This window comes from Diplotaxodon limnothrissa, linkage group LG20 (genome assembly GCF_057381915.1).
Source record: "Diplotaxodon limnothrissa isolate DT_005_m linkage group LG20, D_limnothrissa_male_GT1.1, whole genome shotgun sequence".
In the NCBI taxonomy this organism is placed as follows: domain Eukaryota; kingdom Metazoa; phylum Chordata; class Actinopteri; order Cichliformes; family Cichlidae; genus Diplotaxodon; species Diplotaxodon limnothrissa.
The window spans coordinates 9,238,063-9,382,241 of record NC_140615.1 but is presented as its reverse complement, the minus strand read 5'-3'; the positions used below and the strand labels follow the sequence as shown (position 1 = coordinate 9,382,241).

The window sequence follows — 144,179 nt, the reverse complement described above, 5'->3', positions numbered from 1 at the left end:
AAAGTGTCCTTTGGCGTTTAAGCAGCTGCAGTGAGTGGGATTCAAAAACCAAAAGCTTCTACTATAAAAGAGCAAGTGTCTGCTTAAGGGAGCAGAGGGATAATAATTTGTAAATCAAATTCATGCATGAGAAAGCAGTTTGGGCAAAGACAACATGCTGCACTCTAAAGGAACATTAATGCCAAGTGGCGCAAGTGAGGTTGACACACAGATTTAAAAATCACTGCAAATACTTTAACTCTATTGCTGTCAGATGTTATTAGTACCAATTATTTGCTGGAGATCTTCTCTTATGAAATAGCACAAAGAGCATGAGGGGAGTTTAGGGACGAATTAAACCATGATCCTGTTGGCTTACTGTAGACTTGCTGATGGAATGTAGAGTAGAAAAGAACTGTATCATCTGCATAAAATAAAGAGCAGCTAAAAAACATTGTGAGGCAGAGCGTTGTGTTCACCGCTGCAAAAGAAAGTTTCTTAGCATGGTAACAGTGTTTTCACATTTTGATTTTTCAAACTTCTGCTTGGTGTTATGCAAGTTTTTTTGGTGCCCATATTTAATGCACTACTAGATACTTTGTGTGTCAGATTGTAACCCCTAACATGTATGTATGAGGTTAGCAATATAACTCTTTATTTCTCTTGTGCTGCCAGGGAAGCTTTCTGGCAGTGCTATGTTTACTAAGTACATTTTTGGATTTGAAGTTATTTATTTTAGTAGATACATGTTTTCCTATGCAGATGTTAACTGCTGTCTTCCTGAATTAGAACTTGGTCTCAAAAACTCAGAGAAACCCAGTATTACTGCTGCGTATTTTTCTGTAACCATTCTGACCTGCAGTAAGACAGTAATTAACGGCCTTGAAATGTTCACATGATATTACTTACAGTACCATGAAATAAAATAGTCTGAAACTGAAATGTTTTAGGTTTTGAAGATTAAGAGCTCTGCTGTACAAGTAAAGTTTGTATTCAACATCACAGAGAAATATCCTTCGATTGCCTGCAGCATAAACTGCGCCTTGGCTGTGCATTTGAACAAACAGCTGCCTGTGTTAATGGGTGGCGGTCTGGTGCAAGATCATGCCCTTGTCAGTGCATTAGTGGTCGACCTACAGAGTTGTGTTCGCTCTAGGATGGATATCACCAAGGAAACTCGTGTGTCATGACATGTTTCCACCTTCAGCAGTGAAAAGCCCTGCAGTGCGGGAGAGGTGGACATTTTAAAATGTAACACAACAGGCGCACAAGTCTGCAGCAAGTCTCTCCTTTTTTATTTTATTTACATACTTTCTTAATTTTTCAATTTGATGAATGATTATCATGTATTTGTCTTTATATTTCCACATACGTTATGGGTGGCCTTAATAATAATTGTATAACTATTACATTTCATTTAACCTTCCACTCATCCATTCCTGCATCTCCCACCCACTCCTTTATTCATTCGACACACTTTTTTTCTCCCCCTCTAACTATCCTCAATTACTGGTTGATGGTGGGGATTTCTCTTCCCTGACAGACACAGACAGCTGTCAGTGCACCTGAGAAATAAGTGTATATGCGTGTTTTTGTCTAATTGTTTGTTTTGTGAGCAGCTGTTTTGACTGCCTAATTTACAGAAAAGTGAAATTTTGATTATGAAAAGCTGAAGCCCTTCAATGTTGCCCTCTGGCCCTCTGCGTCTGGCATGTCAAGTTTTGTGAAAGTCAAGGGTTTGTTCACAGTGTAAGGTACTGAAAATGGGTTGTAATGCATTTGTGTATATATATATTTTTTTTTTTTTCTGACTTTAATCTCAGAATTCTGAGATTAAAGTCAGAATTCTGAATTTTTTCTCAGAAAAGAAGGAAAAAAAAGATGTGCCCACTTTTTTTTTCCAGTGGCCCTAATCCTCTTCCGTATATAATAGCATGTAGCATGCATAATCTTGAAATCGGGAAATTGGATTATGAATAGTAAACTCACTCAGTTACTCAGAATGTGGTTAATTATAATACACTTCATTAAAAAAGGGATTTTGTAAGGTATAGCCAAGCTGTACAGAGACATTTCTTCATTGTGTTTATATATGTATTTAGTGGCACTGAAGAAAAATTTCAAGCTTTAATAAAAATTCTGAAAAGCAAAACTGTCACACAGTAGCAAAAATAGGACTAATACACATTATTAAAATTTGTGGGATGACCAGAATTATTGCGATTGAGACAGCAGTAAAACTACAGTAAGACTGAGTAAGTCTGCTATGATTGAATACGGTCAGTTACATGCATCCTGTTTCTAAAAATATGGCAAATAATTGTGATAAATCAAGAAAATGCAAAGAGAAATCTGCATAGACCACTTTTATTCAGAATTCAGGAAAAACTTCATAGATTTAAAACAAAAATCCAGAAATTTCCCCACAGATGGAAACAGGCTTAACATAAAAATGATGCAGGTGCTTAGAAACCTTTCTTTCATGCAGAAATAATCAGAATAAACCAGTTTAAGTCAGAGATGAGTCTTGCCCATCAGTGCAGAGTAACTCTGCATTATATGTCTGCATTTATAATGGAGTTATTTGCGGACCTTTGACAATTTGTCTGTGACTGACAAACTGAGGGACTTGTGCAATCATGATTAAAAGTGATCACCAAGACGCTGTTGGAACCAGCTGGTTGCCCGTCTACTCGAATCAATTTGCAGAATACAGATAAATATGATTCAATCAGTGGATGAGTACTGTCTGTCTAGTGATTCAGGTTTCTGTCCTATTTTCACTGTAGTGTGACTGAATAAATACTTTTTATTGCAAGTTATATTCACCCATTGAAAATGGCATTCATACAGTACTTTGTTCTACTTATACATATTAAATTGAGCAACTTTGTCAGCTGGTGCCATTCGATCTGTTCATTACTAAGCTTGTTAGATTTTCTCTGGGGCGGGGCAAATGTGCAAACTGTCACACTAATAACTGCACATTCTAGTGTTTCCACATCCCCTCAAGAAAGTGTGTCTTTTCATGCGGCTGCGTTTATGTGAGTGTGTGATAAATCCTCGAAGATGCTGAGAGTGGCCTGTCTGGGTGGATCAGTGCCCATCAGGATCAGGAATCATTTCACTGGATCTGCTCACTGCTATCACGGCTCAGGTCCTAACGAGGCAGCACAGCAGTACTGCAGTAGTATCTGCATGCCACATTTCCTTCAGCCTGTATGTCAGCAAAACTGTCTCTGCAATCCAAGTCCCTCTAAGTCTCAATTTGTGTCAACAACAGCTTGTCAATTGGACAACTTTTGTAATAAAAAGACATGTCCGTGGGACGATATTACAGATCCCAGATCGGCTGCAACCACTGGTTCATTTAATCACTACAGTTATCAGAGAAAATATTCTTCATTTTAATGAGCAAATGCTGGCCTACAGATTTGCTTTTAATCCTAATATATACATGTAACATCCACTAACATATTTGGCACTATGTGAAATGTGCGCTAAAAGCAGAATTCGCTGATCTTATCTGCCGCAGTGACTCATTAGAAGCAACATTTTCTGTACTAGAAAAAGTCTGCATCCTCATTTTTATCACAGAGATTCACATCAGACTCGAGGAACAGGTTGAGTTGAATCACAAAAGGAGGAGGTATGTGTATGAGATGTATATGAATGGACCATGCGACAGGCATGATATGAGAAATATATTCAGAATATTAAAGGCAGAATTTCAAAGCTTCTGTGTAAATAAAAATAACTTGTGGCATCATTTTATAGCATGCAGGCACTGATACATGTGCGGGCTTCTAAAAAATGTGTGTTTGACTGTCTGCGTGCGGGCTGAAGTTTCAAGGCTGTCTTTAAGTAGGTGATTTCCCCATTTTTTGTCTTTTATCCAATCTTCACTGTGATCTGTAGAATTTTCCTCCGAAATAGTAACAGTGCACCGACAGCACCACTTTGATTAAAGTGGAGCTCAGAATTACAGGGCCCTTTGTAGAACATCTGGCTCAGAAGCACCCTGTGCCTGTAAATATGACTGTAACATTCGTCTGTATTTAATAAAAAAACTAGTACCTTTAGTCCGATTTTGTGCACCGATGTCTTAGTGAGTATGCTGATTCATCATAATACAGTATTTCAACTGTCAGTGTGACAATCCAATAACAGAGCGCACAACCCAAAACTTATAATTACATTAAAAAAATAATACATCAACTGCGACATGTGCCCTCAGTGCAGAATAGCAACTGTCACAATCAATGTTGACTGAAAATGATTTTAATATATATATTTTTTTTTTTATCTTTTTGTCCAAAACTAGTTGAACTAGACCTTCATTATCTCCCGATTAGTCATTGAGATTTAATAGTGGTGGGAACTAGTGCAGAAATGTGCATTCCACTGAGAAGTAGTTGATGTGCTGTCAAGCTGTGTGTGTGTGTAAAACTATATTTGTGTGAAAAAGACAAAGCCTTGGTCATGCAAGGTGCTGTAATCCAGTCGGTGACCTCCAGAGCCTGCTCGCTATGTGAATGTGTGTGTGTGAAAATGTGTCACCAGAGCCTTGCTTATGTTTGATGGTGGTCTTATCCACCCGATGACCCTCTGAACCAGATGGTGTGTGACTGCATGCCTGTGAGAGTGTGTGTATGTGTGTGTGTGTGTGTGTGTGTGTCCCACCTCTGAGCCTCCTGGCACTCCAGTCAGTCCCCACACCCACCAGTCCTCCAACACCACACACCCCACTTCCCGCCCTCCTTCATCCTTTCAGTTGGGTGTGATCACATCAAAGCAAAAAAGGGAGGATTACAGGTTTGTGCCCCAAAGGAAGCTAGCATCCCTCTAACTGTAACTCTCTCTCGTTCTCGCTCTCGTTCTCTCTCTCTTTCATTCCTGCCACTTTCCCAGTGGGGCCCCCGTAATCCCTACGGTGTCAGAAGGTCAGGGGACCGTGTCATGGATAACCCACTGGGGCACATATAATACAGCTAATAGTTAGCTAACATGAACATAAAGACAGATCCAAATTTTTTTATCTTCTCTTTTTCCCCTAGGCTCTATTGTTCATTTTTTTTCTTTATCATCTTTGTTTTATTTCAAGTCGTAGTAAAAACCATAATTCCCAGCAAGAATGGGAGTTTTCTGCTGTTTAGAAACACTTGTATATGGCTACAAGTGTTGCTGAACAGTAGACAAATGGTTCAACTCCTGCTTTTAAACATAAATTCACACATACGCAAACACACACATGCAAATAGATAAGATCGGTATGGCGATACAACTGGCAGAATGGACTCGACAGTTGTAATGACGCTAATAGTGCACTTAGTCCTGGCATTTGTTTTATGTTGGGTCAGTGCGCGACACGCACATAGCCTTCAAAACACAAAGAGAAAAAGCAAAGCTCTTGTTTTGGATCAGTGTTATTTTTATGCTCTACTTTTGCAGCCGTGGCATCTCGGCCCTCATATTTATGCATCTGTTGAGCAAATGTTTATGATGCGACGCCGCTAGCAGGTGTCACTCTAGTCTCAGATCAGTTTTCAGGGTACGGTTGGTCCACTGTGGATGTAGGCCAATTGAAACTATTGTTTCCTGTTACTCTTGAAGAGTCTATTGGACCGTGCATCTGTCCTCGAGGATTTTCATAACATTCCACGTCAGGGTGCAGCAGCAGTGTAATGCACGTGTGCAAATTCGTCTCAGTTTCCAGATAAATTGAAAGAGTTGTTTAGGAGAATGGATGTATGGTCACTGGTCGCAGTGAATGCCAAAAAGTGCGTGAAGTTTTATTCTGGGTTCCTCACCCATCTTCATCTATAAGTAGGAAAGGAGCCTCTGCTGAAACAATTCTCCAGTCTCGATTTCAGATAAACACTCGACCATCTGTTAAACGGTCATGTGGCCTTATTGCAACTGTGTGACAATTTAGTGACAATTCACCAGATGCATTAAGATTTTTCAAAAGCCATGTCCAGTTAACTGAACTAAAATGAGTTACTTGCCAGTGCTTGCCTTCTCTTTTGAGAAACAGGAAGCTGCTCAAACTGGACACAGCTATAAGATGCCCTGTAAAGCCCAGGACCAGTGAAGTTCACTGCTGCATTGAACATGTATGCATTTTATTGTTAAGATTGTTGAAATTACCACAAGGTTCAATATTTGGCCAAGTAATTTCCTTCCAACAGCAACCCACTGCTTCCCTCAGCACTCATGCTAATGGGTGCACCTTTTAAAGTCAATATGGCGTCATGAACTTCAATGAAGTGTAGAAGCACTGGCAGATTTCTTTACAGTTTCCTTCAGAAATCCTTCCTCAGAAATGTTTCATCGCTACATTAATATTAGTAGTGTGGATGCCTCATGCCATTAAATAATCTGGCTACCTTGCAGACTTATTCTGGGGTTTGGCCTTAAGGACAAGAAGCCAGACTCTAGCCTGGCTGTACTTTTTTCAAGCACCAGAAGTTGTAGGCAGCAGAGCTTTAGGCAGCTTCTGTTGTTCCACATCAGTATTAGTGCTGTTCTCACAGCTGAGTAACATGTTTCCATAAAGAAACTACATCTAAAAACTACAATCTTCTACAATATAAAGGTGATATATATGCAGGCTTAAGCAATTTCTTCTTATTTTTTCAGGACTGATGTAATTCAAAGTGTTAGCTTTTGGTGGTCATGGTTTATCATGCCGTCCATCATAAATACGGTGCTTTATATAACACAGAGACATGGTAAAGTTAATTAATCATCCTAAGAAACCAGGAGTCTGTGGATCCATTTCTGTAATCTTAGAAAAAGATAAATATTTTTGTGTCATAAAATATGCACTAAGCATATTTCAAAAACACTATAAATGTTTCTGATTCATCAAATTAAGAAATCTTTCATGAGGGCGAGGATTAGAAATAATGTGTCGCTCTATGAATAACTATGTATGAAAGGAACATCTGTCAAAGTATAATTAATTATTTCATTATAGTCAAATTAGAAATCATGCCCACATAACGTGCACTGCTTAAATGGTCTTAAATACATACAATAGCCGAATTAAGTCCTAGGCTCTCCAGTCTGATTACACAACATGAAACTAACACAACCAAATCCCACCCTCAGCTTATGAAACTCAATCCAGTTAACACACTTTAGCTCAGCAAACCCTGTTTTTGTAACAAACTATTGAATCTAAATTACTGCCTGTATCTATATTTTACTGCGAGTAATAAGCATCGTGTCATGAAGAAGCATTTTTTAATTATTTATGATTTCATAGTTTGTCACACTTGTTTCAGATCATCAAACAAATGTTAGTATTAGACAATGATAACCTGAGTAAATACAAAACACTTTTTAGATGATTACGTTCATTAAGTGTAAAACCTGCAAAGCCAGAACTGCAGTCGAGCATTTGAGATAACTGGTAAGGAGTTCATGTTTGGATCAGTTAGAGCGAGTTATAGGAGGTCCTGAAGAAGCAAAGCAGCCCAGACCATCACACTACCACCACCCTGCTATGATGTTGTTTATATGAAATGCTGTGTTTTACACCAGATGTAACTGGAGTCAAACCTTCTAAAAAGTTCAACTTTTGTCTTGTCAGCCCACAGAATATTTTCCTAAAAGTCTTGGGGATTATCAAGAATATTTTTTTTGGCAAATGTGACATTAACCTTTGTGTTGTTTTTGGTCCGCAGTGGTTTTTCTCCTTTGAGCCCAGTCTCTTTCTTATCACTGAATCATGTAGACTACACTAACTGAGGCAAGTGAGGCCTGCAGTGCTTTAGATGTTGCTCTTGGTGCCACTGTTCACAATTTAACAACTGCATTTTGTATTTCATCTGGTTATCTTTGCCTAATAGTAAAGCTTCTTTGATCTGGAACGTTTAAGTGTGACAAATATGCAAAGAAACGTAGATCTCCAAATGGGCCAAATACTTGTTCACAGCACTGCAGAGCACAATGAAGACCCCTGCGTGGGAGACACTTGTCTGATGGTGATCCCGGGCAATCTAAAAATCATTTCAGTTCAGTGACTTGTAATAAAACAAAGATTCACTAAGACGCTATTAGGAAACTGAGCCCTCATCTTCAATAGCTCACAAGCTTCAGCTGGGACAAAAGCCTTTGTTGGGACACAGAGCTCACTGCACAGCCTGTAGAGACATCAGACTAGTTTATGACAGACGGGTCAGCAGGGGGCGGGCGGTGGGCTGAAAACATACATATAGCTTTAATTGTACTCATGGCAGTGTGCATGAAAGTCTTTAAAGCGCTGAAGATAAGTGTGCATTGTTTGTAAAACTGCGAGCAATCAGGGAGACAAGACACACACACAAACTTCAGTGAACCCCTAATGTGAGACCCATGACCTGGTGAAAGGGGTTTTCTAGGTGTGTGAGAGAGTGTATGAGTGTGTGTGGGTCAGGGTTGCCAGGCACAGTATGCCACCTGCGACTGGAATGAAGACTAAAGGAGTGGGACAACAGAGAAGAAGATGCACAACACAATGTGACTGTGAGTGCTACACTTTCAGTAGACAGGCCCTACAGAGTGCTTTACATCTTATGAGTGAAATATCTTACTGATGGGCAAAAAAACCTCCTACATTAGAAGTTGAAAAAATAACTAACTAAATAAAGAAATGGCACCCTCTGCGACTGTCCTGCCCACCTAGTTAGCAAGGCATCAGTTTGTACTGCCTTGGTAAAAACTTCTCTCGTTAAAACTTTTCATTTATTTCTTTGTTTATTAGAATTTCCATTAGCTCAGCTCTAAAGTGTAGCTACTCTTACTGAGATTGACTTTAACAGCAGTAAATTAAATTAGAATTGAATTCCAAACTTGAAGTTTCAGTGGCTTCTTGAAGGAAACATTTGATGCAGATAGAAGTCATATACTGTAATCAGTCAGTGTGCACTGTATTTCCAGCTAGCCAGTAGTAACTTGAAGTCTTGTATGTCCTTGTTGAAAATCCTGTATGTCAGGAACTACATTTAACTACATACTCACATCTTTTATCGGTATCAAACATCTAAATTGTCAAAAGTGAAACTCTGTGAGCTTTCAGGTTTTTGAAAGGAGGCTGTGAAAGCTCTGTGATTAGCTTAATACATTAAAAAGCCTTTGGAAATGACCAAACTCCAACAACGCTCTGGTCCTGCCTTGGAGTATTTGGGATGTACTGACCGTTCTGTTTGAATGGACGGACGAAAACATCGTCCTGGAGGAGTTGTTGCAGTTGAATGAATGCTTTTATACTTTTTTCCCCGTGAAAATGTATCAAAGGAATACATTGTAGCTTACCATATAGAGACTGACCCCAGAGAGCGAGAGAGAGAGAGAGAGAGAAGACAAGGCTTCTGAGCCCACCATCACATCAAAGACTGTCACTAAAGATTTTGCAAAATATACATTTTTGGTCCATCTGTAAACCTAAAACACATGTAAGCTGTTTGAAAAAAGGAAGCATATTTATGAATTTGTGTATTCAAAAGCCCGGGCATCATGAATGGTTGACCAAAGCTTCAACTCTGATATGTGTCTGAATGATGTAAACCCTCATGTTCTATAAATGTGTGCCAATTACCCTCTTACCAGCTTCAGCGTACGTGTTCTCCGCATCAGCCTGAGTCACTCTTATGTATCTGGAAATCTCTGTTTCTCTGTGTGTTTATAGTGACTTTAACTGATCTCTTATCTAAATGCATCAGTAAACCAAGCCATGAGTCATTCACTGTAAGTGTCAAGTCACGTCTCACAGCACATATAACCCTGTTTCAAGGCTCACCTGAGCTCGCATGTTTATGTGCATGTAACAACACCAGGAACGCACCAAACCAAACCAAACCAAACAGTTTTTAATAGAATGTCACAAAATGCAACGCAAAAGCAATGTGAAAAGAAGAAAATCTGACTGGTTTATTGGGATAACAGCTGGTAGCATGAATTCTTAAGGCTCATACCATTAGACCTGTAGCTCTCAAACCGTGGACTGGGCCACACTGGTGTTGCAGAGAGCCATTCAGGTTGGGTGTCGATGGCTAGGCAAAAAAAATGGTAAAATTCAATTGAACAAGTATGTATTTTTGTATGAAAACTGGTTTAGCCAACTATATTTAAGCAAAATTTTAACATCAGTTCTAAATAAATTATCAGGTGGGTGGCGAGGCTTTTGGCTTCTGAAGCATTGCGTGTCAGAAAAAGACTGAGAACAGCTGCATTAGAACAGCTGCATTAGAACAGCTGCATTAGAACAGCTGTAGAATAAGTGGAAGCAGTTTAACCTGAAACAGTGGAAAAAATGTTGGTAATGGTAATGATGGACTCTGAAAAAGAAAACGTTTCAGCCAGGTCCCATCACAGATACACAGTAGCATATCCACACACACTACGGACAGCTCAGTGTGTGTCTCTGCCCCCTTTGACGCCCCTCCTTTAACCTCCCACCTTTTCTTCAACCCCTCCCTCTCTCTCTCTCTCTCTCTCACGTTTTCCCTCTATCTCTCTCTCCCTCCCTTGAATTAAGTCCATTATCCCAGCCCGCTCTGCCTCTGAGCAAGTCTACTCTGCTCAGCTGCTGCGAAAACTCCGTGTATGTGTGAACTCCTTGCATGCATGTGTTAAGAAGAGTTTTATGTGTGTGTACAGGCTTGTGTGTTTTTGTAAGTAGAGCTGAAGTGCAGCCGTTCATCAGTGGAGCTGACTGCAGGCAGGGGGAATACTCAGATCTCGCTTTGCTGCTTTTTAACTTCACTTACTTACTTTTTGGACTTTTTGAAGACTCACTGGACATATTTTGCACCACAGTGGAACTCTGCTGTTATTCTCTTTCTGTTCATGCACCATTCCCATAACTGGAAATAAATTATTTTTTTCTATTTTTTTTAATCAGATTTCTTAAAAGTATTTTTCAGGTATTTCCACCTGTTTAGCTGATCTCAGCTCTCACTTTCTGGACTGGTCAGTAACTGTTTTTTCATTACTCCATAACTTGTCTTATCTTTCTTGCTTAAATCAGATATGAAAAATCTTGGGAATGGGTTTTTGAAAGCACGCAACAAAAACTGAAAAGGTTTGTGTTCAGTGATTTCTGCATATAAGTAGAGGAAAGACTATGAGAAAGTAAAATGAAACAGAACAGTGTGGTAACAATGGATACTGTCTGCGCTGCCAGAGGCATGTTGGGCTCAGGTGGATGCTGATCCCGACCTGGAATGTTCTGAACTCCTGTGGAATTTGGTTCCCCTGGAAACGGATAGGCAGGTAAGTTAATTTGGACTCTGTTCCAGTAAGATCACCATTTAAGTCCGTAAAGTCAATAAAATTAGTTCAGTTTAGTGAAAGACACTTCCAACCACAAACGGACTTAACTTGTAGATGAAGTAATAATGAAATCATGACTCCTGCTGTGCCGTTAAGTTCCCGGTTCCCTGAGCCTGCTGTGCCTGTGACATGACCACCACGTGCAGCACTGCTTATCCCGCACCACTTCAAAACTAAAATATCTTTCTAAAAGTCATGCCGATGACATGTGGGATTTCTCTCAGAGTGTTTACTTGAAATCTGCTCTGTTGTTTCATTTGAGAGAGTCAACTGAGTTGTCTTTCCTCTGGGAACAGTTTGGAGCAGATCCAGTCAGGAGACCAGAGGCTGCTCTGTAAGGTCTCGCCTTACTGCTGCTTCAGGGCTTAACACAGCCAAATGGATAGCTACCAGGGACCAGCAGGCTGCCCTCGCCTTAGTGACTCCTTCATTATCTCTTATTTCAGAGTTTCTTCCATGAGATGAGAGATTTAAGCTGCATGACCGCAAGGCAATTTTCCCACAGTAATTAAGCAGATTTCTTTCTTCAGTAGTATCACTCCAATCACCTCTTCCCATCCCGGCGATACAGGCAAAACTGGTGAAAGACTGAAAAGTTATCCATCCTCACAAATGAGACCGGTATGAGCATGAGCATAATTAGTGAGGACAGCAAACACCCAATTAGCAAGTTTTAGTGACTCCAGTTTCAATATTTATTTTTTCCCTTCACACTCTGAATAATAAGAATAGTCAAACTGAATAAATGCTAGCCATGGGGTTTGTAGACTGGGAAGTTTTCCATTTGTGATGCTGGGCCAAATGGCTCAGGACCAGCGGACTGCCACAGCATCTCCAGCTCCTTCATTCACTTACACTCTTTTAAAGGGACCCGAGGACTCTGCTTCAGACTGTTTCGCTTTTCTTTCTCAATATGTTTCAGCTTAAATCCCATAAAGACCGGTGCTCACTTTTGGCTTAAAGCTAGGGCTTACTTTGTTTCTGTTGAGTGTGTGTGTGTGTGAAGCTTCACTTTGCTTCTATGACTAGCATTGCCCAAAGACTTAAAACACTTCAAATAAGAATGAACTTCTGAGATGCTTATTAAATTCTTTTGTAGCCTTCATATGACTCAGGCTTGTGCCCTTTTTTCCTATGTACTTTAAAAGTTTTTCAACTCAACTTTTAGTTGTAATTTTTTTACATTTATGGGCCATTTATATCATAATTATAGCAGAAAACCATCATTTCAACTTACTGCTTTTTCACTATAGGTGGTCTGTCTTTATGAATGTTTATTTTTATAGTTATCAAGGGAAATGAAGCGCTGCGCACCTCGTTGTCCTTCCCAGAAAAAGCAAAACGCTGTCATGCTTCAGACCAAAGCGCTGTCACAGCTGTATTCATGGTTAAAGTCACAGTTTTGCATGACTCTTGTAGAATTTGTTTGTTAAAGTCTGCAGCATTTACATTAAGCAACGCCTCCCTGCATCACCTGCCCCGTTCACACATCTAAGACTTTCTGCTTCCGTGCTTCTTTTCATTCTTGGAAATGGGGCAAAAACTGGCAAGCCAAAATTTTTCAGTCAGAACTGAATCAAAACACAACTGTGCTTTAAAAAGTATTCTTTAAATGCCAAGGTGGTAACTTAGATTGGAGGTCCACGATTTGACATGCTCACTATACTATGCTACTATATATTGTACAGATGCATTCGGTCCCTGGATGGGTTCACTCTAACCATCACATTTACACCCTGAATACCATTTCCTTACTAGTGACTTAGCTGTCACTAGTTAATATTTATCCTTTTAATCCGAGAAAAATAATGTGACACAGACTATTAGTGCTTTGCGTTCTGACACGTATTATGATCACTTCATCAATACATGAGTCAAATTTATTGCAAAACAATTTCTGAATTTGATTAAAACAGCAGTAAATAACCAGAAGGAAAACAGCTGGTGGCATAACATTTGTGCTTCCAGCTTCAATTCTTTTCAGATGTGTTTTATTATGTCAAAATGACATGTTTCAATGAGAATGCAGTTAACTCTTTTATGTGGTCATATGATTTCAAAACTATAGACTTTATAGTATTTCTGGAAAAACATCTTGGTTTCTTTGGAAAAGACTTATCTGTTCACCTTACCAGCCCTCTTCTTAACCTTCTTCTCGCTCTTTGCGTCCATCCTCTACTGTCTTCTCTCTTGCATTCCTTCCCTTCCTCTGATTTACTTCCACTATTTCACAATTCAGCAGTACACATAATTATAAATAGCCATAGATTAAAGGAGCTGCATTGTCAGTGATAATGGGAGAGAAGCAGATCTTTCTCTGGACTGACTTTTAATAAAGGCTTTTGTGTGCCAACATATGTTTTCCATAGCACTGACTGCTTTCCTGCATTCAGTGCTCCACAGAAAACCAATCAAATTAGATAGTATAGATGGGAGGGGGACTCATCACCGTGATGATAAGCAAGTATCTCTTTCACAGTGAGCCAAGTCTTTTCTTAAACCTGACCGAGTTGGGGAGCTAAAAATCATAAAATAAGATGGAACTATGGAAAAATACATGGAACTCCTATGCTGTTCTCCTGCCGTATTCCTCATTCATATGTAAAACACACTTTGTAAGAAACAGAGAATTCAAGTGAGAGCTTTGAATTACATACGAACTTTTTAAAAAAAATCTTACTGTATTCTCTTTCACCCCGTCGCTCGTCCCATCTGTCGCCCCCTTAGCAAATTAACTGGTGCAAAAGCCACCAGTTACCTGCTGTTACAGCTATTTTGCTCTGTAAAGCTCTCCCACCCCTCCTCACCCTCTCCACTTATTCTTCATCATCATCCATCCATCCCTCCCGCTTTTCATTTCTCACTTGCAGGGAGGCTTAGACTTATTGCTCACAGGCCAGGGAACTCTTTTTTTCCCCTAGGGGAGAAACAATTGGCTCCTTTCTCTCCATCACCTCCTGCCTCACTTGTTTCTTCTCCATTCCTCCCTCCCTACCTCTGCTGCATTCTCCTTTTTTGTAAGACTGCATGCATGCAGGCTGGCTGCAGGGTTGAAGTGCAGAAATGTCTATATCCTGTTGTTTTGTTCACTCCTTTCCACGTTCTCTCTTTTGTTGTCTTTCCCTGCCTTTTCAATTCTCCCCTCCCCGTTCTCCCTCCTTTTAGACTTCTAATTCTCCTTTCCTCTCCCTTTCATTCACATTGCCTTACTGCTTCATCCACAATTCATCTTTCAACTCTTTTCACACGTTTTCCTTGCTCTGCTCCTGTTGTGATTCCCCTCTCTTAACCGGCCTCTCAACAACTTCTTGCCTTCTGTCTCTACATCATTTTGTCATCTCTTCATTCTTCCCTCTGTAATGTTTTTATTTGTCTTTGCTTCCTTTTCACCTACCTGTCTCTTCATATATCTGACCCTCATTGTTTCCCCCTCTGGCTCGGCTTGCTCTTGATCTCCACTGTGACCTGTGGCAGTGGTGGTCTACAGGTTAAACTGCAGATATCCATTTATTCATTACTGCATACAATACAGTAAAGTTGCACTCTAACCCCACTCTGAAAAAGCCGTTTCACCCTGGAGGCGGGCTGCTTTGTCTGCCCATCTCAATTTACTCTGGTTTTGACAGGACAGCCTGCTCTCTCCCCCCCCCCCCCCCCCCCCCCCCCCAGACCCCCCCACCCAGAATCTCTCTCTCTCTCTGTCTTTCTCTTTACTTTTAATCCATTCCCTCTTGGCATGCTGCTGCTCCATGTCTATTGAAGCTGAACTGAATGCAAGTGTCAGCGGCCCCAATGGCTTTTTTTTATTATTAAGATCCATTATGGAACATGCAAGGACTTTGTGTTTGCCTCTGCATGTGCATGCATGTGTGTGTGTGTGTGTGTGCTGAGAAGGGCTAGTTTTTTAGGTGGGGATATATTCTCCTACATCCTTGTTTATGAATACATACAAACGTTTGTGTGTGTGTGCCTGCTCACAGGGCTGTGATGTGATGTGATGAAGAGGAACAATAATAGACTCTTCAACTCATGAAGAGTTATAGGATGCACACAAACACTGCAACACACAGCTCGGGGTGTCTCGGAGGAACAATGGGACCAGTCGTTCCTTTTATAGCAGCCAACAGGAGTGTGAGGGTTTCGCTGCTCCTCTTGTCGCTTCCAGGGAGTGTGACGTGAATTGCGCGCGTGTGCGTGCTCGCTTCTGTTCTTGTGTCACGTAGCTGCAGCTGATGAGAGTGCTGATGTCCTTCCCCTTGAAATACTGCAGCATCTTTGCAGTTCAGTGCAGAAACTTGAGCGTGCATAGACATGCAGCCTTGTGCTTCGGCCTTTCTGTTTCACAGACCTCAGCACAGTTTAGTGCTCTTGTGATCACTTCTTTAATGCTAGCTGGGAAACTTTGCACTCAGCGAACATCTGTGAAATCACCCAAGACCTCTTCAATTCGAAAACAGCGAGTTAAAGTAGCAGATAGCAGGCTGTGCTGGGATATAGCCTTGCATGTATGCTTTTGTCCATTCACAAATGTGCGTGTGTTTAGATACTGGAGGGTATGTGAGAGTTTATGTTCCTGTTAAGCTGTGTCTTGTTGTGTTGTGGCCTGGGAGCCATGAGCTTATGAGAGCTCTCCTGTCTCTACGCTTCAATAGCTCCATTATTCATAAAACTCTGTGCCAACAGCGCAGACGGGTCTATGTCTGTATAGTGTATGTGTGTTTTCTCATCTTATGTATATTGTGCTTTAAAGTGATTCTTTAGTTTTCAGTGATAACCAGGAATTTGAAACTAATAAGAAAGTTGTTCCAGCTTAGAGCAAAGTGAGTATTTGAAAGCTTGGCATGCTTTAAATATGGCTGAGATGATGTTGGTGATGACAGGCCTCACTCTGTTCACACAGTCATCCTCGCGGAACGTAGACACAACACCTCTACGTACACTGAGGTCAGTGGCATCCCACTACAACTAATGGCTGACAAATCTCAGATTCTGATATTAAACTTCTGCCTGCATCTGCAAGCCACTTTACAATCCAAAATCAACCCATATGTGTCTGACAATCAGTATCATGTCTGTTGTTGCAGATGCCTAGTCTATTCTTCCCACCTTATTGTTTCTGTAGTCGTAGAAAGGTGAGGAGGGCTGTGTACAGCGCCATGCTGCCAAATCTAAATTACTCCAGGGAGAAATACTGCTTCTTCTTTTTCTTAGTTGCTCTGACTGATATCTTTTTCTCTCTTGGATCATCTTTTGTAGTTATTAGTGGAAAACAAATGTTGTATTCCTTTATAGTGCATTACAAAGTCAGCTGATTTGGCTCTAGTTGAAAACATATGGCTAGCAATAGACTGCAGTTTAAATATATCCACAAATCTTTTTTGGCCTTACCCCTCATTTAAAGTATCCCAAGCAAAGAAAGACACTGTTATTTTACGTCTAATATTGCCCCAGTCAAGACAGGGAGATCTAGTCTGCAGTAAAGAGCAGATTATTATTGAACAGCTGATTTTATTGCCAAGACACAAGAGGGGTTTTTATAGAGGGTGACAGATGAAGGGAAGTGATAGAGGTAATTGTTAGAAGGAGGAAAATAAGTAAAGATTGAAAATGAAAAGAGGAGAAAAGCCAACTGTCTGCCTGTTACTGAGTGCCAACTGTGAGGTGCAATATAATAAAGGAGACTGTTTCTACTGAAAGGCTTTATTGTTCCTGCTGCCTGCAGAGTCCAAAGTACTGAAAGAGAGGTGTGTGTTCACTGCGCACTTTTTTTCCCTTTTTTTTTTTGCAGCACAACATTCATATAGATGTAGGACTACAAGCCACTGACCTCCCTCATGCTTTGGCATTGACAGTGCCGTAAGATGTTATTGGGGAATTTTCTGAAACAATAGCAAGTCTGTCTCATTAATTTCCGCAAATCCAATACATCAGGAGACCGAGAAAAAAAAACATTATAGAAGCCATGTGTAAACTAGATTGGGGAAAAAGCAACACTGTAAATCTCTAAATAACTTGTAATTTCATTTATCTATTACTGTGTAAGTCAATATTGATATCAGAAGCCAACAGTCGCTCATTTTGTGAGGCTGGATTCGCTCACAAGTGACACTGTTGTAAGAACTGATGTGCTCATCCATTCATCCATCTTCATCACTGTCGGCTCATTAGTCCCTCACAATGAAGAGATCTCATTCAGTGACACTGTCTGCCAGTGTGGAGGGAGCGAGGAAGAGTGTGAGCAAGCAAGCGAGTGTGTGAGTGCTGGATGCGTATATGTGTGTGTGAGCTGGCAGTGCCACAGACATGGAGAGTTTGCGCTTGGCTTGGCAGTGCGCAAAGCATATCTCTATCTCGCACACACAGTATTCATCACACAAGGTCAGAGATTATGTGTGTGTGTGTGTTTGTGTGTGCGCGCGCGCTTTGGATACTGTCCCTGAGTCTTGCTGTAATGTGAAGAGATTATAGTGTTGCCATAATGGAGGCTGGCATTAGCATAGCCTGGCAGGAGCATCAATCTGAGTCTGACTAAAAATACCTCAGACAGCAGTGTGTGTGTGTGTGTGTGTGTGTGTGTGTGTGTGTGTGTGTGTGTTTGTGCATGGGGGCATCCCTGGCATAAGCACACGTGTGCTAGCAGTGCATATTTCTAAATTTGTTACTTCTCTGTCTTTATTTTCAGGTCTATGTGTCCATGTTTAATGTTTATGGCCCATCGTTGATGTGAGAGTTCAGCTTGATCATCCTTCAGAGTCCCAAGAGAACGACGTTACGCTGATTATTGAGACTCTAAAAAGAAGACTGGAAGAGAAAAAAATAGAAGCCAACACTTTTTCAAGGATCCTTCCAATAAATCCTTAAAAGGCCGGTCCCTGCTTCTGTCACACAGATTCTGAAGACTGAATCAGAACCAGGACACAACTATAGCTTCTATTAATAAATTAAAACTTAAATAAATAAATTGACAGACTCCGCTTTTGAAAGAAAGGAGTTTGCTTTACGTTTGCCAAGATGATGACTATGATGATGATGGTGGTGGCCACGATGGTCACCTGCAGCTCTCTGTTCCTGCTGGGGCTGGCCGCTGCCCATGTGTCCTCCAGCACCGTGACCCGCACCTCCTCTTCAGCTTCTTCTTCTTCTTCTTCTTCCTCCTCCTCTTCATCATCCACTTCACCGCGCATGAAGTTATCATATAAAGGTAAGAACAAAAGCTTTGAGGATAAAAGTTCTGGTTCTTTCTAAAAAAAAAAAGGCAATTTCTCTCTTCCACTGCCCGTAATAGTTAGAAAAGTATCTACACAAACCACACGCACACACACACCCCACTTTCTCTGTTTCATGTAATATTCAGCTTTATCCTTTTGAAAGTATATGCAGCTGAACAGTAGCCAACTGTAATTTGTGGCTGCTGTGATTCAGAGCCATAGACACACACACACACACACACAACTTAAACACACACACACACAACTTAAACACGCAGTAGCACGGTTTTGTGTTTCATCTTGGGTATTGTATGTTAGAAGAAGGCAGCTCAATGCCCAACACAGCCACATAAACCAAGCTGGTAATTACAGCCTGAATGAACTGGCCAAGGCCATGAAGCTGGCTGCAGACCGTTTGCACAGCTGAGACATGTACCCGCCTGAATTTGGGCTGAAGGTAACTTGAAGCATTTATTATGAGAAGACTTAAGACTATTCTAGTTTTATTTGAAACACAAATGACAAATGAGTGTCAACAGTGAGAGTTTCTTGGTTCCTAATTAGGCTGTAGGCGGTTATTAAAATACTACTTTGACATAAAAGTAGAGTCCTATAAACAATTTTAGCCACTTTAGCAATGAAGCTAAATTGCTGATGCCTTTCTGTGTGTTTGGTAATGGTGCTGTTGTTAGGATTTTAGCAAACATAAACATAATATGTTAAACATTAAAAACAAGCGTTTCACAATGACATGCTGTACAGCTGATCTATCTGAGAGTATATTAATTAATACTACATTTTTTGTTTTTAGTTAGCAATGTAGCATTAAATGGCATTTTTGACTGCTGCTTTTTATTGAGTAGAAAGCATTATTACTTGTTTAAAGGATGAAGTAACCATTACTTAACTCCAGAGGTGTGGACTCGAGTCACATGACTTGGACTCGAGTCAGACTCGAGTCATTAATTTTATGACTTTAGACTTGACTTGAAAAAATGTTCTAAGACTTGTGACTTGACTTGGACTTTTATACCAATGACTTGGGACTTGAATTGGACTTGAACCGGTTTACTTGAAAAGACTTGATATTTTACCCCAAATATAAAATTTAACATGCATATTATATAGAGATTGAAAATGTGACGTCATTCACGGGTAGAACCGCAAAGGATTCTGGGAACTCGTGGCAAGCGGTAGTAGCGCACGCAGGCTTTCAATTAAAATCAGTCACACAGCGATAAAAAGAAACACAAAAATGTCAAGAAGCTGTTGTATTATTAACTGCAATAGCCGGTCGCATGACAGCCACGGGAAGCCGACGGGTAAAGAGATCGGTTGTTATCGGATTACGTCGTTGAAGAGAAATTGTTCGAGCCATGTTTCCGAAGTAACAAAGAGGCGACGGATGGCCTGGATTGCAGCCATTCAAAGATCAAATATAACGTCCCAGAACACTCCAGCTCACAGGTTAGTCTGCTCCAAGCATTTACACGAAGGTCAGTATTTTTTAATAGTTAATACGTCATTTTCATAACATAATTGGTGATATAGGTTACAAGCAAGTCTGGCGCTGAACAGAAATTGTCGTGCTATGCTCCTTTATTTATTGTGCATAAATAGTGAATTGTCCTGACACAATATTGCGTTTCGCTTCTGTTATTATGGTACATTGACAAAAACATATACTTTTATTCACAGGATAAAACAGGTTTTTTGTATCACTAATTGCCCAGTACGATTACAGCATACAATATTGTTGTCACTGCTACATTTCTGTAACGCGTACCAGAAATTATTTCCACTACTAATTAATTACCGTTGAGCTCAAAGGTCCTATTAATAAACGGTTAAGGAATGTGTATTTATGACGACGATTTGTGAGACTGGTAAACTTATGATACGTACGATGGTCTTTCGTTCTACACGGTGCATTTCAAGGTCCTGCACCCATCCGTCGGTAAACTGTACCTGGGCTTGTTGCAGTGACCGGAAGTTACTAAACTTCATGAGTGTATGCACTCACTCCAAGAACCGTATGATTATAAATATGCTACGATGAGATAGCTGACTTCATCTAACTAGCAAATGTTGTCCAGGCTACGTTGGTGATACAGTTTTTTTTAATGTGTATGATATTTTTGTCATGCGATTTTAAAGCCGGTCCTACAACCGCATCCAAGAATAACATGCAGCTTATCTCAGAACTGTCGGTGAAAATTATTCTTGGAGCTAGGTTTAATTGAGCTGCATTTTAAAGAGGTGCAATTTCACAATTTGTGTATATTTTCTAAGTTCACTATTTTGTCATGTGTTGAGAAAAACACAGATTTTAAAATTACATGGTCTAATATTTACATTTAGCATAACTGCAACATGCTTTTTTTCGTTGTTTTTTTTTAAAGACTCGAAAGGACTTGAAATTCAAAGTTTCAGACTTGTGACTTGACTCGGACTTTTACACCAGTGACTTGAGACTCGACTCTGACTTGCCTGACATTACTTGAGACTTGACTTGAGACTTGAGGATAAAGACTTGAGACTTACTTGAGACTTGCAAAACAATGACTTGGTCCCACCTCTGCTTAACTCAACTACTTAAAGTAGATTTGGGCTGTCAAATAATATTTTCTTGACAGATATTCTGTACCAGCGCTCAAGAAAGGAGCAGTAAAATATTAAACACCAATACACTTGGATCTTAAAGTAAAAGTAACTGCATTTAGCAGAAGGCAGGTATCATACGCATGTTTTTAACACACTATGCCCTCAAGCCCAGGGTTATTGCCACCACAGTATGGTGGGGCTGAATAAAAGTCCCTGATGTCATGCTGGCGGCTATTGGGTGGCGTCAAAGACTTAATTAAAGTTATAAATTCACATTAGAACAATGGCAGACTAATAAAAGACATTTTAATGTCGAAGTGAGGAGGGCTTTGGTCTTGTTTTCTTAAGCTCCCAGTTTGAGCTGAGCACGTAGGGGAGGATGTAGTCCCTTTATTTCTTAGTTTCCTCAAGCCAAGAACAGTTTTTAATTCTTTTTTTTTTTCCATTAAGCTTGGGGTGACTATTATAGTTTAAATTTACAAATACAAGCTAAATTTTCCTGGGCACTGTTCCTCTAGAACTTTTTCTTGCCAGTTTGGAAATGGTAAAGACATTCAGTTTTTCCACTGAAACTAATATAGTGTCATTACTGTCAGAGGATTTCATCCTGCTCGTTTCACAAGTCACTGGCCTTAGGACACAGCTCAGAAATATACTGAAATACATAAGATGTTGAGGGTTGTTTTTTTTAGCAGCATGACTTGTGGAAGCCCTGTAGCCAACTAACTGATGTGGATCTGAAGACGCCGATGACAGCTTTGAATGCAAAGATTTTATGATTCTTTACTTACTTTCTGAAGAACATAATTAATAAAAAAGTTTACTTCGCTATACAACAAAAAAGACAAGTAAAGAACAAAAGACTGGTCCAAAACTAAAGCCCCTGCAAAGTTATCCGAGTTATCTCTTTTCTGTATACATATAAGAACATTTCTCCATAAATACAGGCAAACACATTGGCACCTACACACTAACACAAATGCATAGGCGGGTTCTCCCATACTTAATATCTTTATCTTTAAGTTATGTGGAAATCATCGACTCATATCAGTGTTTGACTGAGGTCCACCCTGTAAATCTACATTTTCAGAGTTGCAGCAGTTCCACGGAGTGCGACGGTTTGAGCTGGAGCGTTCCTGCTGCTTTAGTGCCCTGCTGTTGGATGAAGAGAGGGGTCGACTGTTTGTGGGAGCCAAGAACTTCCTGCTGTCTCTGTCGTTGGACAACATCGCCAAACAAGAACACAAGGTTGGCCAGAAACAACCCCCAAAACCAAACTTGTACAGCTGTAAAACATGTGGGAGTGTGAGCGGTCTGTTGATCAAAACTAAGTTACTGCTGCTGAGATTTCAACATTTTCAACTCTGTGTTTTAACGGTTATGAGTAGATTTAATTTTAGATTCTCATGTGCACAAGGCTTTTTAAAAAGTTATCCATAAAATAAGGAACTGTTTTATAAACACAGCATTTTCCCTGGTAATACACAAACCATTACCAGAAGAGATAAATCTCAACAACTCCAAATACATTTGCCATGAAAATATTTTGTGACCTTTTGTTAACTATCTTAGGTGATTATACTGGCAGAAGATGAAAGTGAGTCATTCTTACAACCACTGCAACATTGTTTACTTTCTAAGAATCATTTATTATTTTGACTCACAAAGTTAGTCACCTGTGGTTTGTATTCTTGCATTCCTGAAGGAAATATTCAGAAGTGTGGAAACATTTTTACAAACACACCCTTTAGAAAATAACATCCGTGCACATATGAGTCTACTTAAGTGTCTGACCTGAGGGGAAAAGAGAAGTGTTGTAGCCATAGAGGAAGGTAGAAAATCAAAGAGCTGGACGGAGATAAGAAAAAAACATTTATGCAAAAGAGGTTATGATTCATATCAAAAAGGTACACTTTGTGAGGCCTTTGCCTTTGGAGTATAATCAGAGCTGCAAAAAGACTTGAGTATACAGTACACACACTGGCAAAAGAACTGAAATGTATAGACACTAGAGTTACACACAAAAAAAGCCCACAAAACACATCCGTCCACAGCTGCTTGGAGTAAATTGCAAGTTTCTATCTGTCAGATATGAAACCTCTGTTGGTTTTAGGTAGATGAGGGAGTTTGATTTATGAGCTGGGTGTGCAGATTCACTGTAGCTCTCCCTGTTTTTTTTTTTTTTTTTTTTTGGGGGGGGGGGGGGGGGGAGGGGTTGCAATGTTGTTGAATGGCTGCAGGATAAAATAGGTTAGAAAGAAAGAGATGGATCAAACTGTTCTTACACTTGATGGTTTAAGTCCTGATATTAGAATAGAATAGAATAGCCTTTATTGTCATTGTACAGAGTACAACGAAATTGGAGTGCCACTCCCTTGGTGCAAGTTTCAATAATAAATATAAATGTAAAATATAAAAAGTACAAAAAAAACAATCGTAAGTACTGAAACAATAGTATGTACAATATATACAGGATAGCAGCATTAATATAATGACAGTATGAATAGCAGCATAATATAATGACAGTGACGGTATGGAATAGGTTCAATTGTTTTTGTGCTTATTTACTACGGTGATAGCTCTGGGAAAGAAGCTATCCCTGAATCTGTTTGTCCTGGTTTTATGTGACCTGTACCGTCGGCCTGACGGTAATAGTTCAAACAGTTGGTTGCTGGGGTGAGAGTGGTCCTTGATGATATTGCCAGCTCTGCTGAGGTACCGAGAGTTTGCAGTGACCTCCAGGCTGGGCAGAGAGCAGCCAGTGATCTTCTGGGCTGTGTTATATTATGAGGGAATGCATCTCTGGTACACTCTAAATAATCTAATTTAGCCAAATTAAAAATCCAGAGTAAATTTACAAGATGGACTGATCTTTGTCTGCCTGTTTCAGATCTATTGGCCTGCCCCTGTTGACTGGAGGGAGGAGTGTAACTGGGCTGGCAAAGACATCACTGTAAGTGATCACACCACACGTCACCTTAGCCCTGTGATTTCATGTTTTCATTTTTACCAGAGAAATAAAAATTGATGTGGGTACTGTGATATCACCTGGTAAAGCCCTGTTTTCAAGCCTTCCAATAAATGTTTTTGCTGTCACCAGCTTGGTTGAAAAAAGTAAGGGCAGGTCTGACTGTGAAACCACGCGCTCATTCACTAATGACTTGTGATTGACAGCTAGTTAACCAATGAGCTTGTAGTTTCATACCAAAGATAATCCATAATTCTGAAGCATAGAAGGACTGAGATTTGCAAGGTAGACTTCATTTTTTATTCAGTATAACACAAAACAAGTGACCGGGAACATAAACGAGGCAGGAAATTGCTTACAGAGGTAAAGACAGAGAGCTGTTTCCAGATAGGCTTCAATGGGGCTGGAAGTCCTTTTGCAACCACAGCTATCACCATCCAGAAGCCTCAGATAGAACGATAGAAAGTTTTTAAGAACACCAGGTATTGGCTTTATTGGCCCGACCCCACAGCTACGCCTGTGTTTTATCTTGTCTGTGATCTCTGCTTTGATTTATAAAAGTTTACAGCTGATACAGTTCAGATGTGGAACCTGAAAGTTTTTAGAAGTGTGTTGTCATCATCCTATGCAATAATACACACTGCATTATTATTATTATTATTATTATTATTATTATTATTATTATTACTACTCAAGGAATATTTAACTACAACCTGTTAGCTAAACCGAGTTTTTATGAGACATAATGCATCATAACATCCACTTTAACCATGTCCCATTTTACATACAGTTCAGTAAGCATTGCTACTGAGCTCCAAGTGCAGAATGTAAGCGTCCACTCCTACCCAGCCTAACACAATGCTACCTTTTAATCCACTCGAGTCATGGGAGTCATCACAAGACAGAAACACCACATTTAAACAGATAACATGTAATAATAGGTGCAGCACTCCTACTTTTGGACCTGCCATGTGGTGAGATTACTTCCTCCAAATTTGTTTCTTTGAGCCCTATTTGAATGATATCCACACAGTCTGATGTAGAGCTCACACTCAGTGTTTACACACACACTGTCTAACCAGACAGGTTTGGGATCAATGCAAACATTTCATTTTTTAAATGTCACTTAAATATTAAACTTTGTATTGCACTGGGTTAGTGAATCAGAGAAACTCAGTTGGAAACACAGTTCTTGCTGAAGATCTTTGATATATTCACTATGAGAGCAACTCACTGGGTTCTTCCTCACTGGAAGAATATGTGCAGCAGAAAATAACAGTTACATACCTTCGCTTTGACGATATGATGCAATGCAGTGAGGTCACAGAAATCTAAATATTTACCCGTTGCTTGTAAAAATGTGGCTCGTTACATTAGGTTGAATTGGATGTTTATTATCTATATGAGGATGGACGGACTGAGTGAGGTTAATAAAGAGCATCTTGGACATGAACTGCAGCAGTAGCAAAAAGATGCAGATTAACAGGAAATGAAGCAAAACCCTGATTGTTAAAGTGTTTCTATTTGGATGATTTGATCTGATTCTGATTCCGTTCTGAGATGACTGCATGCACAAAGTCTCCATGACTGAACTCATGACCTGCTGCAGAACTCACAGCAGAGTTTACCAAAAGATACGCCATCATCAAGTTCCCTTGACTTATTATTTAAGTGCCAAAAAAAGATTTTCTGTGTAATGTTCTGCATGTGGATGTAGTGTGGGCAGGGGGGGCTTGGCTTCACTGACCAACATGTAGAGGCCACCAAGAACCTATAGACCACCCAAGATTACAATTAGATAACTGTACAGCTCAGTGTGTGTGTAGGTACTTCGTGGCTTTAACTGTTTAAAACAGTAAAATCACATCTGCTTATGCAGATATACCATAAATGTGTCTATTTATACTCAAGTGTTTGACAGTGTCTGTGTGTACATTTATCCCTGTATGTGTAAGTTTCCAGTGTGTGTGTCTAATGTCTGTGAATGTGTCTTTATGTGTGTGTAAAACAAACCCGTCATCAGTGTGATTATACAGCTGTAGCAGACAGACAACGGGCTCCATTCATACAAAAATCCAGGCTCTAATTTCACCTGACCAGGAGTCTGTGTGTGTGTCTGTCTGTGCATGAGTGTGTTCAGTTTTCTGTATGCATATGTCCTGTTCGAAAGTGCGAGTAACTGTGGAGACTGTGAGTGATGAAGAGAATTAATGTAATGAAGAAGATAATGAGTTATTGTGGGAGAAAGAAAGTGATAAGACAAAAGTTCAAAGAAAATGACAGATTTTGCATTAAAGTAGTTTTTTTACTCACATTTCTATCCTTTGAAATGTTATTTTTATCCTCTTTTATCCTTTTCTGTGTAAAAAGTCACCCAAACCTCCACCACGCACTATTGACCCTAATTACAGAGAAATGTGTTTTCTATAGGAAGAGGTCAAAAGCTCTCCCTGCCACTTGATCTCTTCCCTCCATTCATTTTCCATGTTTGGTCCTTTCTTCATATTCCCTGTCCTCATCTAATATTGTTATTTACAACCCTCCAGTCCTTCAAACAGTAAAACCACCTTGCATGTGCCAGGACACTAAGACAAACACAGACACATGCAGATAAACAGAATTAGAGCGGGGCAGTAAACAGTTGACAGTTTACCCAGACACTTGGTCTGACTCAGCACTCTGAGGCGTCACTGTAAGGCCGGAGTCATATTCAGAACCGCAGAAGTGATAGATTGTGTGTTTATGCTGTCATTTCAGTACCCACTTGGTAACTTTCAGTGCCTTCCAAGACCCATTAATAAATCAATGGGTAGGAATTAATAATAAAAATCCTTTTCTTTATTTCATAAGTATATCATTCAAAGCAATTTCTTATGTAAAATGCTCTGTGGAAGATGCATTAATCACAATTGTAAATCAAAATTGATTTTTTTAAAGGTATCCAAGAAGCTGCATGTTGCACAATGAGTTCTGGGACATTATGAATTAGATTATGAATGAAGTCCAATAGCTCAATGGGAAGAATTAATTTAAAAAGGAGAACTCTTCCAAATACTCATGTTAGTCTTTCTGGAAGACACAAACTGAATTGTGTTAATCTTTAACTACTGAGAGAAGAAGGTCAGTGACCACCAAGTATGTCTGAAACCACCAAAGAACATTTTCTTTTCCAGCATTGTGTAGACGATCACTGTGCAGGAATTCACACACAAACAACGGTGAAAAGAATTGGAAACAAATGGAAAGAAGGCACCCTCTTATGTATATCACTTAGAGAGTTGGATTCCAGAAATCAGTCCATTTTTAGGAGAAATGTGGCCTGCCAGTATCCCCTGATACTGCATTGTCCCGTTTCACAGAGATGATCAAAGGCATTCCTATGTTATTACACTGTGATATGTTGTGTATCTAATGAACATCACCATTCCCATCAAGTCAAACCCTCTCTGCCATTAACTTTATTAAAGCTTCCTGCATCTCTTGGAATCTTTGCTTTTACACAAATTCAAACAGTTTGTTCTGGTTTTAACCAAATGGAAAATACAAGCTTCCAGCAGCTTTTATAACAGCCTAGTTGTTTTTTAAAGTTAAGTGACCTCCAGAAACCATGTCATGTCTTAGATGGAGTGCATCTAGGCACCCTGGTAACTTAGCCAGTGGAACGAGCTAGCCAAATAGCTTTGGTGCCTCAGCCTAACCAAACAACAAGTGAAAGCAAAACATAAAAATGGTCTCACAGTCAACACTCCAGTCTCAGTGAAAAGTCAGTGATGTTTCTACTTCCACACTCTTCCTGATCTCTCTGATCGTATTATGGATTTTCTTTGTATTTCAAAAGCAAACTACCCTGTATATATATTTAAGTAATCCTTACTTGAAGTGTTTCAGATGTCGAGGACAAATGAAAAAATCTGATTTAGTTCAAGGACATCCTGGTAGATTAAATTTTATGCACCTGACAAACACAAAAATAGCCACTGAACCAGAACACGTTACACTTCACATAAAATGCTCAAAGAAGCATAGTTTATATGATAGCAATCGATATGGAGCCAAATACCATAAACAGAGCACAGATAGTGGCTAAAATACTACATTAATGCTGTAGATCAGGTTAATCATCAACAGAAGGAACAAAGAGAAACAGAGAAAAAGACATCTACAGCAGAACAATGCAGCATTATAAAACGTGAAGGCAAGACTTAGAGCTCAAGCTGCTGTAAGGTCACAGCCCTCATTTTGCTCACTGTTTCAACTAATGAGTCAGTGGCATGTCAAAGGTTGTCCAGGGAACCCGTTAACCCCCCCCCCCCCCACACACACACACACACCCAAACCCTTCTGTATGTATGCACGCACACACACACACACACACACACACACACACACACACACACACACACACACACTGATCAGACAATGAGAAAAAGTGATTGCTGTCATCATTTCACCTCATTCTTTTTGTATCTTTTCAGGGTCGCTCATGCATCTTTTCCCTACCCTCCTGATCTCTCTCCTTTGTCACATCAAAGACTTTTCTCTGTCAGCCTCCTGCTCTGCTGAGTGCCTCACCTTTCTCTGCCCCCTGAGACACACACACACATATCTATAACCTTCAGTGGTTTAGAACAAAGGCTTGCCATTCAGCCTTTAAAACCTACCAGGGGATTAGAGATGGAGTTGTTGTGTGAATACACAAGTTTACTTGTTGTAGTGTATACACGCACACATAAAGGTGTTTAACCAATCGATTGGCTGACTAAACTGTTGCCGTGCAGGAGACCTGGAAAACAGCAGGCCAAACAATTCACTTTCTATGAACGCTTACACAGAAACTGATATTCTGCATATTTACTCCAAAAATGATTAATTTGTCTTTTAATTGTCCAAATGATCCAGGCTCTGAGCTGTTTGCATTATGACTGTCTGCTGTTGACAGTGAGATTCATGTCTTTCCAAACCTTTAGATCCACCAATACTCACAACAATCGACAGACAGATGTTACAGTGACCTGTCTGGGGAGAAGTAGACAAGCGCAAAATGGAAAGATAAAAGCTTAAATGTGTGCTACAGTGTGTGAATATATAAGAAATAAACAATGTACTGATGACATGTTGTTTTGAACACTTTCGTAATCACAATACAGAAAATCATTTATAAAAATTCATATTCAATATAAATCTGTGGTGTGAGATTCTCATGATAATGGCAATAATTGTAGTATCCACAGCAGTCCACATATAGTATCATCTCTTTATGGGCTAATCACCTCAAAGCGTGGTGTTTGAAGACAGGAAGAAAAATGTACCATCCATTATCTTAGTATACAGTAAATCCTTTTTTCCCAGCACTCTCTTGAGATCCATCTCAGTGTAACCTGATTCTGAGATGAACAGATGTGTCTATGAATCAATAACATGCTCGCTTGTTATTAGAAAGAAGCCAGGATAATGGAAATAAGAAGACATAGAACAAAGATTAAAATGGTTTGAAAAGATATGTCTGGCAAAAATAAAATGGATAATGAAATATAAGTTTATCTTATTTCTTTATGTAACTATTTTGCATTCTTTTCTATAAATGTATACATATAAGTCAAAGAAACTTGACAGCAAGGTTATTATAGAGATTGGTGATATTATAGCAGTTTAGGAAACATGGTTAAATTACGTGTGGATATTCATTTGACCATTTGATTGTTAGTCAGTCGTATTAACCAGGACACACATGATGTCAAACCTGTGAGTAGGAGATGGATCTGGGGACATCATAGACTAAATGGCAGACAGCTATTTACTGTATTTAAAGGTAAACACTACCACTATGTCAGGCTTGGAAAAAAGGGCATTGTATTTCATGCAAGAATTGTGTTTCAGTAGTGTACCTAACACTCTGTCTCAGAATTTGTAGAGTGCCAATCACAAAACAGTTTCCTTCCTAAAACTTCCTAAAGATCAGCCTTTAAGTTAATAATAAGTACTATATGTGTGTGTGTCTTTCAGTCTGACTGCGTGAACTACGTGAAGATTGTACACCACTATAACCGCACCCACTTATACGCCTGTGGAACGGGTGCTTTCCACCCCACCTGTGCCTTTGTCGAGGTGGGACACAGGATGGAGGTGAGGAATGTACAAAACACAACCTACACGACACTCACTATGCAACAGTGTAACAAGAAAGTCTAAAAATATTATACAATGTCTTTATCTGTTCTCATCTGCTGAAAATAAGATGTTTCAAACACAGAAACTTCAGTCCTCTGCCAACCAATTTAGTCTCTATTCAGTGTACCTGTCGACAGACCCTTAAAATATGGTCTTAAGTGTATAAAGAATTTGGCATTTACATCTACTTTACAACAAATCTCAAAAATAAAATTAAACCCCCAATTTATAGAAGGACTATGCAAATATAATCACGCTGTAAAATCCCTTCCCTCCTCTGTCCATCAGGACCACGTGTTCAGGATTGACCCCTCTGAAGTGGAGGACGGGAAAGGAAAGAGTCCGTATGATCCTCGACACAACGCTGCATCTGTGCTCGTCGGTAATTGCACCCATGCAAACTAATATGAGATGACTGAATAAGAACGTTCATTTAATGGGTCTTGAAATTGGGCTGATTTGACGTACTACAAATATATTATCCAAACAGTCGTTGACTAATTCTGTCTCCTAGGTGATGAGCTGTATGCAGGCGTGGCCACAGATTTAATGGGAAGGGACTTCACCATCTTCAGAAGCCTGGGGAAACGCCCCTCTATCCGCACTGAACAGCATGATTCAAGATGGCTTAATGGTGCACTTTTGTCTTTTTTTTATCAGATTATGTGTTGAGACGACTCACATGAAGAATTACACTGTGTTGATAGGAAAGGTTATTTTTGACTAATTTTTTTCTTTGATTTTCTTTACCAGAACCAAAGTTTGTTGGGTCCTTTTGGGTCCCTGAAAGTGAGAACCCAGATGACGATAAGGTCTTTTTCTTCTTCCGGGAGACAGCGGTTGAGGCTCAAGGGTTGGGAAAATCTACCTACTCCAGAATCGGACAGCTATGCAGGGTAAAATCCAGCAGCAATTCCAGCTGGATTGTTGACAAATATAAATAAAATATCCTCTTAAATTTATCTTGGCTATTTTTTCTCCAATCAGAATGATATGGGCGGTCAGCGTAGCCTGGTGAACAAGTGGACAACATTTCTGAAGACCCGTCTGATCTGCTCGGTACCAGGAGCTGATGGCAGCGACACGTACTTCGATGAGCTGCGTAAGTACAGCTGTGCAAACTGTCAGAAGTACAAGTATGTACTGTGTGAACTATTTTAAGATGAAAATTGTGCTGAGTAAAAATATGCTATAACATAAATGAAGTAAACAAAGCTTTCACTCGACATCCTCCTCCTGTTAGGTTTTTTGCCACTTTCACCAAAAAACTTTGGTCATTACTAACGTTTTGTTTTTCCTGTCACCGCTTCTAAGATATTGTGCATTATAATCTGGTAGTCTCACTTTTCAGTAGACAGAGAACAGAAAAGCAAAAAAAAAAGTGCTGATTTTCCTTTTTGGATTTTTATCCAGAAGGACATTCTGCGGGCAAATGGAGAAAAGGTCCTGGAACGCATAATAAAAAAAAAAGGATTTCTGACCTCAATTGTAGATTACCATTCAGTCTAACATTCCTGCAGACTTGGAGCAAGCATGAGTGACAGATTAATTGGTAATAGATTCTGGCCTGATCGAAAGCCAATGTTTTTGCTGTGGGTTTAGAGAAAGTTAGAGGCTCGTCTCTGGTAACTCTTCATATGACAAAAACCTATAATGTGTTTTCAGGAGATGAAATCCAGAAGTGAGACTAAATTTATAAAGCATATCAAATGACAAAGAAACCACAATTTTCCTGTAAACCTATATGAATTTCCACCGAGAAGTTATACTTTTCATTATATATATATGTATATATGTGTATATTTTTAAAAGCCTTTTCTAAAGACTGTCCTGTACACCTTGCACACCAAGCACACATTCCCAGTTTTGTGGTCTGTTTAAGCTCCAAAACCTTCCATATCTTCCTCTGACATGACGGTGCCACTCTTTCAACCCCCATCCTTTGGCTCCAGGAGGAGATTTATGAGTTTGGCGCATAGACGCCAATTTCTAACCACATTTTGCAGTTGTAATAAAATGAATGTCTGGTGAAATATAGTGTGATTCTATGAGGGATCCTTGGACTCAGAGGACAAATGTAAATCATGTTTGTTTCTCTGGAAAAAAATGACCCTTTTTTGAACCCATCCTCAGAGCAGTGTCCAGTACCCATACCCATAAGAAGTTATAAAATGCAAGTCAAGCTGATGAGTATCCTAAGAGCAATGTTAGGCACATTTTTTGCCTTTTAAAGCTATCTGTGAATACAAAATGGACATAGCTGTGATGTTTGGTAGTTTGGCACTCCTCATCTTGTTTTTTTTTTTTTTTATAAACTGAAATAGTCCTGTTTATAATAAATTTAGCATTAACCCGCAGTGCAAAAACTAATTGTGGAAGTTATTCCATCAGAGAATAGACACTAACAGTGAGTCTGTCATGAAGATCAGAAGACCTCAGTATCACTTTAGCACAAAGTCAGAGTTTTTATCAGAGACCTGACATTCAAACATGATTTACAGTCGACATTCAGAATTTTTCTGTTGTAATTTTTAAAATCAGCAATAGTGCTTTAAAATATAAACAATAAAGCATTTAGGAACCTTTTTATGGGGTTTTCACCTTCATAATGAGTCAGTTAGGTGTAATAAAAAGACATGCAGGCCAGTTATTTAGCTAACTATACCTGAGATGACCAGAGATTTCTTTCAAATAAAAAACAAGTTGCTTTTGGTTTGTTTCACTCTATCTGGAATTCAGGATTTACTTTTACCAAAATGAGAAATTACTTATACGTATTAATAAAATTATTATTGGAATATATTTTTAAAAGAAGGAGCTATTTGTTGTTATACAACTACTCCCCGAACCTGCAGTCATGTGGTTTGCTGAGCAGCTGCACGAGTTTCAGCTCTCAAGATGTTTCCGATAGAGCTTTCTTGGCTGTATCTGTGGGCTATAATATGATCTGTCTTTGTGCTTATCTCATGACATAGTGAAAGGAAAAGTAAGTGGTTTAGGCTAAAGTCTAAATTACCCTTTGGCCACATCTGTCCATCACATTCCCTCATGAACTTTCAGTCTCTTGTCTTGACCTTGATTTTTTCCAACTATATCCATGTAAAAATAAATAATTGTTAATCTGAAGTTTTTGTTCTATTAAAGTATGTGCACCATGTTATGTCTTTAGAAGCAGGAATTTCATTAAAGTACATGGAAACACATTTTGTGGCTCAAGACTAAGAAATACGCTCTTGTTTATTATGGAGATCTCAAACCTGACAATTGAAGCAAAAACTTAATGAAACTCAGTTTGTTTAAAAGATTTTTATAAGCTGCATGAACCTGTGGTGGATTTTGTTCCATGTCATGACCCTCAGTTATCAGTAACATGTCTCGTTAAGGTTCTTAGACATGGCCAAAGGGTTTTGTTTATCTTTCACTCAACCTTTGACCGTTAGTCTACTGCCACCTGACCAGTGTGTGTGTGTGTGTGCATCCTTAGGCGATGTTTTCCTGCTGCAGACGAGAGACAGAAAGAACCCTCTGGTTTACACCGTCTTCTCCACTTCCAGGTCAGAATCTGTTCATATTACGTGTGTATGTTTGTGCATGTCTGTGTGTGAGGAGAGACGTTTTTGTGTATTTTGCGTGTTTTGCGTGTTTTTGTTGCATCTAACCCAACTCCCTCTGTCCACCAGCAGCAGTGTATTTAAAGGCTCAGCTGTGTGTCTCTACTCCATGAATGACATCCGGAGGGCCTTCCTGGGGCCATTTGCTCACAAAGAGGGGCCCAACTACCAGTGGGTCCCCTTCCAGGGAAAAGTGCCCTATCCCCGCCCCGGAATGGTATGTCAGTAATCATAAAAGCGCATCAGCGTCACAGTATCTAGAGTTTCCAGAAGTGCAGTGTTGGCTGATCAAGTAAATGTACACATATTTGCGTAATTGTGAGAAACTTTTACTTGGAAGTGTATATTTTAGATTACGTTAATGTTTAGTTATTACTTAAAATCAGATTTTAAGTACAAAACATATACATCCTATAATATATAACACATTGCCATAGATTTAATGACCCAATAAATTAATAATGCTAGACCATCACATACAGTGGAATATTCTTTAGTATGTCTTCAGTGTTGAATTTGTTGCCTCAAACTAAAACTCAAAACAAAACAAAAAAGTTGTAAAAAAATGGCCTCATAGTCACATTGAGACAGTATTCAATATTAAATATTTTTTTCTTCCAAACCCCCTTTCCTTTCAATCAATATGTGCTCATTATGGGCCTTTCCATTCAGCTAAGCACACAAGTGTAGCATCAGCATGATTTGTTATGCAGAGCTTCAGCTGTTACTGCTGCTGGAGAACAATCCCTATTGTATGAATGCAGAATACTAATTGTATTTGGCCTACAGAAAACCCTCCCTCACGCCATCATTACCTCGCTGGATTGTAAAATTAGCAGAACAAATCAGATTTTAAGAACGCGATCTTGCTTACAAGTACATTTACGCAAAAAGTGCACATAATGCACATTCTGATTTAAAATGCATAACCCACAAAAAAAACAAACAAACAAACAGTGTGGCTCAATAAAGTGCAAATTAGTAAAAAGAAAAACGTGGAATTGTATGAGAATAGACGCTGCATGATGCTAAATTGAGTTTTCAGCATTTAGAAAATCCAGGACTGGAATTTTAATTAAAGAGGGTGGCTGGACTCTGACCTGGTGTAAATCTCTTTTAAGTCCTTGAGACCCATCACACCATAATCACCTCTCTGTTGAACTGTGCTTTGTGTACTTCAGGTCAGCTAAAGTGCTGAGAAGTTCGGCATTTAATTTCAGTTTACATCCAGAAAGACAAAACAAGTTTACTCATCAAATATCAGTCATTGTGCAATGACCGAGTCCAAACATAGTAAATAGGAGAGCACTGACTCAGAGTCAGCTGTTTTTTGCAGAGCTTTACAGCAGCCGCATGCATGCACGTTCACGCATTCAGGTCCTGAGAGAAAATGTGTACTCACTGTAGTTTCACTGTAGTAGTAGTTTTTTAAAATCCTCTTTTTATTTGTATCCCCACTGATGTTCAGTAAAGTGCACTAACCTCAGTGTAAACTTTTTAAGTTCCCAAAATACTAATTCGATTTTTTCTGCCCTTCTTTAGTGCCCCAGCAAGACATTCGGCAGCTTTGAGTCAACAAAGGGTTTCCCAGATGATGTGATTCAGTTCGCGCGTCACCACCCTCTAATGTACAACCCAGTCTACCCTATGAGCCGAAGGCCCATCTTCATCAGGACCAATGTGGACTACAGCTTTACACAGATCGCTGTGGACAGAGTCAATGCTGCTGATGGACAGTACGATGTCATGTTCATTGGCACAGGTGAATGAGCAGTAATCATTTCTAACTCTAGGGTTAAACAGGAAAATGATGAAATTAGTTATTAAGCGGTTGTGTGTGTGAAATTTCAGATAAAGGGACAGTACTAAAGGTGATCAGTGTCCCCAAGGAGAGCTGGAACAACATGGAGGAACTTTTACTGGAGGAGTTGGAAGTTTTCAAAGTAAGAAAACTGTGTACATGAAAGTACATGTATTTAGCACATTTAGTCATCATGACATGTTGTATTCTTACAAGCATTAAATCTCAATGAAGTGTTGAAATTAATGGATCATTCAAACTTGCATGCCTTTTATTAAGTGTACTGTACTCCCTGGACACGACCTAAAGAGGAAAACAAAGGATAGTTTGAAAGAACATTGTATACATATGCATGTATACATCCATTGTTTATTGTATTATTGTAGTATATTTACCTTACGATATAAAGCACCTTGAAGTTTTGATTTGGTGCCATATAAATAAAATTGAACTACATACTGATAATTTTGGTCAAATCTAAAAAGTATGTTATTTAGTTTGGTACATCTCTTCTCCTTCCCAGGACGCCTCATCTATCATCAACATGCAGATCTCCTCAAAGCGGGTATGCTTGTTTAATTCTTAAAAGCCCCAAAATCATGTTTTTAAGAGTATGTCAAACAGTGCAGCACTGTATTATCTTTAGTCAATTATTTCCTCTTCACAGTGGAAATGGTTGACATATCTAGACTTAGAAATTAATCGACCTGTTTATCTGCACAGCAATATATTTATATGCCCCGAAAGAGCAATATAGTATCTGAGGCTGTACTAAATCAGAATGGTGATGATGGATAATGCACAATATAACCAAAGAGAGCCAACATAAATTGCCATAATGGACACATGGATGGTATTTCTGGCACATAAGCTGTTGTGCTGTTTCAGAATAAAGCATGTTTTAAATGCTTCTCTTTGCTTGCTTTGTTTTCACAGCAACAGCTGTATGTCGGCTCTGACACAGGCCTTGCCCAGATTCCACTTCACCGCTGCAGTGTATACGGGAAGGCCTGCGCTGAGTGTTGCCTGGCCAGAGACCCGTACTGTGCCTGGGATGGAACTTCCTGTACTCGCTACCTGCCAAACACAAAGAGGTCTTCGACATTAACATGACCTATAACAGATGATCTTTACTTAAAAGAAAAAAGTGAATTTGCAAATACTGTCGTGCAATAAAACATTCCTTTTCTTAAACTAAAATGTCAAACTTGTTACAGACGTTTTCGCCGCCAGGATGTAAGAAATGGAGACCCTAACACTCTGTGCTCAGGAGGTACAATTCTTTCATCATTTCCATATCTACAACAATGATTTTTGTATACATGTTAGGAAAACTGGTGTTATTCCTATTTGTTAAGACTAAACTATGCAAGCTGTAGTCTGATGCTTCTTGGACTCATTGAGAAGCTTGCCATCTGAAATCTTACAGTCCTTATGCCAAATAATCTAAACTATCCCCCGCTTTCACCCCTGGTGACCTCTGTCTGCTCAGGCCACAATACCAGCATTTTGTTGCTGTCTTGCTGCCACAAAACTGAATCAGGCTAATCGCTCAAACTGAAGGAGCTCCTGAGTAATGCGATTACATCATTTGGCATGCAAGCTGTGTTGTGTAAAACTAATGAAGGTCAGAGTAATTGTCTGTGATGAGATCGGCACTACCCCAAAGTACCATAAAATGCTGATCAGGAGTCTGTTTGGCAGTTTGTAGACCATTATTTCACCAGTAATCTGTGTAATCCTCTCCCCACCTCTGGCCTTGATGTAGGCTGACTTTTAAGTCTTTGAGTACTTTTGTGCAATTTTATGGCTGTGGTTAAGATTTAGGGTCATATCACTCATTTTAGAAAATGTTATCAAGTCAAGTCAACTTTATTTGTCAATTCTGCCACATGTACAGGACATACAGAGAATAGAAATTTCGTTACTCTCAAACCTGTGTCTGCCTGTCTGTTTTTTCTAGTAACATTTCTGGATTCACCATCCTATCCTTCCAGGTTCCTCTGTCTTATTCTAACCTGGACATGTTTTGTTATTAGTGAGCACATGTGCTGCTCTACATTGACTCATTTTGTGTTTGTCTCTGCTGCCCCCTGCAGATCATCATAAGCATCGTATTGCAGAGAAGAAGCTGTATGGTGTAGAGGGAAGTAGCACTTTCTTAGAGTGCGTCCCCAAATCCCTTCAGGCCAGAATCACCTGGACCTTCCAGAAACATCCACAGAATCGACGAGAAGAGGTGAGAGGAATGGCTGACACTGGCCAGAGATGATGACCGAGAAGTCATTAAAGTATACTGTGGCATTTATAGGTCATGAAAATGTTTTGTGTGTGTTTGCATCATCAGATCAGATCAGAAATCAAATTCTTTCGTTTATAATTACTTTAGCAAACAACAGCTTTGCAGCTTTAGAGCTTATTTCTTTTCATGATTTAAGTTGATTTTTTCTTGCTTATAGGTCCGTCTAGATGATCGCATACTCCAGACAGACAGAGGTCTTCTGATTCGCCGTGTCCTGAAAAGAGATATTGGCATCTACCAGTGCCATGCAATGGAGCACGGCTTCACCCAAACTTTACTAGGCATCACCTTAGAACTCGTACCTTCCACACCTTCATTTGTCTCCAATCTACCCTCCGATGCCCCTGTTCGATTAGACCCCCGCAGCGGAGGCGGACCCCCAATGACCAATCAAAAGCTTTGGTACCGGGACTTCATGCAGCTGGTGGACCATCCGAACCTAAACACAGTTGACCAGATTTGTGAGCAGGTTTGGGCACGCAGGAACACCGGTGGTGACCAGGTGGGTAAGGACATCGCACCTCTGCGTCCTGCTGTCCGCCCACCTAATAAGAAATGGAAGCATCTTCAGGAGATAAGGAAGGGGAGAAACCGTCGGACCCACGATGGGAAACCAAACCCGCGTGCGCCACGCAGTGCAGGGGAGTAACGATGTGGAGAAAGAAATGGAGGGAGAAAAGAATGACTGAAACAAGAAGAAAGCAGGAGAACGACAGAGACTGAGAAACCAAGAACTCCTGGAGGTGTTCACGCATACAGATACACCCACATACGCACACACTTACACACACGGACACACACAGCACCTCCTCTATTGTGTATATTTATCTATGGATGCCCCCACTATATGGTAGTCCAATCCCTGAGTCCTCATCCCACTGGCCAGTCCCTGCATGTGCTGCTCTAACTGATTCTGCACGATCCCTTTATAGTTCCACTAGATTAGTGAGTTTACTAGCAGATACATGGGAGTAAACACACCTTTATGTGTGAGCAATAAACTCACTTACCTGTCATGGGTTCATAGCAAAGGATTTCCACATCTCAAAAAATCCAATTACACATTGCGTGTAGTTAGTGCGTCACAGTGTGCACACTGTTTTAAAGGACTGAACCACAGAAACAAATGTAAGCCCAAAAATTTTGGATTAACTCCAAACGGCTTTTCTGCCCTGAAGATTTCCTGCCAGCGTAGCAAAAGTGTGGACTCTTGTTTTATGCACAATGGGACCGAACGGAGCAACTGGAACGTACAAAAAAGTAACTGGAAACACATTACTATTTAAGTTCAATTGCACAGGCAGTTAAAAAAAAAAAGTAACATTTGAAACTTGTTCATAGAAATGAACAACTTCCTGTGGTGTTGTACACAGCAAGTGCATTCATAATAATGTCACCTTTCCATGGTTTTGCGCATATTACATAAAGCTGTCACAAAAGAAAGAGCTGGCATCCTGGCATCACAGCAAATAACTGGTTATGTTATATTTTGCTGTTTAAAAAAATATATTTTGCAGTTTCCTCGGGCAATTTAAGACATGTCACAGCAAACTAAATTAAACAATGCAAAGCAGGTGGTCATAGTTAGAGAGCAGGCATATTTGGCCTGATGTGATTACATATATTGTTTTACATACTGGCTTGAACCACTGTAGAAAGAGTAGAGGAAAATCTACTCGGAATTCCATGAAATGACAAAAAGATGTTTACAGTACAAAGACACAGATGGAGCACAAAGAAATCAGTTTGAAAGCAAATAATAACCTAAATAAGTATGTCTAAAACTAACCTGGTATCTGTTATGTGTAAAAATACAAGAAATACAGTAGGAAGAGCTCTGACATAATCCAAAACCTCACTCCAAAGATTAAAAATTAGCTGATTTCAACATTTTGTGCGTAAACATTAAGACGAAATGATGACGGGTGTTTTTTGGGTGAGGAGCATTAATATGGCAAGCAGGATGAAGAGGAAAAGGAAAGATATTGGTGGACTCCAAGTATGACAACCTGTGTTTCTGGGCTACGTTGCGGTATATATATTAGCATGATATTTATGAGTGAGTCTATAATTTTAATTTTAATTTTTTTTTTTTTTGGTATTCGAAGCGGTACTTCTTTTGTTTTACACTGTTCTTGCATATATTGTTTGTTTTTAAATAGTTATGCAAAGATTTAAATTAAGCGAGTCACAGATTCTTCGTCTAGCACGGTTATAAAAACCACAGCGCATTTTCACTGCAACAGAAAAGAAAAACAACTCTATCTGACTTCATACACTGTTGTAATCACTTCTCGGTTTGGTGTTCCGGTCATTAGTATTACTGATTTCTGTTGCTTAATGATGTCATCCCTACATAATGGACAATTAGTACTATAAGGTCTTCCTTCTCATGTCTTAGTCTAATCTCTCGCTGTGTACTGTCTGTATAGAAGTCTTTGTTTGTTGGTTGTCTGTGCTAACATTGTGTGTGTAGCCCTGCCCCTAGTGTCCATTGTGTGTACAGGCTTAGGTGAAGCCTACCTGTGGTACCATACTTTAATGTATCATAGTCTATCCACATGAAAGAAAGTGAAACTGGCTGGCCTTGTAAAATAAAACATGCTTTTTATTTGCGTTCAGTCTGTTTTTCATGATGAATATGTGGTCTGTTTATGTTTCATGGCATAAACTAGACCTGTGAGTGGACTTTTGATGTTTGGATTCATTGTTGCTGTTATTTATATACCTTCTTTATAGAGATGTAATTAACTCGTTAAACTGAACTGAACCGACTGACGCCTGTAAAAGGGACACTCTGCATTTTGACACCACGTCCAGGTAGAGAGGGGTTACTGCATAAGTAAATAAGTAAACTGATTTTCATTGCAGGAGCATGCTGCTAGTCTCTGCATGTGCCAACGCCTGCTTTTTATTCACAGAACTACTTAAGTTGTGCTAATATTAACTCTATAGGGGTTTTCCTTCTTACAAAACTGCATTTTTTTTACACTGGTAGTGATGTCAAACTGCCTGAGTATTCCTTTTAACCCAGCTGTTGTTTTGTGCTTGAAATTGCATGACCAATGTTAGTGGCTAATGCATTTGACAAAGGTGTGGTGGCAAGAAAGAGATGGGGAGAAAGAAAGCACAATGTTGAATATTATTATTATTATTCGTATGTATTTATGTGCAAAGATAAGCTGATATGTTGTGGTGGATTTTTATTTTTCCTATACATGTAGATTTACATCTGTGTTGTTTGTGTTTTGCTTAAAATTACTCATCCCCAACAATTTTGTACATTACAGCCAATGGAGAAGCTCTTCCTTAAAGACAGTGTCCACTTAGAGTCTTTGATGTGCACACAGTCCTCCAATCAAATAGTCCTGTTGGATTCCATGTCATGTGACGCACCCCTGTTCAACAGCTCACAAGGAGAAGCTTGTATGTGTGTGTTTGTGTGTGTGTGTGTGTGAGGGTGGGTGAATTGTATGCTTCTGTTTTATGCGTGTGTGTCCGTGTGTGAGTCTCGGGGGGGGGAAGCAAAGCTCTGTATATAATGGCAAAGGAACAGCTGTGTGTAGAGTGGTCTGTAGATGAAAGTTCAAAGGTCGAAGGCCAAAGTAACGTGGTGCACTGTAATACTCCCAGTTATTTGTGAAATGTCTTGTCATGTTTTTTTTCATTAACACAATAAAAATATGCAGTTACTTCCACATTTGCTTGTAATCTCTCTTGTTCAACTATCAGAATGAACTGATTTCATGAAGTTACATAAATATGAAAAAACAGGAAGTTAGCTGCACATAAAATAGTAACTAAATGCACTTCACACTACAAAAACATTCAACTACAGGTTCTCAGTACCTCAGAATGATGGTCCAATAAAAATGATGACAATTTTAAAGAACAGAAAAAAGGAAACAACTAAATTTCAAACACTGATTTTTAGTCTCCTTGCAGGTTAAAGAAGTGTAAATATTACATTTTTAAGTGACTTACTTGTTTTATATGTTTTACAGAGAGATACATTTAGATCAATCTTTTATTAAATTTAGTTTATTTCAACTTTTACAGTTTTTTCTGAATGCTTAAACCCTAACTGTGATTCCTGTAGCACAATCTCTAAAACTATTCAGACTTATAGCAAAACCACTCACTGAGTTTGCAAAACTAAAAGCACAAAAACTGCTTTGCACTCAGTTTGCAATTTTGTAACACACACTTTGCAAAACTGTAGGCACAATTCACTGCACAACACTCAATTACCAAATTTCCAACACACTCCTAGCAAAAGTATACACATGTATGGCTATCATTAACACTAATTTGCCAACTGTCTGGCACACTGTCACATGTGAAAACTTCTTTAGATAATTAGTTCACTTTGCAATCAGCCTAAGCACTATAATACAGGTAAGCTGTGTTTGCGGAGTACAATGGAGGGAGCAGAAAGAGTGAGAAGAAGAGGAGGCCGAGGAAGAGGACGTGGAGGTGAAGAAGTAGGATGAAGAGGACGACAAGGACAAGGAGGAGCAAGAGGAAGACGAGGAGGGGGGAGAGGAAGATGAGGAGGGGGGAGAGGAAGGGTAGGAAGAGTAAGAAATAGAATTGCTGATGACATCAGAGCTACAATAGTGGACCATGTAATCAACCGTGGAATGACCCTGAGGGTAGCTGGCCAACGGGTCCAGCCTAACTCGAGCCGCTACACTGTAGCAAGTACCATAAGGACATCTTGAAATGAGAATCGGTTAGTACAGTCACTTCGCACAAAGATTTGTAGCACTGCCATATGCCAATGAGAAACACACCAACACCATTGATGTAAAAATACTGAAATTGTTACTTTACAGAATTGCTAGATGACCAGATGCTGGGGGCAGAGGAAGCATGTTCACTGCAGACCAAGTAACCCATATAGTCATTATGGCGATTGCAAATAATCCTATACTTGGAAATAAACACTTGTGTTTGTTTTGATGTACTTGAAGTTTGGATCCCTCTATGCTTATGGATCTATGACAGAAGTATGAGCTCAAACTGACATAGCCTACCTTGTGCACAGGGAAAGCAAAAGCCAGATGTGTTTTGTATTCATACCATCAGTGTGCAGTTGGCGCATTGTGTGCTTAGTAGATGATGGCTTGTGTGTACTGTTTGATACGGAAACACCATTTTTACGAAGGTGTGAAGAGTTAATCTTGCTGTGTTTGCTTTTGCAAGAGAACTACAATGTTTTGATTATTGGGTGACAGGTTTTCTTATTTGTGTGAAGAGTTTTGCAAAATTAGCCAATAGTTACAATAAATGTGCTTAAGCAATCAGAAAAAACTGTAATTTACCAGGACTGGAGTGTCATCTGTGTTTTGACCACATGGTGGCAGTGTAAGAACGATCATTTTTGTTCTAGTCGCTATGACTACGCTGCTATAAAACTGAGACTCCACATACAGGGCTGGACATTGGAAAGGCTGAATGGTGATGTTTTATATAGTAAAACTGATAGATGTGTAACATTAACAGTGTTAATCATTCCTAGAAATCGGAAGCAGAAACACATCATTTGGATTTCCAGCTGCCAAAAAGTGAACTATAGCACTCAATAAAAACACACCAACAACAAGCTGCTAATTGTTGTCTTACTACTATTAAGCCCACTGACTGTCCTGTTATTGCTGATGAAAATTGTTACTTGTTCAGATAATCAGTGGTGTTAGTGCAAACAAACACAAATACACATTTAGCACAGACATGTCGAATAGAGAAAGCAGCAGACAGCTGCTTTGCATGGTTGACCTCTCTTTTTGTAGCTCTCCCTATTTAACTGTTTAACTGCATCTACATCTTTGACATGTGGACCCACATTCTTCATCCTGAAATCGTCACGGCAGGCCGCTTAGCAATGGGAACATGAACACACATGCACACTGGGACTTACAACACAGCGCACACAAAGAAACGAGCAAGACCACGACCATTCCTTTACGCATGAAAAACATTCACATATGTTCAAGTTTTCAGACGCTTACACACACAAATGGAGTATGCGGTCACCAGTCATAAACACATAGGAAGGCAAATTTGGTCCATATTACTCAAACTGGCAACCCATTAGTTCCCCAGTGCTCTCAATGAGCTGCATTATTCTGCAAGTGTTAAAATGGGTCTGCTGTGCTCTGTGGAGTTATAATTGAGGTATACTGATTTTACTGGTTACTATTTACCACTCTGTTCCTATTTATGTGTTCCCTGACTCGTATGTTGAGTCAGGGTTGAGATTAAAGAGTGAGGTTATTTTGAAAGAAAAGAAGTCAATTGTTGGTTCACTAATGAAGCAACAGGGGTTTAATGATAAGAACGTGGATTAAACATACACACAGTTACCTGTCTTCTTAAACTGAGGAACCATTGTAGGGTGCAATGGTCAGTACTTATGTGCATGTGTATGTACACTGTATGTTTCTAACTGTGTATCTTTATCAAGATACCGATCTGTATGTGTCTGCATCAATCATTGGCTCTGGGTCGTTCTCTAGTTAACAAAAGGTATGAGCCAGTGATCTGTTAACACATAGTAGACAACTTTTTGCTAAAATTTGTTACCAGCAGCCTATTAAAATGTCATAATTTGTTCTCATTTAGTTAAATCCACGAACAATGTCAAAGATAGGACAGTTTAAGTGACATAAAACAGTATTTTTATAACAACAACGTGATTCCCAAAGAGCTATTAGGTGAAAGTTTAGCATATCATAGCATGCTGTGGAGTGTTTCTTTAAACGTTTTGAGGAAATTGGTCTTCTGATGAGGGTTCAGTGAACAGTAGTTGAAGCAACTGAAGGGCCGGATGGATCTCGCAGGTCTTTTGTCAGGTCTTTGCTAGATCATTTCTTAAGTACAAGTACTTCGTCACTCTACTTAAGTAAAATGTTCAGGTATCTGTACTTTACTTGTGTATTTATTTTTTGGACAGCTTTTTACTTTTACTCCTTACATTTTTAAACAAATATCTGTACTTTCTACTACTTCAAAACAGGCTTTTGGTTTAAAACAGTTGTTTCAAGTAATTTTTATGTCATTGTGGGCCTTCATATATCAAACCAGTCTGAGCCTGAGTTACACATGAAAGGCAGATCAACGAGGCAAAATCAAGTGACACAGTAAGGGGTTAAAGTGTTTTTATGTTTTTTAGCAGAACACTGTGATGAATGCAGATGTTCATCAATTGTGGTTGCGAAACCTCAGGATCTAGCTAGCACTACATAATTGGAGTGAGAAGCATAAAGGGAGTCATGTTTTAAGTAGCAGGTAATTTCAAATGCAGCGTTTCTATCAGCTTAACAAACATCAGCAAACACAAACTTTGCGTGCAGTTTGTCGCACAGTGTGTTGCTAGCTAAAGGTCCAGCTGCTGGTTTTCACAGGGAGAGAAAAAAAAGAGAGCAAACTTCACTCAGAGATGGAGAAAGATAAGAAAGACAGGATAGATCATATTTATAAGGCAAGGACTGCTCAGTGCTATGTGCAACACTGGAATTTTAAACCTTCAACTAACTCCTCTAGTCAGTACGAGAGATATTAATTACCCCACATGCTGAATTTCACGTTAACCCCTTCCCTACTCATTTTCTGTTCAAAGGCAAAGTCACCTTCTACCATTTTGGCAACAGAAAATAGAGGATTGTTAAGAACGGTTTACTTCTTTTTTTTCTGCTGATGTTCTATTTAACTGATTCAAGCTGAGTAACTTTATTACAATTAAAATTTAAAGATGTAAAGTATGTATTCTGATTTACATAGCGCAAGGTTCAGGTAGCTTTCCACAAAAATAGCAGAAACATCAAGTTTAATTCATTGCAAAAGTCAAAACCAGCACAGGTTTTTGGAGCCACAGGCAGATGATGAGAGGTGAACCAGGTTTAGAAGTTTTATTACACAAGAGAAGGTGTTGCAGCCAAAGGCAGACAGGTGAACATCCACAAGTGAGTTGTTCTTTCCCACAGAGAAGGATTGTTTTCTTTGGGCACACCAGAGGGAATCTAAGACAGATGGAGAAAAACAATCAATGAAGACAGTTTTCTAAAATGACACTAGTTACTGCAGTGAGTAAAAAGCTCTAAGTCAAAGTCTAAGAGTACTGCACTGGACAAAAAGAAGCAAGTAAAAGTGGACATGCAATCACTGTCAATAAAATTATATAGCTAGGGTAGCTTCTGTTATGATATGAGTTGACATGAATGTAGCTTTTAACTGAATTCGTATCACTATAAACATGCATTACATTTTAGTGACAGACCACAAAAACAGTCTCCAATGTGATATCCTGTGTTTATTCTGCACAAAAACAGGAAGATTTACAGTATATGAATGAGAAAACTTTAATGTAAAAGCAATTAGTTAGCATTATGTCCTGATGCATAGAGTAGAAGTGTGAGTTTTTAATTGCTTTAGGTAAAATGTACTGCCTTTGTGTTGTTAAGAGACTGATAATAAACACTGTGCACTTTTCTCTGCTTATCTCATTTGCTATAAACAATTCCTTCAATTTGGAATATTGTGATCACATTACTGAACCTTTCCCTTAGATTTTATAACTAAAGTGCCACTCTTTAAAATTTTTGTTTTTTCTTAAACACCACAATGGGTACTAATTGGCAATTAGGTTGCTGTTAAAAGTCATATTTTAATGTGTACTTGATTGATTTAAGGTGTGTAAATGTGAAAAGGACTGAATATTTTTTGCAAACAACATATTCCATTAATAATTTTTGCAAGGCAGTGTAAATATGACTTTATGATCAGGGCCTGAGCCCTCCCGAAAAGTTTGATCCTAGAGGTTCCCCCCTGCTCTGTACACAGACACAGGATATCAAGACTTTTTTTTCCAAAAAAGTGAGCTGATAGATTTGCAGAGATTTTTTGTGATAACTAGTTAATAATGAACACAACTTGTGCAGAAGAAAATGGTTAGTAGAATTGTCCTTTACTTTCTTTCTTTGAGTACATTTCAGAGCCTTTACTTTTTCACTTGTACTTGAGTAAAGAAGTTTAATCAGTACTTCAGCTTTTGGAGTATTTTTAAATGTAAGTATCTGTGCTACTTAAATACAGAATTTCTGCTTAAGTACTCCAGATCCAGACAGTCGTCCGTAAAATGCGGTGGAGGCACTGTGGCTCTGCGGTTCGGGGCTGCAGTTCAGCCAGTGGTGTTGGAGATCTTGTCAAAATTGAAGAAAAGTGCCGTCAGATTTTGATCCACCGTGCAACACGGTGCATACCATCTGGAAACTGTTTGATTGGAAACAGCTTCATATTTTATCATGGCAATGATCCCAAATGCACTGCCAATGCAGTAAAAGCATACCTAGATGCAAAAAACACACAATTGAACACTATCAGTCATGGATTGGACCTCAACATTATTGAAGCAGTTTGGGATCAGCTCAACAGAGAACAGAACAAAAGGAGGAAAGATCCAAAGAAGAGCTTTGAATGTCCTTTGAGACGCCTGAAAAACTATTCCTGAAGACTAATTAAAGAAATTACAAGAAAGCTATATAGCAAATATTAACTTTCAAGCTTGTTAGAGCTATCCAAGCTCTGTTTTTTACTCATATACTATTATTCCATTTATATTTTCATGATTCAATAAATCGCTGCACCTGTTTCCCATTTTCCCAGAAAAATCTAAAAGAAGGGGTGAATCAGTACTTTCACACAGAACTGTATTTTCATATATAGCTATACAGAGAGCATCATGATGGAATGAATGGAAGCTGGCACACAGTGACCTACAGGAAACATGATATCACTGAGACTCCTACACACGCAAACTAATGCCCCCTATATTCACTGTTTTCATTCAATTTGTCCCACCAATACTAAAAAGAGTTGAATCCTGTACATTAGTGATCTCATAACATATTTTAAATAACAATAAAAAAAACAATATTTTGATCTAAAAGTAAGGCAGTGGATATAAGACACAACTCTGTAGTGTTGATGGAGAAATATTTAAATATATTGGAAAGTTTTTGGACTTGCAACAGTGTAGCGAAAGGATATATCCATGGCAGCTTGTATTGAGAGAGGAGAGCATACACAAAGACACTGCACTCCAGTACTGAGAAACATCCAGAGACATAATCAATAGCTTGCATCAACAAAATTTCAGAAACTTCCCACCATGCAAAAAATTACATTTTCTTTTAAGCTTATTAGTGTATCAACTTTGCTTCCTTAGATCCTCCACTCTGTTATCCATTTCAGAGTTAGTCGGGGAGGGTCTGGAGCTGTCTTAGGGCGAGAGGCAGGGTAAACTCTGGAAGGTTCACCAGTCTGTCACCATTCATACTCTCACTCACGGACAATTAAAAATCAGCAATTAACCTAACCCCACTAACTGCATGTCTTCAGCCTATGGGTGGAAGCTAGAGTATCTGGAGAAAGACCCCAGCCTGGTAGCAGACTTGAACTAGGAACCTTCTTGCTGTGAGGAATCAGTGCTTATCACTGCACCACCGTGCTGCAAAACTTTACACCCTTCAGAAGTATAATGTTAAGATAATCTTTATTAATACATTAACATTATTACGATCATGTGATCACTGTGTCTGGTTCTGTTGAAGGCTTTAATATAGTTTACATTAAATGCAACAGTAAAATCATGTTGTATCACTAAAATCTTTATATTAAAAAACATCAAACTTAGTTTAGAATATTGAGTACATAATTAATTGTAAACCTGGATAACCTTTTACTTTAAGCCTTTCATACTTTCACAACCAAAGAGAGACACAGAGTTGTGTGCTACTAATAAAATCTCTTTTTGTTAGGATGTGTGCTGCCGAGATTCCTCCATTAAAATTTTTATTTGTAAATTTAAAAAAAACAAATTACCTTTAGAAAAAATATCTAAAAAATTGAGTTAATATAAACATAACTCTTTGGAAATCTGAGGATAAACAGAACTTCAACTTCAAGGATATACAGGTAAGGTAAACAAAAACAAAAAACAAACAGTATGCTCACCAGCCACTTTGTTAGGTACACCAGTTCAGCTGGTTGTTGTCAGTCAGTCACATGGCGACAACTCAACGCATCTGGTTATGTAAACATGTCCAAGATAACCTGCTGAAGTTCAGAGCTGAATCTGGCAGGTCAGACGGTCAGATCTGAGTATGTCAGTTTTTAATGAAAATGGTCAGAGATATGCAGCAGAGCATCTTTGAACACACAACACATGGAAACTTGAAGCAGATGAGCTGCAGCAGCAGAAGACCACACCAGGTGCCACGCCTGTCAGCTAAGAACAGGAAACTGAAGCTACAGTTCACACAAGCTCACTAAAATTATACAACATAAGTCTGATGATCTTGAGTTCGGCTGTGACATGCAGACGGTAGGGTCAAAACTCGGTGTAAATAACATGAAATCATGGATCCATCCTGTTTTCTATCACTGACTCAGCCTAGTGGTAGTGAAGATGAGAGCTTTAGGTGGATTTGTTGGAGGATGTGACACAACGTAAGGCTGCCTCTAATGCTTGATTTGCTTGTTCAGATAGTTCATTATTCTTTGGGTGAAACCCTGAAGTCAAGCTATCCTTGTCATGAAGGCGGAACACGTGCTGCACAGGCAGACTGGTAGTCTCCACAGCTGCAGGCGTTTAGGAAGGGGTAAATAAATAGCGGGGCTTCCACTTGGTCTGGGTCCTCTGCTTGGCTCAATCAAGGCCTCCCACAAGGGAAATGATGGTTTCTGAGGATGGTTTCTCCCTAAGAGAAAACTGCTGAAAGACGGTGTCAGACTTAACAGATGAAGCCAGAGCAGTAAGTGACAAAACTCAGCTAGCCTGACAGGAGTTTGACCTTTTAGTGGTTTGGATGCAAGCTCCTATAATGAGTTCACTCCACCAAAGGTTGTTTGGCCTCTTCCAACCAGTGCCTCTACTCATTTAATGCTAATGTAATGGGTTGTTGGGTCTATGGCAGAGATTATCCCTTAACATGAGAAAATCTCTCTCTTAGTAACTCAACAAGACATAACCACAATTCCTGCGCAGAGACGAGACAAAGGTAAGGCAACAACAAAAACCAGAGCATACAGCAGTACTGACAATGAAGCCAACAGCACTGTTGCCAGTTCAACGATCAGGCATCAACTGAGGGGTTTCCTACATCTTGAATAGCAGGCAGTCAGTCATAGGATTGCCACAGGTGAGTTCATTATCTCAAGCAAAGGTGAGAAAAAGGAAGGAAAGAAATAAACGCACACTCACAGAGGGAAAGAAGAGAGACCATGATGAGAAGAGTTACGTAGAAATGAATCAGGTGCACAGAAGACTGAAGGACCATGTTACCAGCTTCCTGAAATATTACAGCATAGGGCAGCCCTGGTGGTGTCCAGCGTCACACAGGGAATCAGTCTGACATTTTACCAGCAATGCAAACCAAACTCTTGTTCCCGTTGTACAGTGATTGACTGGCCTGTAACAGTGGGCCTGATATTCCATGCTTCCTAAGCATTCCTCAAAAAACACCCACAGGGACACTTTCATTTGCATTTCCATGTCCACAACCAAGACCTCCTTCCACACACACACACACACGCACAAACAAACACACACACAGTAAAACTCACTGACAAGTATAATGATTAATGAGCCTAATTAAAAGTAATTACCTTGGTGATTAGCCTTAACAAGTTAAAAAGCCTGTTGGCACAACCGAGACATGGTTCCCACTAAATAACCATAGTCACTCATTCAAACGCACACACACCGACTTCGAGCCAGTGCCAGATTTGTGGTGATGGAAACCTACCACCCTGACAACACAAACAAACAGCAAATTGTTTCTACAGAACACATGTGGCTCAGACACGAGACAGAACGACTTCATACAAAAGCAAAGACGCCCTTTTGAAAAGGATTGATTCTATTACAAGATTAAGATTGAGATCTATTAAGACTGATTCTATTTAAGATTAAGATTACAGAAAATGCTTCCAAATGCTTGTTTGACCTGAAATGCTGACCGTTGGCCAAAAGTACGTTCTACTCTGCTTGGACATAATTATACATCATGTTTTGACCTAGAACCAGTCAGAGCATGTCTTTTCATTTTGAAGAATACTGTACTCCAAAACCACAAATGTAATCTAATACTGAGAGTGTGTTACTTAGTGTTTGCACCATGTATTGTGTGTAAGTTGAGAGCAGACCATGAAAATCAGGCTATTTCTAAGCTCTGTTAAAAAAAAAGTATATGGACTCGTGCATATGTCCTGCCAAAATCAAATATCCCATGAGCAAAATCAGGTTATTTAATCATCTATGCCAGTGAAGGGTTAGCTGTGTCCCTGAAACACACCTCATTTGACCAACTATTTACTTTATAAAGGGAAAATGGAAGTTAAGTGAAAAGTTCATACCGCGTGGTGAAATAGGTGGTTTGCCGGTACTTTCCAAAGTGACACACAACTATATATTTTCCAAAGAAAAAACCTCTATAAGGTAAGAAGACTACTTGGTTATAGATGTTAAAGAGGCCCATATCTAGATAGAGGGAAGACCAAATTAAAAATGATATCTCCATAGTCAGACTCTCTTGGATGTGGAATTCTTTCATCCCAATGTTACTCTGAGATAGGAAAACCCTCATTTCCATTCCAAACTAGGTGTCAAATCTCTTTTCACTGATGCTTGCTATGTTCTGTGCTAGCGTCCTGCTGATGCTCCACTGCATATGGACAAAACAAAACTTATTGTGACTACATTGATTCTGACTGAAATGATGTTTGTGTAAATCTATCACATTCCAGGTGTTTGATCGTAGACCAAAGTGTTTGATCAGTTTTGAACTGAAGGTGGTGCTAGAGGAAGTTCTGCTCATGATAATGAACTTGAAAACATGTAAGGCAAGGCAAGGCAAGGCAAGTTTATTTGTATAGCACAATTCAACAACAAGGTGATTCAAAGTGCTTTACAGAGACATTAGAAACAAGAACAAATAAAAAGCATGATTTAAAATTGAATAAAACAAGCAAATAAACTAACTAACTAATTAACAAACAAACAAACAAACAACAGTATATAAAATCAAAACAGATAAAATCAGAACAGTAGATAAAATCAGTAGTTAAATGTAAGTTTTGAAATTTAAGCTTAAAGTGTGGATTTGGTGCTTTATTCAAATGCAGCTGAGAACAGGTGAGTCTTCAGCCTGGATTTAAATAAACTGAGTGTTTCAGCTGATCTGAGGCTTTCTGGGAGTTTGTTCCAGATATAAGGAGCATAAAAGCTGAATGCAGCTTCTCCGTGTCTGGTTCTGACTCTGGGAACTGATAAAAGACCGGATCCAGATGACCTGAGGGATCTGGATGGTTCATACTGGGTCAGGAGGTCATTGATGTATTTTGGTCCTAAACCATTCAGAGCTTTATAGGCCAGCATCAGAACTTTAAAGTCTATCCTCTGACGGACAGGCAGCCAGTGTAAGGACCTCAGAGCTGGACTGATGTGGTCCACTTTTTTGGTCTTAGTGAGGACTCGAGCAGCAGTTCTGAATGAGCTGTAGTTGTCTGACTGATTTTTTAGGTAGACCTGTAAAGATGCTGTTACAGTAATCAAGCCTACTAAAGATGAATGCATGGACTAGTTTTTCCAGGTCCTGTTGAGACATCAGATCTTTTATCCTTGATATATTCTTGAGGTGATAGTAAGCTGACTTTGTTATTGTCTTAATGTGTTTTTCTAAGTTTAGGTCTGCATCCATCACTACACCCAAATTTCTCGCCTGGTTTGTGGTTTTTAGATGTATAGATTGAAGTTCTCTGGTGACCTGTAATCGTTTTTCTTTGGCGCCAAAGACTATTACCTCAGTTTTGTTTTTGTTTAGCTGGAGAAAATTGTGGCACAACCAGTCATTGATTTCCTCAATGCATTTACCAAGAGCCTGTACAGGGCCTCGGTCTCCTGGTGACATTGTGATATATATTTGTGTGTCATCTGCATAGCTGTGATAGTTTATTTTGTTGTTGTTTATAATCTGTGCCAGTGGGAGCATGTAGATGTTAAACAGAAGGGGTCCCAAGATGGAACCTTGGGGAACTCCACATGTGATACTTGTCTGCTCAGATGTGAAGTTACCTATTGATACAAAGTATTTCCTGTTTTCTACGTATGTTTTGAACCAGTTTAGTACAGTTCCTGAAAGACCTGTCCAGTTCTCCAGTCGTTTGAGTAATATGTTGTGGTCAACTGTATCAAATGCTGCACTGAGATCCAGTAAAACTAGGACTGACATTTTTCCACTGTCTGTATTCAGACATATGTCATTAAACACTTTGGTCAGAGCGGTTTCAGTGCTGTGGTTCTGTCTAAAACCTGACTGGAAGGCATCGTAGCAATTATTCTGTTTTAAGAAGTAACTGAGCTGTTGAGAAACTGCTTTTTCAATGATCTTACTTAAAAACGGGAGATTTGAGATCGGCCTGTAGTTGTTCATTTGTGTCTTGTCAAGATTGTCCTTTTTCAGTATAGGTTTGATTACAGCAGTTTTTAGTGATTCTGGAAACACACCTGATAATAAAGAAAAGTTGACGATCTGTAACAGGTCTGACTCTAAAGTCTTTGAGACCTTTTTGAAAAAACTTGTTGGCAGGACATCTAAACAGCAGGAGGAGGAGTTCAGTTTACCTAAGATGTCCTCCAGGTCTTTGCTGTTAATAGGTTGAAACTGTTTCATGGTGTTTAAACAGTTTTTTGGTGGACACAGTACATATCCTGGATCTGCTGTTGATGTACCAATTGCTTGTCTAATTTTTTGGATTTTTTCAGTGAAGAATTTGGCAAAGTCATTGCAGGCCATGGTCGAATGAAGTTCAGCTGCCACTGACACAGGAGGGTTTGTTAGCCTGTCAACTGTAGAAAATAAGACCCGAGCATTATGGCTGTTTTTAGTGATGATGTCAGAGAAGTAGGACCTCCTTGCATTCCTCAGTTGTAAATTATAATTGTGAAGTTTCTCTTTATAAATGTCATAATGAACCTGGAGGTTTGTTTTTCTCCATCTGCGCTCAGCTTTCCTACAATCTCTTTTTTCATTTTTCACCAGTGTGGAGTTTCTCCATGGAGACTTTTTCCTTCCAGAGATAACCTTCACCTTAATGGGAGCAATAGTGTCCATTACATTTAACATGTTAGCATTGAAGCTATTGACGAGCTCATTGACTGACCCTCTGGGCAGGTCAGGTGTTAATGGGAAGACCTGGTTAAAAATTGCACTACTGTGTTCAGTTATACACCGTTTTGTGATCACTGTTGTTGATATATTTGTGTGGGCTGAGATTTTACTTTCAAAGAAAACACAGTAATGATCAGACAGGCCCACATCAGACACAGTAACCTTTGAAATGCTCAGGCCTTTGGAGATCAGTAGGTCAAGAGTGTGTCCTCTATTATGTGTGGCCTCTGTTACATGCTGAGTCAGCCCAAAGTTGCCCAGAGTGTTACTCAGGTCTTTAGTCCCTTTGTCCTGAGGGTTGTCCACATGAATGTTAAAATCCCCAGCAATAATTACACAGTCAAAATGTACCAGATTTTATAGCTATTCACTCACACACACACACACACACACACACACACACACACACACACACACACACACACACACACACACACACACACACACACACACACAAAGAAAAGAAAAGCAACTTTCAGTCATTTACAGGGTATAGCTGAAATAAGCTACCAAGGTCACTAAAAGGCAGTAGGTAGTGCAAGAGTTAAAAGGAGGGAAAAGAAGAAGACAATCAAAATATTCTTTGAAACAAAGCTTGACAATAACACATCACAGAAGAGAAACACTAAGTGGACGGTGTATTAGTGTATGTATCTAAATATGGAATGATATGTTTCAGAAAACCATATAACATAAAAATAGCAATAAGTCAACAACTAGCATGCACTGACACAAAGCTGCACACAAATCTCTGGATGACAAATATCTTTACAAGTACTTATAGGAAGCAACATTTCCTGTTGATCAAGGTGTGACTGTTCCTACAGGAAGGAAACAGCTGAATGACCGCTGCGTTCTATACAAGACACTTCCCTTGACAGACGCACGTATATAAACGTGGATAATGGATTACACTTATATACACAAAGCACATGGCAGTTGAACACACAGCTGAACTTCACTGAAATGTAAAAGAAAACACATCTGCATGGACTGTAAGGCTTTTGAAAGAGGAAAAACAAGGGACAAGAGGAAAACAAGCAGATAAGCTTATTAAATCACTATATGAATCCTTATTTAGATAATTATCCAATATGTTTTGATCAAAACATTACAGCAGTGAACTGTGTACTGAATTATATGCGAGACGGTGGGAAAATAATGCGGGGTTTTTCTTCTTCTTCTCTTCATCACCATATCTGCTCTCTTACCAGGTACAGTTGTTGTAGCAATCAAACACACACACAACTGCCCAGTGCTCTGAGACTGTTCATTACCTTTGACATAATAAGGACAATCTGGAAAGGACAAAATCCTAATGCAGCACTGATCCCAAACAGGAAAAAGAGCAGGAAGTAGACTGAAAGTGTGTGTGACGGTAAACAACCAGTGGTATGTCTGTTATTCACCGGAGTTTCCAGATTTATTCAAACATTTGGCACGAACATGTGTGTTGTTGTACTGTTTACTTCCACTTTAAATAACCAGGTGTTTGTTCTTCTCTGAGATGTGTTTTGCGTAACTACAGTATTACTTTGTCTCCGATCCAATCAGTTTCCAATGCCTAACAGATGACTCTCCTTGCCAACCCACATGAAAACACATTTTCTTTTTATCCGTGCAGCAAACATCTGTTCAAGGGTCAAAAACAAAACAAAAAATCTTGCTAATATCAGGAAATTAAAAAGCCCAAACATCATCATGTATATCTCTTGATGACAGGCTGCGTTATACAGTGATGATACAAAAGCCCTGTCATCTGCTTGGTAAACAGTGCAAATGAAGTGCTAACCTCAGTGATGACTCATAAACGCTGATGTGCTATAAATCATGTTCAGGATCAGGTATGCAAGGGGTGGGTGAATATTCTGAGTCTGGATTCTGGACTATTAATAATCTGTTTTGCTTTAAGTCTACACGTCCAGACATGAACTCAGCGCGGAGCAGGAACGGGCCACAGTGTCACTACACCCCAGATGCAGCCAAGTTAGCGCCTCACCACCACAGAGGTGAAGCAAATTGCTCTGTCTCTCATATTTTCTTTCAATACCAGCAGATAAACTGAAATGGTGCAGTAGTAAATCTATCCTATGCTTCCTTACTCATCTTACCCAGGTCCATAACTTCAAGTCTATCACCACAATCAGGACAACGTTTACACCCTCCCTCTCCTCGCCTTTGCCACTGACCCAGACAGCATATCTACAGCAGCAACTGTTAATGTAAAGTCTTGTGCTTTACTATTGAAGTATTAGACTTTCACCTTTCACCCAAACACAAATCCACTAATCTATTCCTCCTGCCTAGTGACCAGATTTGAATGGATGTTTTATTTTGTTTATTAATAAGTTGAAGTTGTTAGTTAGAATTCACTTGCCTTATTTGTGCTCTTCAGAAGTCATTAAGCCTTTATAATCCATCTGTGCTTCCAGGAACTAAGAAATTCTCACAATTTACAGACATGTAGACTCTTCATAAAGTGTGACTAAGAAAGTGGGTGGAAACGTCAGCATCTAATATGATGTTTTTCATATTCAAAAGAGATGTTGGTCTCAGTGAGATTTCCAGAAGAAGTCAAATTCAACATCAAATAAATGTGTCACAGCGAATTATGATCAACTTGATTCCAGCAGCAGAATGACTCCAGACGTCTCCATATCGGGGATAGTCTTAAAGTCAAGAGGTTTGTCGTGGGTTTCCTGTCACTCATCAAAGACACAAACAAAACGATTCAAAAGATTCTTGCTTCCTTGTGCTTCTCTCCAAGTTCACTAACATAAGACAAAAGAAACTGCTGGGATTGAATTTAACAGTCCTAGTTTATCTTCAAGACAGTAAAATCTGATTTTTTTTTTTATTTTTTACACCAAACACAACCTTTTACTAAATTCGGAGAGATCTGAGTAATTAAACTGGAGCACATGCTCATGGGAAAGGTTTTCAGTTAGGGAGGTGCATTTAATGGAATTTTTTAGCAAGTGATGACAGACTAATCCACAGCATCTATTTCCACAGGAAGTTAAACTTGATATTAGTTATAAATATGGGGGAAAACATTAAAAAAATGTTGCTTGGGATTGAGTTAACAACTTGAACTACATTATTCATTAAACAGAAAATCGATCAACTCTGTGTTTTTCAGCCAGATGTTCCTTGCCCCCTTTTTCTATAGGATACATCTTTGGTGACCCTGCAACAAACCTATTATTTGTCTTATTAACTTTGAAGCTGCAATCAAGTCTTGTCATCTTAAATCTTAAAAAGGAAAAAAAACTTCTCAGCGAACAGATTATGTGTCTGGAGGATTTTTTTTAGAGCTCTGTTCTTTTTCAAATGAAACTTAAGTCCGCACGGATTAAAAAAAAACGATTTCCACACTATTTTAATTAAGCATCCTTTCAAGTTGCATCAGTGACTTCTTTTGTGGTTTTATGAAGTATGCAAGCCTAAGGACGTTCTTTGGTTATGTGAAACATCAAGGAGGGTCAGTGAGAGATAAATGAACCTGGACTGTGTACTGAAAGATAAGTAATATATAGTCCAGCTGAAAGTGGGCCACAGTGTTTAAGTGCGTCCAGGGACTGCGTTTCCTGTAACACCGTGGGATAATGACATTAATGAGTGATGGTTCTGTTGTATACAGAGTCCCACTCCCATTCTGCTAAAGGCTTTGACACAAAATAATCTTTTATTTTGAAATGTCTTTTATTTCTTTCCTTCGGGATGACTGAGACCAAACATAAAAGACTGATGCTCAAGCTCGGCTTCATTTCTCATGAGTCTTCCTTCTTCCCTTGGCCATTTCCCTTGTTTGCCCTTGATCATCACTTTCTTTTCAAAAATTTACTATCAAGTGTACCCCACCCATACCCCCACACACATACTATTATGTTTTCCTCCTCCGTTTCCTTTGTGTACTATTTCTCTCCTGCTAGTCCAAACTTGTTGCTTTGATACAATTAGGATGATATGTGCATATCCACAGTCCACTGGTTTACAGTTAAGAAAAAATAGCAGTCATGTATGCATGTTGGGAGAGATCCTGACATGTGGAAGTTAAAGACAATGTGACATTTCATTTGGCTTTTTTCTGTTTTCATAGCTGCTTTAAGTTGAGCTGTAAAAAAGTAGTCTGTTGAGAGCTTCCCTTACGAAAAGAAAAAAGAAAATGAAAAGTGGTTATTCTAAAAATGGGATTTTATCAAAATGTTCAAAAAACGAGTCAGAAAAAATATTAGAAACATCCTTTTAAATTGACACATATGAATGAAAGCTCCCCATTTCACAATAACTACCATGGTAGTAACAGGAAAAAATGTTTTAGAATGAAGACAGATGTCATCCACTTCAGCGTACTACAAACACATGTGGATTTTTAGACTTGTTTTTTTTAAAGTGTTGCTGATGTCAAGTCCCCAGGGCAGCCTGGTTTTGCTGCTGATGGGTGATATTTTACTTTAGAGGAAAGTTATACAAAAACCAGAATGTTCCAAAATGAAATATCACTTCACCATCTATCCAGCACAGCCGGCCCCGTCTCTGTGGATTAATCTTCATCAGTCAAAATGGAGCCTCCACATCTATAGCCAGCTCCCTGTAGATTGCTTGAGCATGCCAGTACTTCACACACACACACACACACACACACACACACACACACACACACACACACACACACACACACACACACACACACACACCTGTGTCTCTTTATGATTTCCTCTCAGAATGTAATCACTACCAGCCTAATCTAAAGCTCACAAAAGCTTCTCATCTGCTTTTAGCAAAGTGCAATCAGCATACATTTTCTAGTGAGAGCCAATACATCTAATGCAGATAGCTCTGTTTGAAGATATTGTATTATATCCTTACTGCAAAGGTATGTTTTGCACAAAACGCAGAACATAATAAAGAAATAAGTAAGTCAGTAAAATATGGCTCTCCAAAGACAAATACCGGAAAGCTCAACGGTAGTGAATCTGCCCACATGTGAAACATGCTGCTGTTATGAAAGAAGGATAGGACAGCAGGGATGCAGATAATCTGAAATAATACAGGCACCATAGTAAATGTGTACTGATCTTTTCAAAATCTCTTTTTTGTAAACAGGTTGCTAAACTTGGAAGCAAAACGTGGATTCGAGGCAGAAAAAAATCACAATGAAGCCAAAAATTAAAATGAAATTAAATTGTTTAATATATCATTTAATATGATGTTATAGAAATGGTGGCAGTATTGGGCAGGTCATGCTCTGCAGTCAGTCCGGGTGACACTTTCCAGCGCACAGAATTTAAAAGACAGCCTAACCCATTATGATCAGTGAGTTTAGACTGCTCCTGAAACAGCAAAATAAGCTCAACAAGTGGACACTTGTTTGTAGTCCTCCAGACAAAAAAGTGGACCTACTGAGGCCAACATGGTGAGGTGGGAAAACTGAGCTATAAAGTTGTTGTTGAGGTGCTGTGGTAAAGTTAAATCAGAGGCTATAAAGCTGCTTAGCCCAACCTATTTGAACGCAAATGACACCTCAACACTGGACTGTGGCTAAATCCATCCTGGGAAAGTTGAAGAGACAGTATCGCAACATATTTTGGGTCTTAGCAAAAGGAAACAGTGGTGGCAGAAACATGAAGGTTCATCTATTACCGAGATAATATATACCTTTTCTAGAAATGCAGCAAAAGCATAAAACAGCAGTCGTGTGCTGTATTTTCTTTCCAACGTTTACTACTTTTAAAACATGTTTATTGCCCCGGGAGCCGCCAGCCTTCAGCAGCAATCTTTTCACTGGAATAAATGATTGCTCTTGATTATATGAATTTAACCACAGTGGTGTCAAATATTGTTCTATTATATTTGTCTCTCTTTTCCTTTTTATTCTTTTTACTGGTAAAAAGTGATGCATTGCATTAACTGCTCAGCAGTGAGCATGTTATTATTAAGATAATTAAAGTCCTTCCAGTGTGATCCATTATAGCTATTAAATATATCCCTGATCAGCTAATTTAATATCAGTATATAAGTATATAAACATACCCAAAATTTGACTTTAACAGGCCAAGTGTTTTTCCATATGGTCACAGTTTAGTCAGGCATAAGAGGGCTGTGTACAACAGTTTCAAATGAAACATTATATGTGTGCATATGTGAATCAGATCTGTAATGGTGGCCAAGCTGATCCATGTAGATTCTTGCTTCTAAAAAATTCAACTGCGAACTAGAAAAAAAGCTTTAATCCATCTAAGCGAAACAATGCAGTCCGAGCTGATGAAGACATGGAAACTCAGACATTCCTCTTTTTAATCTAAAGTGGCTTCAATCAGTCAGCTTTAAATCATCTGATGGATTTTTATGGCGTGTAATTTATAACAAAGTGTTATCATTCAGATTCACATTATAAATTTTATGGTTACAGGAACTGTGAATAGAGGAAACGAATACAACATGATCAAAAACACTATTTTCAATAGTTAATTGTCTGTGAATATGGGAAACTGTCTGAGCCCTGGTCGTTAAAGTTCATTTCATTCCTCATAAACATGTTACAGTTTTTTACAGTCGCTAACAAGCGCCTACCCATACTTCAGATACTTTTTCTAAACTCTTAACACAGACCCACACCTACAAAACACAATTGGCCAAATGGATAATATCCTTCCCAAAAATACACTTTGTTAAATATATACTAACTCCTCATTTCAAAATTAGAACACATCTTTCTCTGCACACACTAACTGTACAAAAACACTATAAATCTGACTCAAAATGAAATTAGTCTGTCAAAGAATAACACTTGTTTTCACTTCACAAGGTACATGCAGTCAATCAAAGTACACCAGGTTTCAAAATACTGGCTATTATTGACATTACAAAAACTGCATAGACTTTTATGTTTCAGTGTCACAGGTATTTGCATGCGAAACATGCAATCCACCATATTGACACCAGAAATGTCTTGGTTGGTAACTGTATGTCCACATGTACAGTAATGTTCACATTCAAAAGCATTCCAGTAAAAAGCAAACAAGTTTTTGTTTCTTTACTGTTTACCACAGGAGGTACAGTAGAAACACGGTATGATAGGACAGAGAAAGTTTTACAGTATTGCTTACAGTGAACAAAATATCCATGAAACACACAAGAGCATTCTGAACAAAAAAACAACAGCAAAAAGCCAAGATAAAAAGGGGGGGAGGGGGGCTAAAAAAAGGCAAAAAAGTTGCATCTAATCTCTGCGATCTTCAGGGTTAGGCCACATGTTTTCATCAACATCACATCTGATGTCAGCCAAGTCGATGCACCTGGGATAAAACCGCCTGGTATGTCGGATCCACCCTTGGCAATCGTCAACTGTGATGTCCCTGGAGCCAGCATCCATGGCTTCAAGGAGGGACATCTGGTCATGTGGCTGATGGTCATAAACCTTCCACCGCCATGCAGAAAAGAACTCCTCTATGGGGTTGAGGAAAGGTGAATAGGGTGGAAGGAAGAGACTCACCAGTCTTGGGTGGACTTCAAACCATGTTGTTATTGCTTGCGAGTGATGGAAAGCCACATTGTCCCAGGTAATTACAAAGGTCCTCATGTTTTCACCCTCCTGACCCTGCTCTGGAACCAGGCGCTGGTGGAGATCATTGAGAAAGGCAAGCAAGCGCTCTGTATTATAGGGTCCAACCTGACATTTGTGAAGGAGTAATCCTGCATTTGCAATTGCTGCACACATGGTAATGTTTGCCCCTCTCTGTCCTGGCACATCAACTGTGGCCCTTTTTCCAATTACATTCCGTCCACGTCGACGCCTTTTGGCCAGATTGAATCCTGCCTCATCGATGTATATGAATTCATGAGGGGCCTGGTTGGCCTCCAATTCCATAACTCTCTGAAACAAAGTTTATGTAAGTCATGTTAGTACTGTATACCATACTGTACTGTAACCTAGTATTGTGTAGGTTACCTACTTGCAAAGTGCAAAGCTTATAGAACTGGACATTGGATTGAATATACACTGTACCTGGACATATTGTCGTCGTAGCTCCTTGACCCTCTCACTGTTCCTCTCAAAGGGAACAGTGTAGAGCTGCTTCATCCGCACTCTATGTTTGGACAATGTCCGCGAAATGGTTGTGAGGCTGATTCTATTGATATTGTCGAATATCTCATGGTCCGCCACAATTCTGGTTTGTATTTCACGCAGTTTTATTGCATTATTTGCAGTAACCATTTCCACAATGGCAAGCTCCTGATCATTACTGAGGAGCTTTCCTCTTCCCCCAGAGGGTGGAAGACGTTGCATTCTTTAGAAAGACAGACAATTCAACATATGCATTACTGTATGACCATATTGACATGTCAAGTGAGAATAGGAACAATCCATGTAAAATGCAATACTTACCTGTTGGTTTGTTGAAAGGTGCGTATAATGGAGGCAACCGTTGACCGCCTCAAATTGGGCTGCACTCTTTCACCAGCCTCTCTTAGTGAAAGACCATGGTTGATTACATGGTCAATGATAGTGGCACGGATTTCATCACTGACTACTGTTCTTGCAGCCCTTGGAATGCCACCACCACGCATTCTTACACCTATACCTTGCCCTCTCCTTGGGCCTGCTCTTCTCTCTGGGCCCCTTGCTCTTACTCCTCCTCGACCAGACATTACAGTGTTTGTCTTTTTTTTGTTTCCAAAAACATCACTCCTCAAGGTCTTGCCTTATGAACCCCACTGAGTCTAAGCCAGAATGGAAGAAGGTGTGGTTGGCCCAATTTACCCAACATAAATCAGCTGTGTGTCAATTATTCAATTGTTTGTTTGTTTACAGCTGAGATATATTTTTGATATTGATATTGTTTTTGTACTGATATCATTGCAGGGGCAGAGGTTTTTATACTGTATCTACGGTTTGGAATATTGTTTTTGCTATTGTGGGATGTTGTGTGTTAACATTCGTAGATACTACAAGAACAGTCCATAGTTTTGTTGGGAGGTATAACTTGTCTGTTAAGAAAATGTAAGCATTGTGGAAATGTGTTCACTGACTGCATATTGGGTGAACACGACATGAAATGTGTGAATGGTATGGCCACAACAGACCGATCCTGTGCTAATTGTGTTTAGAGTTTTGCAAATGTGACAACTGTTTGGACAAACGCTTGTTAGCGACTGTAAAAAACTGTAATATGTTTGTCAAGACTGTTGATACCAGTGCATGTAATGGTTATTTTCTCTGAGAGAGAAAAAGCTTTAGTATTAGTATGCAGTGCATACACAAAGAAAATTTTAAAAAGTACAAATAACTTATTGTAAGATCTGAAAGACCTGAAAGAATAGAAGTACCAAGGGCTCAGAGAAGAGCTCAAGAAGATGTGGAGGATGAAGGTAACAGTGGTCCCAGTGGTGATTGGAGCACTTGGTGCAGTGACTCCCAAGATAGGCGAGTGGCTCCAGCAGATCCCAGGAACAACATCCGAGATCTCTGTCCAGAAGAGCACAGACCTAGGAACAGCAGAGATACTGCGCAGGACTCTCAAGCTCCCAGGTCTGTGGTAGAGGACCTGAGCTTGAAGGATAAAGACCACCCACAGGAGTGACAGAGGAATTAATTATGTATATAGTTGTTGATGCATCTATTTTCAAATTAAAATTAAGTTTTCTTTTACAAAATATTGTAGAAATGCAAAGTTGCATTTAAGCTAAAAAAAAAAAAAAAGACACATATCTAGTTCTATACAGTCCAATCGTTTCTGCAAAATTTCTATGTACTAAAAATCTCAGAATATTTCAGATCTCAGTGACCTCAACACTCAAGGTCAGGGGTCAGATTTCAAGATTTCAGAAAATCTTGTGAATGCTAAGATTTTGAAACTGATACCAAAGGTGTATATGCACACATATGTATTCGTACATATGTACACATTTTTAGGAGGCTGAAAGGTACCACTGGCTGCTGCAAGTAGTTTCTTTCTTTTTTTTCCTTTTTTTCACTGAAAAGTAGGACATGAGTGTTATAGTAAAATGCAAATAATGCAAATGGTATCTGGGACATAAACAATCATGTTATGCTCCTAACAGAGCTTCAGCTCTTTGCAAGTACACACAGCATGCTACCACAAAGCTAGCAAAGAACCAAGAACGATGAGCCATTATATTTAAACATCTGTTGGGAGGCACATTGAAATCTGTAGCATTATATAACAGGACAGATTTTGTTATGATTTAAATGTCTAGGATACACCTGAACATGTCACAGACAAAATAATATAAATATTATTTTACCATTTTAGCACTTGAATTTAATTGTTATTACAGGAGACAGCAACAGCTCCCTCTGAGCTGTAGTCATAACAGGAAGCAAATGTAGGTCATAACTCAACGTAGAGAGATGGGGCTGGCGGTGGCAGTGCAGCAGCATCAATAATGCTGTTGTGGATCAGGATTATTTTAGTTAACTAAAATTAAAGTAAAGTGTAAAACAACAATTTAGTTAACTGATATAAAAAAGACAGTAAAATAAAGTAAAATATAATAAACATATACTGGAAATATCCTTAGCTTTAGCCTTTGCTTAGACTTGATTTATATGTTTAATACTGGGAAGTCTATTGTGTTTGTTACACTTGTACAATAATCAATATATAGTCAATAATAGAGGTTAAACAGCCAAGGTGAATTTGATCATTAGAAAATTTATATCTCTTTTTTCAGTAATAGCTGACCATGTTTATGTCTATCAGTGATACAAAGATGGATGTGGCCAGTGTCATGGCATCCATTGGTTTTGTGGGCTCTCATTTTGAACCCTTGAGCTTGTTATTTCAGTTCACCTTTATTATTTTCAAAACAGGACATCGCTGTATTTGGATAAAATCATTTTAATCTGCCAGTTAATATTCCCCCATGCTAGTTTTCCATAAGTCGCTGTGACATTAAACGTAATATGCAAGACTCAAAACAAAATGTACCTTCCTGACAAAGTTAACTTAACTTTTCAACCTCAGAGATTTCTGCTTGATGTGCCCATAGCCTGGAGGTAAATCTCTGCACAACTAAATGAAATCTCCCATTAAATCACTGGAAACCAAAGCATAAAGCTATTTTCTGCAGGCTGTAAGACTTTTACATGTTAATGAGATGTGTCCAGAATTTGAACATTTTGGAATCCGCAGACAGGAACCTCCTGAGGCTCCTGTTGGTTTCCCTTTGTTGATTTCTTGCACATCAGTAAATCCTCAAACTTACTTCAACAAACCGAGGCCGCTTTACTCTCTTTTACACGTTGACTGACGTCAGAACTGGTATTTTGAAGTTTTATAGCGAGCTGTGTGCACGCTAGAATTTCTCATCTGCACGTCAAACGCATGAGCCAACGTTCACTCGGGCTTGTTTGCTCTGTGGTTGTAGTAATTGACAGGGTGTGAAGTCGTTTAGTGGGTTCAGTTGCAGGTTTGATTTTTATGAGATGGTCTGTTTGCTGAAGCGACAAGCAGCCATTGTTACCCCACATTTCCAGTGATGTTACAGCCCAATTACCCTCCAATCACACGCATGGCCAGAACCAGTAACCGGGCAGTAAAATAGGCAGACACTTGGTCTCTAAGTCTCCAATGACCCACATATGTTTTCCTGCTATTATGAAGACTTTTGAGCGAGTGCACACACACACATACACACACGCACACACTCATGAGCATGTGAAGAGCGTATACAATTGCACTGAGATATTTGTTATAGTATGAAAACCTCTTTTAGCTGTATGTATTTTCTAACTTTAAGGTTGGGTTGAGCTAAAAAACAATGCTTTAGGTCTTAACAATATTAAAATAGAGTCAGTGTCTTGTACTGTGACATTTAGTGCTTCATCGCCAGTGTGCTCCATGGTGCTTGTTGCTGAGTATGAAATAGAGCATGTCTTGGTTTCAGTACAGTAAATGTTGCCGTCTAGATGAGTGATTAGATTTAAGGCATTGCTATTTAGCCACATTTATGTCACTGGTCCCATTAGTCTAATCCTCCCACAACACTACAAAGTCAACCAAAGTCAAAGTATGTTCACTGCAGTCTGTGAATAAAGTTAAAGTAAAGCAGCCAGTCATGGATCACCTGATGTTAAAAACTTTTAATTGTGTTAAATAGCTTACAAGTTCATAGCATGCAGGATAGAAAGACATTTAAATAGTATTTAAATATACATTTAAATAAGACTCTTTCTGCCAGAGTCTAAAACCAGCACACTTTTTTAAACCACATAATAATGGGAAACTTCACAAAGCAAAGTATTATTAGCTGAAGAATCCTTACGGTTAAAAACATGCTTCAAGAACCCTTCAGGTTTAAAATGATTATGTGCTAGCTGGACTGCAACTACTGAACTACAGGCTTTTCTATTGTATAACTGATAAACCACATTTTGCATTTTGTTTCTTAATGCACTTTAACTGTGGAGTTTAGAGCATGTGCAGACTTCTGTCAAATTCAGGAGGAGCAGCTACAGCCCCCGGCAAAACTATGGTATCACGGCACAATAATAAATCAGAGATATGACACAGAACTATTTTATTCATTAGCTGAACATTCTGGCTTCATGAATCATACCTCAAACAAATTAATTTCAACTATTTTAATACATGACATTTCTGTTCAAGATCATGTGGAGGGGAAAAAAATGGAATCACTGTTGAGGAAATCATCTCAATTTAGTACCTCCTCAGGCTTTTATGACGCCCCAAAAGGTTTGAGGCATGGAGCTCACTAATGAAAAGCAATACTCTCCATCTGGTTAATTCCAACTTTTTCAAATAACAGCTGAGCTCAGTTTTTCACCATAAATTTTCAGTCAGATTGAAATCTTAACCCTTTTTTTGTGTCCATAGCACTGAGGTAATGGGCCTTTTCTGATTAAATGACTCTATTATCATCACCAAACCGGCTTTCTGATTAGAAGGGTACGAAAATCTGAGTGTACACTTCTGCATTTACTGCTGAAGTAATGATTGCCATCTTCCTCGGGCCTTTTATTTGATAAAGTTTGCTTGTTTTCATCAAGCAGTCATCTTCATATATGTGTCATTGGAACAGCATCAGGGTATCTTTTCCTTGCCTAGTTGGCTGACTTTGTGATTTATCACTGGAGTCACTTACATCCAATCATCTATAGTCCCAAGATTGAGAGAGAGAGAGAGCGAGATAGCCTTTCATTCTCTTTTTAGCTCACTGTAACCTTGTTTCTGTATGGATGTTAGTGCTGGTTTTCCTTTTGGTTTTCTGTATGTAGATCCCATTTAATTTTTATAATTCTGTCACAAACATTACGGCCCATTTGTTAACATTTTTGAACATTTTCCATTTTCAGGGCGTACTGCTCTGATTTTCTATCCTGACACTTTGTCATCTCCTGTCGACCTGCAAGTTTTCCTCCTAGAACTTTCCCATTTCGGTTGTACTTACTCCAAGTTATAGACACGGTTGACTGGGAACAAACATCTTTAGCTACACTTAGTGTTGGATTCTTCTGGCAATGAGTTTGATTTAACTGACAGCTCTCTTGTTGGGGGCTTGCCTCCTTTCAATCAGCCAGGTGCAACAGCTTCTCTTCCACTACTTGATTTTGAAAAAACCAAATACATTAATTACAATTATTTAATGTGCTTGAGGTATCTTTCATGTTCCACTATTAAACAAAAACAGTTTTGTGACACAGTTTGTTTATTTGCTACAAGGTAAAGGAGTTGAATGAAGATCCTCCACATGCAATGATGCTATAATTTTTTGCCAGAGGGTGTAAACACTGAAACAAGCCTCCTGCCTCAGAAAGGTTCATTTTGACAGATTGTTTCTGCTTAAACACAGGTGTAATTAATAGCATTAGTTATAGCCCATTTCAATTTATATATGTCATGGTGCTATACATAGAATGGGATGAAAAGTTTTGCACTTACATCTATTTGCATGTCAGAATGAAGACTGTGAAAAAGGTGTCTTAAAACACAAGTATCATGATGTTAACTGGTGAATCCCCATCAAATGAAAATGAAATGATCTCGAGAGCATGGGATAGCTATAGAAAGTGAACATCATAAGAACATCATCCTAAGAAGATAAAAATAGAAAATATCACATGCAATAACAAAACACACTTTGTGCAAATCTGAAAAGCACTGAATGGATTTACATTGTTTATGAACCATGCACAAATAACTGCATTTAGTCAGTCACGGCACATTTGTCTGTAAATATGGAGTCCACACTTGTTAAATTTCAATATATAAGTTAAGTAACAGCAAGTTTTAGCATTTATTTTTGGCAATTTCCTCTTCCTGACAGTTACTGTTAGATGGAAATTTGCATGTTTGTACAATTTTACTATGTTTACAATCACGATTACAAATCAACTACACCTTAAAAACATTTTAAAATGTCGCAGTGGTAGTAATTCATGCCTTACTTAGATAAGCAGAAGCTCAAACAAAAGACACCACGGCAAGAAAAGGAAAAAAGTTCACACTAAAATAGGAAGCTTTGAGAAAAAAAACCCTCTTCCATCCTAACAGTGCAGTAGAAGAAGAGTTTATAGAGAAAACACAAGTAATAGGTGTCATTTAATAGGCTTTCTCATACTCTCAAACTAAGAAAATAAACTTCGATGGATTAAAAATGATCATTTGCTGCAAAACTGGGGTTGGAGTTCGGGGGGATCACATTTTAGAAATATTATACAATGATGTATTAAAAAAATAATATTATGGGTTAGGATCTTTAGGAATTCCAAATACAGCCTTCATAAGATGCTTATAGTACCTCTTTAATTAACAACACCCTGACTCTTTTTTCTGCTTTTGTCACTTCTGTCATTTCCTTTCTGTTTTGAAAAGCCATCGACACAGACCACAGAGCTTCCCATTTAACTGTAAATACTGGAAGGACTATAAGAATAAGTACATTGTTGTCGTTATACGTATAGCACACGCTCCCTGTGTTTGTGAAGAATTGCCTTTTGCTAAGCGTACTTGATTACCTGGTCTTTTTATACAGTTCTTTACCAGTCCAAAAACAGTGTTTATGTTGAAGAGATCACTGGCCTTGAGGAATATAACTGGTGTCTCTAGATAATAGTCTGAATAAATATGAGGCTGGTGTTAACAGAGAAGTTATCCCAACACTCATGTCTCACCCAAGTTCAACAAACAGATTTTGTCTTGTTATGAGGGATTTTTACATTTTGTTCATGAATATTTTATCAGAATCAGAATCGCAATACTTTGATAATCCTAACAGAAATTATGTTTTTTACCCAAATATATAATGCTTATATTTCACCTTATTCGGTATTTGTAGTTTTTCAGACAACACTCAATGGTTAGAAACCAAAAGCAAAGCGAAGCCTTAGGAGGACCTGGGGCAGATGGAGATTGAGATCTCGTCATTACTGCTACACCAACACAGGGAGGATAAACGTGAGTGTGAAATTCACTTATTTCCAGACTATGTTTGTTCAGTGTCAATCCCTTCTGTCTTGAGATATGTGCTCTGTTCCATGATGTCAACCATATTTTCTCTTTTCCACCCTCGATTTTAGAAAAGAATTTTTTCTCAGCATTCATAAGTCATATTTTAACGACAAAGCTACTCTTAAAACTAGTGTTTACACTGCAGAAAACTAGAGGAGCCAGCCAATACACTTGACCCCTTTCTATCGTTCCCTCCATTATCAGCGGAGAGCTTCAGCACACAGAGAAACTGTGGGAAAATTAGCTTAAGTGTGAGGCAGGATCCCCCACAGAGAGGTCAAGTTACGTAATTTTGACTTGAATAGCTCCTTTTAACCAGCACTTGAAAAGAAAAAAAGAAGCTATTTAAAGATGTTTATGAGATTGTCACACAGACAAATTGAAAGCATAATGCTGAGTCATTTTGTACAGACACAATAAATGCATAAATTAAGAGGTTATTAAAATAATTGTTATTTGTATGGCAAAATAAATCAGGGTCCTCATTCAGACACGATGCTGACATGTGCCAGTGACTTTAGCTTGATGGAAAGGACTAAAAAGGAGCTTTAGTGAGAGCACTTAGTGCACAGAGACGTATAAAGTTCACAGAGCTAAATATCAGAGACAAGTATCATGCAGGTTCTTTCTAAGAGGTGTTATGGCATGTAACCAAAATCATGAAAAATAAACCACCATTTTGTTTAATGGAAAGTTCAACCCAGTGGAATAAACATAAAGCCATGTGCCTTTAATCTGCTGAACCATCAACAGTCGTCTTATGGTAGCTTCTGGTTTGAGCTTATGCATTTAGCCGTTTGAGTGAGACTTCCATTAATGTAAGACTTGGCACAAATGGAGCCAGACAGACCAAGATCAGATACAGCAATTGCCTAAACATGTTTACAAGTTGCACTTTCCTTCTGCAAATATACTGCAAAGTCATTTATGAGCTGAAGTCACACATGAATATGTAATAACAAGCAAGGTAAGAGACACAGGTCATTAAATGTAAAACAAGAAGGAAATGAATCCAGTGAACTGCATCGTATGAAATTCTTGCAAAAAAAAAAAAGTGTGTGTGTGTGTGTGTGTGTGTGTGTGTGTATCCTGGTGGGGACCAAAATCTGATATTTATTATACTGGTGGGGACTTTCTGCACCGTGGGGACCAAAATCCAGGTCCCCTTGGGGTTGAAAGCAATTTTCACACTCAAAATGTGGTTTTAGTGTCAGGGTTACAATTAGGTTATGGTTAGGTTTAGGGTAAGGATCAGGGTTAGGCATTCCTTTTTGATGGTTAGGGTTAGGGTAAGGGGCTAGGGAAAGCATTATGTCAATGGGATGTCCCCACGAGGATAGCAAACCAGACATGAGTGTGTGTGTGCTCTTTGCAAAAGAAAATTAACAATTACATACAAGTAATCACAAACCACCATTGAAGAGTCAATGAGGCTGAAAAGCAGGAAACCAGCTGTAACTAAAATCACCCTGCAGGTATGTGTATGTCACTTAAATCAGAGAATGAGAAGTTTTGCAGGTTTTCTCAGTGAAGACAGAAGTTGATTAAATCAAAACATTTCCTGCCATTTCAGTGACACTAGAAATACGAAAGAACAAAGGTGGGGAAGGCAGACAACTCCTCAGTGACTGGGATTTTAAAAAGCATCCTCAGAGTGTAGTTGAAAAATTGTCTCTGATCTCTTTTTTTAAACTACAGTCAACATCAGGATTAGCAACAACCTGTTTAGTTCAGTTGGAGTCTCTTTTTGTGCCATCCCTCCAGACAGGTGAACACTTCGGTCTATTTTCGGGTGACAGCCAGAAACACACGAGTTATGCACTAACCTCATAATACCCCAAACTTCCCATACACTTTCACATGCAGTTTTTCAGCTCAAGTTGTGCTTCCATCCAACATGACTGTCATTTTTTCAGATTCTTTATACACTAATTTTCTTTACACACTAAAATTCATTTTGTTAAAATGAGCAAAAGATCTACCATGGTTTTACAAAAAACTATTAGGCTGGTCTTTATGCCTGTCTATTTATCTTGTCCTGAACTAACATTTGTCTTTTTTCCCACTTTCATTTTTGCTCTCATATTCCACTCCTCGCCTTCTTTTTGTCACTCCTCCCACGCCCTTAGATCCCGCGGCGTCCTGTTGCGTTCACCAGAGCTCTTGCTACGAGTCTTCCTGGCGCTCTCCTGTGCTTGGCGGTACTTCTCTATCATGCTTTTGTGTTTCCTCCTCAGCTTGTCATTGCACCACATCCTCTCGCAGTACTCCTCCACGTGCGGCAGATTCGACGGCCCGATGAGCTGCATGATATCCTTGAACCATATGCGCGACTGGCCGATTTGGCTTGATGAACCGCCCCTGCTGTACGTGCTGCAAGGCATCCAGGCTCTGAAAGTCCCTGTAGACCGGTCTTTGATTGAGTCAGAGTTTCCTGTGTGTCCACGCGACATGAGCTCATCCACGGTCTCCCCTTGGAGGACTTCGAGGGTGATGCGGGCCAAAGTCTGCGTGAAGCCGTGCTCTCGAGAGCGGCAGATGTAGACGCCTTCATCTTGGTGGAAAAGGTTACGAAACAGGAGACCCTGATCCGTGGACATCACACGATCATCTAGCTTCACCTAAGTGTGGCAGATAGAAAATATGTGTCTGATATTTGATACAACAACATATTAATGACCTCACTAAGTCAATTCAACCATCACTGCTTTTCACTTGAAGTTTGCTTCAATTTGTCAAGTCATAATGATGCAACGTGATGGAAATAACTTTTCACAGATTTGGTTAAATCTCCACTGACTAATGCAAAGAGCTACATGTGCTAATCAAAAAAGCATGAAAAAGTTAACTGGCACTTTATATATAACTGCAATCAGACCCTTAACCTAACATTTATCTTTTTAATTTATTGCTATATATAGAGAGATTTGTTTGTTGGTTGGTTAATTCTTGATTTCTGTTTAAAGTTTTAGGATTTCTGTCCCTAAAGGAGTTCTGACCAGGATTTGACCTTAAATAGCACATGTTTCTCAGCGCAAATACCACAGAGGCATTGTTCTTTAAAGAACTAAACACTGAAGACTGCCCAACAATGTGTAAACACAGTACAAAGAAATCGGGACAAGAAAGCTTTCAGTCTTCACTTCACATTATGAGAAAAGAGAAAGGGAGAACTGTTTGTATTGTTTTCTCAACTTGGTTTGCAACATCAAAAATATATCATGGGATCAGTCACTGTTTTTATTTTTTATTTTTCTTCCGTTTTCTTTCCTCACATTCTCTAATCTTTCCATACTGCCACCCAAAGTCTCTCTGCCAACCCTATTCATTTCTATATTTTCCTCCATCTACCTCCCAACTCCCCCGTCAGATCCTATCTTTCAACCATCCTTTGATGCCAACAAAAACATGGCAGCCTTGTCAGATAGAGTGGCAGCCAGATGTTTATTTGCAGGGAAATGGAGAAGGGTGGTAATGCTTTAATACTTGCATGGCTGACCACGACACTCAGTTTAGCTTGGAGGAGCATGACCTCAAACAGTTGAATGATTACTGTGGGTTTGGGCATACAGAGCAACATAATTTTCTGACTTAAAAAGAAAAGAAAAAAGACTGTATTTAAGTCTCAGTGACCAGCAGACAGTGAGTGACACTTTCAGTGGCATATGGTCAAGTTTTGCAGAGAATTCACAGTTTATGGAAGAGAGAGAGAATGATTGGGCATTTTGCTTTGAAATGCAGCTGCTTAATTTCAACCACATGTCAAATGGTTGTCAACTGTATCAACCACGTGCCAAACTCACACTCAAGTCTAACTTTTAAAGGCAATTACTCAGAACATTCTTTGCCAGAAGTTTTATACCACCCCTTGACTGTTTGCCAAAACCTTCCCACCTTCATCCTATTTTGGATGCAGTGACATCGACAGGCCTTTTATTGTGTTGATTCTAACCTGAATGTTGTTCACTGGGAATCTTACCTCTTCCTTGTGGTCATCACGTTGGACCAGCCAGGTGACAGTTGCTTGTGGGGAGCGAGGAACACACTCTAGGAAGGTGCTGTTGTTCTCAGTACCAAAGACCACTCTGTCTTCTGTTACATCAAGGTCTTCTTTTTTTAAAACAGAGAGTGACAAATAGTTTATTAAAGAATGAAATCTATCCATCCATCCATCCGTCCATCCATCCAACATCTTCAGTCTGTCCTGGGTCTAATCATCTCAGCTGGTTTCTTTTGTGGCAGGGGACAGTGACTCTACATTCATTCCCTCCTGAATGACTGAGCTCTTCACCATTATCTGACAATGTGAGCCCAGACCTTTGAAGGGAAGTACCACTACCTATATCCGGGTTACATTCTCCACAAGGACACCTTCTACTGTACAGCATTAACAGAATGAATATAAAAATAAATATAAAGACCTGAATATTAGGTGTGTAGTCACAGACAATATAGTGAATAAAATAAAACTCTGACTGACTTAGTCAAGAGTTTGTCATGTGACTACACATAAACAATGAAGAGATGGAATCTGAAGACGTCTGCCCCTTGAGTACTTATGTAAACAACCTCACACTTGGGCACAAAGAAACTTTGGTTCACCAGGTGGGTGTTAGGGAGGCATCTTTCATCTGTGCACTCCCTTACATTGTGTGCCCTTAGGTAAGAAAACACACTCTTTCTATCCCAATTCTCAATGATGTAATTCCTTTTTCTTGTCTGTCTTCACATTTTCTCACCCTGATCTCCAGTATCAACTCAGCCATTTTCTGCCAAGAACTCAGTATGTTAGCTGATATTTCTACTTCACAAATCCCAAAGCTTACACTATGAGAACTAGTTTTAAATGAATCCTAGGTTGTTTTCTGCATGCACTAACATATTGTAAAACCTTTGTCTCATATACTTGGCAAATATGTCTCAGTCACATGAGTAAAAATAGGACAGCTTACCCTGAGATAGTATAGTATTTTTTGTAGTCAGAGACCAACTGCAAATAGTTGAGATGACCACTTTAATTTACAAGCTGATTGTACAGGTTACCTGGTGGGACCTGTCTTCAAACAATCACAGTCCAGCTTAGACTGGCTGGACTCTTAAATAACTGCAGTCCAATTTATAAACACAGACAGATTGCCAGCAAGTTGCAACCAGTGTGAGTCTGTCTGCACTGGGATGCAGACTGACTCACCTGACTCCACTCATTTGTTTTGCAGTAGGCGACTCGATTCAGCTAGTTGTTATCTGGTTATATTCTTATAAAGTTAAAAGCAAAGTTTCCAATTTTCCATTTGAAAACAGATAAAATGTTTGTTTCACATCTGTCAGCTCCTGATTGGACTCTGCATGTGACTAGTTAATGTTGATTTCTATGCAGGGTAACAAGATTTAATCAGAGTACATGTAACTGACAATTTAACCATTTCAACTAATGCAAACAGCTTGATGACTGACTCTGATAGCTTTTCATTTTATTGCTACACCAAAGTTCCTTTGAAGATGGCAACTGACTGGTCACTGACATGGTAAAGCAACCATTTCAAAGGCAATGAGATCAAATTCATTGGACCAAGAATCATTTTGGTTGAGCTGCGGTCTTCAATCACTGTTTTAATGATCTCCTACTGTAATCGCTATGGTTGTCATCCTGTGGAAGAAGTCTCACAAACATAATCTGACCCAGACAGGCACAGCCACGTTCATTTATTCTTTCAAACTAAAAGAAGCCGGCCTTTGATTTCTAAAGAGATGTGCAGTATACAGGAGACTGACATCTCACTGGTGTCCTTCCTGTCTACTCCTAAATCTCTTAAAATCAGTGAAAAGAGGTCATGCATTTTTCAGCTGATTGCCACTTTGATGTGGAATGATCAGCAACTTCAATGTTTTTCTGGGTTGTCCTACAAAAGTCTGAAATATTGCCATACCTTATACTTCGTTAAGACGCGGTTGTAGCTAACATAGTTTAAAAACCACTCCATCTCAGGTTTCAGCTCTCCCATGATGGATTGGTTAACCACTAGTCCATGATGTCATGTGGGTTCCTTTTTTAATCATGACAGCTAGCCCTACTAGAATATGAAAATATCAATTTAGTAAGCTTTTGTTTATCCAGTGATTGTAATGCACACTAGATGACAAAAACAAAGACTACTTGATTCAGTGAAGCCCAGTCAATGAAGGGGTATGTGACAGATGATTCAATTGTTTGACTTTCAGAGAAAAGCCTTACAGTGGTTACTTCAAGAAGTCACTGTGGCCAGTCCCACATAATCAACAAAGAAGAAACAAAGAAAGGGGCAGAGTTACAGCCAAGCTTACCACTGAGATTCTGATCCACACACTGCAGTGCAGGGTTTCCATGTCTGATGTCCTGTCTGCGGTAGCGTCGTTTGCTGTTGGGAATGAATCGCGTACAGGACGATCCATCCCATGCACAGTAAGGGTCTCTGGCAAGACAGCATTCAGCACAGGCTTTCCCGTAAGTTTCACAGCGATGGAGCTTCACCTGCGCCACACCTAGTGGAGAGCTTGCATACAAGGCTTGCTGTTTGAAATTATGAGGAGAAAAAAGGAAGTAAGGCATCATGTAGACAACACTGCATGTCAACTGACAGAAGCAGGCACTGAAAGTAGCAGCTACAGTTGGATTAACTCACCCTTTTCACAGATATATCCAGTGACGTAATTGGAGTTGGCACCTGCAATGTTGAAAATAATTAACTTCTGTTGTTGCACTTAGAGGCTTAAAGAAGGGTTGAAATAGAAGAGCAGAATCATAGATTTTACAATTTATGAACCAGCTTTTTGCACAATTCTTGCATACTATCATCTGCAAATAAATCTTAAAAGATAAAGTAAACGAGATGCTGACAAGATGGCGCGGCCACGTCCAGACGCCTTCCTGACCGCTCCGCTCCGACTATCCACTTTTCTTGTTTTTTACTTATTTTTTGCTCTGGTTTACATCCCAAAATCCTCTAGTCTTATAGTATACGACAGCGGATCACTTGTAAACATCGGTGCCAAGGTTGCACATCTAATCTTGGACACTTTTAAACCTGACCCTTCCTGGCCGCCAGAGATTCTACGCGGCGCGGAGAACAACAAAGGACGGGCCGCTCATCCGAGGTGCAGAACAAAGAAGCGCCGGGGAAAACACGCTGGTATTAGGAACAGACTGAGACAGCAGGCGCATCGCGCACCACTGCCCAGTATCCTACTGGCCAATGTACAATCCATGGAGAACAAGCTCGATGACCTAAGAGCAAGGGTCACCTTCCAACGTGACATGAGGGACTGCAACATTCTGTGCTTCACGGAGACATGGCTGACCCCCACCGTGCCGAACCAGGCCGTAACTCCGTCGGATTCATTCTTTGTGCTCCGCGCGGACAGAACGGCAGAGTCGAACAAAACCAAAGGTGGAGGAGTATGTTTCATGGTAAACAGAAAGTGGTGTGATGCCAGGAGCATTTCTACTCTCTCCAGCGGCTGCTCGCCACATCTGGAGTTCCTGAGCATTAAGTGCCGCCCTTTCTATCTGCCCCGTGAGTTCACCTCAGTCATCGCCACGGCGGTCTACATCCCACCCCAAGCGGACACAGGTATGGCTTTGTCCGAATTACATGATGTGCTGAGCTCGCTTCAAAACAAGGACCCGGGCGCAGCCCTCATTGTAGCAGGAGACTTTAACAAAGCGAACCTCAGACAAGTCATGCCAAACTTTTACCAGCATGTCTCGTGTCCAACGAGAGGGGATCGGAGTTTGGATCACTGCTACACGCCATACAAGCAGGGCTACAAAGCTGTCTCACACCCGGCTTTTGGGAAGTCTGACCACAACGCCATCTTCCTCATTCCCCAGTATAAACAAAGCATACGGAGGGAAGACGTGACCACGAAGGAAGTAAAACGGTGGACTGCCCAATCAGAAGCTACGCTACAGGACGCACTCAACGACGTAGACTGGGACATGTTCAGAGCATGCGCAGTCGACATCAACGAGTTTACGGAAGTAGCAGTATGCTTCGTCAATATGCTAGCGGAGGAGATTATCCCCACTGCGAGAGTCACCACATTCCCAAACCAGAAACCGTGGATGGACAGATCGATCCGCACTGCAGTAAACGCCAGGACCGCCTCCTACAACGTGGGTCTCGCCACTGGCGATATGAGCGCCTACAAAGCGGCCTCATACGGCGTGCGGCGCGCGGTGAGAGATGCCAAACGCAGGTACCGGGAACGTGTGGAGTCCCGCTTCCACCAGGGCGACACACGGAGTATGTGGCACGGACTACGCACCATTACGGACTACAAAGCCAGGGACACTGCGCCGATCAACGCCGATTCTGCATTCACCAACGAGCTGAATCGGTTCTACGCCCGTTTCGAGGTTAGCCAGGCGGCTAATGCTATCTACCGCCTGACTACCGAGGACAGTGACGTCATCAGCGAGAGACCGGTGACCAGCATCGCGGAGCATGACGTCCGAGCGGCACTGAGGAGAGTGAACACAAGGAAAGCGGCGGGGCCAGACGGCATCACCGGCCGTCTGCTGCGCTGCTGTGCTGACCAGCTAGCAGGTGTGTTCACTTACATCTTCAACGAGTCCCTGGCGAAGTCTGTGGTCCCCACATGCTTCAAAAGATCCACCATCGTCCCTGTGCCCAAGAACAGCAAACCCTCATCCCTGAACGATTACCGGCCAGTTGCACTGACCTCGGTAGTAATGAAGGTGTTTGAGAGGCTGCTGAAGAACATCATCTCCTCCTCCATCCCAGACACCACAGATCCGCTGCAGTTCGCCTACAGATCCAACAGATCCACAGAGGATGCCATCGCCCACGTCCTACACACCACTCTCAGCCACGTGGACAAGAAACAGGGTAACTATGTGCGAATGCTGTTTGTTGATTACAGTTCAGCGTTTAACACAATAGTGCCCTGCAGACTGTTCACAAAGCTGAGGGATCTGGGACTTAACAGCCGTCTGTGTGCATGGGTGTTGGACTTCCTCACTGGCAGAACTCAGGTGGTGAGGGTGGGCAGGTGCTTCTCCAACAGCATCACCATCAACACAGGAGCACCTCAGGGATGTGTCCTCTCGCCACTGCTCTACTCCCTCTACACTTCAGACTGTGTGGCCACCCATGGCTCCAACACCATTGTGAAGTTTGCTGACGACACAGTGGTGTTGGGTGCCATCTCCAACAACGATGAGGCGGCCTACATGGATGAAGTGAAGAATCTGGCATCGTGGTGCCAGGACAACCACCTCCAGCAGAACGTCAGCAAGACCAAGGAGCTGGTGGTGGACTTCAGAAGGGGTCAGCACAGAGACTACAAGCCCATTATCATCAATGGAGCTCCAGTGGAGAGGGTGCAGTCCTTCAAGTATCTTGGTGTCCACATCTCCTCAGACCTGACATGGGCTGCCCACATTCAGGTCCAGACCAAAAAGGCTAGGCAGCACCTGTATCACCTACGACAACTGAGGAAGTTCAGGGTCTCTCCAAAGATCCTCAGGATTTTCTATACAGGCGCTGTGGAGAGCATCCTCACACAGAACATGACATCGTGGTTCGGGAACAGCTGTGTGAAGGACCAAAAAGCTCTCCAGAGAGTGATCCGTACAGCAGAACGCTGCTGCAGGATTGCTCTCCCCCCGCTTCAGGACACCTACACCAGGAGATGCCGGACTAGAGCAGTGCAGATACTGAAGGACCCGTCCCATCCTGGCAACAAACTGTTCCAACTTCTGCAAGCTGGTAGAAGGTTCCGCATCTTCCGGGCAAGGACAGAGAGACTCAAGAGGAGCTTCTATCCCCAAGCCATCCGTGCCCTAAACACACACACCCGCCCTCTCACATCATCTATAATTGACTGAGTCAGGACTCTTCCAGACACTAAACCAAGGCACAATGTACATTTCAATTCCTTTAATTTTAAATATGTTTATATTGTCTATCCTGTAAAATAGTCAGATATCTATTCATATTAATGTACAGAATTCACCTGCTTGCTGCTACTACTGCACATTCACCCAGTGTATATACTATGTGTGTGTGTATATATATATATATATATATATATATATATATATATATATATATATATATATAATGTTCTTCCTCTACACCCCCCCCCCCCAATTTTTGCACATGTCGAGGAGCGTGTCAGGCTACATTTCACTGTGTGTTATACTTGTATAACTATGCATGTGACAAATAATAAAGAACCTTGAACCCTTGAACCTTGAACCTTGATGATAACACGTTTCTGGAATATGGATGAATCCTACAGTACATTATCACAGAGTGTATATTTAACCGACTCAATGGAATAAGCCTTACTTTAAAGACTTGTAGCTCCTCTAGTGTGACTTCCTCTGTCTCTAGACTGTTTCCATTGTTTAGTGCAATGACCTTCAACACTGTGCCAATATCTGAAAGAGAAGCAGAAAAATTAAAGGGCTACAGAACAGACATAGTGTTGTCTGCTCCAATAATTCAGTGACTGTGCTTGGATGGCTATAATGGACCTGGATGCCTAAAAGTTATGGAATAAAAATGCACCTACCTGTGCCAATAAACATAACATCATACTGCCCATCCTCCGCCTCAACACGATCCACCACTATTTGTTTCAGCTTATAAGGAATGTTGGCCTTTACAAGCACAGGGCGACGAAGGGCTGGATACACCGGCCGCCACATCAACGGGTGGCTGCGGGCAAACTGCAGGACTGAATCGGGGAAGTCCTTTGTGCTGCCAAACTCCCTGCCAGGTTGGTTGATGATTTTACTGGGGCACTGGAGAGATATGAGGCAAATAAGAAAGACATAGAGAAACAAAGGAAAAGAGAGAAAAACTAATGACGATAGCTGAAATTCAGTCCATAGAGAAAATTGTTGTTTGGCTAACTGATGGCACATTTGCAGTGAAGAAAGTGGAAGGAGACATGGACAGGCAAACAGAATCACGACAGAAGGAAGAAATTTAAATTCTCGCCTTTTCCACGTTGACTCTAAATTCCCAGCATTTTCTTGCATACAGGGGGTGTGCTTTCGGTAACAACTGTGGGCTAATTATTGTGTAGAAAACTTCTCAGAAAGCCCTCATTAAGAGTTTTATTGTGCCTGAAAACTTTGGATGAAAGTTCAGAACCACTGTTGCAGCTTTATGTGCGTGGTAGCAGTTTTTTTGCCAAAAAACAAAGAAAAAAATCTAGTCATTTGTGTCAGTGTAACAGTGAGAAAATGAATGTGCTAGGAGATTCTGTAAAAAATTAATAGTGCTGAAAACAGTCCAAATGAAAGCATTTATATGACCTATATGGTCTCTGGGTTTGTTTATTTGATTTAGATCTGCAGCTCTCCATGAAGCAGCTTAAGGTTTTGTGACACACACTGACAGTTTCATTAATCTTCATTGCAACTCTTTTACATTAGATTTATGGGTGAGAAAATGCCAGTCATCAAATACTTGACCCCTCCATCTCTGCTGGTGGTCAAAACCACTGAAAAGCAACGGCTTTTTCTGCGCTTCCAAAGCTGATTTACCTTCTTCAGTCTGTCAGTTCGTTTAGTTTTCTCTTAAGCTTTGATGGCGTTCCTGTCACAGTTAAAGGATGACGCAACCTGCTGTGGCTCTTATTAAGTTCAAGTACTTCAACAATAAGCAAGTACGGCTTGACCTCTTCTTTACAGAGGTCTTTACTTTCAAGATAAAGAAAAGAGGTTCACAAGACTGCAGTCTGGATTTAATATACAAATGGTCACCAAAGACAACAAAAGAGTACTTACTGGCTCGTTTCAATAGTGTTACTTTATTGAAGTGCAAGTGCTGCAACCAGTTTTTTCATCAGTTCAGATTGCTCAATTCAGTTGAGTTTTCATTTCTGGTTGAGTTGAGTTTCATTTGTTTCAGGGTAATTGGAGGTATTATGACACAAACATGTGTAGAGATACCAGTATCCTCAATGCTTTTTACGTCACAGAATAAAGACTATAGACTATCAGATTCTCTGATTATTTGAAGTTTGGCTTCTCTATGCTGACGACAAGTTTGACATTTAAAGAACAAAAAAGGTTGCAGTAGTAACGGTTTTGCCAAAAAATCTTAAACTGAGGTTGAGAAATGGAGAGAAATTAAATAGAGATTAATGAACTTAAACGTAACAGATTCATGAGAGTCCAGTTTCGTATTTGATCACATTATAATGGAAGGTATGGTATTGTTATATTGTATTGCGTGTAATTATCTTTCCAGACTGCACTTCCATATGGAGGGAATTTAATTACTACTGCTTATCACAACAGTAACTGATCCACACAATAGCTCTGGAATGGCATAGATCCAGTTTCAGAGGGGGGATTTGAGCTGTGCAGGGAGGTTACCCTCAAATATGCACAAACTATCGATGCATAATTTTTCTGAGTATGCTTTCCAAATCACACTGGTTATAATTTATTCCAGAAGATGTGGAATGTATAAGCTAAACCCTTCAAAGAGAATAATAATAACTCACTAACTTCAAATGTTTATCATACAGTTTTAAATATGAATGCATGACATTGTTGTAAATTGTTCTAGCATACCTTCCAAGCACAATTTCAAATATGGAGCAAAATCAACTGGTGGTATTTGTGTACAGTAAAATTGACCTCACACGTAACCCTGAACATGGTTTCTGAACAGAAATAAGTGTACTTAAAATGCATCTGTTTTCGACCTGCTCAGCTTACACGTTGAACATTAAATGCTTGTGCAGCAGAGGAAACTTCACTAATGTGTCTCCATTCATCTGTTTGCACTTCAAGTAAAACCTAAACTGAAAAAGTTCCCAAGTTAATATTCGACCTATCTAAACTTTGCTGCTGCAGCTGAACTGCCTTATGTCTCCATTTAAAGCCCAACAATAAATAATGAGAAGGAAATGATGTATGTTTGACAGGCACCTATTAATTTATACTATTACTGTATATGTTCACGTGTCAAGCATATGTTTTGTAAGTTTAAATCCTAATGAATCACCTGCATTTTCACCCCTTTTTGACCTCGAAGGTAAAAGAAAAACAAAAACAATACTTCATACTAGATAGGTTGGTGTGGGCAGATATGGGCTGATTTAAAGCATTACAAATATAACTTTAATGCCAAAAAGTATGGTTCATCCCATCTGACTTCACTGTTCTGTAAAGATTAAGAATTAAGATAAAGTTCAAGATCAAATCTGAGGCTTTCGTGATGAAAATTTCAGTAAAGATGGCAAAAAAAAAAAAAAAAAATTTCAGAAAACATAAGGTTAATAAATCTATCAAATTCCATATCTGTGCCTTGGTAGGATTACCTCTACAGCTTTAGCAAAACTGTAATAAAAAAGATCCCCCCGTCATTTGGTCTGCTGGAAACAATTCTGGTGAAGTTTAAACACAGGAACATCTCAATCCAAGATAAATATCTTGAGCAGATAAATCAACTAAATCTGAAATTAACTTCCATTTTCCATTCTTTTATGTTTTGACAGGTGACTTAAGAGACGATGATGGGTAGGACGAGGCTTAAATCTGTTTCAATGAAAAATCCATGGAAATAAAAAGGACTTTAATGTTCTGTCGGTGCAAGTGAAAAAGAACAATGTAGGTTATTGTAACTGAGTTTAAGAGGAGAGGGTAACAATTTTAACTGCAGCCAAATATCAAGCCAGAAAAAAAAAGCAACCTCACTCTTCCCACCATCTGTGCCTCCTCCGGTCTGCCCTGAGCCATCACCATTTTCTTTCTTCTTCTCTATTTCCTTTTTCCTTCTCTTACTCGCAGATTAAGGCCAAGACATTCCTGTTAATCAAAGAGCCAGTGCGGAGAAACCACAGAGGTGTCTGCTCTGTTCTCACATAATTCATTTTCCTCCTGCCTCCATACTCTCCCATTCGCTATGGTAATGATGCTGCCTACACATGTGTTTGTGTGTATAACAACACTGAGTTACAGCGATGTGGCTGGGAGAACTTGACAGAGCTCTGCTGAGTGTCAGGATGTTAACCAGAAGAAGGGTCTGCACTGCGTACAGTCATCACAGCTGCACCGCCGTATACAGTAGTTTAGTTTACTGACACGGAAACTTTCTACACCCCATTCTTAATGTTGTGATAGCTCCTCTTTCCCCTCGGATTCAGTACACACAGGAGCCGAGCAACTGTTATTACATATATACACACCATTGCAGTCCTTTTTCTTTTTTTTTTGCTAAATAAGTAATGAAAGAAAAAATTGAAGTGTCAAACCACAATCAGATATGTTTCAGCTACTGTACGGGAGGTAATTTGCAAATGTTATGAGTAAGCTTCAGTTAAGTCAGTTAACCAACAGTCAAGTTTTACTATTACTAGTAAAGTTTATATATAAAGTTTTTATATATATATATATGTATACATATACATATATATACATATATATATACATACATACATACATACATACATACACATATATATATATATATATATATACATATATATATACATATATATATATATATATATATGCAACCACCAAGTACCTGCAGAGGGTCAGGCAAGTCCTGAGGAGTCAGCTGAATGGTAAGAACAAGATCCGGGCCATCAACACATACGCCCTGCCCGTGATCAGGTACCCTGCTGGGGTAATAGGCTGGCCAAAGGAGGAGATAGAAGCCACTGACATAAAGACAAGAAAGCTCCTGACCATGCATGGAGGGTTTCACCCCAAGTCCAGCACCCTGAGGCTGTACGCTAAGCGGAAGGAAGGGGGCCGGGGACTGGTGAGTGTCAGCACCACAGTCCAGGATGAGACAAGGAACATCCAAGAATACATTGGGAAGATGGCCCCAACTGACCGAGTGCTCAGTGAATACCTCAGGCAGCAGAAACCCAAGAAAGAGGAGGGAGACGAGGAACCATCATGGAAGGACAGGCCTCTGCACGGTATGTACCACCGGCAGATAGAGGAGGTGGCTGATATCCAGAAATCCTACCAGTGGCTGGACAAAGCTGGACTGAAAGACAGCACAGAGGCACTAATCATGGCAGCACAAGAACAAGCTCTGAGTACAAGATCCATAGAGGCTGGGGTCTATCACACCAGGCAAGACCCCAGGTGCAGGCTGTGTAAAGATGCCCCAGAGACAATCCAGCACATAACAGCAGGGTGCAAGATGCTAGCAGGCAAGGCATACATGGAACGCCATAACCAAGTGGCCGGCATAGTATACAGGAACATCTGTGCCGAGTATAACCTAGAAGTCCCGAGGTCAAAATGGGAGATGCCCCCAAGGGTGGTGGAGAATGACCGAGCTAAGATCCTGTGGGACTTCCAGATACAGACGGACAAAATGGTGGTGGCTAACCAACCGGACATAGTGGTGGTAGACAAACAGAAGAAGACGGCCGTAGTGATCGATGTAGCGGTTCCGAATGACAGCAATATCAGGAAGAAGGAACACGAGAAGCTGGAGAAATACCAAGGGCTCAGAGAAGAGCTCGAGAGGATGTGGAGGGTGAAGGTAACGGTGGTCCCCGTGGTAATCGGAGCACTAGGTGCGGTGACTCCCAAGCTAGGCGAGTGGCTCCAGCAGATCCCGGGAATAACATCGGAGATCTCTGTCCAGAAGAGCGCAGTCCTGGGAACAGCTAAGATACTGCGCAGGACCCTCAAGCTCCCAGGCCTCTGGTAGAGGACCCGAGCTTGAAGGATAAACCGCCCGCAGGGGCGTGCTGGGTGTTTATATACATACATACATACATACATACATACATACATACATACATACATACATACATACATATATATATATATATATACATACATACATACATACATATATATATATATATAAGCCATGAATGGATGTACGTTAATCCATTCATGGCTTCATCCAATTCTCACAAGAAGTCAGCAACAGGGGAAATTTTAAGGTTTGATCTCAGAGTTGAAGGTGTATCACGACTGAAGTGTTATTGGGGCAGTTTGAACTGTTGCTGGCAGAGATGGGATGTCATCTGAGGAGGCAGAGGAGTCATTGACTCATTTGACCCAAACTAATTGACCTGGATGGGGTAAAATACTATGATTTTAATATTTGTATATTTAATAGCTTGCTGCCAAATGCAGTGGTCTGAGTTGTCTGATCTGTTTATTTGGATATGAAAAATCAGAAAAATCTTTCTTGGTTCGCAAATTCGGCCATTGAAATTATGCACTCAGTGTGAATAACAACATTAAGAATGGGTGATTCTAAAAAAAAACCCAAAATGAAGACCTAAGCACACCTGACAATAACAATTAAGTGAGGTGTCTGCATTCAGAAAGTCTTTGCAGTTGGTTTGCCAACACTAGTTATGCAGATTATAGAGACAGAGTCTGAATTTCATTAGAAGTTATGAGTGTTTGCTCATAATGTTGGCATCAATAACATGTATTATGTTTTTGGGAAGCACAGCAGGGTCACTGGGATGGTTAATGCTGGGCAGCAACAATGCTCAAGTAACTTTAAAGTTAAAAATGTCCCGTATTCAGTAAATGAAAATAAAATGAACAATAAAAGGTGAATCAAATGGACCATTACGGCAAGGCTGGGATGGTCAATTTGGTAAAGTAAATCCGGTGGGCATCTTTCTTTGCCTTTAGACAACAATTCTGATGGCAAAAGAGCCAAACGGGACAGGCAAAAAAAAAAAAAAAAAAAAAAAAAGTTAAAAATGATACATTTGGATTGCAATCACTCACCACGCCTGGTCTTGGATAAGGAACCCTGCCTTCATAAGCACCCCATTGGTAGTCAGGACCTTCTTTATGTGCAAAAGGTCCGTTGAAAACTTCTCTGATATCAGTCATGCGGTAAACACACACAGCAAAGCCCTGGAATACATTACTGTAAAGAAGAGAATGTAAAATGTACAGTGTTGGGATATAACATATCCAAAAATCATGTTACTGAGTCGTACAGATGTTGAGTGCACATTATTTTTAAAGCTGAGCTCTATGCGTGTTTACCTGATGGTGCTAAAAATTGCATAGACATCTGGGTTCCTTTCATCCTTGGTCCTCATCAGGAAAACATCCTCTGTTTTATCAAAAGACAGTGTCAGTGTGTGCGTGGGAGTATAAATATGTGCAGATATGATACACTGTAACCAAGTGCAGGATCATATGAAAATTCTTATGTGTGCGTGTGTGCTTTAATGTGTCTCACCAAGTTGGTTGAAGTGAGTATCGATTCCATGAGGTCCTGGTACAGAACAGACAAGTCTGGCTTTGATAAAGGTGCTCCACTTATTGACCAGCACTCTTTGACCGCCGACATCATTCTGGCTCAAGATACAGAAAATCAATCTATAAAGCACAGCTGCGTATTTATTTCCAAACACAAATCATTCATTGTTTTGGCTCTTTACACCACCTCACTGGATGTGAAGTGAAAGATGATGAAAGTGCTGAGTTTCAGCTTCAGCGTCGAATAAGGATTTTCAAGCAAGAGATCTACTCATAGTTCTTCAGTTTATGTGTATGTGTGAATGCGTATAATGGTGATCAGCTTTGGTAAAAAGCTTTTTGGCAAAAATCAGTATAGGAGTGTGGATGACATTTGTCTTGGAAAGAATTGGAGGCCTGACAAGGAAATACTACTTGTATGAGGAAGAAAAAAATAAAGATGGAAAAAGGTGAACACAAGGAGAAAGAAAGTTAGATGGTGAAAGTTTAAGTGGGTTTTTGCCTGAGTGGTTTATCCAAACTTTACTGACACAGTCTATCAAAATCAATGGAAACCCCAGCAGCTGTGTGCGTGTTTTTGTGCTTGTGTGTATTTGTGTGTAATATTTTATGCATGCCTGTATTTGCGTGTGCTGTTACAGTACAGACATGGGTTTATAAGGCAAATCATTGCGTGAAAGAATGTTACGGAGCGTGTAGGGCAGATGGAGATCATTGTTGGGAAATCTGACAGCTGTGTGCATTTTGGAAGGAGAAACATTTCATATACTTCTAAATTTCACGATCAACCTTGGGGAAAGTAAATATTTGATCGCCCCAAAAGAAATTTGTCTTTTCCACAAGGTAGTTTATGACTGACATAATAGGAGGATAAACCCATAAAACCATTACCTTCTGTCCTGGAAAATTAATTCTGCAGACATCTGTATGTGGCCATACACTCAGAAAGTCCCTTGAGTCAAACTTTTTGCTGTACAGTATCTAGCTCAGTGTTTCTGTAGCTTATCAATGACTCAAAATATGAGACCTTTCGTGACTCATCTGGTGCTCCTTTGCAATCTCATCTTCAAGTGAAATATCCCTACAGATGTCTCATTCCGGGGACAGGATATTTGAATGGCCTCGAGGAAGTGCATGTCTAGCTCACCTGAACATCTGGCTTCTCTCATCCACAGCTATCAACAAACCATCTTTCAGTGTTTCAGCATATGTAAGTATCAGTTTTTGTGGATCTCCTGAGTTAATGAAACTTTGTTTCTCTGTCTTTCTGTGGCATTATGATGTGACATGCATGATGCTATATGTATTTTATCAATGCTCAATCCTCTAATAATGCAGTTTCTTGTGTAGTTGTAGATATCTTAAAATATCATCAACAAAGCACTTTATATTTTAAGGTAAAGGCCGTACAATAATAACCAATAGAAAACCCCAACATTTAAATGTCCCCGCTATGAGCAAGCACTTGATGACAGTGGGAAGGAAAAACTCCCTGTTAGCAGGAAGAAACCTCCAGCAAAGCCAGGCTGAAGGTGTGGCGGCCATCTGCCACAACCGGTTAAGGGTGAGGGGAGGAAGATAGGGCAAAAACCCACCGTGGAAGAGAGACAGAGATTAATAATAAACACACACATAGTGAAAAGCCTGGGTCTGTGCACAACGAGCTCAATTGATGTGGCTTTTACAATTTAAATTCTAAACCTTAAAGGAAAGATTTACATCAAATATAAAAAGCATTATGGAGCATCTTACCGCACACACTCGTCCAACTCGTGTGTGTATGGCCCCCTCTGTTTCTCCAGCCTCTGTGGCCTTCTCAGTGAAGAAGAAATACACCTTATCATTGTCTCTGTCATCATTATCCGGGATGAGGTGGGCTGCAATGAACTTGGGATCTGCAAGGTTGAAGATGGAAAAGAGTCGCATGTGGGAGTATGAGTAAATCACTTTGATCTTTATTTCAGCATCTTTATAGTAAAATTTTGCATATTTCTAACAGACTTGCTGTTGTTTGTTTGTACTTCTTGTTGACTTAACATTGTCTTGTATTGTAGAAACGCTCGGGAAAGAGTGAAACATTACCATGAAGGAGTTTCTGGTCAGTCTCTGTCCTCATTGTGGAGCGACCACCCATACTTCTGAATATCACAGAGTCTCTTCCCAGGAAATCTGCTGTCAGTCCTGTATACAGCTCCCCACCTACAGAGAGACAGGAAATGTTTAAAAGAAGGGGGAAAAAGATGATGAGAAGAGGAGAGTTTACAGAAAATGGTTGCAAGAATGTAAAAAGAGGGTAATTAGTAAATAAAAAAGGAAAGGCAGCCAAAAATAATGGGTGAGTTTGAGGTTTAGTTAAATGAAGAACATAGATGCAGGACAGGAAAGAAGAAAATGAACAAACCCAACACAGAACACACAGGGAGTGTAATTTGAAACTTAAGCATCCTCCACTGAGACCATCAGTAGTGGACCAACTTTAACTTTCAGCCACTCTGAAAATTCTTGCAAATGGAGATAAATAACAAAATCCCTCTTCCAGCACATTTTTCACAATATATTTTGGGAAATCCTCAGCTGTTGGAGGTTATCGGTCACAAGACAAGACAGCGACCCCAAATGCCTATAAAACAACCCACTGCAACTATCACATAATGAAGAATTATAAGAGTGAGTTTTTCATAGTGAAGCTGGGTTGTTTTCAAAAACACAACTGTTTTTAATTTTTCCCAGCTGGTGTAGAAACTCAATCTGGTGACAGACTGTTCTCATGTGACCTTGTGGAAAGTGAAAATTAATTCTTCTTATTTTATTTGGCCATGATAATGGTATTAGAAATGCACAGATACTTCTTTACCGTACAGCGAGACACCCATGCAGTCAAACCTATGTGGTAAGACATAATTAAACGTGCAAATATAAACGCACGGACAACATAATGCTTGCTGACAGGTCGTGGGGAATTGAGGTTTGCGCATGTTGGGAAAAGATCCTAAAACTGAGGAGGAGAGATCATTGAGTTGATAACTGATGAAGAGGATTTTCATCAGGTTTTTATTGTTTCATTCTCAGCGTCTCTGTTTCTCTTTATCTTTCTCATCCAGGGCTGCAGAGTGTCGGTCGAAGCTCTGTATGTGTATTTGTTGTTTCTTTCTTTCAGTATTTGGTTATGGCTTTAGGGACACAAAAGAAGAAGCTTTAAGGCGAAGAAGAAAACATGCATAACAAAACCTTGTGGTTTTGACCACTAATGATCACTGAGGCCAGCAGACAAACTGAAAGTCAAATTCAGTCCCGTAACAAGAGTCTGAATTCAGTCTGTCATCAAACACATCCTTGCTGACCCAGAGTGGAGCTGGAGATTTGCTGACTGCATTTTTTAGATTTTACCATTCAAATTGATGATGAATCCTAAACCTTTAACAAATTATGAGCCTCTACCAGCATGTACAGTATGCTTTCGTCTTTATCTGTTACTATTTCTATGACAAATGCTTTTGTGTCTCTTTTTCTGTATGCATGTGACCGCTGCAGTATCACTGCAGATGTCCAAACTACTATTTGGCTCTAATTTGCGGTCTTCCTGCCAATTACAGTGCACTGAGGGATGAATTCTGATGCTGAAAGCGCCCAGCTGTGGAGCCAGAAAGGGATGTATACGTGCACACACACACTATATATATTTCCACCCTTAGTGGATCCTGGGATTGTGTGTCATTGGCATAAATCAGCGTTATTTCACAAGCCCCAGTAAATACCTCGTGACATTTAGAGAGAAACACCCAGAACTTTTCAACCTTGTCCGGGGGGTGGGGGGTTAAATAGTCAGATGCGGCAAATGAATTAACAGCTGTGCCACAGAGGCTTATGAAATTGATATTTTGTTGTGCAACCCCTTTGACGGAAAATGATGACGGCTAGAACACCCCCTACTGGGTCTTTAACCTACTCTCTCTTTTTTGACATGTTTACCTTTACTCTGACAGCAGAGAGGCAGACAGTAAACAGGAAAAGGAAAAGGGGAATTGACACGTGCCAGAGCAGTCTGTGTTTTAAATGTTTGGAATATGTCAGCGTTATTGCTGTACGACAAAACATCTAATGAATCTTAAACGGGTGCCCTCGCCATATGGCTTCATAAACCACTCAGGAAGCTGTTTAGAAATGTAGGCCAAACAATACGGGACATACCACTGAAGGTGCTGGCGAAGGGGAAGCTGGGGTCATGTGGAACTCTTCCTCTTCCATTTTCCACATTTAGAGGGTCCATTGTGAACACGTGCTGGGGAAGGAAGACACTCAGTTAGTGTTTAATTCCTTAAGTATAGCTGATATAATGTATCAGTGTTTATTTTTTCTGATTCTGAGGAAAAGCTCAGCAGGTATGTCTCCATAGCAGAGCAAATTGGATCTTGTATAAAGGGTTAATTTTTTAATAACTGAAAGGCCATTGTTCTTCCCCTCTGTTCCATTGTCGACACAAATAAAAGAGACCATGGGCTGGTTTTAGTTTCACCGGGTGTTACATTTATTTGTCCTTTCAGCGAACCCAGCGACTGTCTGAGACTGACGGCGCTGTCTGAGATAAGAGGAAATGCAGGATCAGAGCAGTTGCCAGGGTTCAGAGAAATTTCCCACCCTGTTCCCAGTGCAGATTATTCCTTAGAGCTGTGGATTTCGAAGAGCCAGGAGGGTAATAAGTGTGTGTGTGTGTGTGTGTGGGGGGGGGGGGGGGGGGGGGGGGGGGAGTCCGTAAAACACTTATTAAATCGACTTAAAATACAAACTTTGTCAACAATAAAAAAAAAGTGCTTCAATCCTGAGATCATAAATCTCAGTCAACACATACTCTGCAGGGAAAAAACAAGCAAAAATATACAGCCAAATTCATGACATGTAAATATAAACAGTTTTTTGAGTCTGTGGCCAGATGATAGACTGAACCGTACACCATGTTCATTCAAACCTTTCCTATTTCATTTATTTTCATAACAGCAGCATATCTTGCTGCACAGCAACTGCTGTTTTCAGCACCACCAACAATAGTCTGAAACAAGGCGACAAGAGTCTGCAGCCACATCAGCTCCTTCACTCACTCCAAAAACAGTCTGTGCTGGAAAAATGTAGGAAGTATGAATGTGACATCACTCTATATTGCATGTTGGGACAATGGCTGAACTTTGTGATGAAATCAAGTTGTTATCTGACCCACTACAGATTTACTGCTTACCTTTGTTTTGTTTGGCTAAAAAGTCTGTTAATTCAGTCAAAATCAAAGCCTGTCTCCAAAAAGGCAGAAGCAAAGCATCGTGTGTGCACCGTGACAACACCCCAAGGTATCTGATGGAGCACATTTGATGCAAATGACCTGGGGTTTGATGGGATTTTGGGGGTTTCATGACATGCTGAAAATGAGCCACACTTACATAGCTGTCACTTACCTTTCTGTGCTTTTGTCAAAATTAAAGCTAAACACAGGTAAAGTGATTCCCCCCCCCCCCCCAACCTGGCAGTATAATTTGAGTATGCTGAATAGAAATGGATGGAGACATGATTTTACAGGTTCGTCCTTCAGTGCGTCCAGGTGAAGAATATATTTTAGGTTTTATAATCCAGTTCTTGCCTGCCAAGTTAACATAAATTCACATTCCCCGCTGACGTCCATTTTACGTGAAACTGCATTTAAATTCTACTTTTCTTACTCTGGCAGAGCGGAGTAAGGAAGCAATTAAAAAAGCCTCACACAGAAGGCTTCTTTGTCCTTTACCCTTTTGTAAAGTTCACCTGACAAATACTGGCCATACTGTATCTTTGGATTGTGTGATGTGTCCACTTAAAAAAGGGTCATTGTGGACAAAAGGCCTTGTGTTTTTCTGTCTTTGAATTTCCACTTCAGTGACACCAGTGTACCAGTCTGTGTTTGCCAGAGACGCCTGCATGTGATCAATTCCAAATGCAGTCAACTTCCAGGGCAAAAAAGGGGAATAGAAGGTGACAAGAGCAGCAGTAGGACCTCTGGTTTAATGCAAGTGCATGTTACTGATTTAAGTGTCCTTACAGTGAACTTTGTCCGTCTCAGTCTTTGTTCCTGTAATAAACAATGGAGCATTGTTACAAGGTGGGCGAGGCTTTGACTGAGCAGAGATCACAGGGGAGATGATGACATTGAAGTAGGCTTGATAAAAATACTGTAAGAAACACAGTGGACAGCAAATACGCCCACACACAGTGTGTCACCCGGGCAGTAATAAGTGCCAAATATCACGGACACGTCAAATTTCTTCACACTTCAAATTTAATGCACAAACTTTTTCATTTAATCTACATGTAGATTTTTGGTTTGAATGACTTTTAAAGGTGTTGAAGGGCAGGCATATGCACAGAATTCACACTTCATCAGTTTTTTAGATTACGAGGAGAAGTTAAAAGTAATCTGATTCATGTCTTGCCCTGTATGAGAATAGAACTCTTTAATTCTTCCAGTACTACACAAGCGGGATTTATGAGGGCTTCATTTGTCATTTTGACCAGATTTTATCCACACCGTGACAATTTTTATTCAAAAACTTTCATATGTCAATAACTTTATAGCAAAAGAGCAGAACCTTTTGTGTAAATGTATTGTTTAATTAGTTCATTATGTCATACAGTAAACCCTTTCCTCCACCACTTTGACTCTTTCTGTGTTGCATTTTTTCTCATTTCCAGCTGCTTTCTGCTCTTCGTCTCCTCTCATGCATGCACAGGTCGTTTAGCTCATTCATTAGTCATCCTTATCCTTTCGGCACCTCTTCACTCACATGTGTGCACATATGTGTGTGTGTGTGTGTGTGTGTGTTTGAGTGTGCGTGTGTGTTTTGCATTTCTATATGCAGTCTTTCCGCTGTGCACTTGTGCAGCAAATACGAGTCGGTGCGGCTTTCGGGGTGTTTGCATGTGTGCGTCTGTGTTATCTCATTGTGATCCAAAGGAATGGCGCAGCTGCCTGTTCAGCTGATTAGACTGTCAGAGTCACTTTGCCCATACTTTGCCAAAACAAATACACAGAAGTGCCGTGATACAGGGAGAGAGAAACATCCAGGCCACTTTACACACAGCTGTGCCAAGCAAAACACATCGGACCCCCGCTACAAGACCAGCAAGACAAGTGACTACTGACACAGGCACACACTTCCATTTGTGTAATTTAACATGCGGAAAACTTCATTTATTTAGTTTATTCATTAACCTCCATCCAGCGGATTATTTAACCTTTAAATTAAAACTAATACTGAAAACAATGTTCACCCTTAATCAGCGGACTAAAAGAGAGACTACAGATTCAATGTTAAAGACTGACCCACCTTCTTATAAATGAGGTGCTGGGATTCACAAGACAGTGAACACAACTTTGCTATTAGCAGTATATCCAGGTGTTTTCTGTTCCAGCTGTTTTGGTGGTTTGACCACTTAGGGGGCTAATATTTTGTGAGTAATGTTAGCAGTAATATGGATATGTGCGTTTTCATTGCTGACAGCAACTACAGTAAACCAGAATTCAATGAATGACAAAGTTGCATTCATAAATATAGGGCCCGACTTGTCTAGTAAAAACAACTCTATTGCTCTTATTGTTGGGAATGTGAAACCAACTACTGGTTACAACCAAGGGGCAACGTCTGAAGCTGAAAAATGAAGTGTTGAAATAAGCGCAGTTCCTCTACTTGCCATTTGAGGCTGGCTCCAAAACCCCCATAAACTCACATGTTAAGATGTCCAACTTTCAGCATTAAAAAGGATCGTTACAGCCTGCCTTAAACAAAAGGTCTGTACTACTGGATTTGGTCATTTCTTCATATAGTATAGATCTCTGTATCTTCCAGTGCATACACAGGTCGCTTAGCTCCTTCTGTTCTGTGGCTTCAGTGGTTATGAGAGTTTCTGCCTTTGTAATGACTCTGAAATGGGTGACATTTTTCTGTGATGCAATCATTGACAAGTGTCTCAATTAGCATCTCACAGGCTTCAACACTACTTAAAGTGATTAAACTGGACCTGTTCACGGTGTTTGTGTGCTGTTGAAACCTTTTGGAGGATTTTAATTTTGATTCAACTTCTAGGTTGGTGACTGCATCTACACTGTTACTTATCATTTAACTTTTACAAGACATTTCAGACTGAACGCCTTCAACCTCCCATATTTTTACAATCCTTTCTTTGTAAGGTTGACGACACAAATGGGTGTGTTTTCTCCACCAGTTAAATGAATGGATAGTGTCTCTTTGGGATTTTTCATTCTGATCCTAATCCTAAGAATAAAATAATAGGCTGCATGCAAAAATAACAGACAGGAACAAAAATTTGACTTTCAGTTTGAATTAGATCATCTGTCCCATTAAGATAAACAAAGGAAAAAAAAATCCCATTTTGTCCTTGATTGTTATAAATGTTTTGAAGAAGTGACGCCACATTAAAACATAAAATCATCTGTCCTGGACATTGAATCATCAAGTTTATTTGACTTGTCCGGGGTTTATTATTTAACATCAGATAAAATTTTGCGACACGGAGCTGTATAAAACACTTAACGTCTAAAAGTGTTTGGTCTCGCTTCAAACATCTTGGACAACTAGCAGACCTCATGTGACACCATGTTGTACTTGGCTATGTCCCCTCTGTCCAGTCAAATAATGACTGGGCTTCCTCTCTCACTATTCAACTCTCCCTCTGGGGGAAGTAAGCATGGGAATCACACTCTCCCATTTCATCTTTTGTTGCCTTTCATTCCTCTTCTGTTTTCGAATTTATCTTTTCTGGTTTTATTTGCTTTTGAAAATTACTGAATATTCGTCAGCCAAAGAGAAACAGTCTGAGAATGGAGGGAGATTAGAAGACAAGCGGGGAAGATAAAGCAAAAAAAAAATAAAGACACAAGGATAGACGGAACGAGAGCTATTGCCTACAATTATAGCAATTATTACAGTTAAAGTTGATGTAAACTACCAATTAAAATGAGACAAATGGGGCAAAATGAGCAGAAAAAGCACAGGCAGTAAATTTAGCTTTCACTTAAAGAGCTCTAGTGAAGAGTCTGATCCAAAGGCAACACACATGAGAAGACTAGAACAGGTGATTTACAAGGAATCAATTTTTCATCATGCTTTCAAGCTTTTTAGTTCACTTGCAGTGCTGTTACACTGACAGGCATTTACTATTTTTCCCAACGGACATGAAAAATAACTCTTTTTAGGCCATGATGGCGAGCGGAAATGATTTAGCAAATTCCTTACTAAGCAAGTTTATTTTTTTAAGCTCCACAAAACACAAATCTTAAGTAAAAGTCAGCTTTAACTGAAAAATGGACCTTCAGGATCAATGAAGCTTGCTTTAACTCCCTGTATCTGCACATATACATTGAACTTTTTTATGTTTGAATGTTTGCTTGTGTTTCTGTCTCCCTGTCCACATATTTATGTTTTAGCTGGTGTTATTTGTTTTGATGGCTTCTATGTGTGCGTATAAGTGTGTGCCCGTGTCTGTGTGTGTGTGTGGTCTTGTATCTTTATGTCGTCACTGTAACATGTTGGTTTATTTTCACATCTATGACGCTGCCCAGGCAAGCTGTGTCACTCACCGGGGGGGACTTCAGTTTATGTTAGTCTTTAAGTGTGGGGGAGTAAGGGAGAGAGAGAAGGGGGAGACAAAGACACACAGACCTGAGACAAAAATTAGAGGTTCATTTAATGGGGATTATGATGCTCTTAACTGATGATAATTCACTAAATCATGGGTCATTTTTCTGAAGCAAGGAACGCGACACACGAGTTCTTCTTGAATGGCCCGATGAAACTTAATCTCATTGCACATGAGCATAAAAAATGCTTTTAGTGGTTTTTAAATGTTGTCTAAGACACACCTGACCTCCAAGAAATATGAACATTACTGACACGGCCAATCATGAGGTTACACTGGTGGGATCGTTGACCAGAATGTTTCCAAATCCAATTCTTTGTTTTCATCTTTGAATAAAAGTATGAAATACAGTTGGGCTTGGCTAACACCAAAAGGCAATAACAGCATGTCCAATACTAATAGATTTAGTCAAAACACTGTCTGACAGTGCATTTTATTCCACTGAGAGCCAGCTGTTGTAAAATGAATCAAATATTTTCTCACAACATGTTGAAATTTTTGCGTAAAACATTGTTGACAGTCAGGCAACAAAGTGGCACCAAGAAAAAGAGAAGGGGGAGAGAATGGGATGCCACTGGAGCGATAGAAAGAGTATGTATGTGCCCCCTAACTGAGATGAAACACCTATGAGGTCAAAGGTCATCCCACCCAGAGTCCAGGAACTGAGAGCCTGCCGCCTCAGTTCCTGGGAGAGGTCAAGCACTCAAATGGGTGTGTTTTCTCCACCAGTTTACAATTGGTTATATAAATGGACAGGCTCTCTTTGGTGCTGTCCATTCAGCCGGACTCGCTGACTACCTGACAGGAAACACTTGTAGTCTGAGTGGTGGTTTTAGACAGACACGCAAGCTGGAGAGCAGCTGGCGTCATGATATATTTTAGGAGAGAAGAAGTGATTTGTTTTTTGACATCCATACGACTGTTGCAGGCTGTTCCGCTCATTAAATACACACCTGGGAAGACACACATACGTGTGCAAACACAACTATCCTATCACAAAGTGCATCCCGTGGGGCAAATAAAACAGAAGGAGCAATGATTGCAAAGACAGGTGCACCACCTTCATCATCTTAAACTGGATAGCAACAGATGATTCAATGCACTTTAACAAAAAAAATGACACCTACAGTCCCTGTAGTTTCGTAACTGGCTATCTGAATCATTCCTGCAGGAAAAAAAACCCATAACCGCTTACTAAGAAGTGCTGAGTTCAAGTGTGTTGCTTAGTTGCACTGGGGGCAGAAACTCCTGCACTTCCCAGGAGGCTGCAGTATAAAACATGTGGCCTACATTTCTGCTCTGCTCCCAAATGCATCGCAACCCTTAACAAGGATTCTGCTGAACTGTTTCTATCTCCAGTGTTTGTTTCCCCAGTTTTGAGCCACGCAGACCACAGTATATTGTCTCTGAGCTAAATTATTTAACATGAACAGAGAAATATGTATTCCATTTTCCATGATGTGCCATAAAACCCAGAGTTCAAAAACCACACTCGGAATGACAGATCAGGGGGGAGGAAGAAAATGACACCGCTAAGGAGAACACACGCTGTGTCAAGCACCTAAATCCATAACAGAAAAGGAAAAATGCACTTCCTGTGCTTTATATGCACACACAAGCCACACACACAAATCAACACACATTCTACAAGGTTGGCACTCTCCCATCCCACTGTCTCATTTCCCTAACAGAGCGCTTTGCCAACATCCACCTCCCCCCTTCCCTAAAGACTGACCCTCTCCTGCTGGGCCCTACAGGGCAGCACACTGGGCAAGGATCTGTTCAAGTGCCGTTAAAGAGAGTCTGTCTTAATAGCTCCATTCATACATTCTTGTCCTTTAAGTGGCTCCAAGTCTGAGAGTCTGCAGAGGTTTCCACTCAGCTGAGCATCTGAGAGCCAGCCTGTGCATTTGAAAAGATGTATAGAGGGTTTAATGCTGCGGCTGAGTGGCCTGCAGAAAAACTCATGGTAGAGCTGCCTGTAGAGAATTAACATTGAACCTCAGGGATCTGTGCACAGACCCCAGTCAGTCTGAACTGTGTTTTTCTGAAAAGCCACATTGGCACCAACCCCATTTGCTCCATTAGACTGATTTCCTCCACAGCTTTGAGGCCACCCAGTCGTTCCTTGTATCATCTCATACATATACACTATTTCTTTTGTATGGTGCCATGCTTTTCTACTGAGAAGTAGTAAGGCCACCTACCTTTCATTATCATGTCAACTGTAAATTTTTGATTAACTGGCCTTTAGTCAGTGTTCATTTACTTAGTATTGACAAATTAATTTCAAATGAACATTTTAAGAGTCACTGGACAATATGTTTGATGACCAATGGAAAAGTGTGCAGAAAGTAACACCCATCTTTTTGAACTCTCTTACTATTTAGCTTGGTGGTTTGATTGTATATTACTGTCTTTCAGCAGTCTCAAAATATACATCATCGACAGTCATTTCCAGGAAAATTCAGGCCAATTGTATCTTTATATGTCCGACTTAAGCCTTGATTATACTTTCTGTACTTGTGAGTCTGCTGGGGTCTTCTTGGGTCCAAATGATATAAATTTCATCATCACACGGTGCGCAAAATGGTTGGTGGACCTCCACATGCCTGCCAATTTTTGTGTGGCCACAGACTCGTCCACTGAGGCTTTACATTTCATTGCAACAGCTACGTATGCACCCCAGGCAGAAGACTTTTAGTGGACGTCAAAGAAAACGTAAAAAGTAGAGCTGAAATGTAGGTCAGTGTAATGAAATATATTGATCCATGCCCGCTGCATGTGCATATAAACAAATTAGCGATCAGTAAAGTGTTTTTGTATGTGTATTTTAAAAAGAGAGAGAAGCAATAAAAGTTCTCAGCGTAACCTGCCAGAGTGCGTTACAGCATTCAGTGCTGTGATTGGTCAGTTATGTGGAGGTGAGAAGTCAGGCTCTTATTAAATTGTGATGTGAAATATATATTCAGAGTTTCTAAAGTTGCAGCTCAAACTGCTAATAACTACACAGTGCATAAAAAGCATGTATAATTTACAGTTCCCAAAAATGCAGAGTGAGTGCAGTTCACACTAAAATAGGAGTTTCCCACAACCGTGACAGCTGCACACCACAGAGCTTTCATCAGCAACCCCAGCTGATATATGTGTTTGCATGTCTGTGTTTTGAGGGGTTTGTGGCTGTATTTAGGTAACTGATTGTCAGTGCATGTTTTTCTATTTTCTGCTGAATGGTGGATGCAGTCAGATAATCAGCTGCCCAAGACAATCTGCAGATGTCCAGAGTTCTATAAGAAGCAGTAGCAGCCCACAGCCACCACCACCACCACCCGCAGCCCATCTTAAACCCTTCTTACCTCTCCTCTGTGCCCGACATAGATGAAGGCACACATGGGCTGGAAGGCACCAGTGCCACAAGCCAGGAGGTGCGTACGATTGTAGGGCTGCAGCAGGCGAACAAAGTTAGCACACTCTGTCTGCAAAGCACACAAACACACAGTCAGGTTAAAAATCTGTATTTCAAATATGTTAACAAACTGCAGACAAGCTGAGGGTACCAAAGAGAAACCAACAAGCTTATTGATACCAAATGTTGTCCTGAGCCCTGAGAAAGATGAAATGTGATAGCCTCCATCCAGGAGTGGTATCTGTGATTTTTGGATGTTCGCCAAAGCGATGATAAAGAAGGAAATTCATCATATTCAGGTCAAAGGAACTCGTGAAACCCACGAAAATCCTGGGAGCCCGTGTTAAAATGTGGTAGATAATTCTGGTGGTTTGGTATAAAACGTTTGTGGTTATGTAGAGGATAAGATGAAGAGTTCAGCAATAAATCTAAATTCAACTTTTGACAACAGCAACAAGAAAGAGAAGAGAAAAAATATAGAATCAGGAAGAGATCAAATCGGAAAGGAAGACTAGAAGCTGCTCCTGCTTTATCAGGCAGTCTGTAACTGAAGGAAATTCAGAAGAAATTCAAGTTAAAGGTCCTAAAAACAGAGATTGGTGACACATGACAGGAACAATAGAAGTAGTGACTAAGGAAATGAGTATTAAGACCTTTTTATGATACACAGAGTTGCAGAGGAAGCAGAGGGCATGACTACTTCCTCTTTCCTTTGTGTAACAAAGCAGCAGACAAAACGGGTGTCAGCCTGAGGAAAGAAAGGATCGGGCAGCGATCACTCGCAGGTCAAAATCATCTGCACAATCAGTGCCTAAAGTGTGTGTGTGTGTGTGTCTGTGTCTGCATAAGCGTGCTTGACTGAGAGTTAGATACTAGAGTGTTGGTGAAGGTTTTTGTGTGTTGTGTGTCTATCTGCGTGTGCCATCTTGATCTCCACATGTGTGCATTTGCTAGTCTTTGTGTTTTTACAAGTGCATGTGTCGAGTAAATCTGCCATGCTGTGCATTTGGCCCCTGTCCCTCTCGATGCTGCAGTTGGACCTGAAACCGCCTCTGATCGTTTCCCCGAGTGCTTCGTTGCAGACCTGATGTAAACCATGTCACTGCAATAAGAGAAACAGTTTACATCATTATATTACTCTCCTCCACTGGATAATTTCTGTGTTTCAAACAAAACCAGGCAAGTGAAAAACAGAAAACGCATTTATATTAAAAATGTTTTCAGCAAATCTAAATGTACTACTGGTTTTTCGATGTACAAGCGTCTAGATTTCAAACATTCTGTTTCCAGTGAGGATGATGGGATATCATTGAGCCAGTTTGGCATAGCTTTTAAAGGTTTTCGGACACCGCGTCCCCTCAGTTATTTATCCTAAATTAGTGTTGTTTTACTTGCTTATAATTTATCTCCAGCCTGTTGGAATCGTCTTCTAAAGGGACAAAATTAAGACGTAAATTTAATTTTGTGGTTGTAAGAAGACAAACAGCACAGCCCACGTAGCCTATTGGAAATGAGTAGAAACCTTCCCCTCCTGCGTTTCTGTGCTTGTACTCGGGCAGTCATCTGAAGATCTGTGTGGCCCTGAGAAAAGAGCGAATTGAAATGTTGAAAAGAGGAAATATGTCTCTCCCACTCTGGGACGTTTGGTTTCACAGTTCTGTGTGGGCTTACTGGGATTAAGTGGCAATAAAGGGAGTGGTGTTTAACAGAAAATGAAGATGTTTGATTACTAAATCTGGTTTTGTCTCACTGGGAGATCTCGGGGAGTAGTCGTAACAACGGCCAGGGCTGAAATTTACCACATAAAAAGTCATGGTTAGGGCAAGATGGTGAAAACAAAAGCATGTAATGTGCTCGTATTAACCTTTAATTAACAAGAGAAGGTTGCCGCCCTCCAAAATGTGTTCTCAGCAACAGTGCTTCCACACTTAAAGATCTGAAATTACCCACAGAAACCACATTTGTGTAACCTGGTATTTGGAAAGAAGAATGTACAGCATTTTAGACAGTGACCTTTTAATCTTTTGCTCTGAGACAAAAGTATCATTAACATAAGCAAATAAGATCCCTGCCAAATCTCTGGCAGAGCTTTGCAATTTGCAGCACTAAACCTCTTTTCCCACTGAATAAGGTTATTAATTTGGATCATACAGGAGTAAAGCAGTTTACTTTCATTAATAGTACAAGATTTCAAAGTGACAGTGAAACATTTGCAGGGTGCTACTGGAAAGAGAAACCTTTTCTTAGTTTTATTTGACATCTACCTTCCTACTTGTAGTGTGCACAATATACTATATTTAACATATTTTGCTATATTTAACATATTTTTCAGTCAATTTGAAGTAAAAAAACAGAAGTTGAAGAAACAAAGAAAGTTGAATGGAGACCAACTATGTTTAAACTAACTAAAAGATAGAATTGCAATCAGAAATGTATCTCCTGGGCTTATTGTGGCATGTACTTTGCTATTATGTTTAATCCTGGAAGGTCAGTTATGCACTGTGTGGTCGTCCAGGGTTATTTTTTTGCCAATAATACCTCATTTTGGAAGAGGGGATCACATTTGAGGAGGACTGCTTGAAAGTTTGAGGCACCAGTGAGATGCTGATTGGAGAAATTAAATTTTGCGGTCACTGGTCCATTAATTACCCGTGTCCTTGGAACACAAAGCTACAGCTAACATGGAGCAAACCACAGAGAAAGCTCCAGCAGCAGCCAAATATGTTTGAGGATGACTGACCCGGGTAGGGAGAGGCAGGTTTGGACATGGAGAGCAGTTTCCAGTATAAACAGCCAATGTTCAACAGAAAGAAATCTGTTATTCTGTAATACTAACAGGAAGTGAGGACCAACACATTTGTACACACGCACACGCACGCACACACATGCACACAAATATGCGCATGTATAACGCTACAGTGAACAGGACCTCCTACATAAATACAGACACACAAAAACACTGTGCAGGCAGTTCAAAGCTGGACAGCTGAATGGTGTGTTCAAGTCTTTGGTCTCAGTTGCTGTTTGATCCTCAAAGAAATGACTTTTCTCGATTGAGCAATGAAAGCACTCAGTCAAGACACGAAACTCCTGTGTGGAGACCTTTGTGGCTTCTTGGAGAACTTAAAAGTCATTCTGAACAGTTACAGACATTTGGTGCATCTTATTGAGATTTATATTAACACAAACAATGAAACGCAATCGAGAGGAGCTTTTGCAGAAGCTCCAATCTGGAGGCCAAAGGCTTTGATGTTATCATAGCTTGGGAGTCTGAGCGCATTATTTATCAAACATTTATTTATTTTTTAAAACCCAGAATTCTTTATGCTTGGGATCTTGACATAATCAGGTCTTTCTACAAGAAATGTTGGAATACTGACACTATCAGGGCTGCCATTAAAGAAAAAAAGCAGAGCAGTGAGTGCACAATTGATTTTTGGAGCCTACATAAAGAATTCATGCTTCAAATATGCACGCTCAGATGTCAACTTTGCAATCCTAACACCCGTGTTCTTGATCTCAGTGATTTAATCCCTGGAAAGCTTTGTTTGTGCACCATAGGAACAACACTGTGACAATTCCTGGCAGCGATGAATTGATTTGATCATCAACCCAGCGGCAAGTGGAGGAAAATTTAAAACAAGACACTACATGTTTAGCAGAAGCTGCTGTCCGCCTCCCTTCCCTTCTGCCTGGTATTTATTTGTGTGAGCTGTGATTAATGGTGGTGAAGGCCATGAGGTTGTGATTCTGGGAGGAAACACTATCAGTAACAACATGTTTTAGGTGGTAGGCACGTGTCAGTAGAACAGTATGGACACAGACTTTCATTAAGGAGATAAGATAAACACATTTATTTATTTCCACCGAGTTTCAGTGTCATGATGTCAGGATGTGGATGCTGAAGATATTCATTCTACTGCAATGTGCTGAGAAGGAAAACTGCATTTCATTGCTTTTTTTACTTTGTGTAACAAGGATTATTCCAAAGATTAAAATACATTCTCTATAAATTATGAACTGTATTTTTAACCTGATTTTCCTCAGTGTGATTGGACCTTTCTCCCTAAATCACCAAACAGCCACACACTAAAGTCCAAAGACCTTTCACCTTTCAACCTTTATCGCTTTCTGACAATAACCGTATAAGTTGTAACACATGCGCCTGTGTGTGTGTGTGTTCAGTGTGTATGTCTTTTGCTTTGTAGATTATATAGGACGCCGCAGTAATCCATCTCATTTGACACCAAAAAAAGCCCAGAAACACACAGTAAAGGAGATATGTGAAGGAATGCATAAAGGTGGCGGTGCAGTTTAACAAAAACTGTCAAATATCTCAATTTATTTCCCGTGTAGGGAAACACACAATCAATACGGCTCCTTTGGTACCAGTAAGGTAAAGTTTCACACAGCTGGTTTTCAGACCTGTGTAATAATGGATCGTGACATCACTTCTCCACTAAAGAGAGTACAGTAGCGCACACACATCCAGCACCGTATGAGCGGCCTGTAGAGGAAACACCTAATAAAGGTGATATAAGACACCATGACACACCTGCCACTTCAAACACAGAGACTACACATACTTACAGACACACACATAATATCTAACCACTTCCAGATGGAGGGGCTGTCAAACTCCTTGCCATAAGCACAAAAGGGTACAAAAATTGCTGTGCTTTTATAACTCTTACACTATGTGTTCATTTTGGCGTGTGTTTGTGTGTTTGTGTGTGTCTGAGTGTGTGTGTTAACCAACAGTACCATTTGCTTCTCCAACTGGAACCAAATGCAACGATGTCTCATTAAATCAACCACACTCTAATAAACTTGCCTCCTTCCTTCCTCCAGTCCTTTCTTTCCTACTTCCTTACATCCTTCCTTCCAAAAAAGCACTGAGTTGATCTAAAGTTGCTTAGAACTTATGACATGATGCCATTTGGATAATAAGCTTTCTTGCTTGAAATAATCTTTTCTTTATTTCAATCAAATTCAGTTTGATATATTATTGTTAATTTCCTCTGTCATCATTTTTCTTTTGTATTTAAAGATGTTTGTTAGCAGCTCATGTGTCCTGCTGCCAGTCAGATTTTTAAATCCAATAAACTTTGCCAGGATCAGCTCTGAAACCAGTTTATGACTTCTATCATCGTAACTTATGACTTCCTTCCTTTCAATTTAAAAAAATCAAATGTTTAGTTGAGCAGAAACACGGAGAGACAGACAACTGTTCACACTCACAGTCACAATGTGAACAATCTAAAATCACCAGCTAATCTAACCCTTTGAACTGCATGTCTGTGGACTGTGGAGATCCCATTTTTCTATGTTAAAATTTATTGACTCTTCTTATTAAAGATGTGTTACATTCAGTCACATATTTCATGTTTATATTTATGCAATAATGCTTTAGTTTAGGATCATTTTCAAAATAAATAGATTTCATAATGGACATTTTCCTAATATTAATAACATACTGATATGTTTTCATTTTTAAACCCAATGTTAAACCCGAGTGCTACATTTCCTTGACTGTAGGTAGTTGACTATAGGTTTAAACACATATATGTGGATGAGAAATGTCCTTCCAGCTTTAGGCTTCTGTGTCAGCACCCAGATAGTAAATCACTATGTTTTTCCCTCCTCCTTCTCCTCCTGCCTCTCTATATTCCTACTTCCCTGGCATCCTTCACTGAAGTCTTTATTTTTTTTTTTTTTTTTTTTTTTTTTTTTCTAAATGACATCAGAAACAGCAGTATGCGACATTACGTGATGGCAGAGCTTCAGTTCATCCTTTGTCATTTTTTTTTTTTTTTTTTTAAATAAATAGGACAGGGGGAATGAATGAGAGAAAGAGGGGGAGAGAAAGAAAGAAAACCAAAGGGGAGAAGAGACGGTGAGAAGGGGGGGGAAGAGAGAGAAAAAAAAAAAAAAGAACTCCTGGGTCACCTGTATGGAGAAAAAAAAAAAAAAAAACAAACAAAAAAAACAAACAGAGGAGACAGCAAACAACAAAGAGCAACATAATAATAGAGAAAACAAAGCACCATCACAATAAACTAGCTAGTCATAGATATCAATATTTACTAAATAATAAACGATATTGTGCAGCACGCAAGATAGACAGCGCACAGTGTGCTTTGAGGCAGCAGCCAAGAAAGCTCTAGTCCGCGTCTGTGAATACCCATGTGTGCATACCTGTGTGGATCAGCATGCTTGCATTCCAAAGGTTTCTCCATGTAATGATCTGCTAGGGAGTGTGGGGGGGCCACAGCCCCGTCCTCCAGGGTGTGAAGCGGGTATGGAGGAGATCAAAACTCCAGACATCCAGAGGCCCCCAGAACACAAGAGACCATGGAAGACCAACAGAGGGGCAGCCGCGCCACTGAAGTCTTTATTAAGAGCTCTAATGAACAACAAAAATCTTTTCCCTCAACTTCCCTCTGATGTAGACTTCAATACAGAGAAACTTGTTTGGTTCCTAACTCATTAAAATGCTTACTTTTAATAGTTTACTATCTTTTAAGGCAAAATATGACTTGCCTTAAGGCAGGAAACTGCAGTGTCAGCACAACACAACATGGCACCAAACTGTCAAGCTATCCCATTTACTGCACACTTAGTAGCCCTAGAGGAACGCTCTGCTCCTCCCTTCATAACACACCATTTGAGGACTGCTGTTAATGAAAAGCATTGTAAATATTTTGCATCCTAGTTTTCAAACCTAATAAAATCTTGTTTTAAACTAAACAAAATGTAAACCCAACTGAACTCTGAATGCAGGATTTGGATCGTGAGCCTTCAGAATCATTTGGAGCCTAAAGTCAAACTTGGGAAGCTGGAGAGAGCCATCCCTCTGTCATAGTGGAGGCAGTTTATTGAATAAAGAGCTTCTGAGCACCATGAGCCAACTCAGGCACATTTATGGAGAGGTTCTGATGAGATTTTTGGCAGCAATGCACAGTCAGAGTCCAAGTTTCTGGAAACAAGGATAAGACTCTAAAGGTGGACATCAAAACTTTATAGGGAATAACCAGCAGCTTGGAAGACGTGCACAGGTCAGGTAATCCCTGAAGAATGGAAACGTGAGAGGAATTAAAGGGAAGGTGAGGCAGGACTGGGCATGAAAGTGTCAAGACCATGAATGCTCTAAACTCTAGCTCTTTGGGTATGTTTGAACCACGCTGATGGACGTAGCCAAACTGACAACACCCATTTAAAGCCAGCCAGGCAACAGAGACGCCCCCAAGTGTCCATTTGAAGAACAAAAGTGGAAACAAAGGAGACAGAAAAAACACTGGATGTAGTCGTGCCTTTTGAAGCGCTCATTTTGACAAAAAATAAGTTTGCCATTAAATCACCATATTGCAATGAAAATTAAAATAGCCATGTTAAAACAAGCAGATATTAACAATGTTAAAAAGCTACCTGTGGGTCCTTCCCTGTCTGAATGCAGTCTTCTCTGTTGCCAGGTAATGGAGGCCAGAAGATCTATGAGAAAACAGGGACACAGAAAAATTAGTTTGATGATTAATGACCTCATAACTATCAAATACTGTAATGCAAAGAACCGCCTTACTCAGCCATACTGCCAAATGTCATTTTTTCTTGGAGCGACTTTGGTGGGATAGAACAGAAATATCAGTCATTGAGTCGTTAAATGCAAATTATCTTCCTCAAAAATTCAACTTTTGTAGCAGTTAGAAGCAAATTGAGGAGAACAGCTCATCCACAAATGATGAAACAAGGCTTTCCAGTGGGCAGCCAAAGATGTTAGGCGTTAACTTTTGGCTTGTAAAGCTGAAACCCTGTGTGTGACAAGGCAAAAATGTACTTTCCACTCCAACACCAGAAGCCAGAGCCACACACTGAATCATAACTATCACAAGAAATAAATTAAAAACATCAAAAACTGAGCTATATAAAGTTTTTCTTTCAAGCCACGCAGATGATTTGGTTTGAATTTTCCCCAAGTTTTTGATATGACAGTGAAAGAAGGTCCTTTTGAGGCCCTCACAGTAAAACAAACGCATTTATAATGATCAACAGCAATGTCTTCTTAGTGACGATGCAAGGCCAAAGGCTTGTGGAAAGAAATGCTTCTGATGAATGATGTAATGCTCTGTGTGTCATTGTCCCTCTCCTCTACTTCCACAGCGCTGAACAATCTTTAGACCACAATGTAAGTCTTTTGGTTGAAATTTTCCATTCGCTTGGTCCGAAGAGCAAATCTTGTACATAGGCTACACTAACATACTACACAGATGTCTGAAAGATTTCAAGACTTTATTTTTCTGTGCCAAGAGAGGAAATTAGATTTCTGGCTATAGATAAGCAGGGAGAAAAGTGTTCAGCCACCTTAAGAGTATCATTTCAACACCATCTGGAGCTATAATAAAACACAAGTTCTCACAGCATAGATTAGGAAACTCCCAGAGTCTTCCTCTCAGTCTGCAAATTGGATAATCCAATGAGGTGAATCTCAGAGAAGCATGAGGTAAAATTTGGACTTTAAACAATGGGGCTAGTTTTCACACTGCCACTGAAGAGAAAAGCCCAAGTCGGTTTGAGCTGAGCTTCAGTGGTGTGTGTAAAGTCATAGTGTTTGTGTACTACCACGAGTTTCTCTGAGACAATAAGTCTTTGTCTGATCTAACAGGAAACTGCCTTAGCGGGATGTTAGCAACCGGAGGGGAAAACAAATGGTCCCGACTTGCTTCACCATGTCTGATTGCGCTCAGCGCGTGGATGAACAGCATGTGCACATGCACTGAGTGCCACTGCGAAAGTCACTGTTATCAAAGAGCATTATGTTGATGGATGTTTATCATAATGAAAAACTAAATTGATGCACATTGTTTAGCACTGGGATCCATAAAGAAAGCCTTTTGGTCTCCTAGATGAAGGTTTAGCGCTTTGTAAACTAGCCGTCCATCCCAACTACCACCTGGAGCTGTTCCGAAATAGTGTGCTTCATTTAGTTTAAACAAATCCAGCCAGTGTGTACACTGCAGCTGAACGTAGATGGAAACTGTTTAGTTGAGCAGAAACATGAATTCTCACCACAGCCGTGTGAGTGGTGACACGCTTCATCCAATTCTTTTCCAGCTTCCTAATCAAAAATGTATTGGAGACAAATCTTAGTATGAAATGGACACTATTGCTGATTCATTTGTCATTTACAACTCCACAAGCTGGCTTGCAATGGTAGAAATCAACTGGAAACAATGTATTCTGTGGATCAGGCTAAAGTTTGGCTTGATTATGGTCTGTTTCAACATTTTTTAATATATACACAGTCAAGAGGGTCTTAAAGTGCTCCTTAATTTTGAGACCATAAATGCCAGATGTATGCATTTTATTGTTTTATTCATCAAACACAACACGTTTTATGTGCTGTATGTAGCTTTTTTTTGCATTTATGCACAAAATAATCTGACATCTCTGCATAGCAACACAGAGCCAAGGCAAGATGTAAATGGAAACTTGATTTAAATACTAAAAGAAAACATTACGAGTCCTTTAAAACCTGCTCAGTATTTAAATCGTCTCTCTAAGAAGATTTAAATACTGATTTAAATGTCAACACAACCACCACTTTTATCAACACATCACGTTTTACGCTGTGCTCTTTTCAGGCCAAAGAGATCACTCTTTGGGTTAGATGCCATCTCCACAATCTCCAAGGAAACACACAATATACACTGTAGTGTGTAACCAAAAACTCTGCAAAGTAAACCAGTTGTCTAAACTTGCTGAAAAACAATGTTTTTGACAGCCAGCCACATTTTCAAGCCAGAAAAGCAAGAGTGAAGATTTCATATACATTTTTCAAAGACGGGATATCAAATACCAATCAAACGTGTTTATCTTTTCGCATGGAGCAAGTGGAATATTTATTCGATCACGTGAAGCATTTAGATGTACTAAATCATTATTTGTTTTAGTTTTCCCTTGGTAATTATCATTACGGAAATTTTTCCACTTTCCTGATGTGATTCAAACCGTAGTGGAGCCAGTTCTGGGCTGACACATGCAACATGGACCGAGTTAATGCCATCTGATTTTTATTCGACTAAAGCCTTGAGTTTAGAATTAAATCACCCTGCATTACTGCACTGCTGGTCAGATTTATAGAGGCCACCAAACTGGGATTATATAACAGATATATACTGTAGACTTTTATGGGCAAAGATTAAGTTGAAAAGCTACAATATGCAGTACTATGAAAAAGTCTTCCTTGTAATTTCTTTAGGTAGTCTTCATGAATAGTTTCAAAGCTCTTCTTTGGATGTTTCTGCTTTTTGTTCTGTTCTTTGTCAAGATGATCCCACACTGCTTCAACACTGTTGAGGTCCGGGCTCTGGGGAGGCCCTTAACTGGTAGTGTTCCACTGTGTGTTTTTCTATCCAGGTATGCTTTTACTGCATTGGCAATGTGTTTCCCAATGGTTTTGCATGGTGGATCAAACTCTGATGCCACTTTTCTGTTTTAATATTTCCATCAATTTTGATAAGATCTCCAAAATCACTGAAATGGAGCCCCAAACCATGCCAGAGCCTTCACAGTGTTTTACAGATGGTTATAGACACTTACTGTTGTACCTCTTTCCTGACCTCTGACTGAGGATGACTTGAACGAAAACGTTCAAATTTGGATTCATCGCTCTATAAGACCTGTTGGCACTGATTTTCAATCTGCCTGTTGTGTAGTTTGGCATACCTCAGCCTTTTCTCCCAGTTTCCCTTCCTTAAGAATGACTTCTTGACAGCCACCCTTCCACTGAGACCATGTCTGATGAAGCTTAAGTAAACAGTAGATGGACCACCAGATGGGCCAGACATAGCTCCCATATTCTGTTTCAGGTCCTTGGAGGTATTTTTTTCCCTTTTTGTTAAGGGCGTGACTTTCATACCGTTCATCTGCTGTAGATCTTTTTTGGTCCTCCACTTGTCCAGGATACTTTAGATTTAAGAAAATACTGTACACTGTGCTGAAAGACGGCAAGTTTCAGCTAATAGCTCTCTTTGAATCTCGTTGTTGGAGCAGTTGACTGAGTTCTTCTCACATTTAAGTAAAATTTGTAAGATCACTATTCAGACCAAACTTTTAATTGTAACTTTTGGATTTTTTCACCATATTTGGGAAGATCTTTGCACACTCATGCATGCTGAGGGAAACATTTGGCAGGTTAAATGAGAAAGGGGTGCATATTAAACTGACTAGCTAAACTAAGAAGGATGTGATTTTACAGCATGATGTAAAATCATGTTGTAAAAAGGGATAAGCTGTGGGACATGCTGTGCTTCTGGAGTTAGGCATACTTTCTCTTAGCGATGCTCCCTCATGTGAGGACAAACTAAAGTTGAAGTTAAACAAAATTTCTTTCTTCGAGTGCTGGTTTATGGATGATTTGGCAGATGTCCTTAATCTTGTAAAAATTTCTTTTACTGAACTCACAATGGCCGGCTCCTTTAGAAACATGGTTGTTAAACCTCACACCGCTCACAGCGCACTTTGTCGGCAAACACCGTGTGTGATCACGAGCCAAGACAGAGAGCTGTGAGAGAATGCGAGAGAGGGATGGAAAATTAAGAGGTAGATACGGTGAGCGACATCTGGCTTCCTGCGTACTTAAATTCCCCATTCACCCATTCACTTCATGTCATCAGTCTCTCTGACCCATGTACACGCACCGCTGTTCTTAGCTAAGTGCTGTAGCACACCGGGGACTTTGGTTTGAAAGGGTTGTTTTTGTTCACTATGTACTAGAAACCAGTTTAATGGAACACAGAGTAAACTGGACATCCTAGTGGAAATTTAAATATTGATGCAAATTTGCAGTACATTCTTGCTCCAAAGTAACACAGTTAGATGAAATTATATCCTGTTTGAACCTAAACTCACACATTTCCCTGATGACAAATTCTTCTAATAAAAACTGTCTGAAACCTTATAGGATGCAGCTGAAAGGTATAATAACTCTGTAAGTTCACAAATCACAGCAAAACCCCATATGGATTTACTGTTCCAGAGCATAAATACTAATAAAACCTAGATTACACTCTAGTATGAAATGCATTTTTTTTCAATAATTTTTAACATATTCAGTCTTTTTGACTTAAACTAATCAGTGATTGTTCTCAACTTAATCTAGACTGTGAATTAGATACTTTCTTTTAATATAAAAAAAGATAAATTTTCAATTTTAATTATGATAAAGGCAATAGAACATCTCTTCTTTTTGTTTTGGTCAGACTCTCAGTCTGTGATAAATCTGCAGTGAGGTTCCTGGTTTATAATTTACCTTTCAATTCTCTTTGCTGTTACAGTGTTTAACAAACCTTAATGACAAACCGGTGCTGAAATTAAAAGCAAAGCAGACAGAAATACGATGTTTGATTTATGGGTAGCTGCATTTTTACAGGTGTTCCTTTACTGGGAAGGGTAGAAATGAAGTGTAGTTTAGAGGATACCTGTTTATAACACAAGAAGTGCAAAAGGTAATGTAAAAGTAAAGAAAACAGCGAAAACCCCAATAATCATATGACTCCCTATAAGCACTTTAGCAACAGTGGGAAGAAAGAACTCCCTTTTAACAGGAAGAAAACTCCAGTGGAATCAGGCTCACTGAGTTGAGGGTGATGGGAGGAAGACTTTTCAGTTTGATGCAATACCAGTAATATTAAATGAAATGTCTGTTGCCATATTTGTAGCTGATTTGTAACAGAACACTTAAACAGATGTTCTACAAGGAAGGAATTCTGATAAAATGTTAAATCCTCCATCTGTCTCTTCAAGTCATAAATCATCTTTCTACAGGGTGAAACCACTTGAAGCACAGTGTCCACAACCTAAATCAAAATAAAATGACAAATGTAGACTGTGCAGTAAAAAAAACTTTTACTGTGCATCAATCATCGAAGCAGAGCTCTGCATACTCAGAAAAAATATATAAAACACATCATTTTTACCTCTTTCGATTCACTGCTAACAGGTCCCAGCGTGAGAGAGTACAGGACGTCTTTCCCGCCCAGGAATAAACGGTCACGGTATTCATCCAGGAAGACAGCGGTAACAGAGAGGTGGCCATGGTGACCGCTGAAGATGGATGACCTGTTGGTGGACAGCAGGTCTGCAAAGAAAGCAAGGCATTAGTGACAGCAGAAAACATGGAGGAGTGCAGACTAAAAAATAGAACAAAGGCTGTAATATTTTTGGGTGCGCTATTGTCACGGCCCTGCTATTGTGCATTCTGAAAAAATGCACTTTTTGCATTATATTTGCTGTATTTTGTATGGGATTCAAAACTTTAGTGTCAATTCATTTCACTGAAATCAAATTACTTCACTGAAGTAGTTCTTGTAGTTAAAACACAGCACTAAAACAATAAGAGGAAATGTTAAATATTAACATGATGCAGTACTGCAGAAATTCATGATACTAAAAGTAAAAGTACCATGGTAACGAATATGGAGCGATTTGGCAGCAGCTTCAAAGAGGTTCTTGCAATAACTCTGCAGGCTAGGTGCAGACTGAGGTGAACTCGAGTTCAGCTAGACACAGGGTGTCTTCTCTTCACACACACATACACTGCATATTGATGCACGTATACGCCACAAAAACCAAACACAAAACCCAACTGCCTGGAAGTCTCTGACAACTTTGACATCTTCTACTCTCTCACCCAAACACGTCTTATTTTTTCCCACTTTTTCTTTGTTTCTGTTCATCTTTATCGCCCGCCACCTTACTTTCTTTCTGTCTAGGTATGAAAATGAGGAGAGAAATGTGTGTGTGTGTGTGTGTGTGTGTGTGTGTGTGTGTGTGTGTGTGTGTGTGTGTGTGTGTGTGTGTGTGTGTGTGTGTGTGAACACGTCGCTGGTATGTCAGACTCTCAGCGGAGGAGTCAGCTCGGGCTGAATCGACTTTTCGTTTGTCTCTCATCACTCATCTGTCACATCGGTTATTTCTCTCCTCATTTTCACTCAGCACAATACACACTGACTAGCATGCACAAACACAGAGAGTGAGAGGGGGAGCCCAAGTCACTCGCCACTCAGCGTGAGTACTGACTGAGTGAGGCAGGAGGGTCCTATGTACCAGTGATACCTTGTCCATCACTGGGGCCATGTACACACAATGGAGCTGTTTTTATAAGAAATCAGCATTTTTCCACATACATAAGCATGAACACTTTTCAGCAGTGCTGCAAGTATGCTTTACTTTCTCAGGTATTATTTCATCACTTATCCACCATTTATTTGTTTTAGCTCACACTCTCATAAAGGCCTTCCAAAGAGGTTTCCACTGATATTGACATTCATTTCATCCTGTGTCTTTGCTGAACAGCCAAAAGTTTGGCTGATTAATGAGAAAATTGCCAAGCAATAGCAATATAAGGTAGGGAGAGAGGAAGTTAGACAAAGTTAGAGAAAGAAAGAAATAATTGGTAAGAGAAGGAATGCAGACATTGAAGAGTTCAGCAACTGGTAAGAGTCTGAAAATAATTAGAAGGCAGACAGACAAAGAGAGCAGTACGACTGATTGATTTCTTGAAACTGGCAGGGCTGAAAAAAATATGCTGGAGAGACAGAAGGAAAGATAACCGACAGTAGCTGAAGCTCAGCAGTCTCTTCCACTCTCTGCAACTTTTACATCTGCCACACAGAGATCCTCCGCACTGTTGCTTTGCTTATTTTCACAAACCAAGCATTTCCAGGGACAGCTTCAACTCAGAGATGAAGCTGTTAGGCTTCTTAACAAGCATAACCCCAGAGCCACGTGGCTGTTGCACTTGAACTGGACTTTATAATTAAAGAATTTATGTAAGGCTTTATGTTATAAAATTCTGTATTTTCTAATCAGGGGCAGAATTAATTTATAGCCTGGCTGCTGACAACATTAATATCTCTTATAGACAGAGAATAGCATTTATCAGTCTTGTGTTTTCTCAAAAGTCCGACATGTTTTGCATCATTAAATCCAAACTCTTCTTTTTTCTTCTTTCTCAATATGAAGTGCGTGCAGTTCTGAGCCATTTGTTTTCCACAGCACAATCGGATTCATTCTGTTTCCACCTACATGCACACAAACCCACTCAGACTGAAAGCAGCCTTTCTCCCTCCCGTTGTTTCTCATAAATTACTCGATTGTATACACAAATCTTCCTCAAACCAAAGCAAAAATGCAGCGACATAAATACCAGAGCGCACATACACAGAGACACCAGCAAGCACACCCAAACAGAGAGGAAAGGTGAGCTGACAGCTTCCATCTGTAGCTTGTTATCACTCTAGCAGCTCATCACCTCAGTGTGGAAATCACGCCAGTGTCTCACCTCTCACCAACCTCTCCCCCTCTCTCTTCCCTGCTCTCTATCCAGCTTCACCTCACCTCTTCTGCGTCTCCACCACACTCAGTCTCTTCTGTCTATCCATCTTTAATGTCCTTACTTGAAGTCATTTTTGAATAATAGAGTCTTAAGTTTCATCTCTTGTTTCTTTCTGTCTTCCTGTCCCTTTTGCTACTTGATCTTTATTCCTTGTCTCTCTTCTTTTTATCCATCTTTTTGCGCAGTCTATATATACATCCACAAATTCATGACAGCATCCATAGTGAAACATCTGTCTTCAATGTGCATTATTTCCCTAAAAGCAGTCAGCCAGTGCTGCACTGACAAACAGCAGATGTGCCAAAGCAAAGCGACACGCGAATGAGCATCTGGTTTCACTGTGTCAACCCTCACGCAGTCTCACCCACTGCAAAGATGTGTTTGCAATAATTTATTATTGATTTGTTTACATTTCACTCTTCTGCACAATCGGTCTAAGGCATGCCCTGGTGTTTGTCAAATCTACACGTCAGACGTGTGGACTTTGCAATCTCATTCACTGCTCCTGTTTTGCATACTACTCTTTGATCCAGGAGCCTGTGCAGTGAAGGAAAGAGCATGAAAAGGAGGAGAAGTGAGGTAAAATTGAGGGCACCACCACTGCCTGAATAGATTTTAATTTGGTTCTTAACTAGGAGGTATCACATGTTCTGCTGAGAAAACTTATCTGCAACTGTTTTTTCCATCATGTTAAGCAGTATGGCCTCTCCGTGTGGAGTTTGCATTACCTGCGTGGGTGTCTCTCTGATGTCCAAAGGCATGCACGTTTGGCTATCTGGGGGCTCTAAATTACATGTAGAAGTGAAAATTGTGTGTCCAGATTGGATCCTACTTCATGTCCAATACACGCTGGAGAATGGATGGATGGACTAATAATGCTGCCAACTTGCAGACTCCCTCAGAGCAGTGGTCGGATTTTGCGGTCAGACTGAGGTTGAAAGGCTGAAACACAAAAAGTAACTGGACCTGGACAATCAAATGAAATGAATGAAACCAAGAAGTTAAAAAAGTTGGGGAGATTAATGACACACTATTAAGCAATTTTTCTTTTAAGGTTAAAAAAAGACACTAAAATTCGGTAATTGTGGATTAGGAGTACATGCAGTATTGTGCAAAAGTCTTAAGATGTCACTTTCACATACTGCTCTTCTGCTATATTTGAACTTTTAGGTCTGGAACTTCTTCTTTTGTCCCCTTTGTTTAAGGAAACCACACTGAGATATGCCAAAAGAGCCATGAAATCTTTGGGAATCAGCTTGTTGGTGCAAAAATACTGTTTTACGCCTGTCCAACTCTGTTATCTTTGTCATGTTTCATTAATTTTAATGATGAAAAGGGAACAGCATTTGTGATAGTGATGTGGCAGGCTAGTAAAAGCAAAGGGTCTAAAGATACAATTTAAAATTTGTTCTTTGCTAACTTGTCTCTTATGTGCAGACACAACACACAACACGGAGGGTACATCCCATGGGTTGTATGCTTTAATGATTCAAAAGTAAGTGCTAAATGGCTTTACAAACCAGAAATGTTTCTCTGAAAATAGGCAAGTTAATGATGAGACTGAAAATGAGTGAGCTGTGATCTTGAGCGGTGTCTTAAGACTTCTGTGCAGCACTGTATGTTGCTGTGTGGGTCACTGATGTCTGGTGCCACAAAGTTTGCTTAAAATTTTAAAATATTGCCAAACAAGTGAATAACAATGAAAAGAAGCTTTCATGTGCAGCAAATATGCCTTTTTTCAATGAGTACCTGTGCAACTTATTATCACACACACCATATTTAAAGAGTGTCTATGCAAAGTCGCAATATTTAGGAGGGATTATTAACACAAAATCTCAATGGTAAACCTAAGAGTCAGTGTTTTATTGCCAGCAACACACACTTCTGTCTGCACTGTCCGCCAGTCTGCTGCTGTCATTTTCATGGCTCCATTTAGTGATGAAGAATAAATGTAAGAAGCTGGTTTGAACTGAGAATTTTATTAATGGACTATCGGAAACAAAAGAAAAAGTGGGTTAGATAACAAAGTGAAGAAAATATAATATACAAATTGGGCACAAGCAAAGTATAGGTACAAGCTATGTTACGATATATATATATATATATATATATATATATTAGGGGTGCAACGATATTCGTATCGATATTGAACCGTTCGATACAGTGCTTTCGGTTCGGTACGCATATGTATCGAACAATACAAAATTTGTAATTTATTTTATCAACTTTCCTTCTGACGATGCTGTCTGTGTGGAGCGCTCAGTGAATCTGCGTTCGACTGCTCCGCCTAGGGTCGACAGTGCAGCCTAGGCGGAGTAGTCGAACGCAGATTCACTGAGCGCTCAACACAGACAGCATCGTCAGAAGGAGGAGCGCAGGGCAAGCTAGCGAGACAGAAGTTAAGCTCTCCTTACAACATGGACCTCCCCCACCCTCATTCAGATCTGGCGTTTGGAATTATTTTGGTTTTCATGTGACGTATGACCCTGAAGGTAAGCGAGTCATGGACTAAAGTAAAACAGTATGTTGGATGTGCCATGCAATGCTCAATTACATGGGTGGGAACTAGTGTGTTAGCGCAGTTAGCTCGTTAACGGAGATTTGCCGTGTTGTGGCGTTAAGGTCATTTCAACGAGATTAACCTGAAAGCACTAGTGGGAACACAACGAATATGACTGCACATTTACGCCGACATCATCCTAGTGCAAAGACAAGTGGAAGCAGAAAAAAAACAAGCAAGCATGCTACTAACTTTAGCCGAGTCATTTAGACAGCTGTTTAATATGCTGCTGAGAATATAGCCCAGAAGAAGCGGATAGTATAGCTTTTATTTTGGAAAGAGACATTTCTCTGTAATAAACTCTCTTTTCCAAAGATGAGTGATTCCTCAATCAGATACAGGGCTCGCAATATCGCTAGCCCGACGTCCCGGGGCTAGCGATTTTTTCAGTCGGGGTACCAAAATCTATCTCTGCCCTGCCCGTCGGGCTTTTGTAGGAAGGAAAAATATATGTCAATGCTTTTGCATTCTTTCGGAAATGTAGCTGGGTAATTATGTCATTGGCATCGGTGAGCCACTGTCAATATGTGACATATTGAAATCGCGTTTGAATTTGCGCTTGTTTTTTTGCTTTCAGTTTGCAATCGCGTGAACTGTGTATAGAGAGCGACAGCACTGATCTGTGAGTGATGATAATTTGTGCACCAATTCCTCTGACATCGTCTTATTAATTGTTAGCTGACTATGCAAACATGACAAGTGAAATCTCCCGCAGCTTAAACATGTGAGAGGTTGATCGCGCAGAGAATCGCTGAGCTTATGTGAGTGCGTGTGTAAAAGCAGCAGGATATATATTTGACTACGATGACCTGGATGACTGAGAACCTTCACAGACAGATATATATTTTAGTTCTGCTGAGCCAAATAAGACAGGTCAGGGTGAAGAAGTGACAGCCAAAGAAAAGCTTACCACAAAACGGAGAAGTTATGACAAATCAGACTATAAGGCAAAAAGAAAGTGCAGCTTTATGGTTTCATGGACAAAAGAATTTCTGTGGCTGCAATATGACGAGCTAAATAACCAGGGCTGCACATAAGTGGTCCGCAGGTGCGTATTCGCTGTCAAAATAAAAAACACGCACAAGGGTTAGGGTTAAATTTAAAAACTGTACTTTTGAGTTAAAATATATATTTATAATTTTAATAAATGACAAATTAAAAAGGCACGAACATTTTTTTTGTATCGAAAAAATATCGAACCGTGACACCAAAGTATTGAACCGAACCGTGAATTTTGTGTATCGTTGCACCCCTAATATATATATATATATATATTAGGGGTGCAACGATATTCGTATCGATATTGAACCGTTCGATACAGTGCTTTCGGTTCGGTACGCATATGTATCGAACAATACAACATTTGTAATTTATTTTATCAATTTTCCTTCTGACGATGCTGTCTGTGTTGAGCGCTCAGTGAATCTGTGTTCGACTACTCCGCCTAGGCTGCACTGTCCAGCGCAGATCCACTGAGCGCTCAACACAGACAGCATAGTCAGAAGGAAGAGCGCAGGGCAAGCTAGCGAGGCAGAAGTTAAGCTCTCCTTGCAACAGGAAAATTGAACCTCATTCAGATCTGGCGTTTGGAATTATTTTGGTTTTCATGTGACGTATGACCCTGAAGGTAAGCGAGTCATGGACTAAAGTAAAACAGTATGTTGGATGTGCCATGCAATGCTCAATTACATTGGTGTGAACTAGTGTGTTAGCGCAGTTAGCTCGTTAACGTGTTGGCCGTCTAGCCCCATGCACGGAGTGATTGGCGGTAGCTCGTTAACGGAGATTTGCCGTGTTGTGGCGTTAAGGTCATTTCAACGAGATTAACCTGAAAGCACTAGTGGGAACACAACGAATATGACTGCACATTTACGCCGACATCATCCTAGTGCAAAGACAAGTGGAAGCAGACAAAAAAAAGCAAGCATGCTACTAACTTTAGCCGAGTCATTTAGACAGCTGTTAGCACATGATTCTCCTTATGCTGCTGAGAATATAGCCCAGAAGAAGCGGATAGTATAGCTTTTATTTTGGAAAGAGCCATTTCTCTGTAATAAACTCTCTTTTCCAAAGATGAGTGATTCCTCAATCAGATACAGGGCTTGCAATATCGCTAGCCCGACGTCCCGGAGCTAGCGATTTTTTTCAGTCGGGCTACCAAAATCTATCTCTTCCCTGCCCGTCGGGCTATTGTAGGAAAAATATATGTCAATGCTTTTGCATTCTTTCAGAAATGTAGCTGGGTAATTATGTCATTGGCATCGGTGAGCCACTGTCAATATGTGACATATTGAAGTCGCGTTTGAATTTGCGCTTGTTTTTTTGCTTTCACTTTGCAATCGTGCGAACTGTGTATAGAGAGCGACAGCACTGATCTGTGAGTGATGATAATTTGTGCACCAATTCCTCTGACCTCGTCTTATTAATCGTTAGCTTACTATGCAAACATGACAAGTGAAATCTCCCGCAGCAAGCTTAAACATGTGAGAGGTTGATCGCGCAGAGAATCGCTGAGCTTATGTGAGTGCGTGTGTAAAAGCATTTCAGTTCTGCTGAGCCAAATAAGACAGGTCGGGGTGAAGAAGTGACAGCCAAAGAAAAGCTTACCACAAAACGGAGAAGTTATGACAAATCAGACTATAAGGCAAAAAGAAAGTGCAGCTTTATGGTTTCATGGACAAAAGAATTTCTGTGGCTGCAATATGATGAGCTAAATAACCAGGGCTGCACATAAGTAGTCCGCAGGTGCGCATTCGCTGTCAAAATAAAAAACACGCACAAGGGTTAGGGTTAAATTTAAAAACTGTACTTTTGAGTTAAAATATATATTTATAATTTTAATAAATGACAAATAAAAAATGCATGAACATTTTTTTTGTATCAAAAGAATATCGAACCGTGACACCAAAGTATCGAACCGAACCGTGAATTTTGTGTATCGTTGCACCCCTAATATATATATATATATATATATATATATATATATATATATAACACTGATACTATCAGACATGTATGCATGTGCATACATATATATATATATATATGTATGCACATGCATACATGTCTGATAGTATCAGTGTTATTGTTGGCTCGGCAGGAGAAAAGAACACATCTGATGCCTATTAGACCCCCTGAGCTACAAAATACGCGCTAGTAGGGCACACATGCATGCCATAATGAACCAATAAGGTCAAACTATCCTTGTTCAAACCACATCTGTGCACATCTGAGATGACAAAACTTACTGTCAGACGCTTTCTCTAAATATTGCTCTTTGATGTTTTATTTTCACGAGCTCTGATACCAAAAAACGCACACACCCACATCCACAAACAGAGACTCATTACACTGCTGACAGACTTCCCAGGGTATCATTAGATCTTGGCTGTATATTATTGCAGAGTGCCAAATATCTCTGGAATCCGCTGCGTGCACAAAAAGTCATCTCACAATGCTTCTCCTTCTCTCACCTCACCCACTCCTCCTGGGCTTCATCCTCCTCTCAAGGATATCAGATTCCCTCTCATCCTTTACATTTTTCCTCCTCATTTTTACAAGAGCTGGAAAATTCCTCAGAATTATGGACCTCTTCCTGACCTATGTCATCGCTTTTTTTATTTCCTTCTTGACAGCATATGCAAAGAAAAAAAAATGCACAATGTAATTCTGCTACATTTACTGTTAACTACTTACCTATTGCATTTGACGCTTCATCACAGACTTTACTTTTCTCTGGGTTGATTTGTTTACATTATGGCATGCTTGAATTAGGTATACTGTTCCACAGAGTTTCACCTTTCCTTTTTCTCTCACTTTTTCTTTCACTTTTCTATCACTTTCAGCTCAGATTGCCTCGCATTTATTGATAATCTGAACATTTCTTTCAAAAATTTGTCTCAAAAAACTTATGAAGCAACTTAAGGCAACTTTTGTTGTGATTCGGTACTATATAAATAAAACTGAACCGAGTTGAACTGCAAAATTACTCAAAGCATTCAGAAAAAAGAAGACTAAAACCAAGAGTCACTCTCTGCTGGTCATTAGAAGGAATATGTCTCTTCGTTTGCCGCACTTTTTGTAGGTCAGTGATGTCCATCTATTATATACAGTCTATAACACTTCCTAAAATATAACCCATTTATCTAAAGCCTATTAGCAAACTGACACAATAAACAGATTAAAATGGTAAACACAAGCTTCAAATCTTCATCTTCACATTGTTTGAAAGGATCCATGTTAGTCTGTTTGTGCTAACAACCAAACTAAATGTGAGTTTTACGCAGAGTAAAGAATAACTTTCAGACCTTTGCTGAAAGTTATTCTTTTTTTAGTGAGGTAATCAACCTCTTCCCATTCTACAGATTATCTGTTTTCTATAAATGAGTTATAAAAAAAATGTATCCTCAAGAACAAAACTGAGCATAGCACTGAATTTCAGTTCACAAATACTGCAATCTGATATTAAGATTTTTTTTAATAACAGCTGTGATTGTAGCCTCTGTCACATTCTCACACAAAAAACACTTTTCTATACTCATGTATGTAAATTGTGTCCTGTAAGATAATTATTTGGGGGGGGGGGGGGGGGGGGGGTTCTACTCATTTTGCTGAAACTGGAGAAGAAATCTAACTAAATATGTAATTTTTTCATGCAGCTTGCACATATCACCCATGTGCTATCTATCAATTTTGTTACGCAATTATTTTGAAAGTATTAATTTGCAGCTATTAATTCCCACATTACATTTCCCCAGGATTTATCCTGCAGATAACTCATGACAAAATAAATCCTGGGATTTCCTGCCAACCTGTTACTGCTCCTCACTGCAGATGTCATTCTACCCTCACAGCTCACATTTTAATGCAGCCAGTCCTTTATGACATGTGATAAAAACTGAGATGAATTTCAGAAAGGGAGCACAATCTTACGTGGGATTTTCAGTTTCTTTATTTTCTTACTTCCTGAATCTTCCTTCTGTCACAAAATTCTGACACACGCGTGCACGCACGCACACACACACATGCACGCACGCACGCACACACACGTACGCACACACACGTACGCACACACACGTACGCACACACACGTACGCACACACACGTACGCACGCACAAGTAGTCAAAGCATCTTCTCCCTAAGTCGTCTCAGGATGCTTGTCAGTATTCCTGTTATTCGATCTTCCCTCTTGGTCCAATCAAAACACAGCGTAGGGTGTTACCTCATCACCCTCAATTCCCATCAGGTCACCCCCCTCTTCCCTTATTTCATCATCTCTACCTCCTCTCTTTCTCTCCTTATCTTTCATCCTCTCTGACAGCCAGATGCTTTCTTTTTATCCAGCTTTCTATTTTGTCCTCTTTCATCTTTTCTTCCTACTCCCGTTTTTAATCCACTCTAACTCCATTAATCAATTTTACCACACACTTTACTCTTTATGTCTTTCATCCAAACTGATCCCTCATAAACTCCATATCTCCTGGCCTCAGCTTTCCTCCATTCTTTTCATCATCCTTGCTTCTAACCTCTCTTAATCTCGCTCTTTCTCCCATTGTTTCAGAAATCCTTCTGTCTTTTCCTGTCAGGCTCTTATTTAATATCACTTCATCAGTCCTACATCACACTTAACTGTGTGAGAGAGAAAAAAACAATGCTGCATCTTTCTAGATTTTCTCCTCAGACTCAGCTTTTTAATTTACAGTTTTGCTCCCAGCCATTGCTCCCTCGATGCCTCCAAATCTGTATGAAATTCTGTGACGTCACTTGTTTTTGCAAAAACAATTCAACCAGATTACAGCTGGCCTCACCCACGCTTTATCTAAATGCAACAAAATGAAGACAAATATGCATTTAATTCCTCATTCCTAAATCAAATCCACTGATTAAATGATTTTAGGACTACTGAAGTAGCTCTGCTGTAATCTGCTGCTGCGCTAATGAAGATGAACGATGTCGCTGCGCTGCAGATCATTTCTAAAACATACAAAATATTTCAAATTCAGTTTTGAAATGTAATAAAAAAAACAAAAACAACAAACTGATTGATTTGTTCTGTTGTAGCAAAACGAATCAGGATTCAATTAAAGACAGAATGCTTAAAATCGGACAGCTGGTTGCAATACACGTTTGGCTGTCTCAGTAGCAAACACAAAGATGCATTCACGCATAGAGCCTTCCTCTGGTATAAGTTAACGGCCATGTTTGTATGTTTGCAGTCGCTGTTTAATAGATCCATCAGTCCACAGTGGAGTCCTTTGTGCTGTGTTCTTCTTGTCAGCAGCTCTTGTGGAACTAATTGACTGCTACAAGCTTGAGTTTGTTTGTTTCGGTGGCAGGGGTGAAGCATCTCCCTACATGTGGCTTGTAATGCCCCTCGCCCAGCATTAGAGAGGGCTCTGACCTGTTTATCTGCCATTTCACTTTGGCTTGGAGCCAAAACACTGAATGGTAGCACACTACAATGACGTGAGTGGGCAAGAGGAACCCTCTTTGTCTCTTAAAGGGTTTTTGTGTCCTTTTTTGTTTGCTTCATTTCTGCTGGAAGACTCAGCTGTACCACATTTCTATCTGAAATGCTTACTACTCCCTTTATGTCTCCAGAGAAAGAATACATAAGCAATGATAAATTCATTTATCTGTCTCAGATCAAGAAAATGAGTGGCTGAATGATGTTTGTTCCTCAAGCTGGAACAGCAGGACTTTGTATGAAAAACACTGGCAAGGCATCTGTCATTTCAGCACCACAGCCCTGCATGCTCTTGGCAGATGATGACATGCTGGAGGAGGCCAAGTTCAACATTAGTCCAAGTGAGTACAAAGTTTTCTGTGTGATTTGTGTAAAGCTTTTAAAAACTTTGGGTGGACTAACAGTACAGACGATCGTGTAAAATATGTGGACTTTCATTTTAAACCTATATTTCTTTGTTGGCCATAACACAATTATTATTATTTTTTACCTAGGCTGACCATGGACTTCTTGTGATTACAGCATCTTGTTCACTGATTTCAGTTCAGGTTACAGGTTCCAAAAGAGTCTCGCTTGCTCATGCATGCGGCTTGGTGAAATCACCATTTTATTAAAGTGACGGTAACAAACCAACTGGAATGACTTTTACCAGCATAGTTTTATGTTCAAATCACATCACATCTCTGTGTGTGCCAATATCAGTCTCCACATCAATCTCATCCTCATATAATAGCAACTTGACAATCACAAGGTCCTAAATGGCATCATAATTTCATCATGTTGCCTTAAAAAAGACAAAAAACTAACACCTTTGATGATAAAATAGTTAAGAAAATGTTTAACGAGGTCATAAATCACATAAGATGTAGGGTTATTTTCTCATAGGTTTCTACGCAGTCTATTTCTTGCAACCAGACGTGCTGCCCCCTGTTGGTCATTAGAAAGGTTGTAGAGTCTCAACATACTGAAGCGATCGTGGCTCACAGAGAGATCATGGCTCAAGAGTTGGGAGTTTGCCTTGTAATCGGAAGGTTGCCGGTTCGAGCCCCGGCTCGGACAGTCTCGGTCGTTGTGTCCTTGGGCAAGACACTTCACCCCCTACTGGTGGTGGGCAGAGGGCCCGGTGGTGCCAGTGTCCGGCAGCCTCGCCTCCGCCAGCCTCGCCTCTGTCAGTGCGCCCCAGGGTGGCTGTGGCTACAATGTAGCTTGCCATCACCAGCGTGTGAATGGGTGGATGACTGGCTGTGTAAAGCGCTTTGGGGTCCTTAGGGACTAGAAAAGCACTATACAAATACAGACCATTTACCAAGAAGGGTGTAGTGTATTTTCAATGTCTTCTAACTTTCCTTTGACTACTTTTCCAAGCCTACCTTGAGAGCCTGGACTTGGATGTTTTATGACACTTTTTTGGTCATAGTTTTACCATTTTTCTTTTCACTTTAGTGTAGATAACATGATCTGCAGCTCCACTGATGCTGTCTTCAAGAAGCTGTCAATGATGCTAAGTGCTAATTTGGCAAACAAGCGTGAAAATGTAAGAGACTTCCTAAAAAGCTTTCAGAAAACTTCCTCCTTACTTCTAAGTCTGATTGTTATCAGGAAACAAGACCCAAACTAGATTCAGAGTAGAGAAGACCTATTGTGAAAACCATGGAGGGGGGCGGCTGTGTGTCTTTTGGGTGTGGCAGAGTGTGGAAAGACTAGATAAATAGTTTGTCAGGACTTGAGTCCCCCTCGCTCAAGACAACATAAACCCGGCACTGAGGACACTGAGATTGGTTTTGGCTAGCCTCTTAGCACACATGCACACTCACACATACAGCCATTTACACACACACAACTCTTCTTAACGTGTTAGTCAAACAATTGTGGGCAGCCAGAAAGGCTTCACAAAAGACAGGGATACAGGATACTCCCACTATATGCACAAGACTCACCAGCGCACACACACACACCCTGTAATTCCTGTGTGTAAGTGGCATACTTAGTAATCTACATGACAGATAGTCAAAGCCACATTGTTGGGACTTGAACCCTCAACCTTTGCTTCTCAAAGGGACCAGTGTCTTTCAGTCGTCAGGTTAGCTCCTGTCTTCTCTTTATCCTTCTATCTGTCATGCTTACACCGCTCTCATTTTTCTCTCTCAACCCTTTCAACCTCCTGTCGTTTCCTTTCCGTTTCATTCTCCTAGCCCCTCTCCGTCTTTTATCATCCATTTATCTCTCTCTACTACCATGACCTCTTTTTATCTACCCTCCTCTGGCATTTCCATCTTGTAAAATGCCCCCCCAACTCACCCCAATTCACCATCCTTTTTTCGCTTTCTTTTACAGTCTCTCTATCAAAAATCCCTCATTGGTTTTCTCTCAACATTCACAAATCTTTCATTGATTACCTCTCTCCTTTTCCGTCTCTGATCTTAAAATTTCATTGATGTTTCTTTGCTTTCATGAGCATTCCCCCTCTTCAGTTCATCATTCACCTCACTGATTACTGGGGGCGCATGTGTTAATTCAGAGTTCAGCTTTAGACAGTCGAGCCTTGTAAGGCCTGAGCGCACTGACCTTTTAGGGCATCAATGCAGTGTTTATCTGAACATGTTTTGCACCAGCATTAAGCCATTTAAATCCAACACTGGTTTATCAGTACAGCCTTGAACTTTAAGTGCTATGCTGGGGGGTTATATTTATCTCCTAAGGATAATGAGTAGGTGCTTATCCACAGAACTGCCATGAGTATATCTTAAAATATGCTACAGCTATGTAAACCTAAAATAACTTTATTATTGCTGTCATCTTTCAGAGACTCGCAGAAAAGTGATGGTTGAACATTTGACAGAATAAGGATGTCTTACTTCATATCAGCTATTCTTCATATTTTCCTAATTGTAAGCAAATTCAGTGAAATGACAAATTGACAAAATTAACACTTACACTGTCTGGCACGAAATCACTGAAATAAAAATGCTCCCTTATGTTGATAAAGGTATAGCACGTATTGCAAATAGGAGAAACGTGCTACTAAAGTCTGGTCAGTGATATAAAGGGATATATTTTAACCCAAAGCATTTTCCCCTAAAATTTTACCAAGACGTTTTGGTGCCTACAGTAAACCTGCCAACATATCAGTCTGCAACAAGATTGCTTAATTGCGTGATTATGTCCCTCGTCACTCTGTATACCTGTTAATGTGGATGTTTGTTGGTTGTTTATTCTTCTTTGTCAGCAAAATTGTGGTGGACTTCTGAAATGATGATGCATTTATAAGATTCTAAGTTTATTGGAAATGTGATGAGGAGGGGTTTCTGACTAAGTGTCAGGAATGTGTTGGACCAACACAGATGCACATCATAGACATAGCCTCCTCCTCCTGGTGTCTTTATCTTTCTTGTCTTATACTGTGCCATTTTTTTCTTGATCCTTTCCTCTCACGCATACACTATTTTTCCATCCTCGCATCTGCGCTCTGAAACCTGGCTCTGCGTTGATATCAACACATGTCTCACACATTTACTGTCAATTCTTATTTCCCTCGTCACTAATTTCTCCATCTGTGTCTTGTCAGTGATTTTGGCTGGTCACCGTCTGAGGCTTGTCACACGAGGCCACACAAGTGACACTTTGAGAGACACAAATGTGGACATCAGATGCATTAGCTCTCTGATTGAGACACTCTCATACAGTTAACTCTGCACACGCACACATAGTCTAGTAGTTCAGTACATGCAGATGTTTACTTTTAAAAGCAGTACATCTATGTATTTAGCAAGGACAAGGCTACGCACGCGTGCACATTACACACTTCATACACACATAAAACACGCACGCTCACACATTAGTGCTTTGTATTTATCTCTCAGACACTCTTCACCCCTCATATCATGCCTGTGGTGTTAGAAACATGCAATGTGTTTCTTCTGTCAGCAGGTCTACATACCAGACAGGAAAGGTCTCATTATGTCTCTGTAGCCTCAAAAACAATTATGGCTGATATTCCCGAATGGGACAAAGTACTATTGTGCCTCTTTTATATTTTATATAAAGCACCTGTGAGTTTAAAACACAAACACACATTTCCACCATGACTAGATTTACAGTAATTATATATTATCAAAACATGCATACAGTTTTGAACTACAGTGACATGTGCAGGCAATGTGTTCACTATGTTCTGAAAGCTCAGCTTTGCATACATGCATTTGTGCTTAAATGTTAATCCACACCCTTCAACCAATCACATTTGCAAATAATTTCACAGTGTCAGACGTGTAAATCTTTGAGGCAACTTCTACATCACTCTTATGATTTAAGCTGTAAGTACCTTGTTTTAGTTGATAAGCTTATATCACGACTAACAAATGTGAAAGCTTAGCTTTCGGTTACATATACCAAAACAATGTTTTAAAACAACATTTGCTTTTTGATTGCTGGAGGCTGTCTGTGGGATAACATGAACAGCCCACTCTGACCCATTTGAACAAACATGGACAACAGTTACATGCTGTTTTGATAGGATGTTTAATGTGCTGTGTGCTTTTTTTGGTAATTGCAGGGTTAGGAACAGTTTACTGCTTATAGTAACTGGGCAGTTCATTAGGTACACCTTGCCAATACCCAGTTGTACCTGCTGTTGACTTCAGAACTGCGTTAATTCTTCATTCGCACAGATTTAACAAAGTGCTGGAAACATTTCTGAGAGACTTTACTGAATAATTATAGGATAGCGTCACACAGTAGCTTCAGATTTACTGGCCACTACATCCCAAAGATGTAGCTGGATTGAGCTCTGGTTACTTTGGAAGTCAATTGAGTACAGTGAACTCACTCAATGTTGAAGAAACCAGGTTGAATTTATCTCAGCAACAACAGAAACAGAGGCTGACTTTGACTTTCAGCACTCGTGATTAGTAGCACATGAGCTTGTCCATTTCAACTTTTCATTAAGACACTAAACACCACTGTTTCAAAGTAACAAGGCAAAAAGAGAAACTCAAAGAAAAGTCCTTGAATTTTCCTGCTGTGTACCGAACTCTTGCCTGAATCCTGGTTTCAGAATTCTATACATAGGTGACTTTTACAGCTTCTTCTATCAAGTTGTTAAATTAAAACTCTGCTGTCTGCCACATCCTGCAGTTATGAAGGCTGTGTGTCTGAGGAAATTACGCACATGGTTTGTTGGCCTAGCAAGTGATGGTGCAGCTGCTTTGATGGGCTGATAGAGAGAAGCAGACACACATCAGAGTGAAAAGAACAGTCCTGCACTGCATCATTCACAAGTTAGAGACTGCAATCTATGAGGCTGCAATACATTCAACAGAACTGAGTCATTTTCACATGTTCTTCTTTTTTCCTTACTATAATGACTGTACGGTAGCGTATTTATGTGTCTGTTTGTACCCTATCTCCTCATTAATCTGTGTGCCAATCCAAATAAAACTTTGCATGAACATCATCCCATATGCAGCAGCAGATCTCAGTAAATGTAGGATTTGCCTCCTTCTGTGTTGAAAGGTTTGCAGATGTGGGTAAACAAGGGGTGATGCGCTCCAGTTGGTGCACCACAGGACAGCTGTGAACTGTGAAACAGCAGCAGTTCAAAGTTCATCTTTAAATTTAAACCTCTAAATGACCTCGTCTATGCATGTTTACAATACCTGATACTCACTTAGATGTTTCTTAGCATTTTGTTAGCACAAGGACAATAATCATACCCTCCATACTTAAATGTTCCATGATTGGAATGGAAAGTAGAAGTTGTTCACCCTCATATAATCCATTTAAATATCACTGGTATAATGCTGCCACTATAAAAAAAGTAATTGCAACACATAAACACATACATAATAAGATCCAGTGGATCATTCTTGGACAAAAACTCACATACAAGGCTTAAAACAACAACGCAGCACTTTGATTTTGACCCAAAAGTTTAGAGAGCTTTTGAAATGCTTCTTTAGATGCATCTTTTTCTAACTAAGGTGTATTGTACAGCTGAAATCAATAAAGGATCACTACTTTCACTTGGATCAGAACCCTATTTAAAGTCTGTTTCTTGCCATTCCTGCATTTTTTCCAGTTTTATTAAGCTATCTGGACTATTGTTCATGTACGGTAAACTTTAAATATTTGCTATTGAGCCTGCAGGCTAAAGGCTCTCTTGACTGTACGTTAGCATTTTACACAGGCATTTTAGATTTAAACACATGTCAGCTATTACTAAAGCACAAAAAAACCTCTAAAATATTCTTGACTGCCTAGTGCAAACATATATACATTGTAGTTAAAAAAAAAAAGAAAGAAAAAAAGGTAAAAAAAAAAAAAAAAAAAAAGCTCATTGGCTTGTGTACTAAACCCTCCAGTCTCATTCCTTTGTTTAGCTTTTTTTCTTTGCTGGACTTTCAATCCAGTCAGAGGACTGGGAGCACTTCAGCTGAATGTGACAAAGGCATTAGGGAAGACTACAATAAATGAGGAGGGTGGGAGAAACTGATGCAGACCAGAGGGAAAAGACCCAAAAGATGAAAGGATGGGAGACGGTTTACATTCCATCTGTTCGGACCATCTCCATCTGACTTGATGACAGATTACACTCCTCCACCTAAGAACAACTAACACCAGTCTGCATGTAAGCATCCAGGCAAAGCCAACTAGGAAAACAAACTCATTAATTCACAGGCTGTAAGCAAAAACAAACAGGACCCTTCACACAGAGAGCTAATGCAATCTGATCAGAATGGGACGCTGATGTGAACGTTTGTGTTTTCAAGTGCACCCCCTGCCTTACGCCAGACAAAGTGAATATTGTGTTAGACACGGTGTGTGTGTGTCTAAAGTCAGTGTGGGATAGTGTGTGAGCACACAAGACCCAGAGAATTCGAACGAATAAAAGAATCGGGCCAGCTGAAGGGAGAGGAGAACAAATGAAAGACATACACAGACAGAAAGAGAAAGAAGCTTGATGGGAGATTTGTATAGATGCTTTGCTGGGAGGGCAGGGAGCCCAGCCAACACATCACACATTACAGACCTCAACGCTGCAGCGTCAGCTCACAGATACATGAACACACACATTTTTACTTTTGCACAATCACGTTTTCAGAAAATATAAACTACAATAAATTCTTAAAATATAGTTTTTATAATGAAACAAGTCACAAGGCCATTCAAATGAAAAAGGAAAATTAATGAAAGATTTGCATGTGCTAATGAAAACATTTGAAACTGGGCGCACTTTGCAACAGTCATTAAAATGCTATTGACGCTATAGCCATGTGTTATGTAGAAAAGATGTTTTATCATTAATTTAACTGAATTGTTAAATTCAACAAACCTTTGAATACATTTTTCAAACTATGGTATTTGAAAAAAAACTAAGAAGACAAGAGGGATCCAAGTACTTTAATGGTTCCTATGAGGTAAAAATGGCCTTCTTCCTGCTTGAACTTCTACTAACTAAGTGATTGAAATGAGATAATGACAGCTTTTCCTGTTGCTAAATTACCTCTACATCCTCCTGGGAATACAAACACCCTCTGGGCTTTTGGGGGTTGCAGTGGCATATGCAGCTGATAGAGCACAAGAGAGCAATATAGAGGGGAAGGATAGATGTGAGGCAGGGGAGAGATTAGACTAAAGAGTGAAATGATGAGACACATGTAGAGGTTATGAGAGATTTGCTTGTAAAAAACAGATGAGGAGGGGAGAGACTTGAATCAATGGGGAAATTATGTAAAATAGGGTAAAGTGATGGGTCAAATCTGAGGTCATGATGAAAGGAAGCAAGAAGCTCCATAATGTTAATCTCGTAAGCAGAGACCTCTCCACACTCCATGTGATGCTCATAAAATGAGAAGTGAGTGTCTTTCGATGGCAAGCTATGAAGAAAAATGGCTCAATATGGATCTGCTTATTGCACCACCAAAGTGAAAATATGGGATTTGCAAACTAGGCTTTGCATGAGCAAATACAGTGAGTCACAATCGTGAGCTTTTTCCATTTCTAGTGTTTGCCTGGGGCCTGACTTTATTTGCGCCGTAACAGAAGTATCTCCTCCCTGCCTCTTCTCCTAAAATGCTAAACAAATTCAGATTTTCATGCCATTTATTAACTTCTGCTCCTCTTGTTGCCCTTTAACCTCAATATTAAAAACCACTTCCATTTTCTCTCCCTATTTTCTATGAGCCTCTCTCGCTCTCTTTCTTCCACTTGTATTTATTTTCAGTCCAGGCAACAGGAAGACAAGCAAGCTCAGTTGGTGACTTTTCCCCTGAAAAAATGAACAGAAGGAAATCCTGTGTGATATCTATCGCTGATGATGATTACAGAATCATTCAAGCCTGAGTGAAACGAAACAATGACAATAGTTTGGCAAAAACCCAGTCAAGCATCACCTAACCACTCATACACTTTACTGCCTCATTATCATTAAACTTGGGTGAGTCATAGACAACAACCGGGCTTAGATTAGAGCCAGGAAAGGAAGAGATCATGTGTGGGAACAAGCCAAAAGATATGGCAATGCTAAGGAAAAATATTTGGTAAACAAGTAAAAAATCTATCATCAAGCAAGCAATTAGTACAGTCATTTGTTGGAGAATTGTGATTACGGCAGCGAAACAGCTTGCACACAATGACGCACAAAATCCACCTGTGAGGACGACTGCAGTAAAAACGAAACAAACAACAAAAAAGACCAAGTCTTGCTAAATTCTCCAGTGCTTATAACAATTTAGCAGCAAAAATGTTAATTATCAAACATCCTCGTTTTAGGTACCTATTCCGTCGCAGTTGCCCTCCCTAATAAACTTTTATAGTGAGACGATCGCCGCGGTGTGTCTGACCGCAGAAAGACGAGCCTCAGCCAAATTCTCTCCTCTTGCTGCGCACCCGGCTTGTACTGCGAGCTGTTTCAACCTGCGAACCAGCAAATGCATACATGTGCGTCTCCTAAAGCGCATTAACTCCCTGAAACAGTAGCCCAAAAAAAAAAAGCAATTTAGCTCTTCCAGCTCAGACCACCACGGAGACGATAAGTGGTTTGAGGAGAAAATGCGCAAAATACAAGAAGCGGTTATTGGAGCGTCTCCAAGTATCAGATAAATATTTCACAACCAAGACTTTTCTCCCGAAAAAAACAAACAACAGGAAAAAACCAAGCGCATAAAATAGTGATGGAGAGCTTTTGCCCATAGATAGATAGATAGATAGATAGATTACCTTTGTGGGACAGTCTCAGCCGTGGCACGTTTAATTTGGTGGCAGAGACGGTGGCGACAAGTAGCGCAACAATAATCATGATAGAGCAAGGTGAAAATATCTTCATCATCCCGAGGAGATGTCCTCCAGCCTTAAGCTGAAGCTGTACACAGGAGCTGTCAAACACAATATTCCCACAGAATTTAAAAGGGGAAAATCCGACGGATCCTTCTTCTCACGATGCCAGCATTTGACTTGGAAGTGTAATTCCCCCCCCAGCACGTAAATGGCTCTCTGACACACCAGCTTAGTGACTGAGCCTGGGCTGGTGAGAAGATTTACTGACTCAGCTTCAGCAGTTCACTTCCAACAGCTGCCCCGCAGAAGTCTGTTACAGCCACGGAGAGAGAAATACCACGCCTCAACAGAAGGGAGAGAGGGAGAGCTGTAGTAGCGAGAAGTGACCTGCCCCTTCTTTACGCATAACAGAGCACTCTCCAAACAGACGCACCTGGAAGATGACTTATAGTACAAATTTATCATCATCTGCTAGTGATGGCACTCTAACAGCTTGAACACACAGCTGAGTAAAACTTCTGGAGACAACAATAAAATCTTAACCCCCACTTTAATTCCACCCACATTCTGTAAATATTTCTCAATTGCAGCACATAACAAACACAGAAAGGTTACTGCAGCGTGTAGCAAAAACTAAGGACTCACAAGCTGGACTGTATGCTGATGTGCTCAAGGCAAACTCCTGATAAACCCCAGAACATTCCTTTCACAAAAATAAAAAGCTCCCAATTTCTAAAAGTAGCAAAAGCTATTTTTGTGTATGTTGTGTGAGCTGTGGTTTCACAGGACAGAAGGAGGAAGACGTCCCTCTTTCAAGGGACTGAAGATGTCAAAAGACCCACAAATTTATGAACTATGAATGAATCAAAAAGATCTCCCCTTCTACATTTCTTTCCTCCACAACACTTTTAAGCAAGTTCTCTGTTTTAACCTCTTAAGCACCATTGTGATGATTTTAATTAAGTTGTGGAGTTCAAACACCCCCTCCTCCTATGTGCATCTATTCACAAGCAAACTTTCAAGTGAACACAGAGGTCACGGCAGAGTGAGAAAGAGCCATTCAAGGTGTCTGTGTTACTGCAACCCCGGGTCTTTTGGAAATGCTTGTTTGCAGCATGGAAAGAGTCCCACACACTGTGTGCTCATAAAACTGAGCCACCTCTTAGCTCTTGTCAACATCACTGTGGAGCCCACAAATATTCATATGTCTTTAAAATTAATTGTTTGTTCCTTTTTAGTACTTGGGAGGTTTTTAAACTTTCCAAACAACACCTACTGTCTTATTTTTGAATATATGCTGAAAGTGCACTTAAAACCACAATGCAATATCTTTCAAGAACTGGAGAGATACCTAACTGTGTACTGCACACTGTCCAGAACTATTATTCAATCAGTCTGTACTGCAAAGAACAGAAACATGCACGGTAATTACCATTGCTTTAAAAGTCTCTCGTGAAGTAACACAAACATTAATCTATCACTGGGCAAATTATCAAAATAACTTGCAAAATGACGGCAGATAAATGAGACCATAAGGCTGACAAGGGGTAGCCTCCATCTTATTCTAGCGGTATCGTGCTTCGTGAAATTGAGGTCATATTTCGAGTAAATACTGATGTTCACTGATGGAAAAAAGATGTTTCTACTTCTCCTTCTCTTTGGGCACTTTTCGGTATCTTTTAGTACACAAACATGTTTGGAGGGATTTTTTCCATTTGACATTCTTTGGTTTTCTGTTGCCAGAAATGCTGCAACAGTATCTGTGCATTCTCATGTTTGTACCTTTAAACAATATAACAGATGTATTTAAATCAAAGAGAAAAAAAAATCAGGTATAATGGTATACATGCAGAAATGCAACTTGCACATGATGATCTATGTTGAAGTAAGTCAGTAGAAGCTGCCAAGGATGATGCTGTGTTTGTTTTCTGCTTTCAGCCACCATTAATATGACGTCAGTTTGAGGCTGTGTTCTCTGTTTTAATGATTAAAAGGTGGCCGAAATCAGATTGCATTTAAAACATGGTTCAGAAATCCTAACATATAAAGTTTATTCACATTAATCCAAAGATGATCAGTTCAACCTTGAAGTTCAAAAGTTTGTTGCATTTATGATGTTTTCATGTATTAATCATTAACTGGAGCAGATATTGCTTTTTTTAGGCACTCTTTAATAAAATGCATCAGTCAAAACAATAACAGTGTAAACTTAATTGACTTATTCTAACTTAAAACAAAGGATTGCTTGAATTGTATGCAGAGAAGATTTTTTGGTGTAACAACGAGGCACTGCTAACTAACTGTGCAGACAAACGATTCACATGACAATGAAAGCAAGCTGACAAAGATTACACGAATGCATTTCTTAGGTTTACAAAATTGCTAATGAGAAGGACAATTAAAATTTACAAACAGATTTTACAAATTGGTGACCGATTGTGATTGAAGTCATTGTGACTGGCAGTTTTGTTGAAGTGCTCAACAAAAGTCCTCGGGGGCTCGTGATTGGACAAAGGTCCTCAAATGTAGTTTCTTTCAGAAGGACAAACAGACGTGGGAAAGTAACACAAGAGGCCACAAGCGGGGCGAGTGTTTAAGAGCTGAATTAATTAATTTGTAAAAGCAGCAGCAGCAGCCCTCTTTCCATCCTGGTGAATGAGTGTTCTCCGTTTTTGTCAGAAGGAGTGAGAACGACCTGAGAGCAGAAATGGCAGAGAGGACTACAAGGAGCTGAAATGATTAAACTAAATCAATTTCCTTTGCTCTGCTTTACTTGTCTTTTCTCTAACGCTGCCCGTGAATTCCTCAGTGTCATTACCAATCACAGACGACACTGGTGTGGTTTTCAAACATGTTGCTTTCTCTTTACAAAAATCTCACAATGGATCTCCTTGGTTCTCAGTCTCACCAAAACTCTTTAACAACATAATTCATTCTGAAAGGTGCGCCATTCCTACTGTATGAGTGAAAGACTTTCTTTGCACCTCACAAAATCCTCCGGGGGGCTACATTATGCTCTTCGTGCTGTCAGTACAGATGAAACCCGAGACCATTTACTATCATCCTGACATTGCGTCGCACTGACAAATCACACTGCTGCTCCTTGAGTGGTGATTAGGAATGGCAGAGCAGAAGTTCATGAATTCACAATGTGGGAGGTTGGGCAGAGAGAGTGGATGGAGAAGTTGGAGGCACAAGGCAAAGAGACAGCTGGTGTTTTTGTTTTTATGCCACGGGGTTCGTAAATGTTTCATCTTTTGTGGTGAAAAAGAAATACAAAGAACGGAGCTCACGTTTATCGAGGCAAAGTGATGAACAATATGGTTTAGGAAAGGCACAGTGAGTGGAGATGTTAAGAAAGCAGTGATCAGTAGTGACAGGAGCAGAGGGAGAGAGTGTTGATATCCATGACCAGTCAATTGTAGTCTATGTCAAATGTATAGAATGGGAAGCTCAGAGGTACTGTGCAGTCCAAGGACAGTGAACACAGCACTGTCAAAAAGTATGACACACTGAAATGAAATATCATTTAAACTGGACCTTTCCAGTCGCACCGGCCACTTAAAGTGCTGTACAGTACACCACATTCAACCATTCGCACAGCACTTCAATCACCTCATCAATGTGTCAGTCACACCTACAGCTATTTTTCATTTAACCTATTCACACATATGTTTCTGCACTGTGGGAGGAAAACAGAGACCCTGGAGGAAAATACATGCAGGTAAAAAGGCCTGTTTTGTTGTGAGGTGATGTTACAGCATTGTGCTGCTGCATTTTGTTTAAAAAAATATATACTATATAGTACACAACGTATGTGGAGGTTAAAACACATTTAAGACTTTATTGCTACTGCTGTGATGAAGCAAGTGTTAGAAGCTATGATTACGTACTGCTCAAAAGACTTGATCCATCCCTCATTATCCTCATTACTTTATATTTTACTTCCAATGAGACAAACTTCCTCGTTATGTTTAAAGTGGTCTTGAGAAACAGTTCTCCCGGATTTCTGAAGGAACTTTTTCTTTGGATATTGACTGATTCTTCACTCATTTTCAGTCCAGTCCTTGTACCTGACCATTTTCAGAGGAATGTTTTCTTGTTTGTTAAGCCACTTAATGACCTAAGAATCATTCAAGCTTAAGAAATGGCACCTAAGTCAAAGAATGAACTGGCGTTGTGTGTGTTGTCTGTAAAAACAAGCACTTGTAGCTAACAGCCTATTACAAAAGCACAACATTTGTTCAAATTTCTTTAACTAAATCTACAAACACACAGAGACACACACACACGCACAAAGCTACAGTAAGAAGTCGTTTTTTGTGTGTGGTATGGGGTTGTAACAAAAACCATTCTTACGGAAAGATCACCAGGGAGAAAAGACTGAGGTATCCCAAATCGACTGAAAATCAGTGCCAGCAGATCTTATAAATCCAAATTTTTAATTTCAATATTATTGAAGGGATCATCCTGACAGAGAAAGGAACAGAAGACAGCCAACATCCAAAGATTAACTTTGAATGTGCTTCGAGAAGCCTGGAGAACAATTCCTGAAGACTACTTAAAGAAATTATAACAAAGCTTGCCGAACAGAGTTCAGGCTGTGATAAAGATTCAAGGTGTTCATACCAAACTTTTAAAATTCATACAAACCTAAGATTTTGCTGTATCTATTTACTTGGAGCAGCATGTACCACTCAGTGGTACAAGCTCAAGAAAACTTTAAATATAAAAGAGTGAGCAGTTTATTTTGGCACATAATACATTATACAAAATGGAAATGACCTAAAATTGGCAAACCTTAACATGAAGAGCTGCTGATATGAGTGTAAATAGTAATTGTGGGAAAACTGAAATGAGAGACGAATATGAGTGAGTCAGTTTGACCAAATTTGGAAGTCTGTTTTGTAACAGGCTACAGCATGTTACTTCTTTTTTTCCCCACTTTTCCACAGGGGAAGCAGGAAGGAAAGATCAGCACAAGCCAACATTATTAAGCACATGTTACTCTTACTCACCTTTCACTTTAGACAAACAAAAACCAACCTGCATAACTGTAAGCCGGGACCACACTTTCCAGTCAGGTGTTTCTCAAAACAGCCAGCTGATCTGGAACAAGATATGTATGAGCTGTGAGCAAGCACAAGAATTAACAGCAATCAAACACTGAGGGCTTTCCACGAGACTGAGAGAAAGAAATCCATTGAGAAAAATACTCCCAACAGCTGCAGCATCTGTGAGAAGGGGGAGCGCAGCGTTTCCACACAGCCCTGAAATGTTTCGCCACATTCTTCAAAATACAGCTCTCTGTCATTATTTTGTGGCTTTCTTTGGCTATGGCTGTATTTGTTTATGTTTCTTAAGTTTGTTGGAGTGTTTATTAATTTACTTTTTAAAAAGCAATATTTTCATCTAATGCTATATTATGTGGCTTTCCCAGCCAGTGTACAGAATACCAAGTGTATGTAACATCATCTCACTAAAATCAAAGGTTGGGTCCTGGCATTCATGTGCATGCTGTCGAACATCCTACACTGAAAAAAAGGAATCGTCCATCTCTTGGGATTATGTAAGCATGTTGCATGTGTTTATGTATTCAACACAATTGCCTCATGCTTTAAAGTTAAGTGTAACTATATAGTGTAGAAACTACATGATATACAGAGAGGGTAAATGAAATTATTCATATCATGTTCAAGTGAAGTAAGTCAATAATATAGCAATGTTAAATCTCACGATAAAACACGTGATTTCATCTCACGCGCTTTGGATCATGGTTTGAGGAAGGCATCCATCTCGGTCAAGGCGAGCAGTCACCTCTACTTTTTTCGGTATAACTATCTTTATCCGGGTTGCAGGGGAGCTGGGGCATGACCCAGAAGTGATAGTTTAAGGGTACACCCTGGACAGCTCACCAGTCTATCACACAGAGACAAACAACCATTTGCACTCACGTTCATGGGCAATTTGGAATCACCAAGTAACCTAACTCAAATAACTACATGACTTTAACAAAAGTAGGAAAGCCATGATTTCGAGACTTGATGCAGAATTTCCTGTACGTTTTTGTCGTTGACAGGTAAAGATTAGACACACAATAAATAGCGATAGCATACACGTGGTGTGTGTGTAGCTGTCTGCCTCTTATAACTCCAGTGATTTTTCTGCAGTTTGAAATCTCATGTAATCTTTTGAATTTCAAGAGTCCAGCAACTAACCACACTTACCAGATTGTATCATGTAGGATGGTAGTTGTTGTAAATCCATTCAATTTTTATGTTAACCAGACTCTTCGTTGAACATTATGTAATATGAAGACAACATGTAGTATTTTAGTGATCAAGTAGTATCAGGGTAAACGTTACTGAATAGTGTTGGAATAAAATGCTAAAATGGTGAATGATTAAAATATTCCAAGAGCTCAACTTACTTTATCTAAACATGTTTCAATCATGTTTTATCAACACTAAATGAACAGGTTTACTGAATATAATTAAGTTGTGTTGAGTTAACTAAGTTTTTTAAGTTTCTGCCAAAGCAAAACAATTGTGTGCAACCAATGTCCACTATTGAATTAAGCAAGTCCAACATGGTCTTTTTTTCAGTGTAACATTGTTTGACACAAAGCCGTCCTGAGTGGATAAAGGCAGCAGATGAAATGACGGGAGTTGCTGAGGAACATCAGTTATCTAGGCAATATTTGGCCGGTGGTTTAAATATTGTGACTGATCAAGATATGAAAACCTGCACTCATGTATATATCTTTCTACGTAGCACTCATAATTCTTATTCTCATGTATATATCTCATGTATATCTCATGCACATATCTTTCTTTCTACATAGCACTTTAATTCTTATTGTCTGCACTGAAGCACCGCAGCAATTTCCTAATGTTGTAAACCTCAACATCTGGCAATAAACCCATTCTGATTTCTGATTTCTGAAAAGAGTAATGCTGCTCATAGTTTTTCCCTGGATGCCATGGACTCGGCATCAGAGACGACAATTTGCAGCATTGTTTGCTTGTGTTCTGCTTTGCTAATTTCATCTGGCTCAAATCACAGGGCAGAAGATATAATCATGAACATCTGCGCTCCTTCAGCAAGCCAGCAGACTGGACGGCTATTTAGGCGTAGTTTCAATTAGAAGGCTAACGAGCCAACAATGATTCTGTTTTAGTTTTCTCTCAAATCTTTTCTCTCGTTGTACTTTTTCATCCACCTTTAAATACACACAGCTACACAGCAACAGAAGAGCGGGCCTTCTGCACATATGGGCTGTTAATAAAAGGGTGACATTTGGGAACTGTCTGCACACACAGAGAGACCATGCGGGGCACCTTTAGGACCTATATGTGCCCCCAGTCTCAATTTAGACTGATTAGAGCCTGACCTCAGCAGTGAACTGACACACACACACGCAGAGGGAGAGCTCCTGCCTGTCCTGATTAAGCTGTGACCCTGCCACTGACCACTGGACACTAAACACTCCCAGACCAGGATAAAACACAGCTGACATACTGGGGAGACCACATGGGGACTTCCATTATGCAGAAAAAAAGGGTTTTTTAAAAAAAAAAAAAAGCAGTGGAACTGCATGAGGAACTCATTTAAAGCTCCTTGTCCTGCACAAAATGTGGATAATTTCACTTTACTGCAGCGTGGAAAAGTCAAAAGTTTCCTGCTATAATGATATTTAGACTTTTCATATGCCCAGGGAGTGTTTTCTCACATATAATTAAACATAATGGAAAATGCCGCCGCGTCTGTTATCAGTTATTTTGCCTTCAAGTCCTTTCAGAAGATACTTTTTGTTTGAAACGTATGTCAGTTAACGACAGCTTTAGTGACTATAATGATCTTATCCACATTTTTCTCCCTTCAGTGTGGTTGCATTCAGTGTTTTGCTGCTTTGGATGTCGTGCTAAAAAAATAAATAAATAAAAAAAAAATCACGCAAAACATGAAACACTTTAATTGCATCGTTTCCATGTCATATATATTTTTTCTAGAAGAGCCCGGGTGTGAGTGAGATCATTTTCATACAGATGTCACAGATGTGCGTAATGATTGCTGCAGCTGGGATGTTATTAAGTCTGAGAATAAATGTCTGAAAAATCCCAGGCTGTAAACATATATATATATATATATATATATATATATATATATATATATATATATATATATATATATATATATATATATATATATATATATATATATATATATATATATATATATATATATATATATAATAACAGATCATGGTGATTGCTCATCATGATCTGTTATTACATGTGATTTACATGTCTGTATTCACATGTCTGTATTCAATATCAGTTGCTTGTTTACTTGTTATACTGTTACATGTTGTATTTGTTCTCATTTCTGCTGCCCTCTTGGACAGATTAATCTCAATGAGACTTTTACCTGGATAAAAAAAGAAAAACATTTTTATCATGTTATTTGTTGTGTGCGGGTTTTATGTTTTCTAAGTAGGTTTTTGGACCTGGAATGCAAATATGCCTGCCTGCAAAGCACTTAGGGTTAGCTCCTCTTGTTTTAAATGGGCTAAATAAGTAAAAGTGACTCGACTTGGCTTAAAGAAGTGATAGCATACTAAAAAAAATCCTCACTTAGCGTCTCTGTGAGGAAAAATTGGCCCTTGTAAGCACAGAGTAAACAGACCCAGAGATAGTTTTATCCTGGGTGAAATCCCAATTGAGCAACTTTTCTGTCGTCACCCTCATCCCCCTCATCTGAATCATCCACCCCTCTGCTCCTTTTTTCCCTCCCTGGGGGAACCCTCAGCCGGTTTCCAGGTGAGTGCATAAAACAGCCTGCAAGGAGACAAACTACCACTGACTTTCTTATCAAAAGAAATACTAGCATAAATTATATTTAATAGTGTGTTGGAACAAGTTTTCCTGTAGCTCACATTCCTTAATACACATGTATTCAAAAGTATCTCCTGCAGATACCAGGCATGCATTATGCATGACAGTATCTGATAAGCACTGTAGGAAAATAATGACTGCAGCCCGCCATTTATCTTGTTCTGCGATGTAGATAGAGAGACCATATATTAACTATGAGTGAGGAAAATAATATGGTTTTAATTCATTCTTCTTTTTTATTTAATTCATAGAGCTTTAGTAGTATTATTGTTTTCTTATCAGTGCTTCTCCAGCCTCACAACTCACAGAGTGGAGACAGTTTTTTAAGGAAAATGTTTTACATTGTTTATTTATAAGATTATTTCTTGACAGCCAACACTTCAGTGCACATTTTTTTCCTGTCCGTCATCAAAAAAATCACCATTAAATTAAATCAAACAATGTGGTGATGTGCAACCACTCTGTGGGGACAGAGTGATGACTATTGTGTGGTTACCACAGCATGCCAAGGTCAAGACCCTGCACTGAAGCTCACGATAACCAAGATTAGCATGGTGGTGTCATGAACACACAAACACACACACAGACAGACATTGGCCGTGGCTTGTAACCTTTTGACCCACTGATCCGCATTCACAGATGTTTATTTATTGATTCCGCTCATCCTTAACAGCATCCATCATCACTGTCAGAGTGGAGGAGGAGTGTGTGTTTGGGTGTGAGGGTGAGGGTGCCATATTGAGTGCTGAGAGATGTGCTGGGGGATGATATTTAGATGTATTAAAATAAAAAAGAAAGATTCAGGGTTACGCTGTGTTGTTTGTTTGTTATTGAATGTTAAGGTTTCTAGAATGAGGACATTTCTGAAAAGTCAGGAAGGTTTCACTGACTGGAATTCTTGAATTTGAAACTGGCTTGGAATTTTTTATGTTTTATGACAAAGCATGTAATTGTGATAGCTGCAGAGGTTAGAGAATAATTGACATTAAAGAAGCTCATCACATGATCTAAAGTGTATGTGTTCACTATGTTATGTGTTTTAAAATCTTGTTTCAGGAAAACCAGACTGGCTCCTGTAAACAGTTCTTTTTTCCATGACATCAGTTGGTTAAATTATTGCCAGTAAAGATTTACTTTTATTATTTTTTTCTTCATCAGTGTTAATTTGGATAAGTGATTTGGGGGAAATGTGCAGGATTTGTTCAATAACACGCATACTTGACCACTGTCAGCATGCTTGTTAACATCCGACCACAGCTGTCAGTGTCAAAAACAGTATGACATTTCAATTTGAAGCGGTTAGATGTTGTGTTGTGTGATTTCCTTGCACAGTTGTTAATGGATGCTGATGACACTTTCCAACCTTTGATGTGTTTCTGCCTGTCATATTTCCAAAGCTAACAGCTTTTCCAGTCAACTGCTGCCTTACTGGAATAATATTTTTTCAGCTTACTTATCATATTTTCCAAATTTTAACCTTCAGTCAGTGAGCACACGCTCTGGAAGCAGCACAGAGCCAGAGGTTGCCGGCCAACTTAATCAAACTTGTGGAGGGTACTGGCAAAGG

At 39.8% G+C, this 144,179-nt stretch overlaps 2 protein-coding genes across 3 annotated transcripts in view; one reads left to right on the top strand and one right to left on the bottom strand.

Moving 5' to 3' along the window:
- The window catches only part of sema3b (sema domain, immunoglobulin domain (Ig), short basic domain, secreted, (semaphorin) 3B), a 72,045-nt gene extending 31,979 nt beyond the window's left edge, over positions 1–40,066 (top strand). The window contains exons 2-18 of the mRNA XM_085345499.1: positions 17,984–18,502; positions 22,204–22,361; positions 24,004–24,066; positions 30,085–30,204; positions 30,538–30,631; positions 30,764–30,883; positions 31,003–31,145; positions 31,237–31,351; positions 33,734–33,803; positions 33,933–34,077; positions 35,403–35,622; positions 35,712–35,803; positions 36,185–36,226; positions 36,598–36,755; positions 36,879–36,934; positions 37,761–37,900; positions 38,121–40,066. Of these exons, the coding sequence (XP_085201625.1) occupies positions 18,313–18,502; positions 22,204–22,361; positions 24,004–24,066; positions 30,085–30,204; positions 30,538–30,631; positions 30,764–30,883; positions 31,003–31,145; positions 31,237–31,351; positions 33,734–33,803; positions 33,933–34,077; positions 35,403–35,622; positions 35,712–35,803; positions 36,185–36,226; positions 36,598–36,755; positions 36,879–36,934; positions 37,761–37,900; positions 38,121–38,612 (2,418 nt within the window). The 5' untranslated portion in view covers positions 17,984–18,312 and the 3' untranslated portion in view covers positions 38,613–40,066. The remainder of the gene's footprint in view (positions 1–17,983; positions 18,503–22,203; positions 22,362–24,003; positions 24,067–30,084; positions 30,205–30,537; positions 30,632–30,763; positions 30,884–31,002; positions 31,146–31,236; positions 31,352–33,733; positions 33,804–33,932; positions 34,078–35,402; positions 35,623–35,711; positions 35,804–36,184; positions 36,227–36,597; positions 36,756–36,878; positions 36,935–37,760; positions 37,901–38,120) is intronic.
- Positions 40,067–71,676: 31,610 nt separating this feature from the next.
- sema3g (semaphorin 3G) lies at positions 71,677–134,005 on the bottom strand. Of its 2 annotated transcripts, none has more exons than XM_085345463.1 (16): positions 133,659–134,005; positions 112,996–113,156; positions 107,450–107,512; positions 99,972–100,091; positions 91,135–91,225; positions 89,029–89,145; positions 88,699–88,841; positions 86,927–87,041; positions 86,728–86,797; positions 86,461–86,605; positions 80,277–80,508; positions 80,051–80,142; positions 76,355–76,396; positions 76,017–76,242; positions 73,675–73,805; positions 71,677–72,316 (listed from the first exon to the last, which is right to left on the bottom strand). In XM_085345463.1, the coding sequence occupies exons 1-16, from the start codon at positions 133,765–133,767 to the stop codon at positions 71,804–71,806; spliced, it is 2,370 nt and encodes a 789-aa protein (XP_085201589.1). In that variant the 5' UTR covers positions 133,768–134,005; the 3' UTR covers positions 71,677–71,803. The 2 variants fall into 2 exon arrangements, with proteins under 2 accessions (XP_085201589.1, XP_085201590.1); XM_085345464.1 differs by having other exon boundaries at positions 73,675–73,802.
- Between the last annotated feature and the right edge of the window lie 10,174 nt (positions 134,006–144,179).

Bases quoted from the DNA above. Each gene is read 5' to 3' on its own strand.
- sema3g (XM_085345463.1), bottom strand. From the start codon at position 133,767: ATGATGAAGATATTTTCACCTTGCTCTATCATGATTATTGTTGCGCTA. The intron at 107,513-112,995 runs GTAAAAATGATG...GTTTTCTCATAG, and splicing joins TTAGCAGTGAATCGAAAGAG to ATCTTCTGGCCTCCATTACC. The intron at 87,042-88,698 runs GTAAGATGCTCC...ATCTTGAGCCAG, and splicing joins GAGTTGGACGAGTGTGTGCG to AATGATGTCGGCGGTCAAAG.